The sequence below is a fragment of the Patagioenas fasciata genome, chromosome 2 (genome assembly GCF_037038585.1).
Source record: "Patagioenas fasciata isolate bPatFas1 chromosome 2, bPatFas1.hap1, whole genome shotgun sequence".
Classification (NCBI taxonomy): Eukaryota; Metazoa; Chordata; class Aves; order Columbiformes; family Columbidae; genus Patagioenas; species Patagioenas fasciata.
In genome coordinates this window covers 11,804,976-11,949,154 of record NC_092521.1, presented here as the reverse complement: position 1 = coordinate 11,949,154, position 144,179 = coordinate 11,804,976, and the positions used below count along the sequence as shown (strand labels likewise).

At 45.2% G+C, this 144,179-nt stretch overlaps 1 protein-coding gene and 1 long non-coding RNA gene across 6 annotated transcripts; both read left to right on the top strand.

Moving 5' to 3' along the window:
• The first annotated feature begins 46,489 nt into the window (after positions 1 to 46,489).
• MYC (MYC proto-oncogene, bHLH transcription factor) lies at positions 46,490 to 50,536 on the top strand. Its single transcript, XM_065831170.2, has 3 exons — positions 46,490 to 46,771; positions 47,678 to 48,380; positions 49,401 to 50,536. Exons 2-3 carry the CDS (start codon positions 47,693 to 47,695, stop codon positions 49,961 to 49,963), a joined length of 1,251 nt encoding a protein of 416 aa, XP_065687242.1. The 5' UTR covers positions 46,490 to 46,771; positions 47,678 to 47,692; the 3' UTR covers positions 49,964 to 50,536.
• A 17,086-nt stretch (positions 50,537 to 67,622) lies between these two features.
• LOC139827126 (uncharacterized) lies at positions 67,623 to 141,108 on the top strand. Of its 5 annotated transcripts, none has more exons than XR_011737339.1 (6): positions 67,623 to 67,698; positions 76,926 to 77,100; positions 108,056 to 108,431; positions 129,552 to 129,757; positions 135,156 to 135,236; positions 139,329 to 141,108. It is a non-coding gene; the product is annotated as an uncharacterized lncRNA (long non-coding RNA). The 5 variants fall into 5 exon arrangements; XR_011737338.1 differs by having other exon boundaries at positions 135,380 to 141,108; XR_011737335.1 differs by having other exon boundaries at positions 135,156 to 141,108.
• The last annotated feature ends 3,071 nt before the right edge of the window (positions 141,109 to 144,179 follow it).

Below are 144,179 nucleotides of genomic sequence, written 5' to 3'. Positions count from 1 at the left end.
GGTTGTTCCTGCCCAGATCCAAGACTCTACACTTGTCCTTGTTATATTTCATTAAATTTTTCCCTGTCCAACCCTCCAGCCTGTCCAGCAGCACAGCCTTCTGGCATGTCAACCACTCCTCCCAGCTTGGTGTCATCAGCAAACTTGCTGATAGTACACTCTATTCCCTCATCCAAATAACTGATGAATATATTGGATAATACCGGCCCCAGTACTGACCCCTGAGGCACTGCACTAGATACTGGCCTCCAATTGGACTCTGCCCCACTGACCACAACTCTCTGGCTTCTTTTCTTCAGCCAGTTTGAAGTCCACCTTACTACCTGATCGTCCAGACCACACTTCCTCAGTTTAGCTGTAAGGATGCTGTGGGAGACTTTGTCAAAGGCTTTACTGAAGTCAAGGTAGACCACATCCATTGCTCTGCCACCATCTATCCACCTCGTTATGTCCTCATAAAAGGCGATGAGGTTGGTCAAGCACGACTTCCCCTTGGTGAAGCCATGTTGACTGCCCCTAATGAACCTCTTATCCTTGATATGCCTTGAGATGGCACCAAGGATAAGTTGTTCCGTCACTTTCCCAGGGATGGAGGTGAGGCTGACCAGTCCATAGTTACCCGGGTCCTCCTTCTTGCCCTTTTTGAAGACTGGAGTGACATTTGGTTTCCTCCAGTCTTTAGGCACCTCTCCGGTTTCCCAGATATATTTTGTTTCTTCATGTCATCAAACCATTTGACCACTTTAGTAGGACAGAACTGAAAAAAAAAAAAAACAAAAACAAAAAAAACCACCACACACACATGCTCGGAGATATACTGTACATAAGTTATTACATAATTAAATGTTTGTGTGTCAGCTGTCCTTTGATGTTGGTCTTCCAGTAACCACTAAAAACAGAAGTCCACAGTAAAAACAAATATGTTAGCACTTAAAAGCTGTAATCTGCACTAATACAATCAGTTAAATTAGTAGCATTTTTCATTTTGTTGTGTTGGTTAAGATTCATTTTTTGGAGCTAAATTGGCCATGAATGATGAAGACATTGTAATTTGATTTCATACCAGATGTCATTGGGCCAACAGGGCATCATTTTGCATGTCACTATAAACAACACTGCAGAAATGAAAGCATCAGAGGGGACTGAGATTTTTAAGCTTGAGAAGATGCTGAGCTGAAAAGTACATCCTAGCACTCAAGAGAGGTTCATGTCCAGTGTGACATTTCATGTACACTGCTAATACAGGGTCCTTAATACTCACTGGATAAAATCTATTCAAACACATTAACTTCCTGAATGTTTTCATTAAAGATCAGGCATGGGTAAGCTGAAAGGTTAACCTTGTCCTCCGGGTGAAGGAGGACAGGGAATAACATCATCTACTCCTGTTGCAGTTCCTGGGGATAAGAAAATGTAGCATTCCTACTGAAAATTCAGAGAGTTTTAAAGGGACACAAAGAGGTACTCTGCAGTATTTCATATTGAAAGATTATTTAACCCACCTGAAATACAGCTGGATTATTTGTAATTCCTCCTTTTCTCATGGCATGCCATTAAGATTACTGGGGTGAACAAAAACATACCATGGTAGTAAGTGACAACAGCTGGACTGCATCCACTAGAACCAAAACCAACTATGTTTTTAAGATTTATAATATGTCATTGACACATTGTGATCTAACAGCTTAGATTTTAAATAATGTGTTGATGTAGTCTTCATTGCTTATCCTCCTCTGTCTAAAAGCCAAAACACATCCAATGGCTCTGAATCTGGTTCTTTTCTCTTTCACCAGCAAACACGACTGCCGCAGTACAGTTTCCCAGATGTGGTTCTCCCCTCTCCTGGAAATCCTCACCTGCTTTGGTGAGTTCACTCCATCAGGGTAACCTCAGCTCTACAACCTTCTCAGGGGCCAATACCAGCAAGCACGGACACTATCTTGTAAGTCACATCCAGCATTTTATTTTCCTTTTTCTTGTCCACACATCACATTTCCAGACATCAGAAAAGGCCCTTCATGACAGATGGTCACTCACCAAGTACCTTCTGTACCAATTTGTTTCAGAAAATGAGTAGGCTTAGCATTAGTACCACTGTGTTTTAAAGCCAGGTACCTTACATAAGACATCTGAATAGATGGGTTGATTCTCAGCTTTTCTGAGCACCAATTTCCCATTGGCAGGTTATATGTTTGCAGTATATTATTCACAGAGTAGACGTCCCAGACGAGACATGGTCCTTGGCAAACAACAAGGGAGCATAAATCACATGTGTATCTCTTAGGAATCTTTTTTAGCTAGCTAACCACAAACACACATCTTCAAAACTAAACTTCTATTTCTTCTCTCCTTTAAGATGAAATCTGGCTGCATTTTTAATACTTTTTTTTTTTTTCCTAGCAAAAATTTGACTTCTATAAACTCTTATTGTCTTGGATGTGGTATGAGTTTGAGAGTCCTGTCCTTCCTTTCCAGTTATGGGTTACAGCAGAATTAAACTGCAGACTAAATTTAGCAAATTCTCTCCACTAACATCTCAGATATGACTGCTAATAAAAAAGTATATTTCACAAATGTTCTTAAGAGACATTTAATTTAGACTATTGGGATTACAATATTTATTGAAGGACCAGACACAATCTCAGTAGAAGCTTTTGTTTACCTGTGGGAATACCAAAATACATACCTTCTTCAGTCTCTACAGAACCACAGTGTTGCCAGTACTTCAAAATATAATTTTGAGTAAGAATTCTCTGTGTATTGTGAGAAGGACTTTTGTGGTGTCAGGATCTCCAAGCCCTGCACAATTCAGTAATGGGCGTGGAATTGCAGAGGAAGGATAATGGTACTGCCCTCTTCAGTAAACGGTGTTGAGATCTGCTGATGAAAAGCACTAGATAAGAGTGAGGTACTATCGATGCCAACACTCAAATCAGACAGCCTCATGTACAATCTGTTTATTTTTATAGTCAAGTATATTATGTTGCCAAAAGGACACTTCATCATCTATAATAAATATTCATCTACATGTATCATGCACTTGAGCTGCATGAACGATGAGATCAGAGTACAGGAATGAATGAGAAACTCGTAAGATAAATGTCACCTTTCAATGCTGTTGTTGTGGATAAACTGCAGATGGATATAAACAAAGTCAATTATTTCATGCAAGTGTTCCTTGACTCAACATAAGCTGTTCCTTATGCCTAGACTAAAACCCTAGATCTCATTATTTACCTTTCGTCTGAGAACTGCAAGAAGGAAGAGTATGAAGTTCCACTGGCTGAGGATAATTATGTACAGTAACATACAAACTTTGTCACATATATTTACCCAGAAACAAAGGTCACATGCTATGATGTAGAACAAATCCTCACCTCTGCTTACTAAATAGCTCCATTGACTACAAAGGAAATATTTTTATTAACACTAGCAGAGAATGTGGCATATAAATTGAATTTCCACATGTAGTTATCACCTAGCAATGACTCTGAAGCATAGCAAAATATTATTTCTGTGACTGAGGTCTAGTAAAAAGGGAAAACAACCTTTAAATAATCTTGGATTTGCTAGTTTTTGAATATTTGAGCATGTTCTTTTTTTTTACCGTTATCCTTAGTTTTCTTAGGGAAGGAAATATTTTTCCTGGAACGGTCTTTTATTTGGTTTTAAACCATACAACTAGTCCATGAATATGCAACAACTGCTTTCCATGAGCAACATGAAGAAGAGTAGATGCAAGAACTGTAATTTGTAATATGCCTGAAGAGGTGAAGTTAGATAGTCAGGGAGGCCCTGTTTCCTATCCTCTGTCATCTGCAGACCCAAACAGAAACAAATTCTCTTGCAGAAGCAGTTTTAAGATTCAATAACTAGTGAGTGTTAATTCTGAAAATGTGTTTTATGGTAATAGGAAGCCACGGATGGTGGTGTTATGGTATTGTCACCTCCATTACAAGACATTGGGTTAAAAAGTTGTGTATAACCATTCTGGTCATAACTTGGATTTTTTTTCTCTTCCAGCTAGAAGTTTGGTGTCGCTTTAATATTAAAACCCAAACAGCATCTGAAGGTTCAGTCATATGACTGAATCACGTTGTGGCTGTTTAGCAAGTTAACTGTGACTGCTCTCCTGCCCAAGCAGAGATAATCATGCTTGGTCCACACAACCCCAGTCACGAGGCTGTACACATTAATTCGTCCCAGGTAAGGCAACTCAATTTATTTCATCTCACAGTCAAGGCAGCATAAAAACAGGGCACTTGTTCAATGAGTTTCAGCTCCACACTTGCCCATACACCCAAATATTTCTCTCTCATATTGTGTCAAACGGCACAACACAAAAATCCTCCAAAGCCAACTACATCACTTGCATGAACAAGGGCATTTTCCTTGCTTTCTAAGCATGGAAGGAGCCCATTCTGCCACCAGTTTTTGACTCCTGCAGTAAATGTGTTCCATGTGTTGCCTTGGGGGCTGCAGCTTTACCAGTCCGTGAATGAGCATCTACGAGATCTGACATTGGGGTTTCTGACTCGTGCCTCTGCGCCAAGAGCTGGACAGCTTTGCCTGCAGTTTGACTGAACTGTGGGTTAATGAAATATAGGAGAATAAACAGAGATGCTGTTCTCTTGAAAGCAAATACATCTGAAATTTGGCAGGCTGCAGCACATTATACAACCAACCGCAGGGTCATAATGTCTAAATACATTGTATATAGAAAACAGTTACCAAAAAGTAGGTATAGTCAGCATTTGTAATAAATAATAGTTAATAAATAGTGAAAGCATTACATTCTAGGATGTAGGACCCTATGTCTTCCATTATTTGGTAGTTTATTATACGAAATCCATTGACCTTTCCAAGCTTTCCTTTTTCCTTTTATTTTTTGGTGGAGCAAGAGTGTTAATTATGCTTTAGCTTTTTTTATTGAGCAACATTAGCATACAAATAGGCCATCAATAACCCATTACAATTTCCATCTCAGAAGGAAGAGAGCTACAATATTGTGTGGCTACTCAGACATACACACAAGCCCTTTTAAAAAAAGACACAGAGCAACTCACAATTGAATAAAACAGGAATGCGCATGAAAAACAGACAATGATAGATGGATAAATATCAGGCTAGCTCTAAGACAGGAAATTCAAAAAGGTCCTTCTTATTCATCGGTCAAATATAAGTCTCTCAAAATAACCCTAGTTTTCCCCAGACTGCCCTGCCAGTGACTCCGGAGATTAAAAATCCGTTCAGATCTCATGCTGGGAACATTTATGAATTTTACTCAAGTGGAAACTATCAATTGTGTCAAATGGCACTGACTTATGTCTTAAGCAACATTTGACTTATTGCCAGTGAAACACTAAATCTGTTTCTTTCTTATAGTGGAGGAGCTGTATGGGAGAAAGGATTATTTGTTGCATTTATCACTGTGAGAGTAGTTTTGTGCTAAAGATGAATAATAAAACAATCGCCATAATATTTTTTTCTATGCGTAAAATATATTACTGCTATGTCTTTCATGTAAGACGTGGTTTAAACCTGAAACTGCACTGATTTAACTAAATATGTTATTTTAAACCTTTTTAATTGAACCAGTTTCACTTCATACCAATGCCTTAAAACTGACTTCAAATACAAATTAATTTTAACATGTCCACACAAGATATTTGCACATGTTCACCTAACATTTAAATCCATTTAATCTTAAAATCAGTTATGTCTAAACATATGGCCAGTCAGTCAATGCAGTTACAGAAGTCACTGACCCTCAGCTGAAATACAGTAAATAACCAGATGCTATAATAGCTCATAGACTATTGTGGAAGACATAAATAGCTTACTTTGAAACCACCTTTTGTTGAAGGATGACCTCTTACACCACCATGCCTTCATCCTTTACAACCCTCGTCTGAAGCAGTTTACGCATATTTTGTTGGCGGAGTGCATGCTCTGTGGAAAAATATTGAGTAAACACCTTGAATGAATGAAGTAAAAAACCTGTTTACAGCTTTCATACAAGTTATCTCGATCTCCTGCCCTATGTTTTTTTTTCCATCAAAATGATAAATAAATATTTGAAAACTACATAACACTTATTGTCTAGAGGCTCTTCTTTTGTTTCAGGGCTTCAGCAGATGAGTTATGCCCAATCTTGCCTCTCCAGCTGTGGAGAGGATCCCCTCAGATGCTCACCTTGCCTGCCAGCAGCAAACATCATCTCCAACAAAGACCCAGAACCACACAGGCATTCTCTCAGCACATACCACAGCTGGCAACCTACCATTTTAGTTTAACCAAATACAAAGACCGATTAAGTTGTGAATGTGAGCAGTCAGCTTGCCAACACTTACTCCACTTACCCATCTCCCCTTGTGAGGGTGTTATCTTCTCAGCTGCCCAGGAGGATTCAAAGGAGTTCATTAACATCTTCCCCTTAATGCAATTTAACAAACCCCCATCTCCTTCAGGTTTCATCCATTGCAGGTAAGATATGAGCTGCTAAAGTCCTAGCTGCTGTCAGATGATTTCTCTGGTTTTAAAATACAACAAGATGACATGCCTAGACAGTGGTAGTTATGTTTTAGCTCCATTGTTCTCTTCAATTCTTGTACGATCTCAATTTTATCCTTGGCATTTATGTGCTTTACCACTGAAACTACACATGACATTTGCTGATGGCTTCTTCTGGTGGTGTTAATACATGGGTTTATGACACTACCAAGGACCATATAAAAGAAATTTTCCATATTCTAAGATCAGCACTAAGCACATATTCTAAGATTACCACAGAATGTGGTAAAAACTTGTGGGCAAATGTTCAAAGGAGCAGGCTTCAGGATGCAGCCCCATGAGATGGGGTAAGCCAACCTAACAACTCATTGTCAACACCCTACTGTTGACACTGTGGTTCTCCCCATCTGCTCTTCCCATGCCACTTGCCCATCTCCCTGCTCTTATCTTGGGTTGGTTCTGATGTCCCTTGAGCCACTCCTTTTCACCAATTCATTTCACTAATCCAGCACAAATTGCGCAGTAGGCTGGGAGGTGGAGATCAGATAGTGGCTTCTTCAGGCTTAGTGGGCTGGAAGAGCTCACAGGAAGGAGGCTCAAGAACCAAAGTCAGTGAGAGGGGCGAACAAGTCTGTATAATCAAGACAAAGGGACTGACACCCACTGTTCATGGGAAGGGCGAGTCACCTGAAACCAAACCTTAACCTGATTTCACCTATCATGGTAGGATGTTTCCAGCTGTCCTCAAAGAGTTTGCTGACCTGTTCACAGGATCCTTGCTCTTTGGATTCTCTGAGTGTCCAAGTGGTGCTGCCCAGGGAGTGCTGCAGATGGGACAATCTCGTACAGTCAAGGAATTCTTAGTAACACAGCATACACAGTCCTAGCCTCCGGTTATCTTCATGCTGTGGGGAAGTACCTAGAGAATAAGGCTGTTAAAGACAAAAAGGTCTCAAACTCTCTAGAATAGCACAATAGGGAAGTGTTCTTTGATGTACTATTCCATTAGATGATTAACAATGTCCTAATAGATTATTTCTCCATAATTAATAGCACAAGACTAGTCTTAAAAGAAGGAAGGGGAATTCCTAAGTCCATCTCTCCAACATCATATTTTGGATTTCTGGACATTACATGTTGAAAACTGAAATGTGAAAATTCACTTTTAAATTGTGTTATTTTGATAATTTAAAAATAAATTTATTTTAATCTCTCTATTTGAAATAGAAAGCATAATCCAAATGAGCATTTTCTTAAATTAAAAAACTTTAAGGATTCTAACTTGGCAGGAGATCTTTTTCTAGAAAATGTGAGCTCTCACTCTAATTAGATAGGTTTTAGCACTCTCTTTATGACACTGCACAAGCATATGCCAAGGCAAAGCTTTTGAAGGTAATTATATTGCAACTCATTTCAAGATATATCAAATCAGCAGCCCAGCCCAAAGACATCCATTCCAATTGTTCTCTGATTTTAGGATTGCTGAACAGTCACACTTAATCATAAACACAGACTGTAGAACCACAGCTGTTATTAAAAGGAGATAAGATAAATCTTAATTAACTGGTTATATATCTGTAAATAAATAAACTAATCATATCTCCCTGAACTGCAAAGGACAGCTTTGCATCAACCTGAGGAGATTTTATTAAAATTTCTTACTCTTTGTAATTATACTAAGAGAAAGTGTGCTCTATGAAAACAATAGATTTTTAACAGCTCTTTAAAATTTATCTCCATTATTTCAACTGAGAAAGAGGGGAGTCAATGCATATTCTTATGCCTGTCTTCCCAAAACTGAGACCGAAGTTGGTCCAGTAAGTGACAACTCATTTAGTTTCAGTGTTCTATGTGGCAAATCCATCCTGGGGCAACTCCACTAACTTCTTTAATGTTGCTGCCATTCCTCTGAGGAATAAAGTAAAATGGAAAAGTTGAGATTACAGTTCTTATACTTTGTTGATGACCAGTTCCAGATATCTCCATCATTATTTTGTTGAAGTTGGGAAATTCTGATATGATCTGTGCCAGTGGTGCAAGATCTTCAGTCTTCAATAAACATCTACGTATTACACCTCCATAAATACAGAATTCTACATCAATATTATTGGCAAGCTATCCCAGCATTATTTCAATGACATTTTTATGCTTCTTATTGCTAAGTCAGTAGGGGGGAGATCTTTTAATTTACTTTAAAGTTGATCAAAACTTACCAGTTCTGTTGATGTCTCAGCAACTCCACTGAAGTCACCAATTCATTTTACACAAGCCACCGAAAGAAACAGTTGACAATGTGAATTTCTGGGTCACTCTTGCTCTCTTGCTTTGGCTACACTCATTTGATCAAGTTAAGGCAAGAGGTTATGACCTGTTACTGGTCACACTCACACAAATGACATACTGGAAGTGTGGATTTTCTCTGAATAATCCAGTGTTGGTTTTGATATGGCTACTCACCAAACAAAAAATGATATAATCAGATCATTTTTCACGCTGTTTTCTCCAGTGGAACTAAAAATGTGGCCATTTCTAGATGCACTGAAATTTCACTTAGCCTGAAAGTGTTTTTACTGTGATGAAGCTAAACTGCTTTGGTAGAAGAGGTCAAACAATTCCCTTGAAAACAGTCTTCAGTGCAAAACTGTGTTTTAAAATAATTAATTTCAGTTTCCGATTTCCTTTAATAAATATTGGTTTATTTAAACATAAAACTGTAAAAGAAAAATATTCCTTTGGTTTGGTTTGGTTTTGACAGGGGAATAGAGGAAGATTTTCAGTGTAAACTTAACATTTCAACAGAAGCTTTACAGTCTTTATCTCACAAAAATTCTCAAACATTCAAACCTGCTGCCATGTCCATTTTTCATTCCTCATGCTGTACCTTTGAATGTGCAGTATAAGTCTACACAAAGGCATTCTGATATTCCTTAAAATACCGAAACATTGATATAAATAAACTTTCCCAGAAAATATGAAAGTACTGGCCAAATGTTAATTAAAATATTGAAGCAAGATTAGACAGCAGAGAATATTTGTATGCTCTTAAGATATAAGGCTCTAATCTTACATGCATAATTTCACTCAGGATTTCTTAATTGCTGAAGTGAGAGGCTGAGGTGTAATTTTGGCTTTGTAACTCACTGGCTGTTTAATGACAGCAAGGAAAGAAAAGCTGCCAAACTTTCCAATGAGATGCTGTTGAAAGTATTTGTCTTTTTTATATGCTTAATTATAATCTTTACAAATTTTATAAAACAGTCGATTGATTCAAGAAATGAACAGAATGTTAAGAGGGTGAGGGGGATACATTAGTAGGAAATTATTACTAACGTGAAAAATCAGCTACCTGTGTCTGTCATATATACATGTCCAGGGGAAATATATTCCTAGATGAAGTTTGAAAAAGTTACTGTGATAATCCCAAGGATAAAAGTATAAAATTAACCTATTCTACCTAAACCAATAATGAATGTCTCTCCCTCTTTTCTACTAGCAAAATAGATACCAGAAATAAATCGAGATGGGGAAAAAAACTTTAAAGTATCAGATAAAACCAAAGGAAATATATTGCAAAAAAAAGGAAAACATTTCTAAACTATATATTTTAAAGAGATATTTGGATCAAAGATTTGAGATAAAGCTACTTGTTCCTTCTGTTTCTCCCCCTCTTTCCTATTTGGCTTCACTACAAAGCAGTAAGCACCATCTGCCTTTAGATTTTTGTGCTCCTTTGCCCCTGGTGGTTCTGTGAAATTTCCCTTGGGCCAGAATACGCTGAGCAACCTTATCTTCCCAGAAGTCAGTGTTTTTAGGAGGGATTCATCAACTCAAAATCACAAATTCCTATCATAGGCTTTCTGCCTTTGTGTGTCAGAATCCCATTGACTTGCCCTACTCCCAGGGAGCTCCACAAAGGACCTCAGTTGTTCTGCATTTTAGACCAAGGATGAGCATCTCCAGAGATTGGCTCTCCACCCATCGTTCATTGCCTTTCTCTCTTTCTCCTTTCCTCTCCCAAATGAGGTTGGTGGGGTTGGGTTTCACAGGTTTTTCCACCATACCATTAGAAGGGGACTTGCTTTTACATGGTCCTCACAAATCAGCCACTGGCTGAGACCCAGACAAGGACTTGAACCTCCGAGGCCAACATTGTGCATCAAACCAAATCCTCTCTTACCACCTCTCCCCTCCCACAGCAATGTTGTGCTCCTGCCATCCTTCTGCCGCAGATCTAGAGGACCTGAGGTTTGCCTTGCTTATCAGATGAGAAACAATCCCCTGGTTATCTGAACTGTGACCTGAGCTTGCTCACCCAGGAGCTATGAGCACCCGACATCAGACACGGGGTGGGCAGAAGGGAAACATACATTTGGAGGCACAAGGAGCAGGACTGCTCTTTTTAGGAGAACATGGTTGTGTTGATAATGCATAATATGAAATTATACTGTAGGTAACATATCATCTGCAAAATATTTCCTGGGGGACAGTACATCCCAGCAGTGCTTTGTAGAATGTCAACTAACTGAAGATTTTTCTTCTATATCAACTTCAATAGAGCATTTGCAGAGTAAAACTGGTGAGAGCTACCCTTCCCACAGGGTAAGACCCCCCTCAGTCCTGGAATAAGTGTTATAGGAGTGTCTATGTTGCCTTTATCTAATACAGAAATTAACTCAAATGATCTGGCAATCAGTTAAATTTGGAAGAAAAGTTCTCATCTGCACACGCCCTCAGCAAAGATCGGGATTTTTTTTTGTCTGATCTCTCTCTCCTCACTCTTTAAACTCCTCCATGTGAAATAGTATCACCCTTTAGCTGTTCCCCAGCACCGAGCCCGCTGTTGGCATGCAACCAGTGAAACTCCAACCCATAACAACATCAAGAAACAGTTCTTGCTCCTGCTATCACAAGAATTCTGTTCAGCTTTGAGGGTGGGCGGCTCAATCACAGCCTTCATAACAGATCATCCAAGCCAATGAAAAATTCACTTTTGTAGCTACAGATTAAGAAATCATAGAGGGATGACAAATGCCACACGAACACCTCTGAGGAATTATTTTCATATTTATTTGTAATATAGTTAGAGAGATTATTGTTTACAGGTAGCCTCCTACCTTTAAAATGTTTCTAACAAATATCTATTGGAGGCTTCCCCACATGCACACCACCACTATCTCTTGGGTTTGACACATTATCAGTTGTGCAAAACTTAAAACAAGCTATTAATTTTGTGATTATGGAAATTAGTAGATTATAGTTTATTTCCTAGAACAGCTTCTCCTGGGGGAGCTGAACACAGTGCTTGGAAAATCTTGTTAAAAAACAAAACAAAACACACCAACTGTTGTTCATTGAGTGATCCAAGCAACAAATCCCTAAATATCACCCCAGATACCTAACTATGAACAGAAAAGGCAAAAAGATTTTTAAAATTCACAAACAGAAAAAAAAGAATACTCTGGAGGTGGAATTCACTTAACCTGATGTGTATCTACTAAAGTATGTGCCTGTACCTAGGCAGTTCACCTGAAGATGTCTTTACAGTCAGCAGAGAATTAGACAAACAAATAAATTAAGATGGCGACACAATTTAGCTCATTAGTTTCCTACATCCTTAATTGCATCTTCCCAGTTCTATTAACTGCTTTGACTAGATCTCTCTTGGCTGTAATAGATGTTCATGATGCAGAGATCTAAAGATCATGGATCTCACCCAAATCTACAAGTTGTTCTCAGCTCTCCAACACCAGAGGACCTCAGTTGTGGTCTATACATAAGAAAGTCCACTTTCACATCTTTATGAAATCTGAATCTTTCCTACATCGGAAACCTATACTGAAATCCTCAGTTGAGGCCCTTCTAATCCATGTTGAATCATTTGAGAGCCAGTGTGTACAAATCTGTAAGTATTATCCGTGTCTGAGGTCACTTCGGGTATGATGCCTAAATAAGATTCATGTGCCTGAAAGTTCTTTATTAAAAATGTGGTGTAGGGGTACATGACACAAACTAACATGCCAGCTTGGCCACTACCAACCTAACTGCTCATAAATCACCTCTTCCAAAATAAACCAGAAGAGTACAAGAAGAGTTTATTTGTAGATACCCAATGGCTCAGCATATACAAACTCCACATTGACAGAATCTCAGCACATTTAAGATACGAAATTATGTGCCTCAATCTCACAGTTTAGGCATAAGACAACTGAAGAAAACAAAACAAACAAACAATAAAACCCCACAAATGAACAAAAAAATGTCCTTGTGATGCCATGTGTATATTACATGGATGACTGGCAAAAGCCCTCCTGTTACCCTAACCTAAATGACAGACAAACAGGTACACAACATGTCCCACTGTCCCTAGCGAAGGCGCAGCTGCAGGTTGGAGGCAACGATCACTTCACCTAGACCTGCTTACGAACCAGCCCTGAAGTCCACAGAGAGCCCAAACCAGGAATGACCAAGGTGCTGAGCTCTCTGCACAGGGATTAACCTTCTCCCTTTTGCAACGCCTCTTACTTTTGGTTTGAATATGAACTTTGTTTCCCTTCTCAAGACACAAGCTGTGCTTTTCTTTATCAACATGATGTTAGTGGCCCTTGTGAACAACTCCCTCGACAGTGCACACTAAGCATTGCATAAGAGAGCAATAAATCACGGCACTGTTAAACAGTGACCACACGTTTCTACCCATATTTACCAGAAGCAAAGGTGTAGGAAGCTCAGAGTCATAAATAAAACTGAGATTCAGAATCTGGATCTTCGGGACTCACTACCCAGGTCAAATCACGGCTTTCCACACACTTCCTATGCCTGTTTGGGTGTGTGGCCAAGCCTCTTTGTGCCTTATTCTTCTCTCCTCACCACCAAAGCAAGGAGAGCAGCACTTCCCTGTCTAAGGCTGAATACATCAAAGATTGTGATATATTCACATATTTTGGCAATAAAGTTGTAGCAGTATCTCAGATAGATAAAATCTTCTGCAAACAAAATACTGGATTCTTTTAAAAGAATATTTTTTTTTCAGTCCAATCAAGCTAGAAGAACAATATGCATCATACAAACAGGTTTTCTGATTTAATTACCAGGTTTTCAAAGTCCCCTCCTGTACTTAACACTCAGGGTTATGGAACTTGTTGCCAAGCAATTACCCTTTAAATTTGCTTTAATCCATGCCGATCATTTCCCAGAGTTGATCATTACTGCAGACTTTAATTGCTTGTGTTGGCTTGCATGTTGCTGGAGTTCAAACAGAAGAGATTAACAGGAGGCTGCCAGCCGCAAAACTCTTTGAAAAAAAGGCGGGAAGCCGAGTTAAAAACCTCACAGTGTACTTTATTTCAAGGACTTCCCAGAAATTGTGGCTCACACCTATATTAACCGCAGAAAAGGTTAAGTAGCAAGATTCTGATCTCGCTGCTATCAGTTTTATAGTGGTACCGGCCATCTGTGTCATACGGAGTTGCAGGTATGAAAGTCGGTACAGAATTGGAAAAACAATGACTGAATCACACCAGAAAGAAGGATAAGAACATTATCTCCAGATAGAGCAGTATGTGAGACAACCAAGATACCGAGTGCATGTAAATCTCCAGCCCATGTCAATAGAAAGGACGGTCCCATGCTGTCACTCCTCATGTGGTTTGGGTTTGTGGGTCCTTGGGACAGAAGGATACTCTCATTGCTACCCCAAACACGCAGCCCAGTTCCCAACTCTTCAGATCACATCATTTATCTTAAGGAAGATGCCAGGTGCAGCAGGAAGCTGGATTGTGTCCGTGATAAAAGCCATCTTTTCCTTCAATAACATGGTTTATCTGTTAAGTGAAACTGCTTTTAGAAGAGGCTCAGTGTGTTTGCAACATTCCCCCTGGTAATGAGGTTAATGTGCCTGATACAGCTGATACTGTGAAGCATTCATCAGGAACATCTTCATTTAAACACCAGATGTGTTTGCAGCCATTCAGCACTTTCCCATCTAATCCAAATTCATCCATTTCTCTATTTTTCAGTTTGTTTCCTGCACGAACATCGGAAACCCCCACTACATTTCCTTATTCCTAGTGCAGATTTCAGACTAATATAAAAGAGTGGGAAGTTCTGTCCATACACTCCATGTTTGTTCCCTCCTACATGGTCATTATCTCTTTCTCTTTGTATCACAGAAACACCTAGAAGCTTTGGCAGCGTACCAGGGGTTTTACCAGTGCTCAGCATTGAACAACTACATGGCAATCTCAGGATCTAATCATGTTGGCATCACAAAACCGCAGCAAAGGAGTGACAATGAATACACACGCAATATGCTTGGGAATTGGCAAAATCCAGGAAGAAGAAAGAGAAGGAAACCATATGAACATCACATGCAAATATGATGAGGGATAACTGGATCTACAGTAAGTTAGTGGTGGCACACCATCATGACAGAGTGACAAAGTTATGTACTTCACATGGGAGGAACATGTTGGTAGGTGCTACAGCCACAAAACAATTATCAGTCATATCGTATGTTTACACACAGCTGTGCCACAACAAGAACAGAATTTACAGGGAGGGAAAGATAAAGCATTAGCATCATGGGAAGGTTATGTTGTAGTGCCCACCCAGCATAATGGGAGGCCAAAGCTGTCCTCATCTTCAGATCAGAAGTCATGCAGAGTACCTTCTTACAACTCCCAGTAGAGGTACCCACCACAATCTCAGTATGAGAGTGGCAAGTGAGAGCCATGTCTCATTTGTAAAAGCAAAAGGCTGCATTCTGCATGCAGAGACTACGAGCAGAGGTGCTCTGAAGTCCTTTTTCCTCCTTCCTTGTCTAGCTAAACAGATATTCTCTATCTATTCATTCAAACAGGTAAGTTCAACAAGAGGGTGCACTTGTGCTGTGATACCCTTCCGTGCAATAGGCAACATCTAGCACGCAGCTGTAATTTGGGGTCTGACTACCTTGAAAAATTATTTAAACTGCACAAAATGCAAAATGAAAAGTAAGTTTTTATACACCTTCATAGTTCTTTGGGGGAAAAAGAAAAAAAAAAAAAAGGACTGTGGTAAACAGGAAATTTGAGAAGCACAAAGAAATTGAGCTGGAGATTGTCAGCCTCAAGACAGAATAGATCAACCAAGAAACTGACGACATGGAGATGGGAGGCACTGTTTACACTGCGTGGCACAAAACTGTCACACAAGTAGAACAGGAGAACCTTGAATAATAGAGATGGACTGGAATGCAAAAGTACTAAATGCAAGATTCCACATTGGGGAACTAACACCACTAATATTTGTCATGAACAGGATTTCAGGAAAGAGAGGTAGGGAGGTAGAAGAAATTGCACATGCAGTCAATAGAGAACTATATGGCACTACTGTGTTACAAATGTGAAGAATGAGAATGCAATCCTAAACTGTTATGGGATGCAATACTTCCAGAAAAAAAATGAAGTGGGATTAAAGCCACAACGCAAAACTGTGAGAATTTTGTGTAAAATTCCAGTCACACATTTTCAAAGCAAATTAAAATGGGAATGAAGAAAATTTATTAGAATGCTTCATGTTGTCAAATGGGAAATATTTTTCTTGCTCAATCCAGCGAAACAGATTGACAGGAATACAACTTCTTTTCTTCCCCTGTAATGGTAGGGCCTGAACTAGGGAGTGAAAAAAGATATATAAGCTGAAGGACTTTGTTGACTCCAGAGGGAATCGAGAGGGAACCTGCCATGAATACAGTCAGCTTGGAAAGTGGAAGAAAAATTCTAATTATCAGACTAATTAATCTCTAAAAGTTTCCATAGGAAAAACCCCAATGCGTAAATAGAGTTATGGTGGAAATTCATAAATTTACTAAAGATATCTTATGATATATTTACCTCCAACAGAATGGGAATATTTACTGAACCAGGAGGTCGCTTCCCACTCTATGTCTAAACAAAATTCACCCTTTGTACAAACCACAAAACTCAAATTTTAAATATCCTTGAGCTTACAGTTTGAACTTTTACAGGAGTTTTAAATAGTTCTAACATTTTGAAGTTTCACCCATGGCACATAACTTGCATATCACACATCTGGCTCTTAGGTTTTCACATGTAGCTTAGAGAGACATTTTTTCCTGTGTTTGTGGGATCTTCCAAACACCAGATTAAAAACATCTGCAACAAACCCATCTTAGACATCACTGCCAGCGTGTAGTTCTTCCCTTGCCATAGAACAGGGTTTTGTCAGGCTCCCTCAGCAAGACAGCTTTTTGACATCTGGGAATACAAACCAAGAAAAGCTTAGGGAAAATAAAACAAGAAAAAATAATACTCAGTCTGGCTGAAGGGAAGTGCCAGATCTTGCTGCAGAAAATGAGCAGTTTAGTGCTAATGCGGGCTTTTCCTGCCCAGTTTAAAGGAACAACCCTTAGAAAAGTCTGCTCCGAGAAACGTTTCTGCAGAGACAAGGCTAAAAGTCAACAGAGTAGGAAAGACAGAGACAGTTCTTCTGTAAGGCACAGGTCAGATCTTCTCTTCAGATGACATGTGTCAATGAACTGGAAGTAAATTGCTAAACTGTGCTGGCCGGGTACACGCAGTTCAGGTGGTCACCCACGTGTGGGGTTTGCCTTGACCTTGAGTTGATGTGGTGGTACTAGAGACTGTCTCATTGGATTTAAAGTCAACGTGAGCAGACATTCACAGGAGGCAGAGAAATCCACATTTGGCTTGGACCCCTCCAACACATCTGCACCTGTTCTTTCATTAAACCCAGATCTTCTCAGAAAACCTAACATGTGGGCCCTGCTGTCTATGTGCATATTTAAGGACAGGAGTAGAAGCGTTCTATATCTCCTTTTGGTTCAAACTGTATCAGCATGAACACCAGCACTCTTGAGAGTTGATTTCTGAGGCATCTGCACCTTGTGGCTGGTTCTCATTGCTGCCCATGACACAAGCTGTGGGTGAAGCTCGTCCCATATCTGAGGTGTCTACAGGAGCCCTCTCCAGGGTAGATTCTCTACCTTCCCTCCCACAGCTGAGGGCATGTACAGGATCCCCTTTTTTATCTGATAGTTTTCACTAAACTTAAAAGAACCTAGTTAGGTTTACAGTTTTGTTCTCTTCCACCAAATATGGCCACAGTCAGTGAAAAGGTTCAAAATGTAGCAGCATATGGACATACTTAACATATGGACATACTTAAGCAGTGCATCAAAACATAAGCCTATTTTTCTTTGAAAACGAGGTTAAAAAGCCTGTTCTAAAATCTAGGAAAAAAAAAAAAAAAAGTTTAAACATACAAGAGTAGTTATTTTTGTTTTCAAGGCTTGGGATATAAAAAGCCTTCCTACCCCTCTGTGGACTCCTCAGCTAGCTGATGGACACAGGAGTAACTCCTTCACTCACAGAAGCAGCAAGATTTGGATTCATCCCACCTCATGCAGGCTGAAGACTCCCTCTATACTCAGTGGAGATGAAAAAACTCAGAATTGCCTCCCCATGACACTTTCCTGTCTACGCTGGTGACAGAGAAAGCCCAGGATGATTATTATGGCCCTTGTACCTTCCAGCGCTGACTCTGTCTGGAGCGCTGTGTTCGTCCCACCACGGCATTTCCGCTGGCACAAACTGTCCTGGAAAAGCTGCAAAAGCCTCTGAGCAAAAACTTGATCCAGGGCCCACAAATGCTGCAGAGAACGCTGGCTCTCTGAGACGGAGGGGGATGGTGAAAAGGTTTGTGTTTCAGGAACTCTAAACACGGGTGGCAACTATGTCATTTATGCTGATGGTACCAGTTTGACTCCTTTACAGCTCTGGCATAAGGAAAACATTTATTGCCCATTTTTCAGCAATTTGCCATTTTTACTGTGCCAAAGCAAGGTTTTATAAGTGTTCTCTGTCTTCGCGCATTAAATCCAGGGTGTGTAAGGTGACAAGAATGTGGGGTTGGTGGAAAAAACGCATAGGATTTCGTAAGGAAATTTTTCATTGTGTGGCAGAGACAGGAGAACCAAAGGGTCTTTTATCTGTAAAAGCACAAAATTTGAGAAACAAATTTTAGGCAGGAAAGTCTAATGTTTTTTCTACTTCCTTTGGCCTCAGGAAATGGGAATCACTTTAAAGATGAGTTGTGAGAGAACACTTGAATTTCTTTTCTCATTTCAATTATATTGGGTGCCCACTCTTAGATATTTCAAATAAAACCAACAGTTTTCAGGAGCACTCAGTCAAAGAAATCAAGGGTTGGTTCAAAGAGGAAGGTTAGAATATTATTAATAGCACAGAATTTACAAAACCTATTGCAGAACAGGGAGCTGAATTCAAGCCTCCTGTATGACCTTAAATTACATTGTCTTTCTTTGCCTTACTTTTGCTTTCCACGTATATTTGAGGTAAAAGCAGGCACTGGGCAGAGAGATGGATTAAACATAGCAAACTTCAAAACCAGCTGTAAAACTAACTAAATTTTTGTGTTGAGGATTAATTAAAAAACAACCAAAAAAGTAGATTAATTCAATTTTCAAGTCGTGTTACAAATATTTTTCACCAGTCTTTGAATTAGTACCTTGTCTTGCACATTAAAAAAATCTCAGGGCTCAACCATTACCTAATGAGAGAAGATGGATGAGGTTCTCTTTAGCGAGGACGGTTTCCTGGAGAAAATGAATTGAAGGGTATCAAGTAAGTCAGAGGAAAAAAGAATCTAAGGTGCATTGTCAAACTTCAGCTCTGCCAGGTTTGAAGTTCAAGTTTCTGAGCAAACATGTGGTGCATATGCAAAGACCTGTGTAACTCTGTACCATCAAAGCCTACTGAACCAACTTTGCTACCTTCACTTTTCACAAATATACATTAATAAAACAAATGTTATACCTGACTACAGACGCCTGTAACTTTCTCTAGCTAGAAATCTGTGACTTCATTCCAGCTAATCTACCTGTCTTTTTTCCTTCCTCAAATTGGTGTTACCTAGATGTTAGCTACAAAAGCCCCTTCCAAACACACTTAAAGACTTTTGTGCTTTTAGTCATGTTCCCATGTGAATGAGATGTTTGAAATATTAGTCATAAAAGAACTATCCCTCCAGAAAAAAAAAAAAGTATCATTATCTGACACTACACAAAGGGTATGTCAAATTGCCCTTAACTTTCTGTCACTTAAGGCTTTTAATTTCTGAATGTAATTGTAAAAATGAAAGCTTTGCTCCCACCCCAAGCTTTGTTAATCACAGAGGTAAAAATAAGACAAATAAAGATCATCAACAAGCCCAGCTCAGCCTGACCATGGTTACCACCTTCATCCAGCAACTGAACGGGTTTATTCCTTTCCATGGGATGTAAAAATGGGAATTTTTAAAAAATGTAATAAGTGTTGTTTCATTGTCTTGATCTTGCTTTATTTTAGTCATCTACTGTTTATTTCTGCTTTCACTGCCGAATCAGGAAGACAAAATACGTGTATTTATATACATTAACCCTAAATATCTCAGAAAAAAAGCTTCTTCCTCTCTTAAGATACCTTTGGTAAATAATTTGTTCCATCAACAACTTCTGCTTTGGCTTTTATTCAAGACACCACCCTCTGATGTGATGTAATACACTGTATTCGCACGTTCATTCCCAATCCCAGCTCACGCAATGGTAATGACTGCTTTAGGAAGACAGACAGGCAGATACCTAAGTTTGAGCTCATGTTCTGATTTCTTGCTATCAGTATCCCATAATCCCGCCTCATTCCCAGCCTTTGCTACCCATTGCCATATCACAGCTAAACGCAGGGCCTGACCATAAAAGCTCATCCACCCAGATGGATTCCTGCACCTCTCTGGAGCCAGGCACCTCAGTTTGGCTCCTTGTTGGTGTGAAGATTTGTTTACAGTCATGCAAAAGCCAGATTAGGGCTGATGTGCATGAACACCGCAAGGTATTCTGTTTGACAGCAAAACCTCAGGCATGTGGATAGAGCCAAGCAAGTTCACTAATACTCTGAAACAGCACCAGGACCCACTGGCAAATTCATTTTCTAAAATAATATTGTGTCAGATCTGCGGATTGCATTGATGCCACCAATACTTTCATCACTGGGTATTAAGATTTCTCTTTCTTTCCTTTAATCTTTGAAGATACAACTTTCCACATGATAAAAATCAGTGAAGTATGTTGATAAGCACATAATCAGCTACGCCTTTAGATTAGGTTAGATTTGATTTAGCATTATTAATTATTCTGCTTTCCAGTGAGTAATTCAGCTATGTGATTGCCTACCCAAGCTAGCAGAACATCCACACATATTGTGTAACCTGCAGCTGTGCTAACCTGAAGGATGCCTCACAGTATAAAGGTCCAGATAGAAAATGTGATGAACTATGTAGGAATTTCTTCAATAGCTACAGTCGTCTGTAGGCCAACATCTGAACACCATGTTCAGATATACAAGAACCAAAGCAGATGCAGAAGGATTGTATATCCTGAACACATTTTAACATCAGTAGCCTTCCTTCTGGGCAATAAAACAGTGTCAGAGTAGGGTAGAGGAGGAACCTAAAGGTGAACAAAAGAAGACAGACTCCCAGCTAATATTAAAGAGCTCCATCGAAGCAAAAAGACAAGGAAGTGTGGTCAAAGGAACTACAAAGCTTTGTGCCAATCAAGGGTGCTGTCTTATAAGCACACCAAGAACACCAAATATTTCCTCATAAACTTAAAGCCAGACAGGCCCATTAAAAGATTAAGCATAGTTCTTGTATGCCATACTCCATCAAACCACATACTACACTCCTGGGCTGAGTGTAGATGTTTAGGTTAAACTAAAGCTCATTTTGCAGAAATGCATACAGTTTTGATTTGAAAAATGTCAAGAAATGGGATATCCAGTCCTTTCCTTCAGGTCTCTGCTCCAAATTAAAAAAAAAAAAAAAAATCAAACAAAATGCACAACAACAACCAAAAAGCTGTCTTAGGGACAAAATTGGAATTCAGCTTCCAGCCCTTGTTTCTGATTATCGCTTTCTCTGCTAGAGTGAGCAGAGCTCAACACACAGTATTTTCTTTCCTGGAAGTACTCCTGTTTCACAGTGAGGTTATCCCTGTATCTTTCTTGCTAAATCAGGCAGATGAGTATCCTTAGGTTTCTCTCTGTTGCTTCTGCTGAGAAAACAAGGAGTTTGCTAACTGGACTGAAATTAAGGCTAATGATTACAGTTTGCCCCTAAAATGGAGCACATTTTAAAAGTTAATCAGTAAAACTGACAATTTTTTTTAGGTGAAAAGTCACAAAGAGAGAAAACACATTTTGTTAAAAACATCAAACCTGAAATTCAATGAGGAGTTTTCTTGCGGTCTGTTACTCACTCATTAAATGTCCCCGTGTGCCATTGGGACAGGACAGTGACCAGGCAAACAGAAGGGATCAAGCAGTAGCTCAAGCTGAGTGGAATCCCGTGGGTTTGTTGCATTCACTCTGTGTGTTTTGTACACACTTACTGCTTGAGAGCGATGACGGTTTTCTGAATGATGACATTAACCGAATGGTTCCAGCAGGAAGACTCCAAAGTTGAAGCTATAATGAAAAAGCTCACTCAAGATCTTATTTTAAAAGTCACAGGTTGAACCCTAGTTATTAATGTCAGTGGTCCCCGTACAAAGAAGCAAGGTTTGAGTAGACAATGGAGGCCAAGTTATTGATGGATAATTATTTACATATGGGTCAGATCTAATTATTCGGTTCTCCCACACTAGTGGCCAAAGTGCAGTTACCCATCAGAGCCACACAAGACTTTAAAAAGCAAACATCGCAAGACCATGTCTTCAGCTGCTGTAAGTTAAAAACAGTCAATTACCACATCAATCTCAAACACTAGTGAGATGGTTGGAGCTGTTATTGCTCACAGAAATTTCCAGCCCTGCCGCTGAGGCTGCACAACAAAATGCCCCAAAACCACTACATTTTACAGAAAAGCACGTGAATGCAAACTTTGGTTTGGGGTTTCAGCCATAGTAGCTCAAGATCAGCTTCAGCCACCTTTCAGCAGGACAATGACCATCAGGAGAGATATGAGGAAGACAGCTAGAAGCAATTAGTGCCTCATCCATTTCAATTCAATATACCTGTGTTCATGAGAGACCTTCCCCCTTCCGTGACAACCATAAATACCTTCAATGACATTTTAGTTGAACAGCAGGTGCTTGAGAGTAATTGCTTTACCTTTATTTATCTATTATTTTAGTCAGCTGAATACTGAACTTGCAACCCTAGTGCTTCTACAGATTAATGTGACTTATTTGCTTATTATGAGCAAAACCAGTATTTATTCTTTGGTCACCAAAATAATTTCATTTATTAAAACAAGCACAAGCAGATGGTCCTTTCTAGCCCTAAAATTTTCAAAATTTCCCAAAAAAACTATTTGTAAGGAATGCAATGATAGCTGAAGGATCAGTTCTAGATTTACTCAATCAACACACAGGAACATGGAGACACTCCCCTTTTCATTAACCTAGGAGCCACTTTGGAGGTGGCACAGGGAGTTTCATAACACTTCCTTTCTGCACAGATGAAAGGCTGCAGATTATTCAGTAGTGAAGGTGAGCCAGGCGAAGACAGGAACATCCAGGATGACAAGGCTGTCCACACCCAGTAGCAATTTCTAACCAGAGGACTGAGCACACAAGCAAATATGTGCCAGCTATCTCTGTAAAACTGTTTCTTTTAGATGATTCAAGGACAACTCTGCGAAGACTGCAGAGGATAATTTTTTAGAAACCCATGTGAAGAGCCAACACCAATGGGCTGGCACTTCAACAGAGATGTTGATGGAGTTGGCCCAAGCATCTTCAGCTGGAGGTGAGTCAAGACCCTGCAAACTTAAGGAAAAGTTTCTTGAGGCATTTGAGGACATTGCGTTTTTCTGTCTCTGATGCTGTGCAAGACATTAGTGGCACTATATGCTTTACTTGGAAAAAAACATTAATTTCATGGCAACAATGAATATACAGTCAAAAATGCCCTTGCTCCACCGCACACACATCTCTCACTCCCTCATACTAACCAACAGGACTACAAGCAGTAATATATGCTCTACCTTTCTCCCCATCCATCTTTCCTCTCGAGACAGCAGGTACTTAGTCCGGCAGCACCGGAGCAGCCAGTTTCACAGACATACTTGGCTCATCCCACAAGTGGTTAACCAAGGCATCAATAAACTACTCAGCAGAGGACTCCAGAGATTTACCTCTGCTGAATTGTCCCTTGAGGCTGGATTCCAGCAACACGAAGCCAACTTCTGGCTCTGGGTCCGCTAGGAGACGGCCAGAGACCCAGACCCCAGTCTCTGGCTCCCTGCAGGCTGCACACAGAGGTTTTGGCTCTGGGGCCCCAGAACACATTGCCTCCTCCTCGTTTGCTTTGGCCACTCTCGGATGACTGGCCTGAATCTTCCCTTGTCAGTATTGCTATAATGGTTTGAGGAGAGCGAGGTCAAGGCAGGCCAGGAGACATGGAGGGCTCTGGCTGGAATAATAAGGGATTTGTTCAGCCAACATCAGGCAGCAGGTTTGACGCTTTTCCAGGACCAGGGCCATGCTAGAAAAGGTCTGAGGTTTTGATTCTAGGGTTACAGCTGGCAATTCAAACCCTCCTCATGTAGATGCACTTTTTATTGGCCAAAACAAGCCCATATAAAAGAAGTTTCTGCCAGAAGAGTTTCTGCCAGGTCCCCAAGCAGAATAAACAGAGCACTGCTGTGAGGGGATAAGGGCATACTCACAACACCCTGGGTCAATTGCCTAAGATCCTAGAGCCCTACCTTGTGTTTGGTATGCCAGTAGAAGATCCTTGGGTGGAGCTGGCCAAAAAGAGTGAGGCAGGGGCTGTGCAGAGATGTGGTCAGTGTCATATCACATAACTGGGGGAGCTCCAACCACTGTGGTTGCACTCCAGTGTAAATCCAGCCCCTTCAGTCAATGAAATTTTCTCTTTGGAGACCAATGAGCAAGGATAACTGATAACCAGAAGAGAGCACACTGAGATAACTGGAGGGGAGGAGGTTAAACCTACCTCTCCACCCCTCCTGTAAGCATGATTACTAATCCCCAGAGGTGGAGGAACTCTCTCCTCCCTGTCCTGGCTGGTCCCCTCCCCTCCTTCAAACCGCCCCCCTCCTGCCAGCTTGGGACGTCCTTAGACCAATCCAGAGGCCATGTCAGGGAACTGAAGTGACAGAAAACTTTTTGCTGGGCAGCTCAGGATGGAGAGTTAAATCAGCTTTCAGAGAAGTTTGCCTCCTAGAAAGTCATGAAGGGTTCCAGTAGCTGGAGTGGTAATGTGATAAACTTGACCTTGAAACAAGATGCAGTTTCCTGAGGGTAAGGATGATTAAACACTGGAACAGTTTGCCAAGTGAGAGGATTCACATTGCTTAGATCCTTTACAACAAGATTAGATCTCTTTATCAAACCTATGACTTAATCCAATTTCTGGGAAGAAGTGCTACAGTCTAAGTAAGACAGAGGGGAAAGGGGGTGAAGTTTGCTAATCCCTGCCTCCTTCTTGACCTGGAGTACATCTGCCTCTGAACATACCATAACTTAAGACAGTCATGGTCCAACAAGATCAGAAATATTTACTCCTTCCTCCAGCACACCCCGCTTCAAAAAAATAAGGTGAGGAGAATGCTGGACAACCTATGGATTTCTGTTTCTTCTAACCCTACATGTGAGTTTTCGCAGGTCAGGTAGTTTGACAAGCAGCACTGGAAGAGTTTCTCTTCCATCAAGACGTGAGATCATCCTTCAGTGCACGTACTCTCTGGTTTCCAAGGTCTACATCTCCTAATCTTGATACAAGTTGTAGCTTTCCCCAGTAACCTACACTGGCCCCCAAGGTCCCACAGGAAGAATGAGGTCAGGTCACCTTGCTGTCAGTGTCTGGGATGAGGCATGAGGTGACCAAGTGAGAGACTCTCCCAGATAATATATGAGATTCGACAAGTGTGAATGTAGCCAGGTAGGTTTTAGACCTTCCAGGGATTCCCTTCAAGCCAGCAGATTTCCATCAAAGGTTACACAGCTAATCTCTTCTCCCCTATGCCCTTCAGGTAAGAAGAGAGGAGCAGAAACAGAACTTGGTCTACAGAGTAGTTCATATCATGGCTAACAGCATGGCCCTACTGCACCTGGCCCCTCTATCCTACACCCAGGTTTGGCACCCTTCACAGAATCATAGAATCACAGAATGGTTTGAGTTGGGAAGGACTTTAAAGACCATCTAGTTCCAACTCCTTGCCGTGGGCAGGAACACCTTCTACTAGACCAGGCTGCTCAAAGCCCCATCCAGTCTGATCTTGAACACTTCCAGGGATGGGGCATCTACAGTTTCTCTGAGCAGCGTGTTCTAGTGCCTCACCATCCTCAAGATGAAGAATTTCTTCCCTATATCTAATCTAAATGTACCCTCTTTCTGTTTAAAGCCGTTACCCCTTGTTCTATCACTACATGCCCTTGTACAAAGTCCCTCTCCTTCTTGTAGGTCCCGTTTATGCACTGGAAGGCTGCTAGAAGGTCTCCCCAGAGCCTTCTCTTCTTCAGGGTGAACAATCACAACTCTCTCAGCCTGTCATCATAGGAGAGGTGCTCCAACCCTCCGATCATTTTTGTGGTCTTTCTCTGGACTTACTCCAACAGGTTCATGTCGTTCTTATTTTGGGGGCGCCAGCGATGAAACCAGAGCTTTTCTTTGCCAAAAACACATCAGCTGAAGTCTAAAACGTGTATGATATTGGAAGTATAAATAGATATTTATTCTTGTGGGATTGTTACAGCATCCGTACCAGCACTAATCTCACTATGGGTGGTTCACAGATTTTAAGGTCAGATGTTTAGGATCATCTAGGCAATATAATACAAATGTACAAACAGCTGAATTTCATCCAAAATTTCACCCACATCAATCCCCTACATTCATTTCAGCAAATTGCTTGGGCAACACCTCCTTTCAGCTCAGTGAGATTGTTGATTTGTATACAAATGGCTCCTTTCTATTTCCTTTCAAAACTATGGGTAAGGTTAGAGGAAAAGAGGAGACAACAACAACAAAACCATCTCCCTCAACACACCTCCCTCCCCACCCCAGAAAGTTAGTGAGGAATTCTGAGTAATTTGCACCAGAAGCACTCACATTTTATGCAAACTCCCATAAAGTGGAAAATACCAGGTGACAGCTCCATACTGGAGATGCTGCAGCCCTCAGTGGGCTTACATAAAATGCCATAATACACATAAAAGTCTAATGTGCCTTCAAAATTACCTCATCTTTTATTTAGAGGTTATTTCACCCTTGTCTTCTTTTATTGCTCTTTATACGAGTGAAGTGGGGAAGCTGGACAAAATTGAGGCAATTTAGGTTACTAAGTGGAAGTAGAGTTTATGGTCAAAGTTGGACTCTGGAGGAAGAATTCCCCATCACCGCCCCCATAGCCAACCCATCTCTGCTTTGCAATCAGCTTTATTTACGTGTTTTTTCCCTGCTCCAGCCCTCACCCTCTGCCTGGTAATAAGGCTGTCTACCGAAAGAGGAAAATACAAACAGAAAGCTGTGGAAGGCAGCTGGATGAGGGATAAAAATAGTAGCAGGGCTTTTTGTAGTGGTGTCCTTTGTATCATTAGAGTGAAAATTCTGGCAGCATTTCTGTTTCATGGGGTCAGCTTCTCCAAGGAGGAGAAACACACATACATCCCCCCTCAAAAAAAAAAAAAAAAAAAAAAAGCTATAGGTTGAGTTTTGGGTATGTGGGTGACATGAGTTAGAAATCAATTTCAACGACACAAAGACAACACCCAGGGAAACAGTGGAAAACCCCTCCTGGAGCACAGGGTGATGGATGATGCAGGAGAGAAGTTGGTTCTGCTGCTCCCAGACCCCACCTGCTTGGCAGCCTGAACTCACACTGCTTTCCCCCATCTTTTCTTTTGTCTCCCCTCCACCCCTTAATTATTTTAAGGCTATTTGGAGCAGACTGTCTCTCTCTGCACAGCACCTGGAAGACTGATTATGATCTCTAGGCTCTAACATAACATAGCGAGACTCCAGTTGGTTGTTGGCTCCAAGGTCCACATATCTCACTGACTACCAAGTTAAAAGCTCCTACTTGGGGAACAAAAGAAAATGAGCTATTAGTTTTAAAATTTTAAAATTAACAGCAGATCTGCAGCAAACATTTTCCCATTTAAAACAGAAATACAATAGAAGTGAAGAATAAGATAGAGTTATTGAAGAAAAAAGCCAACATTATTTTTTCTTCCCCTCCAGAAAACTCTTTATATTCTCAGATAATTCTCCTACATTTGCTGGCATAGATTAAGCCTAAACCTGTGGGGATTAAGAAAATATTTGCACAGAGCTTGAACATCTCCTAATGGTCCACACTAGGCTCTCAGTGAAGCTGCTAATACTGGATATCTTCCAAGACCAGATCCCAGACCCTTGTCTGTAGTTTTTACTCTGTTCCAGCATTTCTGTTGTATTCTGCTCCTCTGAAGGCCTTTTCCAACAACAGTTATAACATAATCTGCCAGCAATGTCATTGATGCATTCTCCTCATCTGTTCAGATTTAGAAAAATTTCTGCAAGCTGCTGAGCAAGAAGGCTTTGCTGAGTCCTCTCTCTTAAACTGCCAAAAAAAACCCAAAACAAAACAAAAAAACCTCCAGATTCAAATATCCAAGCTCTGATTTTTAGGAGAACTGAATTATGCAGTGAATTCAGACTTTGAAATTTTGCGTCAGGTGTAATTTAAATACAAACCTGTAGCTTTCAGGCTTACGATACACCTAAGTGACACCAAATCAAAAGTTTTCTGAAGTTGACTGAGAATTGAATTAGTCCCTTCAGGTAGATATTCTTCTGTTTGCTTTAGACGATGACACAGATGTAGCTTTACTTAGCAGCTAATTGACAATTTAATTTTGAACCCTAACTAAATGAAGCTTGATAAATATCAGACACTTTTGAATTCTGTTTAATTAGTGTTTATGCACATATTTGAGATCTCTGACTCACAAACTGTGGCAACTTCACACTGAAGCAACCTAACTTTGTCTTTCTGCTAGAAGCTACTGCCCCGTGCCCATTTCAGAGGCAGCAGATGGTCCTCAGACATGCAGGGCTTGGGTGCCCTCATCCTAACGGGAAGTAATCTCATAAACCTTATCATGATGGCTGTGTTCAAAGGGAGTGATGGGGAGAAAGGGACATGAAGGAGGCATCTGGGGAGGGGCCCAGCTTTGAATTTCTAGCTGTGGGTAAGAAGTAGTTCAGGAACAGCTGATGAGAGTGATGGGTGGCACAGAAAGACGTCAGCATGGGGAGAGACAGAAGAGATTGCATCTGTTTGGAGACTGTGCAAACAAGGAGTGATATAGTGCAAGAGTGTAAAAGGATTAATGGTCTAGAGAAGTTACAGCTACCTACCATGTGTTCCAACACACAAGAGTTCCTAGGAAACCAAAGGCACTTCAGCAGGTAGATATTTTAAGGGTCAAAACATCTGCAGATCCCATTCTCACCATCAGTCAACACCAGAAAAGCACAGGAAGTGAAGCCATAGGAATGGCTCCCAGTTAGACTACCTTGCCCTGTGGAGAAGGAAGGCACAATTCCCTGAGCACAAGCCATGCCATGCCTCACCTCCCGCTCTCTGGGCTCGAGCAGGCCCTGCGCTGCTTTGTGTGCCAGCACGGACACAGCTGGCCAGGTGGAGAAACTAGTCAGAATCCAAACGGTGCAAGAACCTTATTGGGATCCAATGTTGCACTCAACAGGGAAGAAAAACATGAAGACAGAAGCCAACCACGTGTTGGCGTAGATTGCAAAGGAACACACTCTATGGACATATTATTCCTGACGCTTCCCTACTCCTTTTCAGAAGTCACCCATATCAAGGTTTGGTGAACATTTGGGCTGACACTGCGATTCTCAGGCTTCAGTACTCCCAAATATAAGCTAAAAACTTCCACCTCCCCATGGAAATGATCACAATTCCACCAGCTAGCTAGCTCTGTCACCTTATGGCTTTCCTAGATGTAGAATATACATACATAGCACATACTGGACTAGTGTGGGAAAACCACATCCCATGGGCACAGGAAGATACGCTCCTAAATATGCAGTTTTGCCAGTGTAACCACATTGGCCCTTAGGATCTCTGCCTGGAAAGCTGTGATGCTGGAGTCCATGCCCTGACATAATGAGGGTGTGCATTTATCTATCATACTCTATTTTAAATAAATATCAATATTTTTTCCTCTGGGCTCTTCCTTTCTCATTTTGTCAAGAGCAACGATTGTATCACAGCAAACATTATGATGCAAAATTAGAGGGAAGTAAATACACTAGAAATGTGGCATCACCTCAAGAGATGTGATGGCTGCTCACATTAGCTCAAACATCTTCCTCCCTGAAGTCTGACCCTAGGTGTAAATCAGAGAAGGCTGACAGGACATAAAAAGAAGTACCATCCTGTTGACCCACTTTTCATAGAGAGCAATGTGCACAATTATTTTCACCACCTGCAGCTGATAAACCAACCCCATGTGAGGTTAAAAATTAACCAGGTATTTACTGGTGACACAGCAGTATGCTAGAAACCTGCACAGCAAACCTGCTCAGCCACAGCTATGCTGGAGGGAGGTGTGGTGAGGCATGATCTGGGACTGAGATAGCTCTGTTGGCAGATGTCCCCAGCACAGAGAAAGCTCTACAGCCTTCTGCCAAGGTGGTTTATTTTGTTCAGGAATGGTAAAATGAGTGATATCACAAATACCTTATTTTGCAATAATGTAGGAGCTGCACAAGGGCTGTGTGTAAGGTGCTCCAGCCTGAAGGAATATTGGTATTTTTTAGCAGTAAATAGAGTACTCCTGGAACTACTGCGTTGCTGCAGGAAAACCACTCCCCAGGGGAAAAGTTATACTGCTAAAAGTGCTATTTTGTCTAAAAATAGCATCACTGCAAAGAATTTCTGCCAGAAAAGCTGTGACACGGAGTGCCCCTTCTTCAAGCCCTGCCAGATGCCGTTGTGTCTGCAGAAGTCCACAGCAGGACGAGGAAGAATTTGCTGAGATACCATCCTCTGTGCCTGTGCTGGTGACACCACTCCTGTTCATCACCAGGCTACGATCCTCCACGCCATGCATGTCAGGGCTGAGCTCCAGCAGTTCAGGTCACACAGACTGTTTTCCCCACAGATGAGATCGTTGGTGATCCCAGGCAGCGCAGGTTAGGCAGTCAGATGTGAACATGACCTCCAGATGTTCAGTGGGTTCTGCAGCCCTGGGAAAATGTTTCCAAAAGAAATCTAGTGTGGTGCAAATGTAGCCACTCACAAATCACTGCCTTGTCACCTCCTTTAGTCATTCCTCACACAACCTCACCTTCCCTTCCCTCATTTCTCAGATTCTCACTTTATTTCCTCACAGGTTGCAAAGGACCAGAAGAAGACAATTTATGTATCTATATAATTTTGGTTTTATGTAGAGTGAAGAACCTTTTTAGACTACCCAACTGGGGTGTGAGAGACAAGGTTTAATATGCTTTCATTTTTCCACAACTAAAGTATATTTCTTTTTCGTATTTGATGTGTTGCAGAGTCCCAGTGAATACCCAGAAATATATAGTGATATAGCTGTTATTAATTCTTCTAAAATTAAGCAACCTACTTGGGAAAGCATTTTCCTTGTAATTTAAGGCAAGAGCACAAATGGATATAATTATATAGGCATAACATTCTATTCTGTCTTGTTTTCCTTTATGTCATTTGGGAAGGGATTTAAGTTCAGCCAAAACATTCCAGCTTCTATTAGGAAAAAAAGGTGAGAGTCTTAAGATAAATGATAGCTATACTACAGAGTCTAATGCATTGTTATTAATGGTAAAGGTGTAATGCACCATATGTTAAAAAAAAAAAAAATCCTGTATCTTCCATTACAGTTTATATCCTGATTTCATGCAAAATTGGAGTAACCTACTAATAGTAGTGGACTTCCTAAAGATTTACTCTAAATTAAAAGATCTTCATCTGCTCTTGGTGTGTGAAAACTGCAAATGCTACTCTAATACAAACACAGCTGAACTGTAAACCAGCTCATTAGATCTCAGGTCTGTGATAAGTAATAATCACAGTATGCTAATAACATCAGTACAGGGTACAGGCAAGCTTTCCATTACCAAGATTTCCTCAAGACTGGCCAGCTAATGAACGGGGTTTAATCATTATACTGAACCATTTTCCAGGAATTATTGAGATTCGCACTCAGGGACAGAAAGTATACATTGGATGTAATTCCCATGCATTCCCACAGTTCACCAGGTCTGTGTGGTCCATATCCCCATGAGATATCATGTTTATAACATATCTACTGCAGTCATATCTGCTGGTGAAACTTAAATTATTCCCTCTGTGACACAGCCTAGTGACAACAGTCATAAGGACATTTCTGCTCGCAAGCCAAGCACAACACAGGTCCTCTCCTGAGAATAAACATTTTCCTTACTCCCAAAGCTAACCAGAAATGATCGCACTGCAGCCCTTTTTTGCTCAATGCCAGTTTGCTGTCAAGGCCAGAACCAAACACAACCCAAACTGAATCCTCCATGGTGGTTAAAGCAATGTCACAAGGCCCCGGTTGCTGCTCTGTGGGGATGGCTGTGCACTGGTGGCACTCAGATGCCACCCATTGTCAGCTTGATATTAACAGCCACCTTGTATGAAGTGCTCTGGGTGGGAGAGGCAGGTCCCAGCTCCTCCTTTGCTTCTGCTTTCATCCTGCAGAGATTGTGTTTTTCACAGCTCGGTTATTAAAGCAGATGGCTGCCTGTAGAGCCCAAGGCAAATGGACAGATGGGCTCTCCTCCCCTCAAAACTACAAGCAAGAGCTTGCTGACCTTGCCTGTTTTCTTGACTCGAATCGATTAAAAAGAAAATAAAATTCCATAGCTACCATTTCTGCTTCCACTTGGGGTAAACTGGTATCATTGCACATCTTAGTTCTCCTTGTCTGCCTGCAGACACCCAACACCAGGTTTGGGCTTACCACTTAAGAGATGAACCAGAGCTAGTCGTAAATTCAATGGTGCTTTCATTTTTACAGAGAGGGTTGTAAAACACTGGCCCAGCTGCCCAGAGAGGTGGTAGATGCCCCATCCCTGGAGACATCCCAGCCCAGGCTGGACGGGGCTCTGAGCAACCTGATCTGGTCAAAGATGTCCCTGCTCATTGCCGGGGCGTTGGACTGGATGATCTTTGAAACTCCTTTCCAATCCAAACTGTTCTATGATTCTATGATTCATCTCCTTCTGAATTCACATTGCTCCCCTACTGCATTTGTTCTGGATCTAATCAGGCAAGGAAAGATTCAGCACTTCACCTCTGTATACTCCAAGCAGCACATTACCTTTGTTCATATTAATGATTACATGCATTTATGATACCATAAATGCTTAGAACAGCCTTCAGGATCCATGTGGCTTGGGAGCAGGGAAGAAGAGATGGTAGGAGATATAAAGGAAAAAATGATATGGCAACATACTGACCTCAGAACAAATTTACGCTGGTGCTGGTACAAGCTCTCACATGGAAGTAACTCTGACCCAATCACCTGGTGACCAGCTGCATCTGATGCTGTTTGCCTGGACGTAGACACGAGAAATTATGAAGGGAATAAAAAATACACGTAACACAACCAGTGCTGCAAAACACTGAGAAATTTCAACCCTCGCGCTCCAAAGCAAAGAAGAGAGTGCCTATATGGAAAGACAACATGCAGAACCTCATGGAAGGTTAGATGAATTCTGACAGTCCCTTCTGACCTAAACATTTTTGTGATTCAACTCATGAAAGTAGGACAGATTGAGAAAAATCCCAAAATACCCTTCATGGTGAGAGCTAAAGGAATCAGTTTAGCCCATTTGCAACCCATACAATCCCTTCTCCAACCTCTGCAGCACAGTGTCAGATACTAATGCTGTTAGGAGTCAAAGCCAGAGCAAGCAGACAGGCAAGCACCTGATAGAGATATTGAAGCCTTCACATTTTGACCAGAATCACTGGAAAGAAGCCTGTAGAAATGTACTGAATATGACAGGTCTGCCCCAAAGGCTTGCGAGTTTTAGCAAAGCCCTCAAGAAACCTCATTTGAAACAGGAATTTGTGACAATTCCAAGTCAACAGCTTTACTGTAAATATTTTACACTGAAGTCAATCTGCTTTCCTTCCGTCTTTTATAGTAACATTGCCTCATGTTCTCTCCTTTCCCAAAAATCTGTTCTTTGCACTGCTGTGTTGTCTTACAAGCTTCCACTCAAAGATGCCAAACCACCAAAAAAAGCAAGGAATATTGCATCCGGCAGAAACAGGAGTGAAGGAGACAGGCACCCCCATGGAGTGTAACACTCCAGCAACACATTTTGGTGTCTTGAAGCTGGTGTTATGATTTCTCAGCAATGACAGGGCAGACCCGATGGACTGAAGAGGGAAACTGCTGGCTTCTAGCTCCCAGAGCTCTTGACTCACTGCTGAGCAAAACTACCTCACCTACTTGCTGAAGTCAACCCTGCATCACTCCAGCTACAGAAATCACACAAGTGGCCCATTACCAGGGGAAAGCTCTTCTCCAGCTGCCTGTTTGGTCTCCATATCAGGAGACTGTAGGTGAAAATGGAATGCAGGGCTTGCACGGTGAATGCAGGGTGAATGCAGGGTGAAAATGCCTACAGGGCTCACTCTAAAAGAAAGGGATTACTTAGGGAGTGGAAACCCAGCACAGAGATTGGGAACTTAAGAATTCCTCTTTAATTCCTCATCAAGAGTGGGATCAGCAGGTGGGACCCACAATGAGATCACCATCCTTGCAGAGCTTACAAGCACCCTCAGGCATGCCTCTGAGCTCCCAGCTACCCGCACTTCCATCTTATTCCCAGCAGATTCTACCTAAGGCAACGAGGGGGCACCAAAGTTTGCCCTCAGGAATAATATCGAACCATTCCCATGCCCAAAATTTTTCCCGTGACACTCCCCTTTGGACACAACCTTTCACCCTGCAACCTATTTTTGTCTTCCCTCCAGAGGAAGCAGCATTTACACCAGCTCAAGCCCTCCAGCTCGCTTGCGTACGGGCTGCTGGCCTCTATTTGCACATCACCTTCAAAGCTTTCATTTGGCAGGCAGTCTGGAAAATGCCAGAGTGCAACATTAACCTGCATTTCTCTCATCACTCACCATTCTTAATCAGTGTTTGGGAATGTATTAACAAGGGGCTGAGCCACAAAGTTTGCATCTGGGCTTTTCTCATGTTTGGAGGAGCTGAGTTAGCACCAGAGCCTGGTGCAGTCACCCCTTCCTCATGTAGCACCTGAAAGCCAGTGTATAGTAGTGACTCCCCATCATAGAATTCCCTCTTCTGCTTGAATATACAGTCATCAGGATTTTTGTATCCTGCTTTCCCAACTCTAAGCCACCAAACAGTCATTTGGTCCAGATACTGAAACTGTTCAGAAACTACCAGCATTTCTAGCTTAACCGATGTCTTTGCCTTCAGGCAATGATGTAACAAAAAGGGAGTAATGATAGTGGGTGAGTTAAACGGCATTAAATCTCTCTGTAGCCACTTTAGGAATGAATATATGAGCAACTTATTACTGAGTTTCATATGTATGAATGATAGATAAGTCTAAGTTTGCAGCAAGATAGTTGTTTTGAAATCACAGGCTCTGAAAGAGCTACAAGGTCAAATAAGAGACAAGATGAGTTCCTTTGCTCTTCCTCAAGTGGCCCATCTCACCAGCAAAGTGCTAGAAGACAAGCTGAGGTCTGAACTTTCAATGCGACTGCTTCCATGATGCAGTCTCTCCTACATACTGTGATGTTTGGGAGACAGATATGTTCATTAACATCTGTGGTTATGAAGGTGTAAAGGGCTTCCTGAGGCAGCTGGAAGGGACACTGAGAAATCCATTCTCATCACTGCCCTGTCCCAGGGTCTTTGTGTGGCCCTGGCCCAAATGGCACGAGAAAACCTATAAGTCACAGTCTGCATTGCCAAGTGAACGACCCTACTATGGATAACTGCCAGAGACAGACCAATGCCAGGGACAGAAGTTATTTAGACAAACTACTTGTACACATCTGTAGATGACCACCCCTCTTCTTCCTCCAGATGTTTCCCTGAGGTTTTCAGCAGTAGGCGCAGGTCTACACTGCAGCTTTGGTGAAAAGTCATAATGCAGTGATGCACTGATGTATCTGAGGCACCTCAGAGCTACCCAGCCATGGTGGAGGCCTTCTCCATCAAAAGCTGAGCTCAGAAGAGGCTGTAAAACCTGTATGGGCAAAGTGAGGTAAGTGAATTTTGCCTAAGCTCTGAGCTGCCATGGGTCTCCAGGTACTGAGGTCTATTGGTTTGAAGTTGTTCAGTATCTGTCTTTACCATAATGTTGCAGATATGTAATACACCGACATCCTTTCACCTCTATGATTCTGAGTGACCTACAAATGGGTTCTCCAAATTTCCAAGTACAGAAAACCTAAGGGCAGTCAGGAATCTTCATCATGCAAAACAATCCAGGAGACTTCCCATCTACCTAGTTTTTAGCAGGCAGCAGCTTCTGGGACTCTGAAGGAGGTGTATAGCACATCTCACAGTGCCAGCAGTGCAAGACAGAATGACCGAGCATGTAAATATGAGAATGTAAGGAAGACCTTGCACCTTCTCATTAGAAATACCCTGTGTAAATTCGACTGTGAACACACACACACACACACACACACGCGTGCGCACACACACAAAGCCTTTGTTTTCATAGACATAATATCATCAGGGATCATTCTCTTTTTTGTTTTGAGGGCAAAAAAAAAATAAACAACAAGGGAAGCTAAGAAAAGCATAAGCTGAAGGCAGAAGTACTTTGTGGTTGAACATCAGAGCACTAACAACATATTAGCTGTAGATATTAGCACATGATTTGTAGGGGCTGGCATACATACCCACCTAAACTTCTAATCACAAATGTAGGTAGAACTTGATGTTCTGGAGCATTCAGCAGTCCGACCTCTTAACTCATATAAATTTTGTGGTGGTCTGTCAAAAAAGAAAAGCAAATAATGCACAGCCCTTAATAAGGAGCACATCTAGATGGTTGTAAAGTGATATATTCTTATTTTTCATTTCTGGTCTCCCCAAAAGCAAGGTCCATCTCTCATTGTCCTTTCCCATGACACTCACAGGAGGGTACATGTACGTGAGAAGAACTAGACCAGAGCTATATTGGTATAGAAGGGTTATCCTAGATCCTTTAAGTGGTATAGTTTGGATCTATAGATAAGTCCTAATGGCAGTGAATAGGAAGCAGAGATGTTCCCTGTTTCCCAAACACACAGGCTCTGATAGGTTACAGAAAATCTGGGGCTTTCCAGATTCCTTAACTCTATTCCTGTACACAGTGTTGGACAACCCATTTTAGTTCTCTAAATCTCCCTCCCCACTGCACATCTCACAATCTCCTTTAGAGCAAGGGCAGGCAGTACGGTCAGTAAAACACACTTGGCCCTACAAGATGGGGTCTGAGCATGGTTAAGTGCCTTTGCAATACAACTGATAACAGTAACAATAATGCTTGTAGCTCACTCACGACCTTGTCTTTCCCTTCTAAGGCTGGGTGTAAATAATGTTCTTATCTTCTAAGAAATGCCTCTGGCATCTCTGACTAGGTGATAAGTAGAAAGAAGAGAGACACTCTTAACTGCTGATCAAGAGGGAGGAGAGTGATTAGCGTCCTCTGGGGAACACCTTGTTGATGATGGCTGCTTTGCATTGTTGAGGGTGTAAGAAGGACCTAAATTCCTCCTCCACAGAGCTCTCAGCTGATGATGAAGTCAGTTCTGCATTAATCCCTCAGCACACTCCTTGTCAGGCTAATTTCTGATCAAAGCTTTTCTTGCCAATGTAGTCGTAGTTGCAACCCTCTGTAAACCTCCCCAGATGGAGAAAGGGACATCATCTGAATGTCAGTAGGAGGAATTACTGGGCTTAGGCAACACCAAGAATCTTCCAAGATAAGAAAATAAAACAAAACCACCCTACATAAGCACAAATTAGTAGCAAGACTGAATCAATTTTTGGTCTGAAAAGAAAAAGTTGAGGGCTGTTGCCCCAGTTCCCTGGTAGCTGTGTTAGATGATAGGCTGGGTCTCAGCAGTCCCCTGGAATTGTCCATCAGCACACAGAGCACAGCCATTTTTGGAGATTTAGCCTGTTTCCTGCCATGCACAAGCTTAACGAAAACATGGAGAACCAGGTATGGTGAAGCAGAACTGCTCCTACAAGGTCAAAGCCTGGTTGAGCACACAAGCTTTCTGAAGCTCAGACTTAATCTTGAGGAGTGGATCAATGCAGATGTGTGGGTACAACCCACTGCATGGGTTTGCATCAGCGAGTACCAACAGATGTAGTCTCTTTGTCCTCACCATCCTCAGCAGCAGAAGTAAATGGTCTGGCTCTGCAGCCAGACATGAGATGGTTGTTCTGGGCAGCAATGCAGTGGTCTCTGACATCTTCTTGCTGAGGTCTCCCCAGCTTGGGCAACAAAATGCACATTAAAGCACAAGCACTTTTAGGCTCTTTCTGCACTGCAGGATCAAACTGTGCTTCAGACATCTTGGAAAATGGCTGTGACAGAAGGTCCTTCTCTCCTGGATGTGCTTGTTCTCCTGACAAAGGTGGGCCCCAATCCTGTGGGGGTCTGGTTGTACAATATTAAAAAAATGCCAACCAGAGCAGAAATACATCTATATGTAACAACAACCTACCTTTGGATAGTGTGGGAAGAAAATACCTTGTATTTTTTTATTACAGCCCACCTCTTAAATCAGGCGGTCCTAGCCCATAGTAATGACATCCTTTCTCGCCTCTTTTTACACTTTTTATGTCTCTATATTATTGCTCACATGAAACATCCATTTTCAAGCATGGTATTTCCCTTTCTAACAAAATGCGGGAGGAGGTTCCACAGGTTAATTATAAATTGGTTTAAAAAGCATTTACCAAGAAGTGTTCTAAACCCATTTTCCTTAATTTCATTTGATGCAGCATATGTCTTACATTGTAAAGGGGATATGTGGCTTTATTGCCACTATCTGCCAGATGAACATGTTCATCATCGGCAGCGCAGGGAGTGATAAGTCCCTTATCTGATATAGAGAGACAAAACACTCCCTCTTTCTTATCAACAAATTGAATTATCAGCCAAGTTAAGTAGTTTTTTGGTAGCCTTTCTGACTGTGTTTTGCTTTTAAATCCATACTGGCAGCAAATGTTCGTGGATGTATTTCCCTCTCTCATGCTCATTTCAAAATGCAGCAGCAGTCACAGATAAGAATGCTTCATCTCCCCAAGACGTCTGGCCTAAGTGCTGTTAAACAGCACTGAATTTGCTCTGATTGCTGCTAAACTAAACTACACCGAAAGTAACAAAAATGCTGCTACAACGGTCATAAAAAAGAGCTTGGAAGAACACAGAGGCTGTGACACTGCACGACCGAAGTCTGCTGACATGACTATGACTGATGGCTTAGGTCACCCTTCTCAGTGCTGTCCCTTCAACCCAAGTGCCTGATCGGGGACAATTAGGACCCAGAAACCTTGGAACCTGCAAGCACTGATCTAGCCAAAGTAACACTTTAGCTATACCTGGCTACGTATGCCCAAATCCATCTGGAATTAACTGCACAGTGCAATAAACCTAAAGAGAAATTAGCATCAGCAGCCACATGACATTATTAGGAGACTGTAACAGCTGAAAGCATGAAAAGGTTTCCAGGTGTGAAGAGTTAGAAACCATTCGATGTCTTTTAGGACTGAGTTTAACGGTGTGTTCACCAATGCCGTGCTCTGTGCTGTGAGCAGCTACTCTGAAAGGCTTTGCACAAAGTGCTACCACCCATGAGAAAGGTGTCAGCGTCACACTAACAGAGGACGAATGCACTGTGTCACATCACGCAACTTGAGCAGAGAACAAATGCTTGCAGTCGTTGGTATGTGTTTCTCAGCACTGGAGTCAGTATAACTTTGGTTGAACATGGCTGGAAAGTTGTTTTCATTGAGATAGCACTGAAAATGATTTGTCCTTGACTTCAGAGGCCAACTGTACTCATTCCCAGCTCACCAGCATAATTTTTAAATGTGACTGCTCTCTTCCGTAAACCAGACCCAAGAAGACATGACTTGGTAGCAGAAACTCATGGAAGACAGACGCCTTAAGTCAGAAATGTTTCTTGTAAATACCTACAAATTCCCTGCTACAAACTCATCTCCTCCCTCCCATAAAGACAGGATCAAACAGGAGCTCCAAGATTAATATAGGGGCTGATGATAAGAACATCATCATTTCACCTGCCAAGCAAGACAAGCAGAACACATCTACACTCTTGAGTTTACTCAACATGAAGCCAAAGGGAGTTCAGACAATCTTCACCAGCAGCTTGAACTGGACTTTCGATTGCATACATCCTTCCACCTCCCCAAAAAATCAAATACAACCACCTAAGAGTGGCAGCAAGACCAGTAACACCTCCAATCTCTGGTGTTTTCCAAAGCCCGTAACTATATACTTTTTTAGAGATTCTTCCTCTATGGGGCTACTTTCACTCCCAGAATGTTTTCCTGTGGCTGAACCTGCTAATTCGGTAGCAATCAGATGCTTTAAAGCAGCTATTTTGCAACCAGCTGCATTATTTGTGGAAGGGTTGTGTACTCTCACCTGCTTGTAGAGAGGGGACAGGATTGTTGGATATTAATTCTCAAAGAGACTTGAGATAAATATGATAAAGGTCCAGCTGACAATAGTTTCAATAGTTTCCAGCCTCGCTGTCAGCTGACACATTCCTTCCTCCAGATAATATCTGATACACTCAGATATTTCTGAAGCTGTGCCTCCACAGGACGTGCCGTAAAATCTACAGCGAGCTCCGTGCTCCTCTGCTTTCATACCAAACCTGCGAGGAAGTCGCTACAGGAGGGGCTGTTTATTTTTCTTGAATATTAACAGAAACCTGCCCAATAACCTCCAATCCTTCGTTCCCTCCCAGCTGTGCTGTTGCTCTGGAGCTCCTTCCCACCCCCAACGGCATTAACGCTGGGTGGAAAGGGACCTTCTGCACTTGGAGATGCAACTTGGAAGGGGCTCCACATGCACTGGGAGGCAGAGAGACTCATTCCTGCTGCCTCACAAGTGATATTCAGTCGCCCACAGTGTGCAGAATGGGGAGCATCCTTCAGTAACTCTTGCTGGCTAACATGGAATGGCTGGAGCAAGGTGATGGGACGGGAGAGGTTCTGATCCCATCTTAGCTCTGAAGATCAAAGCTCTTAAAATTAACAAAAGTCTTGACAGTGTTGGTACCTGAAAGGATCATTAAGTAGTTGCAAATAGCCTTAATACTTTAAAGAGGACCTAATCAAGCAGAGCTGGGACATCTTGACAATCTGATAATTGAAGCATAAAATTCAGAGAATGTGCAGGCTGTGGGGATGCATGACCAGCTTTTTGGGGCTGATTGTTCTGAAACAGCTCTTTTTATTTTCGAAGAGAAATTTAAATTACCCAGACTTTCAAAAATAACTGTTTATCTTTCACAAGAGCCTTGGAGATCTTCTCGTTTATCATGCACTTAAATCAGTGTAGATTTCCTGTAATTCACCCTTAATACACAGCTGGACAAAACACTCTTCTGTCAAAGAATGCCAAAACTATTGGTGTTAACTCGGTTCCTCCCAGTTATCCATGTCAAAAGGTGTTAATTCGTGTAGAAAGGGCTAATCCAAACTCTACTTTTATTTTTTGGGGGTTGCTTCAATGGGATTTGAATTAGTTTGCAGGTAGTGTATTTAAACAACAAAAATAGCTATCATTACATAGCTGGTATAGAGATTTTAAAATAGTTGTATATACATCTGAACAGTTTTATTTCATATAGGTAAGACTAAACTAATCAAGGCCTTCCCTGCTTGAAAACAAATTGATATTTTATACCCAAGTAACTGTGATACTTTGAAAGAACTGCAAAGTGAAACTGTCTGTATACAAAGGTAAATTAACAGCTGTGGTAGCTTTACCCTGAAGCAAAAAAAAAAAAAAGGTAAAAGCTGCACACAATGGAAAAAACAAAAGTGGTGAAAAGGATTTTATTCTCTGTATTCAAAATAAATTAGTTACCTTACATTGAAGATATTTTTCTGTGTTCACTCCTGATGCCATCTTCTATTTTACAATCAATAGAAGAGGATAAAGCAGGACAAATATCATAGATTCACAAAATCATTTAGACAGGAGAAGTCCTTTAAGATCATCTAGTCCAACCATTAAAAATATACTGATACAAACCTGTATGATGCCAGGCTGCCTTTAAAAACAGCTAGTGTTTTAGTTTCACTGAAGACTTGATTTCATATGCACTGTCAGACTAAAAAGTCAACTATGAACCAGGCTCGACATCCAAATAGTTGGCGTTATAATACTAATGCTAATACTAATACTAATACTAATACTAATACTAATACTAATACTAATACTAATACTAATACTAATACTAACACTAACACTAAGACTAATACTAATATTAGTGTCATAACTATAGATCCTGGGTAGGATCACTTCAAATCTCCTTTGGTTTGGGTTGAAGTCTGGTGTTTACAGCCCAAACCAGAGAAACAATTCAGGCTCTGTCCTAATTCTTTTGATAACAAAACTTAGTTTTTTGGGATTTCAGTGGGTTTCTGCGAGGGTCGTGGTACTCACTGCAGTGCTTAGGGAGTAATTTAATGTCACAATAACACTTTCTTTCTCTAGCCCTCTCCTCATTTAGTTTTCTTCTCTTTCATTCTGTGTGTTTCCCTTTTCCTGTCGGCAGTAAATGGTCTGAATTTTTTCCATAGTGAGAATCACAGGCTGGCAGTTTTCGAGGAGCGTGGTGTAGAGGAAGGAGCTGCCATGTTTGCCACAAGCACCCCTGGGCACGCAGCTGAGAGGAGGAGGGAGAGTCAGATAAATAAGTTACACCAGATGCCACTTTCTTTGAGCCCGCAACATCCCTGTCTGAACATGAATACCTACAAGGTGAGGACAAACACAGTCTTGGCTTCCAACAGCAGAGAGGACTTCAGTATTTGATACACACTACATGTGGTTTAAAAATACAATATTTTATTTTATCTTATTTTTAATTTTATTATGACACAGTTGTGATATTCTCATTCATATTTACTGATGACATATCATCCACAAAACCTGCTGCTTTCTTCTGCAGACCGTATTATCATTCTAAGGAGTTGTAGCCCACAGCTGGGGGTGCTATACTGGGCTAGTAATGACGGAAACTGCAGGGGTGCTGGTCCCTTATGTTTCCAACAGATGATGTATTTCGGTCTCTGTGTTTCACCCCAGTACACAGACAAGGACAGTAGCCCTCCCAGACGTCTGCATTTCTCTTTCGTGCTGGGGAAGTCCATTGAGAAGGTACTTCTTAGTGATTCTTTCTGAGCCTGGAAGAGAGAGGTGGGAAGATGTCATTCATTTAGTCAATGCTGTGCGTCTTGAAACGCTGTCAGCTTGTGCCTACACACACCTCACCTCCTATTGTTAAAGAAATTACAGCCACTGAAAGAGATGAAAAAGTAACATATTTCTTTTATCTTTTTTTGATAGTAATAAGGGAAATCCAATTCTTCTTGCCCATGTAGTGTGGGCCTGCGTTTCGGACCAGGGTCCTTTGGTGGGCTGGGGCAGTTGTGGAGACATCATTCCCCTCACGGGTGCTATGGGATGCACAGAGGTGCACGAAATGTGTTTGAACGGCTTTGAGCACGAGGACAGCAGTTGTTTGGGTAAATGTCTCATACAAGCAGTTAGTACTTTCCAGGACTAATTAATACCTAGCTATTGCTTTCCAACTTCTCACCAGTGGAAGACAAGCAACCTGCAAAGATGGGGAGAGGTCAAGTGAAAATTTCAGCAGAAGTTTCTGAAGATAGCTAAGAATTCTTGGTGACCCTACAATTTTTAGACGGTTTATTGTCCACGGAAAAAAAGAAATGGCAGATGTCTCGCGAAAATAAAGCATGCAGTAGGTGGCATAGGTATGCCATGACATTATAAATCATCTCAGGGGTTTCCAGGCGCAGAGAGGTGTGAGAGCTTTTTTCCACCATCTCCACTTCTCTCTCAGGTTTTAGTTTCATTTCTGCTTCTCACAGGTTCCCACTCTGCCATCACACATAAATTCCACCCAGGCTGCTGGCTCAGCCCCCTCCTATTTCCCATTTATCACTAAATCCACGATGTCAAAACAATCACCTTGACTCTGCTGTCTCCTTACTGTTATGTATTTATTCTTTCCCATATAACAGCTATTTTGTCGAAATGGCCTTTTTTACTGGAGATTTATACTTACTGATTTCATACCTTGCCTGTGTTCTTTTACGGCTGGGGCTGGACATAAGAAATCAGAGCAGAATGTCTTTCTTCACCCACGCTAAAACTGCCACGTAAGAGCCACACTGGTACACACACCTCTTGGCTCCCCAAAAACAAGAAAACATGCAGTCTGCAAGAGACCGGAAGAAATCCTATAGAATATTTTAAAGACTGTTTCCTCTAAAGGCTGTATTGTTTCAATAGCTCATTTCTTCCAGTCCTCCTTTCCTGTTTTTCCATTCATGTGAACACGAGGTATTTTAAGAGTCCATCTGCTCATGTTACTTATTCCTCACTTCAAGCCATAATCCTCTGCGATACTGCAGTTAATTGCTCTGCCTATGATTATATTGCATCACGAATGGGATTACGATTTTCAACCCTATCTGTAGGGAAGTAATTTCAAAATATTTCTACTATTACCAGCTCTGGCTGAACTTCAACAGCTTTTACAATTTTAAGGACATTGATTGTGTATGCAGCTACTCCGATGCTGTTCTTGCATAGATAAAAGTGCCCACACCACTTCTACACTAGTTGTAACTAGATTAATTTGGAACTTGCACCTCTCTGGCTGAGTTCAGGCCTGCCTTTAGTCACGTTATTTCCATTCACAGCAGCAAGGTCTACTATAGACAGGAGGTGATGTTTTTTAAAAATAGCGCGGTGTATTTTAAGCCATCTCTGAGCAAGGGTAAATCCGATTCTGAAAATGTCAATAGGTGAAGCATCTACAATACGTCATGACCGTACAGCGGCTCTAGGTTGTTTTATCACCCTTTCCGCGTAAAACTGTCCCTCCCTTACTGACAGGACATGGAGCAGGGGAAAGTGGTCCGAACTTTTGCTTCCAGCCCTCTGCTCCGTGAGGACTTTGATGTTTGCAGACACTTTGCTCGGCGAAACGCCGCTCAGCAGAAATGGTCAAAAAAAAAAACCAGAGGGGGTATTTGGAGGGAGGCGTTTTTTGGTGGGGAGCGCAGCCCAGGGCGCTGGGGGGTCGGAGGAGCTGGGGGGTCGGAAGAGCCGCAGGTGCCCGGGGCGGAAGGGGGCTGGGCGCTGCCTCCCGCGGGCGCGCTCCGGCCGGCAGGGGGCGCGATGGCCCCACGGCAGCGGCGGCGGGAAAACGGGGCCGCCCCCAGCGCGGCGGGGGAGGGGAGATGCGAGATGGGGGGGAAGAGGGGAGATCGGGGCGTGGGGAGGGAAGTCCTCTCGCCTTGCGGGGCGGCCCAGCGCCCCTGATCACCCCCGAAGGCTGGAGCTCGCCGTGCGCTTAGAAAAATGCTGGGGCTGGGGATAAATAAATACACATATAGCAATAAAAAAATCGCGGCGGGGCTGCCCGCGGTAGGGACGGGACAGCGGCTTGGAAGCGTTTTGAGGGGGCACACCGGGTTGTCCATCCATCTCCCGTGGGTGCGGAGCCCAGTGCAGTCGGGAGAAGGGCCGTAGGGTGCGCGGGGTGCAGCTCGGGGTGGGGGGAACCGCAGGTGCGTGAGCTGCGCGGGCGGGGGTCGGGGGTGTCCGCACGGGTCGCCGGCGGCAGATAACGGTTTGGCGGGGCCGGGGCCCCGGTCCCGGCCGGACCAATTTGTGAGGGTGTGGGGGCGCCCCGCCGAGGCTCGGAAGCCGCTGCAGCTCACCGCCCTCTCGGGGATGGCCGAAGGGCGGGGGGTCGCCCTGGGGCGAGGAAGGGGCCACCGGTGGGTGTCCGAGTGGGGGCCGTCAAAGGCCGGGGCGGGGACACACCCGTGGACCGTCAAAGGGAGCGTGGCTACAAGGTGACCCCCGTGGGGCTCCGCCTCCGCCCCCCGCAGCCTCCTTCTCCCCGTTTAATCCTCTGCAGGCGCCGGCAGAGGCGGGATAATCAAGCGGCGGACGGGGCTGGGGGTGCCCGAACCACACACGCTCCTTTGTGCCGGGAACCAGCGCCTCCCCGCCGCCCTCCGGCCGCCCCCCTCCCCTCGATGCGCGACGAGGCCTCTGTAGGGTGGGCAGAGGAACAGGGCGAAGCCCCTTCCCCTGCCGCCGCCATCGGGGGGCATCGCGCTCTCCCTGCTGGAAAGCCGGCGGGAAGAGGGGAGCGGCCAGGAGCTGCCTTTTAATCCCTACTAGTATTTTTTTCTTTACTATGTTTACTTCCGACCTCTCCTTGCTCGGCTCGTAGTAAAAAGCAAAAAAAAACAAAACAGTAAAATAAATAAAAAGGGCCGCGGAGCTGCATCGCCTCCCCCAGCGCTTCGCTCCCTCCCGCCCAGCGGAGCTCGGCAGAAAAGCGCCGGCGCGGATCTCTCCGCAGCCGAGTTGCGGGAGGGGGAGAAGCGCGGGGCAGCGCGGCCGCCCCCTCGCGGCGCGGACTGGAGCGCGGGGCGGGAGCGCGCAGGGCCCCGCGGTGCTGCCCCCGCCCCCGCGGCACCTCCCGCCCGCCCCTCGCCGGCGCTTTAAAGGAGGAAAGCAACTAAACTTCTATTGTACCGGACAGAGCGCGCCGCGCCGCCTTGGACCTTACAATCTGCTGCACGCCGGGAAGGCGGCTTCTCTCCGCTGCTCCGTGTGTTTTTGAACCCGTGGTGGGAGGAAGAGCGATACATTCTCCCGACGTTTTGTCCTTTTTTTTTTTCTTTTTTTCCACCGTACTTTCCGGTGGTTCTTTTTAATTATATTTTACTACATATATAATTTTTTTCCTCATTTTGTCGTTCCCCGCGCCGCCCGCAATAATTGCCTCGCTACGTTTCCCAGCTGGCGCGTTGGAGAAGCCGGTGAGTTGCGGGGCTCTGCTTTTCCCATCACTCGATCCCTCGCGGTTGTGGCGTTGGACTGACACGGGCTGGTGACACCCGGGCTGCCGGCGGAGCTGCGCTCCGCGGACGTGGATACCGACGGTCCCTCCCGAGGGACGCTCTCCTCTGCCGGGGCACCGGCACCGGCGTTCCTCATCCTTTTTCTTGTGCTCGGATTTTAATTTTTTGGGGTGAGAAAGGAGGGTGGTGTGGGGGGATGCATTTGTTTCCCCGCAAGGAAAGGTCATGGTTATTGCAAGTATTGCTTATATGCATATATATGCGTGTATATATGTATATATTACACGATTTGGCAAAGTTTGCCAAGGTCCGTCCCCGTGCGCTGCCCAGGTGGGTAGCTGGGGAGTAGCCCAGCTCTCGGCTGGAAGCTGTCGGGCGCTCGCCGCTCCTTCCCTCCGGGGGACGCGGGATGGGGCTGGCGCTGCGACTCCGGGAGAGCAGGGGCTCCGTGCCGGCCGGAGCTGTTCCCTGTGTGAGCGCGGAGGGGCGGCGGGCGGGGAGGCGATCTGAGCTAAGCTGCACCGGGCGGCGCAGGGCGGCCGAGCTGCGGGAGCCGCTCCCGGGGAGCCCCCGATCGCGGGGAGGGTGGCCCGGGAGCCGATCCCTCGGTAGATCAGGTCGCGCCGCCCGGTTGCCCTGCCGAGCTTGGACGCGGGTGAAGGGAGGTTGTGCATTTTTTTTCTTATTATCGTTTTTTTAATTACTAAACGCGACTGCGCGTTTCCCCGCCGGCCCGGCGTGGGGAGCCGGGAGGTAGCACCGCACGCCGGGGGGGCTGGTGGTCCCGCCGAGGCCGGGGAAGCCGATCCCCGCGGCAGAGCGAAGCTCACTCGAGCACCCCCCTCTCCTCTCTGCCGCCCGCAGGCACCAGCCGCCGCGATGCCGCTCAGCGCCGGCTTCCCCAGCAAGAACTACGACTACGATTACGACTCGGTGCAGCCCTACTTCTACTTCGAGGAGGAGGAGGAGAACTTCTACCTGGCGGCACAGCAGCGGGGCAGCGAGCTGCAGCCCCCCGCCCCGTCCGAGGACATCTGGAAGAAGTTTGAATTGCTGCCGACGCCGCCACTCTCCCCCAGTCGCCGCTCCAGTCTGGCCGCCGCCTCCTGCTTCCCCTCCACCGCCGACCAGCTGGAGATAGTGACTGAGCTCCTCGGGGGGGACATGGTCAACCAGAGCTTCATCTGCGACCCGGACGACGAGTCCTTCGTCAAGTCCATCATCATCCAGGACTGTATGTGGAGCGGCTTCTCCGCCGCCGCCAAGCTGGAGAAGGTGGTCTCCGAGAAGCTGGCCTCCTACCAGGCGGCCCGCCGGGAGGGGGGCCCCGCCACCCGCCCCGGTCCGCCGCCCTCCGCGCCGCCGCCGCCCGGCCTCGCCGGCTCCCCCGTCGCCTCTGCCGGCCTCTACCTGCACGACCTGGGCGCCGCCGCTGCGGACTGCATCGACCCCTCAGTCGTCTTCCCCTACCCGCTCAGCGAGCGGGCTCCGCGGGCCGGACCGCCCGGCGCCAGCCCCGCGTCCCTGCTGGGCGTCGACACACCGCCCACCACCAGCAGCGACTCGGGTGAGTGGGGCCCACGCGTGTTCGGGAGAGGGAGTGGAAACCCGCACGGCGCCTTGGGGGCTCCGCTGGGGGAGCGAGACGGCAGCCCCCCGCCCGCCTCTCCCCCCCCACGCTTCGCTTGGGCTTTTTTAAATGCCACGTTAGCGAGACAGGGAGAGACTCACGACGAATTTATTTCCTGGAAAAGGAGCCCAGATTTCCCTCCAGGGGTGGAGGGAGGAAAGGGGGAGAAAAAAGGCGGAGGAGGGACAGAGGAATTTTTAGTAACGGGGTCAGAGCCGGTCTCCAGTGCGGTGTCCCGGTGAAGCTGTTCCCGGTGCCACCCGTGGGCCGGGAAGGAGTTAACTCGAGAGCCGCGGGGGGAATGTGCAGTCAGGGAGGTGCTAGTGAAAGTGACTGCAGAGGAGTGAATGGGGCTGGGAAAGTTTTAGAAACGCTTCCTTAGGTATTTGACAGCGTGTTCCGCTCACTCATAAATTTGGATTGAAAGTGAGTGTCTGCTCAAAAGTCCTTCAGCTTTCCTTTTTCTCCCTTTCGGATTTTCCACAAATTAGCAGATCCAGAGAGATTCAGAAAATGTCTCTGAATACACATGTGTGTTAAGTAAGCTTTCTTTTGAGGCGTGGCCAAAGCCTTCTAAATCCTTAATTAAGGGCAGCTTGAGTCTGAGAGCTTTATTGCGCTGTACTGCTGACAACCGAGGTTAAACTTTCCTGCTATCTTTCATGCGCTCCTCAGAATTACGCAAGATCTTTGCAACTTTTGAAATCAGGGAGCTGGGTTTTGAAGCGCGGTCCGCGTGTCCTATTGCACTCGAAGTGTTGCTTCCTTAAAGGAAAGGCTCTTGGGGAAAGTGGAGTCCAGCAGGATCAAATGGGTTTAAGAAGGGTTTGTCAGTGGGTTCCTTCCTCACTGTGCAGCTCAGAGTAACTTTCCCTTATAAATACAGTGGTCTTGAGAGTATCTGCACAGGTCAGCTGCTGAAACAATAATTTTTATGTTTTTTTCACCCCCTTGCAGAAGAAGAACAAGAAGAAGATGAGGAAATTGATGTCGTTACATTAGCTGAAGCAAATGAATCGGAATCCAGCACAGAGTCCAGCACAGACACATCAGAAGAGCACAGTAAGCCCCACCACAGCCCACTGGTCCTCAAACGGTGTCACGTCAACATCCATCAGCACAATTATGCCGCTCCTCCTTCCACCAAGGTTGAATACCCAGCTGCAAAAAGGCTAAAGTTGGACAGTGGCAGAGTCCTCAAACAGATCAGCAATAACCGAAAATGCTCGAGTCCCCGCACGTCAGATTCTGAAGAGAACGACAAGAGGCGAACGCACAACGTCTTGGAGCGCCAGAGGAGAAATGAGCTGAAGCTGAGTTTCTTTGCCTTGCGTGACCAGATACCAGAGGTGGCCAACAACGAAAAGGCGCCCAAGGTTGTCATCCTGAAAAAAGCAACGGAGTACGTTCTTTCCATTCAGTCAGATGAACACAGACTGATTGCAGAGAAAGAGCAGTTGAGGCGGAGGAGAGAACAGTTGAAACACAAACTCGAGCAGCTAAGGAACTCTTGTGCATAGGAACTCTTGGGCATCGCTCAGAATAACCCAAACTAGACTGAACCTATGGTAAAATATTAGTGTTTTTAATATCACTCATGAACTACACCAGTCCATCGAGTATGGAACTATTGCAACTGCATGCTGTGCGATTTAACTTGAGACTACACAACCTTGGCTGAATCTCCCAAGGGTTTGGCCAGCACCTCAAAACTGCCTCATAATTGATACTTTGGGCATAAGGGATGATGGGACATTCTTCATGCTTGGGGATGAACTTTTCAACTTTTTTTTCTTTTAAAATTTTGTATTTAAGGCATTTTTCATATGAAATCCCCAAAAAAGTTGTCCCCAGATTGCTGTATATATTTACACATCTTATTGCCATGTAAATACCTTTAATAAAGTCTTTATAGAAAAATGTGCAACATTAATACGCAGCAGTTGTGGCAACTGGATTTATACTTGTCTTGAACTTCTGTGCCATAACATTTCACAATTTTGTTTTTTATTTAAATACATTTTTTCTTTTAAAAATGATTTTTATTTTGTTTTTAGATAAATAAATATTTGCCCAAAATATAATTAGCTAAATCCTGTGTAAAGACTTTGCTTTGTCTCACACTGTTGTCATTAGATGCTTATTTCCATGACATCCCTCTCCCTGTCGTCATGGCAGTGACCTGACAAAAGTCTAAGGGGAGTTAGATGAGAGGAAATTATGATTGTTTGCGGCCTGGTAAGGAATTGGGTTTCTTCCTACCCCCTTCTATTAATTCCAGCAGATTAAAATAATCCATCTAATGCGCTTTTTTGTTCAACCCGTGTTCCCACCAGTGCCTCAAGGTGCTGGTAACAGTGTCTGTCTTGACCACTGTCATCTGTCTCCTGAAAATAAAAGTTAGGTGTTCTGTTTTAACACCAGTCACCACAACACATGGGCTTTGCATTCCTTCCAAATGCGTGTAACAACATTTTCAGGGCATGACCTTCATTCTGAACTAGGGACCCAGCTATGTGTTTTGAGGGTGGCTTTGTTGTAGACTCACCTTAATTGCTTCCTGTTTGATGTTGAACAGAAATTAAATGGGATAAGAAAATAAACCGAGGTGGTGAGTGTTGAAGTGGTTAAAAGAACAGAGCAGTTTCCCTTTCTAAGTGCTGAAATCAGCAGAGCCAGTCTTCCTGGTCAAACAGTTGAACACTTCATTGCTATGAGTTACTTGGGATTTCAATGAATACAAAGGACAAGGGCACACAAAAACATACTATGGGAGCAAGGGAAAAGATGAGCTATTTATCACCTGGAGAATATGCTCAGATAGATTTGTAACATTTGCCAGGCTTATTAAATCCTATTTACTTTCAGGAATTGTCTCATGATCAGCTTCAGATGGATCATAAGGTACTTGCTTGACACAGCTCCTAAGATTAGATTTGCTCTTTTCCCCACCTCCTTTCACCCACTTATCACTTCGGTCAAAACTTGAGCAAGAAATCAATGAGCCCTTTGATGTGGGGCAAGAAGGTGCTTTTCAAAAAGTTGAACCTTGTACTTTTCGATTTTCATAATTCCCGTTAAATACATATTTGCTTGGCTTCCAACCATTCAGACAGCAATGCTGCCAGATAACACCAGCAACTGAACTGGGGTGAGGGTTCAGTTTTTCTATTGCTTTTGAGTTCAGAGTAGGAAGAAGGGCTGAGTGTGAGTGTATATGGGGTGGGGGAGCGGAGGGGAGCGTTTTATGGAGTGGGTAGATGCCAAAGCCTATGGTAATGGTTTAGGGGCTTCCAGAAGAAGATGAGTGCCTAAATCCCATTTGGTGAGGTGCTTTAGGTGCTGGGCTGAAGATTTCTTGCGGGAAAAAAAAAAATCTGTAAGAAAACTGGGAGAAAGTAAGGCTTTTTTCTTAAATTTGTCTGTACCACTTGCTTGTAACTGGGTTTATAGAAGCGGTCTGCAGTTGCTTTTTCTCAGTGTGTGATTCAGATATTCACTTCTAAGGAAAAAGGATGATGTGAAATGAAACTCTTATTTGTATCTGAACCGTAAATCAGGACATCATCCATCTCTGAATAACAGAAAAGTTCTACCTTTTATTAGACAGGATAACGTATTTTAAAAGAACATGAATTTCACGTGCCTTTTGGCGTGCGCCCTGCTTTAGATATTGCTTCGGAACAGAAGTGAGCGGTTGTTGGAGAATTTCTGACTGCATCACCATCCTCTGAAACAAACCAAGGGGTGTAGATCCGTGCACAAACCATGAAGGAATTCTGTCACCTTTGGATCCCATTTTGATGTACTAGCAAAACCCCCTCATTTCTTTCCGTGAAATGAGGTTAGACCACAGTAATTAATAAACCTCTCCTTATTTGTCAGCTTCTTAAATCATTTGGAGAATAGGTTTGTTAAGTTTGTTAAGGTCCTTGGTCTTTTGATGAACAGGATACTTTCAGTTATTTTATTTCTCGCTCTCATCTTTTAATTGAGCATCAGTTCCGCTTGCCACTTTCCTACTGGAAGAGTACACCAGATCATGAATAATTTTCCAAATTACCACTCTAAAGGGTGATGATTTTACGGGATGATGTTTGGTATTTATGATGTTTCTTACATTGTTGAAGGATTATGAAGCACCAAAAGAATGTAGTAAAAAACATATAAATTTAACACAGCCTATAGGTGCAGGGGTGAACAACATCTCCCAGTCATTAAACTGTCATGACAATGAAGAAGAAGGTGGCTTCCACTTTCCAACTCCACATGAGAGGTTAGGACATTCGAAAGGCACAGACATCCCACCAGAGTTTCTGGGCTGGATTCTGTTAGTAACACATTGTATATGGATGGGAAAATGTTGGGTTTTGCTGCTGTTTTGGAGCAATAAAGGACGTAAGCTTATAAAAGAAGCCTCTGAGCCTTGAAATAAAATGCAGTAAGTATTTACAGTGCTTGCCAAACAGCTGTACCAAAACACTTCTTGAAATACAAAGGGCATTTTTAGCTTCATCTCTCTGCTCCTTTAGTTTCACAGGAGATTTCGAGCCACTTCGCTTCAAGAAAAACATTAGGCAAAATATGGCATCAAAGGAAACCAGAAACAAACCATCACGGTGAAAATAAAATTGCCCTTATCAAATACTCTCACTGTTCTCATTTAATTATACTGATTTTTAGGCTTCCAGCTTCATTTTTGTTTTGTGTAGTCCTGTCTTTCCAGACAACTAATGATCTGAATGACTTCAATGTAACTACACAGAATATACTGGGGAGACTTGGGATGTACAAAAGCACCTGTGTCAGCTTAATTCAGTTCCAGTCTGAGTCTGTGGAAATTCCACGTCTCTTCCAGGGCAACAGGCCCGTGCTAGTGGAGGATGCTCTTGAAAATTTTATCACTACCTATAAAGAAATCACTTTACCTGCCCCTGTCATAGCCACTTTTTCTCCTGTAGCACTTTGCAACCATCGCATGCAGTTGAGAGATGGCAAATATTTCATCAGACTTGTACTAAAAGGAGAATTTCAGGTAAGTGGAATAGAATTACTGTAAACTGGAAATAAGTCAGGTCACTTCAGTTAAAATCTGAATTTATTCAAAACAGAAGGTAGAGGTGTTTTTTTCATCTACAGAGATGAACCATCTTCTGATATGCTGGATTTTTTTTTAACTGTTTTTTTTACTTTAATCTGTGTCAAAGTCATCTGACAACAAATTATCAGAAAAATAACACTGAATGACTGGAGATCCTAACACAAGCAGACAGCTTGGGAAGAGACTCAGGATCTACTTCCCAGCTTATGGGCTTGCTGTTTCCTCATTTAAAAGGAGCTTCTGAAAAAAGGCTCTGCTGACTGAAAACTAACCCCTGATTTCCCCTTGAGGTTTCCATGCAGACGAGGCCTAAATCTGCCTAGCAAAAAAAAAAAAAAAAATTAAAAAAAAAATCAAGAAATGAGGTAGATGAGCCACAGAAGCCAGATTTCATTTCCAGTACAAAACTTTTGAAGTTCAGCAGGTTTTACCTGCCTACATGCCATCTCAGGCATAGCTATAGAGTCAGTGGGGACAAGTAAGAGTGAAAACGTTATCTAAGATTCAGAATAACAGCTAAGAAGCCAAAGGATGGTGGTCCTAATTCTGCCATTTGCTTTCTACAGGCATCTTGAGCGAAAGGAGGGTGCAAGTGTTTGGAGCATCTTGCTGCAGGCAGCGGGCTCAGCAGTGTGAGCAACACACATCACAGAAAAGGCACACTTCCCCTGCATCCAGGTGGGAACAGGGTTGGGTGAGACACTGGCCAAGCAGTGACAACACCACCTCTTAATCGCAGAATGGCTGCGGTTGGAAGGGACCTCTGGAGATCATCCAGTCCAACCCACCTGCTAAAGCAGGTTCACCAGAGCAGATCACACAGGAAGGTGTCCAGGTGGGTTTGAATGTCTCCAGAGAAGGAGACTCCACAACCTCTCTGGGCAGCCTGGTCCAGGCTCTGGCACCTCAAAGTAAAGAAGTTTCTCCTCATATTCAGATGGAACCTCCTGTGCTTCAGTTGGTGCTCATTGCCCCTCATCCTATCGCTAGGCACCACTGAAAGGAGTCGAGTCTGGTCCCATCTTCTTGACACCCACCCTTGAGGTATTTATAAGCATAAATAAGGTCCCCTCTCTGCCTTTTCTTCTCCAGTTCTTGACTGTATGACTATATGACACGGTATTTTTTCAAGTTTCTACATAAGCCGAGGACCTTGTCCCTAAGTGTGCCCAGACTCCATCTTCCTAGGAAATGAGATAAGTTCATTTTTATGGTGTAAGAAGTATGACCCTTGGTGGTAAATATTAGTGCATATGAAAATGTTTCATTTGCCACTTGCCAAGACTATTTAATATTTGTGGTTACTGAGCCAACCTTGCTTCAAGTTGCCACCAGCACATGGCAGCCTGAGCTTTGAGGAACATCTGCCTGGTTGTGCTGGAAGCCACGAGGGCAAAGTCACTGGATGAAAGCGGAGCTGCACAACTCTGGCTGGCTTTGATGGCTACATCGCTTATTCCCATGAGCACTGCAGTTTCCAGCTTGATGTAAGAATTATGGAACCATTCCTTGTTCTACACAAGCCTAGGAGAAAGAGCTGGGTCAGTTAGTTCCTGACATTAGATATTATGGTGGTTACATTTTGCTACTAAACTCACCCCTTGTGTATGTCTTGCCATGGCTACTGTTTTGTTGAATGCATTTCCATTCAAGGCAAAATGTTTCTTGCATCCATGTGTAATTTCCAATGAGTTTCTGTGTCCCAGTTACGTGGAATTATGTTTTCCCTATAGGAGCAAAATGAAAAAAAAAATAGAAGAAAGAAAAAGAAAAAAGAAAGGATTAGGTGTTATGAATGAAGAGGTTTGAAAACATAAGCTGCGAAAGTGGAGCAATCTGACTGGGTAACAAAGAGTTCCAAGCAGAGAAATTAACGCTGCTTGGAACTAATTAGCCCCATCAGCTTCCTTCATGCTAATTTATCCATGATGAAAGAGGACAGAAATAGCAGGAGGAAAAAAAAATACAAATTACAGAAATTATGCTTTATATACAACTACTGTGAGTAGGCAAACCCACCCCAAAACCCAAAAAACCCAGACAAAACCCATCCCTTCGGACGTCCCTGGGGATGTGGGGATGGCTGCGGGTTGCAGTTGCGCAGCAGCTCTCCCCTTTCCAGCACATTTTTCATGCAGGCGCCACACGTGTGCGAGGGGCTGCTCGGAGGGATGCAGCTGCCAGAGTGAGAGCCTCTTTCCACTCCTTTTTCTCCCATTAATCTGCTCCGTGACGACAGCAGAACCAAACAAAACCCCTCAGTGCAGGTAGCTCCTGTGATCTAGTGCACAGCTGAGTGTCCTACAAAGCTCTTTTGGCTTCTGACCAAGGCCATGCTGTGCTACGGATGAATTGAGGGAAGAGGGATTAACTCTGCAACTGTGTAGGTACAGCAAATGTGAACTAAAGGTTTGCATGCTTCCCCATGGTACGAAAACATCCCCACTCTTCCTCCCCTGCAGAAAAGTGGCACCTGCAATACCAGGGGGGCTCTTACCCCAGCACTGGACGTTGTGCAGTCTCTGTCTGATTTATGTAGGTTATCTGGGTTTATTCACTCTGATAGGCAACACTGTTTCCTAGAATTCTTTGGGTTTTCATTTGACTGCACTACAGTCACTCCTGACACAGTTTGGTTTTATTTGTGTCATACGTGTCCAAAGAAAGAAAACTGCTCAGTAATAACTGCTACCAGAACAAGGCTTTCCAACAACAGTGCTTTAGGAAGGCCAATGTTGAAGTACTTAAAAATGAATAAAAATCTAGAAAATATGTTGGGGATGCTGGATCAGACAGCGAAGATGACCTTTCCATTCCATGTTTTTATCAGGGTTTTTCTGCTATCTCACACTTTACTATTAAAATTTACTTTTAGGCTTTACATTAAATATAGGAACAGAAGAGTAACCAGAATCTGAACTGAAATGATGTAAGAAGCTATTTGTGCAGACACTATGCTGTATTCCATGTTCCATGCACATACTGATTTCAGAGAGGAATCAAACACGATCTGTTAGTTTCTGAGTAACTTGAACAAAGATACTTCTGCCTTGGATTAGGCTGGGTTTTAACAGCATTTCTATGGAACAGCTGCAATCTAGCTTTCAAATATTAGACTTTTAATGTTGTATAAATATGATGGGCAGGAGTGGAACAGAGGTGGGGTTTTTTTAGTTTGCTTTTGTTTTGGTTTTGGTTTGTGTTGTTTTTTTTTCGCTTTATCAACCAGGTATTTTTCATAGACAGAAATTTTACAAAAAACCCTATCGGTTTCTCATAGTTCACCATGTATTTGCATGCAGACACTGTGATTCATAGTGGGTTCAGAGAAGAAAAGACATATTATTTTAACAAATTGTATGGTTTTATAATATTAATTTGATCTGCAAAATCCTTCTCTTCTGGGGTAAAGCAGATTTTTCTTTGGGCACAAGTAAAATCTTCTTATGTGTTCTCATTATCGTTCATCGTTATAGTAAAGAGTAAGATAATATTGTATTGTGCATAGACTTCTACACTTTGAGGGAATGTAAAAGGCTAAGTGAATATCTTATTAAGTGATTGCAAAATAAAATTGACATCAAAGTGATTCAACTATGTAGCATATTATTCCCTCTCTTTAAAACAGCAAACGTTTTCCTCCTTTTGCATTTGTGAAAGAGAAAAAAAAAAATAGACTCCTGCCCTTATGGAACAAATACGGCATTTTCCCATGTTTTACAAGGGAAAAAGTCTTCATCAGCATCTGTACTTTTATTTGAAACTCAATTTCTGCTGCGTGATCAAAATGAATCCACCCCTTCCCCACTCACTTCAGCATGCTGCCCTAAAACTGAGACCAGAGTGTGACACCCAAAACAGTGAACGCAAACTGTGAAAGCATTAACAGGGCTCCAGGGGCCAAAATAATCACCAGATATTTATGACCTGCTTAGCAGCTGGAGCAAATTATCTGGGCAGTGAGGTGACTGCCACGGAGGTCTGTGCAGCTGCACCGCGCTGCCTGGCCGTGGGGCTGCCCCAGCCCTCCAACTCCTTTTCACATTCCCTTTTCTTGACATCGGTGGCCAAATTCCCATTAATGTAATGCACTACTGTACAGGAATGCTACGTGCCAGAAGATTTTAAGCTCAATTGATGTTTTCAAGAGGTTCCTCTGTAAATGTGCCTGTTGCTGGCCCTGGAGGAGCTTGCTTAGAGGAACAGTAAATCCCACTGAAGAGTGGTGGCTCCTGAAACAGATACGCCAGGTCTGCACGATGCAAAGTGCTGATCCAGCATGATCTCACTTCGTTGGTTTAAATTTTAGAGTAGAGTGGAATGGAATGGGATGGGATGGGATGGGATGGAATAGAATAGAATAGAATAGAATAGAATAGAATAGAATAGAATAGAATAGAATAGAATAGAATAGAATAGAATAGAATAGAATAGAATAGAACAGAACAGAAAACTTTGTCCTGCCAGACGTTATGGCAAATCTGGTATCCTACCATAGCCAGTCTAAAGCCATCATGACTGAATATTAGCAAAAATTTCTTCATGGAAAGGGTTGTTAGGCATTGGAACAGGCTGCCCAGGAAAGTGGTGGAGTCCCCATCCCTGGAGGGGTTTAAAAGACTTGTATATGTGGTGAGTAGGGTTATGGTTTCACAGTGGACTTGGCAATGTTAGGGTAACTATTTGACTTGATCTTAAAGATCTTTTCCAATCTATATGATTCTATGATGAAAGCCCTATAGTGTACAGATCAGTGATGATGTTGATCCACATTGTATTTATCTTGCTGGATGCTCCAGCCATGCATGGTTTCGATTTTGTGACTATGAGGCCACCACAGCTCAATTATTCCCTAATTTAATTGGCTCTTTGTAAACTAGCTTTTTGTTCATACCTTCCTTCGTCTTGTTATGCATTGGAAGCAAAATCTTGGCCTCTTCATCAAGCCCCACACAAACCACAAAACAGTCATTGACTCCAGCAGGGCTGGGATTACAACCGTAATCTTGCAATCTTTCTTTAATCTTAATTAATTTAATTCTGATATCGTTATCTAGATTGCTCCATTCATTTAGCATCGCAGCATCTCTCTCTTTACTCTCACTGCAAGGCTCTGGTAACTTTGCAAATGTTGCAGCTTTATCTCCCGTTCCTACCTTTTGATCTTTAGTAACAACCTTCCTTTAATGTCTGCTGAGCTCAGCCTTTTATCAGAAAAGGACTCCACCCTCCCTGGTAGAGGGGGACACTGCTCTGATCAACATAGGCATGAGGAGGTGAATTTCCACCGTCTGCCTCTCAGGGTGATCCCACTGGCCCGTCCTGGCTCTCCAGCCCATTTGAAAACTGGTTCAGCCAAATCAAATTTAAAACCAAAGGGCAGACAGGATTTCATGAAGTTTTACAGCCCGTTCCAGTTTTAACTAATTTCAGGACTTGCATTGTCTCTGCTGGGGGGTTTCTTCTGGTAACCACCTCGAGTGGACAGTTCTGGAGTGGGTGGGAAAACATAGTAACCCACAGCTTGCAGCAGGAAGTTTAGGTATAAAGGTATATACTCCATAATGTGCTGTTGTTCCATTTACTTTGGTTTATGAAATGAGCTCAGCTGATGCCTTACCTTATTTTTGCCTAGTTACACAAAAATACCATGCTGCTGCCATATCTTAATTGCACCACCCAAGCACAGACAGCTGTCCCCTCTTCTCCTTGGCCTCGGTGTGACTGTGGCTCAGCTGGGGCGAAGCAGAGACCCAGCAAAGAGGGGTCAGGGTGAGAGCAGCCTGGGTGCCAGGTTTCGATTTTGCAGGACTTTGCACCACGACCATCATTCCAATCCCAAATTCATCCCATAACACTGGAATAAAAATGCTTATCCTGGTATAATCTCTTCCTAGGTGGAAAAAAAAAAATATTAGAAGGACTATGCCCATAGTGCATTACTGTAACTCGTTGGATTTTTTAAAAGTATAAATATTGTGATAACAACCTCATGAAAATGCTGGAGGCAAGCCAGGCTGTGGAGTTGCACAGTAATTTCCACTCTGCTGTGCACGATCCAGCCCTTTGGTCCTTGCAATGAACTTTCGGTGATTTACCTCTATGTTGAGCTACCTCCTGCTGCCAGTGGGCCACGGTGAAGTGGTTGGAACCCTGGATATCCTCATGCCCTTCCCTCTCCATCACAGACTCACTGATGGGTTGAGGTTGGAAGGAACCTCTGAGGTCACCTGGTCCAACCCACATCTTCAAGCAGGGACACCTTGAGCAGGCTTCCCAGGACCATGACCTTTTGACCATGACCATGGCTTCTGACTATTTCCAAGAATGGAGCCTATACAGCCTGAGTAACCTGTGGCAGTGCTCAGGGATCAGCATCCTGGTCGTGACTGCTTTGCAGGGTGGGTATCGTGGTTACACGTGATTTGACGCAGAGCACGTCAGTTTTCAGAGGTGCTGAGCATTTGCAGGTCCCATTGCTTCCACCTGTGGTTGAGGATGCTCATTTCTGTTAAAGACCAGGCAAAAAAACTGCTGCAGGTTTCCTTTCCTGAAGCAATAACAATTTCTTGATGAAAAAATGGCAGGGAAAAGATAAATCTGTGGTACAGACAGATACAAGTGCACCGCTTGCCCTCTGCCATTTTTTCTAGGTAACTTTAAACTCTGATGCACTCTGGCTCTCAGGGATGGCACATTTTTGGAAGCTCTCAGATGTCAGTAGATGCAAAGCTCAGCTGAAACTGAAGACAAATGGAAAATCCTGTCCTTCAGTCTCTCCCTGTATGTCAAGGATTTGTTCTGACCTCTTTAAAATTTACCTGCTCTGCCCTCGTTTTTCTTGCCTCCATTTGCTTGTACCTATTGGGATTATTTGGCTTTAAGATAAAACATTCAAACAGAGGATAAGTGTGGCTTCATGAGCTGAGAAAAAAGAAATGACATCCCTAAATCCTGAGGGCAGAGACCGGACACTGGCATCTGTGTGGTGCTGGTTTTCTGGAGAGATAGTCTAGTTACGTGATGTTTTTTTATATAATGCATGCTTTTTCTACCCATCATTGCCGAAGTGAAGCTACACAGCATGACAACAAAATAAGCTGCTCTGCCTAGTAGTGGAAAGGTCTTTTCCCAGTACATATTACAGTTCACTTAGATCGGTGGTTAAAAATGTTGTGTTGATTTTAACAAAGATTGATATTCAACATGAATATGCCACCTGCCTCGCTTCTCTGCTGGATGTTCAGCAGAGAGCCCAGCAAGCCTTGAACAATGGGATCGTCTCTTGATTTGGGGATTAAAAGCTGTCTGAGGAAGAGCATGCTGAGAAAATGTGCTGAGAGCTTCTGCTGAAGGGGCTAATTCATAGTCAAGTAGCTTCATAACCACGTCTATCATGAAAATTTGTTATCAGCATACTGTTTGAATCACAGATCAATGCATACTGATTTTGGCAAATCTAATTAGATTTGATGGGGAAGAACAAATTTGCATGTTTCAGGCTTTGTAGTTCCCATCTCTTTACATATAATTTCAGTTTTGATTTGTTTAATAGCGATTAAGGGTTGTGAATCATGACATTGCGGAGATGTCAGCCATAGCTTTCCAACTCAGCCAGCCTCATCTATCACCCAATGCTGAGAACAGCAGACTGGGAGTCAGGACTCCAGTGCCTACCAGTTACACCAACCAGAAGTCAATGTGTGCTCCTTGTATGGCCGCAGGCAAGATATTTTACATATCTGCACCTCAGTTTACATATATGTGAACTTTGGTATAGCACATATATACATCTTAGGGGCATTATAAGACTCCATTGACCACTGCTGCTTCTGAACTGTTTTCATTTATTCTGCTTCCCTGGTGCAACACAAAATTAATTATCATCCTTTGTGATGTGGAAGGGGCACAGCCCGGTGTTGATCTTCCTTTGTGAGTACTGTGGCTGCTCTGATTTCAGTTTTTGCCTGTAATATGCAGTTGCTTAAATCTCTTCTTGGTACAGCAAAGATACCAGCTACACAGGTATCCATCAAGAAGCCAGGGCTTAAATGGGAACTCTCTGGGACTAAACCAGTGAACTGGTGAGCAGCTTATGACAGATATCCACACCAGGTACTTCTGCCTCCCTCCTTAGGTCTTTTGTCCACTGCTTGTGAAGTTTATTTAGCAGCTCTTAACCAGTTTGCCTATATCCACATTCCCATCCCAGGGGGAATCCTGTGCCTTCTCGTGTAGGAGTAGCATCATTGTAGCTATGAAATGGGCTTCCAAATTCGAGGACAGTGTCCTGCTCCAGTGCACACCTTCACCTCTGACATAGGAGGTGGGAAAAAAAGGGGCCAGGACAGGCCAAAGGCTGAGATAGCTTATTGCACCCAGGGAGCAGCCACTCTCTGGAAGGCAAAGAGATGCAAAGGAGGGTGTTGAACCAGGTCTCCCACTTCTTAGAGAGGTACTGGGTCATGATATGAAACATGAGCAGTGCTGCCACCATCACCAGCTGTGCTAAAAAGAGCGCAAGTCTCCCAACAAGATTCCAGCCCTGCATCCACAAACCAGCCTGCCTGAGCCCCCAGAGGACCCAGCCCCAACACCTGCCCCATGGCTGTGCCCACGGGGGGAGTGCGGGGCACATCCATGAAAAAACACTTTGGGAAGGTTGAACTCTAAAGGTGAGTGCATGGACAGCAACTGGGTTTGAGAGGAGAGGAACACCAGGTCCAGTGTGTCCTACTCCCATCCTGCTGCTGGAGGAACATCGTGCATCACCCCTGAATAAGAGTGATGGCTTGGCTGTGTCAACACACCTGTTGTGACACTTCAGGGGCTGCCAGTGTCACTGTCCCTTAAAATTGCTCACATGAACGCTGTATATTTGTTATAGATGGAGAGATTAACATAAAGGCTAAACCAGAAAGTAAACAGAAAGGGAAGGACCCTGGGGACACTGCAGTGGTGTGTGCCAGCTTGGCTGGTCCAACCTGTTTATAATGTCAAACACAATCACAGGTGCCAAAGAATAACCGACAAGTTAAAGAGTTTCCTCCTTGCGATTTAGAAACAGGATCCTCGTGTGAGGAGGGCAGGGCCTCTGCTGTTTTGCCAGGAGACGAGTGGTTCAGAAACAAGGAAGCAGGCATGACCTTCTCTGGAGGCTGGTGGCATTTTACCTGCTTTGTGTGTCTTTTGCTGCTGTTGTGACATGCAGGCCTCATGTGGGCACTGTCAGGTGCACAGGGCTCTCCTGGTCTCCTCCTCGCTCCACAGAGCCCAAGGAACCCAAACCTACGTACAGTGGACCTTTGCACGCCTTCTCAAACTGAGCATCTCCTGGTGGACATGCCCTTGATGTGTCATGCTCAGTGTGGGACATCTCCCTAATGCTGGTGGGCTTGTGCTGTCTCCTGCGACCAGACCTATGACTCTTACCTCTCACCAGATGACATCTTCATGTCCTGGGTTTTCTATCCTTGCTGAAGGCACCACTTCCCACTTCCTCTCCCAGGCTTGCAACTTCTGTCATGATCTTTCGCCCTTCACGCAAAACAAACTCGACTCCTTCTCCCCAAGGACTTGATCAGTCCCTTTCTCAGGGAAATCTGGCTGGAACCCGAATGGTGGTGTCTCTCTCTCACTTGAATTCTCTCTTCTTTCTCTCACAACATTTTTTTTGTTCACTACTGGTGACCTCTGCATTCAAGCATTCTTATCTCTGGATCTACTTTCCGTCCTGTCAGTCCAACACAAATATAGTAACGCAGACATTTGGTTTCACTTTATTTCACTGCTTTTTTGTTTCGTAAATCACATTCAGGCTGGTAATCTTTAATGCTCTCCATAATCACAAATGAAGTTTTTGCACCTCTCTGGCCTACAGAACATCTTGCTACAGACTCAGAAAGGCATAATTTTAAAATATTGCCTTTTTTTTTCCACAAACTTGTGAAATATCTAGAGCATCTGAGTCACATACTCCCATAGTCAAGCCACCAATGATAAGTCTGTTATTACTGTGCTTTTTATCAACCCTGCATGTCCTCTTTCTCTGCTCTGGAGTCATCACTAAGCTCCTCTGAATCAGAACCTTGAGAAATTTCCTGCTCCTTGGAAAATGCTCCCACTTCTTGGCCAAACATTTTCCCCACAGAAGGATTCATAATGCATTTTTGGGGTTTTAGCATAATTGAGCCCAGCTTCATTAATGCAGCTGTCTTACAAAATGAAACATCTCTGTTTCCTTGTCTATGCTCCATCAAAAGAGGTGTCAGCCCATGTTTTATTGGACGATCGCTGTGAAGAAATGGACAGGTAGAAATCTAGTGACATAGTTAGATTTGAAAAAAAATACATAAATTCTGGGGAGCAGAATGGGCAATGATGATAGTATAATCTGCTCCTCCAGTTCTGGATGGGGATATTTCCTATACACCTGAGCAGACACTGTACTACTCTAACACCTTCCCCCTCTCTATTCTTCATCTTACATTCAACACTGAGAGTACATGGAAGGCAGTAGGAGTATTTCCAGCAGCTTCAGAAAGTCTCCAGTCTTTGCTTCTCCTCCATTATTTCCACTCACTCGTGGCTCTTAGAGTTTCATCCCCATCAAAATCACAGGTGAGTCACCATTGCCCAGAGGTGGGTCACTGTTTGGGGACAAGAATGCATTTTCTTTAGATTTATACAAGCAATTAAGTTAAAATAGTGTGGAGTAGAAATAAATCATAATAAGCACCATCACCTTGTACCATTATTTTATCACGGAATGAACTTGATACTGGTAAATACAGCAGGGAGATATGTGTAAGGGTGAGGAGGAGAGCCAGTTGTGTCAAATCATTACACCTGCTGCAGAATGAATGGGTGTACACAGGCTTTGAATACATTCGAAATGGAAATTAGGTGGTTTCTAACCTTCAGAGAAGAAATGTTACAAGATAATATCCAAGAAGGTGAAGTGAGGAGAAGACACTGATGCTGAACCTGATGCCTTTATGGGTCAGCTGATGATGGCTTCTAACAGGAGAGGAGCAGATGCAATGACCCAGCCTTTCTTCTGAGCATCTGAGGTGACTTTGGTTTTTGGGCAGTTCCATCATGAACCTGAAACAGGACTAATCCCTGGGTGAGGGAACGTATAATTATTGCTATGATTACACATTCTTAGCTGTTTTTTTCTGCTGTGCTTCTCCATGACCTGTGTTTGGGTGGGATGCGTGGTGGTTTGCCCCAGCCTTCCCTGCACCTCCCTGCCTTGCCTGAGGACACCTCACTCTCCAGCTGCCTGTGGGCTGTCACCTCCACGCTGTGCTACCCATGGTGAGCATGTCACAGCTCTCATTGCCTACACTGGCACTTCACCTAAAGTGACCAGCTTCGCCTGACATGGGTTAAGAAGCACTTGTGTGATCCCTGCAGCAGCAAAACTGATGGGGCCATGGACAGAGAAGCAGTGGCAGAGTGCTGGAGATCACGAGCTTTCAGCTGGCACAGCCACACTGCACCCTGACCCCTGATCTCTGCCTCTTACCTTCTTTTGGCCTGGAAATGGCATGCTGAGTCATTTGGCCTTGACTTTGCCATGTTCAACTTGCAGGGGTGAACTTACAACACTGAAATTGCCTTGTGTAAGTGTGCTAAGCTGTCATAAAGATGATCATGCTTTATTGACATGGACTGAGTATATCCATGTTGTAATACTAGGTGATTTTTTGAGTACAAACACTAGAAAGGCTGTAAAGCTGAGCGATTCAAACACAAGACATATTCTATATGCCCATGGAAAGAGATTCTTCATGTTCTCTCCCACAGTGAGAGATGCTGGGTGTGATGGAAACAGCAGGTCCCACTGTTACTGCTGAGGCTCCAGCTCTGTTGTTGCTGGGTGAAGCACTTGGTGGTCAACTGTCACCCCCCTCTGCATGTCCCCCATCTCCCAGGAAAGGTGTATGGTATAAAGGACGGTTTGAGCATTTCTATGGGGTCTGGAGCCTGAATTTCAAACCGCAGATCTGCCTTGCAGTAGATGGGAGCAGCACATCCTTCTGCCACTGTTTGTGGAGGTCCCTCCTGAAGCCACATCTGGATAGGCTCCTGTGATTGTGGTCCGACTTCTCTGTGTGTAAACAGGCAGTCAAATGCTCTCACACTCTTTTTCATGGCTTTGTCATGCCAGGAGTTGTACATATAGATACCCATCCCTCATCACAGCATACAGAGCTGTACTCACGGCTGTGCTGCTGGCACTGTGGTGGCACATGAATAAGTCTGTGACATTGGAAAAAAACAGTATTAATTTGAGCTGATGTTCAACAGCAGATTCCACGTGTGCTTTGCCAAGGAAGGGAGTCCTAGGGAGAAAGGAATGAAAACTCAATTTTCAGGGCTATTTGATACATATTTCTCTCCTGCTCTGGCAGCTAGGATCTGCGAAGGAGCCATCAGGGCCCCATTTAAGGGCAATACCCATGCAGAGCCAGGATAATAACTTTATGCCACTATTCCAAACTCTGGAGTGGGAAATGAGTTTGGAGGAAAAAAATGTGCATCAGGCTGCTCCAGCACTCGAGGTCTCCTCAGCTGACAAGATGATGCTTTGGTCTCGTGAGTGACCATAGATTTTGGTCTTTCTCTTAAGTTCATTGACTTCAGGAGGTCATTTATTTAACACTTCATCTCCTGCCAGCTGTAGGATTGTGGCCCCAAGTGGTGTCCTCCACCCCTCTTCTGCTGCAGCAGGTTGCTGAAGGGTATGGCACAAAGACCTTCAATCCTTCTGACCTGGAAGGCTCTCGTCTCCCTTACTGTGAGCCCACAAAGTCTCTTTGTCCAGCCCAGCCTTGCACATTGCAGCACCACAGAATTGCAGTTTGGGTCAAGTCACATTTTATACCATAATTTTGTACCTTTTGCACTAGCATTTACTTCTCCTGTAATGACTGGGTTGCTCTTGCAGATCAGCTTTTTATTGCAATATTCAAAGCATTGTAGCTGAGTTAAGAGCATATTTACTATTTAAACAAAACAGCATATGCTATCCACATTTCCAATACTGCTTTGCATACCTCACTATGCTGGATATAGACTTTGTGCAGAGGCTGATTAGCCTCACGTGGCAAAGGCAGCTCCATACTGGGCACCACCACCCATGACTGGTGAGAACAGGTGGTGCATTTGGCAGGAAAGACACGCTGCACCTCCCGTGTGGCTGCAAAGGTGCTGGGACAGCAGGAGTTTGGGTTTCCCCCTGGACAGAACAAAAATAGTGGGGGAGGAAAAAAATAATGTGATATTGAACCTTCTGCTTGGTTCCAGTTGCAGGTTGGAATCAAGGAGGATACATTTCATTTTTACTTTGTTTTAAAAGAAAATAATGTAAAAAAGGAAAATAAAACTTGTTTTATCCATGTACTGGAGATTTGCTTTTATTTTACTGTTTCACCAGTCTGCAGTCTGTTCTGTATTTCTGATGTTTCTTCCAGCACCTAGAAGACCACAAAGCTACTTTCTCTACTTGTATGTGGGATCCTTGTATCCTCCTGCGATTATGTGGAGACACGCATGTAATGTCAGCACTAGTGCTCGGGAAGAACGGGTTAATTCTATAAATCTACGAGTTTTACCAGCAAGCTAACTCGCGGAGTCAGGGAGATGCGGGACCGCAGGCACCTCCTCAGGTTAAAAGCTGTACAGGCTGCCGTTCGCTCACGATGAAGCTGATCCCGTTCGCCCGCGCCGCTCGGAGCGGGGCCGACACGCACGGAACGGGGTCCCGCAGCCTCATCGCCTGCTGCCCCCGCACCTGCGGAGCGGTTAGATTAATTAATTAATTGTTGCAACTTATTTATTTATTTATTTTTAATTCCGGGGTACGCGGAGGCGCGGGCCGGTGGGTGCGGGGGTGGCGGTTCGGGGCCGCTCGGCTCCGCGGGGTTCGGAGCGCGGGGGGCGGCCGCTCCGCGCTGCCCCGAGGCTGCGGCCGCCGGCGGCGGGGGGCGGTGACGTCACAGAGCCGCTCGCCAGCACAACGTTCCATTGAGCCGAGCGCGTGCTCGGGCGAGCACATGGGCAGCGGGGCCCGCGCTGCTCCGCGCCGCTCCGCCCGGCCCCGCGGCCGGCCCGCCGGACCCCTGCCCGGGGAGAGGGGTCGCGGTGAGTACCGGGACCACGGTTAACGGCGGTGGGGTGAGGGGAGGTTGTTTGCGTATTTATGGTGTTTTTATTTATGATTTCTTCGTATGCCCTTTTATTTATTTATCTTTTTTAAAAATTTTATTCTCCTCTTGCTTTATCATTCGTGTCTCCCCGGTGGGCTTTGCAGGTCGCGGCGGAGTTTGCAGCTTTCGGCGCGGGGGCTGCTGCAGATGGGGTGGCGGAGCCGGGGGGGTGGTGGATTGCATTTCATTTATCTATCTATCTATCTATCTATCTATCTATCTATTTATTTATTTATTTATTTATTTATTTAAGCGCTGGGTCGACAGTGGGCTAAAAATAGCCCATTGCAAGCCGAAATCTGTGCGGGTGGGGGAGGCGAAGGGGCTCGGGATGCTTTCCAACGTAAATAAATCGCGGTGATAAGGGCCGGCGAGATTCGGGGTCTCGCCGTGCTCCGAAATGACACGGCTGGATGTCCCCATCCCCCCCCACCCCCCCCCACCTTCCGCGGCGGCGCCCCGGGCCTGGGCGGGGGGGAGGACGATGTGGATGCCCGTGGCGTGGGGGAGACGCTCGGGACAGGGAGGTGACGATGGGTCCCCGCGGCTCAGGGCGCCGGGGTTTGGGCTCTCTCTGCGGAAAATACGCGCTCGCCGGGGCGCGGGGTGCGTGCGGAGCCGGGCCCGCTGCTGCTTGCGTGTGTTTGCGGCATGAATTAAGCTTTCAGTCTGCAGGGCTGAACTGTTTTGCACGGGCCGTCGTTGATATGGGCGGTCTGATTTGAGCTGGGTAGCACGAGGGCCCGAGGAATAAAAAGGGAAGACTGTAGGCTCCAAAGACCGCTTTTACAAAGGGTTTTTTAGGCCATCTTTTCCTTAAAATGCTGGGGGGGTATCAAGTACAACTTCAATAGGCCGCATTTTATTTTTATATATACGTAATGTTGAAATGTTTTCACTGACAATACGTAATGTTGAAATATTTTCACTGACGAAGTGCTTCAGGTCTTCGGTCTCAATCTATTTAACTGTTGGTTTCTGTATCTTAAAATATCATGTGGAGAAATCCCAGCAGAACCGATAATTGTGTCTGAAAGATGCTGGAGGCCTTCAGTGAGATCTTTTAAATCCTATTCATGTTGACAAGTTTAGACATGTTTGCCTGTCCATGTATCTGGTCAGACACAGCGAGTCATGAACCCCATGCTAGTTCCTTTTTACGAATATGTTAAATAATGTACATTATTTAAGTCATTTATTTGGAACAAAAGAGCGTTGCTGGGGGTGTATTAGAATGTATTAGCCATTGCTAAATACAAAGAGCACAATATATTACCTACATGTTATGGCTGTATGAAATGGGAGCATTTATTTCTTCATTGAGCAGAAATACAATCTTGCTAATGTCAGTTTGTACCAGCTGGCCTGGATTATCGCAAGAGCACTTATATATGATGTTGTAAAATACGAGGATATTAAGAAAATCTAGCTCTGAAGCACTGACATCACTGTAAGAAGTAAATATATAGTCTGATATTTAGTTGTGCCTCATAAGCATTCAGTTTCCTTTCTGCTGTGATGCTGAAAATTATTTAATATGTATAGTTTCCAAGCACGTGGACCAGTGAGATGCTCATTTCTGCTAGGTGCTGCATATCTCTGATGAATACCTGTTTACACCCCAGGGAGTTTCAGGTGATCTTCTACATACTTTGCATCGTTTTGGGAATGCACCTCTATTTTCTCTCCTCTGCCTCTCACAGCATTAAGTCATGAGTCTGGCTTACGGCTACCTTAGCATGTTATAATTCAGACTGTGCCTTTGTGTGTTTTGAGTTTTATTAAGGTAATTAGCTATACAGGTGCAGTTTGTCAGCCTGTGGGAGAACCTCTATACCTGTTAGGAGTAAAATATACTGTATGTCTGTACGTCTAGCATCCCTGTGCCTCTCTGAGAGCGCAGGGACAACCAGAGCAGTGCCAGCTCTGCCTCGGCAAGGCCTGAAGGATTTTGCATCCTTTGCACACTGATGTCCACGCAACATCAGAGCAGTTCTGCAATAGTGAAAATAAGGACGGGCTTAGTCCTGCTGCCGGTGAAAGGCCCATCTGTTGCAGGAACGAATGGTGTGCTTGAATTAGTTCGTAAAATGGAATATTGGCTCCTTGGGTGAACATGCATGCTTGGAATATAACTTCAGTGGGAGCTAACAGCTTTCAGAGGCGATGGTGAGTTGTGTCTCCGTTTGCGCAGCTCTGCAGTCCTGATGTTTTCTCTCTGTGCCCCTGCTGAACCAAAGAGTGTATTTGGATTTAATAAAGAGCTTTATCTGCTAAAATTGTAGTTATGCTTAATACTTTGCAAGATTCAAACTGTATCTTCCTGTTTTTAATCAGAATGCTTTACAAAAGCAGCTTATGCTTCCTGGCTGTAGATATTTCACTAACTTTTATAAGAGGAATTTCTGGCACCCGTAGTGCCGAGGCTGTGAAGCAAAGCTAGGGGAAAAAAATACTGTATACTTTTAAGATATCAGTCCCTCTTGTGTTCTTTTGTCACTTTTCAGATTAAGGTGTTCAGTGGGTTATTATGGCATCGCTATTTTTCTATGGACCTCTTTCTTCAGGCTTTTTCTGTAGTGATGCTGGTGCAGCTCTACTAGGAATTGCAAGGCAGGGCTTATGACATCTACATTAAAAAAAAAATATATATTTTTTCCCCATTGGTCTATGCACATAATAGCGCCGGTAGGCCATGGGAAGGGGAAATGCTGACTTTTGTGACACGGGAGGCATTTCTGCTGCTTGCAGGAATACCAAGGGCTCATCTTTTTCCCCCAGTACATGAATTTAGTGAAGGCTGGTATCGGGTACCTGCGGCACAGTGCACTGCAGCTGTGTATCCATCAGTTAAGCAGTCCAGGTGGGTCTGTTGGAGCCTCGGCGAAGCCTCTGTGCCGGTCTCGGTGCATTGCTGCTGAGGTGATGGGCGCGCCAGACCCCTCGCTGGTGGCCACGGGACGGTGGCGTGGGCTGAGGTCCTGCTCTGTGAGCCAAGAGGGGTGCAGAGCTGCAAACTGAACTAGCAGAGAGGAAGATGCATCCCTGGTCAGGAAGCTTTTGCCTGTTTGCAGCAAGGTGATAACAGATCTTGCTTTGAAGCACGGTGTGTTGTTTTCTGTCACCTCGCTGGCTGGTAGCGTTAATACTGAACACCTGCATAGTTCCTGGCTGGATTTATGAAGACTGAGGAGGGAATAAGGACATAATCTGTCTCTTGGAGCCATTAGCACTGCATATGGGGTATGTTTTCCCTCGTCACAGCTGCATCTGTTCCTGAGCCAGTCTGCCTTCTTATGTAGCAAAGTGCTTAGTGCCCTGGCAAGAAGTATGTCTGCAGCTACACGTTTTATTTATACCTGGAGACGCAGTGCTTGCTGTTTGCTTACTTGTTGGTACAGTTCAGTGGAGGACGGCATTTTTTTTGAGTTATGAGTGTTGTGATAATGCAGTGTTCCTGAGTCTTTCCTCAGTCCTCTCTCCGTCAAGTGCCAGAGGTTGTTTAAGACGGGGCTTGCTGGTGGTTCTTTTTCCCCATTGCTCCAAGAGTGACAGATGAGAGGCAGTGAGATGGTTACCTGGTGCATTAGCTCTCCTCAGCTGAAGGCATCAGTTTGCAGGGTGACACAGACTTGGGGACCAGCCGGGCAAACGGAACGGACTGGTTGTTTTGCAAAGCATCCAGATCTGTATGATCAAAATGCCTTTTAATGCATCCCTGGGTGGTATAATGCTTTATGTGAATTCAAGGTATGGATGTGAATATTGGTGTTGAGCTGTATGCTGCAAATCAGGAGCTGGTTGAGTGTCACCCAGGGCTTCCAGGCAGGTTTGTCCCACCTGCTCTGATGCCTGTGCTCTCACATCTTCGCTGCTATTGTTGTTTTATATTAGTCAGCCGATACTATGGTTGCACTCCCCGTCACCTTGAAGGAAAAATGATCTGCATGTGAATTGCTGCTAGTATAGTACATCAGGCAGTAAATGGCTTTCAAATGCAGCAGTGACAGGCAGAGCTAGAACCAGTGCCTGGCAGACAATTAAAATTAGAAATTATGGCACGGGTCTTTAATTGAAAGGGTAATTAGCCACTGGAACAAATTGCCAAGAGAAGGGATGGATTCTCTTTGTCATTTCTGCCTTAAAACCTGAGTCAGAAAAAGCAGTAGAAGTTTTGTATAAAAGTATTGAGTATGTTCCTGCAAACAAGCTCATTAGAAAGTCCCTTGGTGGGAGAGGGGAGGTTTGACCCTGTCCCCCACTATGGGGTTGGGTTCTGCAGGTGTTGGGAGCCGACCTGCGCTGCTGGAAAGCAGACTGAGCTGAGATGGGGTGTGCAGAGCGCCCTGGTGAGAAATAGCAGCCCAAAGCCCTGGAAATACTGTGTGTTTACTGGGGATGGTATCGTTTGTTGCGTGGGAGAGTGTCATTGCCATGAGATGTTTGGGAAGATAGCGTTTTGTCATCTCTTTTGCATGCCTTGGTCAGGAATACTCGGTGCCAAAATGTGTGCATGGCCAAGAGCTGCAGGACTTTGGGAGCTTCCTGAGGGGTGAGGATGACACCACCAAGGTCCTTACCTGCAAGCTGGGGGCTTCCCCAGGCGTTAGTCACAGCTTCTCTCCTGGGGGAAGGATGGAATGGCAGAGAAACCTAAAGGAAGCCCCAAAACACTCTCCCTGTTTTGAGGAGAGTAGGTTCCTACCACAAGAGCAGAGCCCAGAGCTGTAGGCTGTTTCCTTCAGGGCAGGTGGAGACAGGAGGTGCGTGGGAGAGGCAAGACCACATCCCATCACGTAGTTTATTAAACAGCTTGTGGAGGCCCTCGGCACAATGTGGGTTGTGCTGGGAACCCTCAGGCTCTGAAGCAGGCCAGTGCAGGGTTTCTAAGGTGGAATACTCTGGCCCTGTTTCCAGCCGTCCTAACCACCTCACCATCGTTTTCCCTCCATCACAATCCAGTCTGCTTGTCCATGGCTTTCTCTGAATGTCTTTTTTGTGCTGCATGGCTTCCCTGGATAACTGCTGGTGGGATGCCTGCTCTGCATTTCAGCTTTACTGGTGGAGCTGAGGTGGTTGAGGAGTGTGTAATGCCGATAATGCCTTTGTTGTAGATGTAGCACCCTGATTCCTTGCACCGATAGAAACCATCACCTTAGTACTGCTGTAAGCTCTTCTGCATCAGGGGATTTTTGCAAGGTAGCAAACGCTGCAGGTTCAGAGTCATTCAGAAGCAGGTACGGGCCAGCCCCTCTGCTGCCTGCTTATGTACTCCTTGCCTGTGGTCTCAGGACATGGGGTGCCTTTCCTGAAGTCCCAACAACTGGATTTAAGAGATTGCTTGCCTTGCTTTTTTCCTCTCAGTTAGGAAGACTGAGAGTTTTGAACTTTTCACCAGTGCTGCAAGGTCAGCATCCTGTGCGGTCTTGTGTAAATCTCAACTGGGAATGGGGAGCTATTGCCAGTCACTTAGAAAGCAGGAGAAAAATCCAATTTAGGAGTGTGTTTGGTGGTGGTGGTTTTTTTTGTGGTTTGTTTGTTTTGTTTTGCTTTGTTTTTTTTAAGAAACAAGCTGCGACTCTTGAGGAACACTTTGTGTTTTGAGGCCTAGATATGATCATATTGCAACCACCTTTTCTTGAAAATGTCACCTGAGCAGAATCTCAGCCAAAATAAGATGCATTGCACTGCCTTGCACAGGTCCCTGCCCAGTCAGGGAGTGAACCCTGAACGAATAAGTGGAAGGGACTTGTGGGCTGTGCAGTGTGTGGGTGGTGCAAGAGGCTACAGCGTTACTGCCTGTGTAGGTTTAGGAAAGGTGGCTTTTCCTGGCCACCTGGCGCCGTGTCCGTGCAGCTTGGTGTCGGATTGGGTGTTGCTGTCGCTGGCAGTGGTGCGTTGCTGACATACACGTGATGTTGTGTGCGCTGGTTTACGTGGTGGAAACAGCAGCTGTGGGCTCATGCCTGAGCTTGTGGGACGTGGAGCAATGGCCACAGCCCAGGCTGTGCTCCAGCCCTTTACATTACATCTCTTCTGCATGGAAAAAGGTCTAGCATGGGTCTGTCTTAGCTAATATTAAAGTTTGGTAACATTATTATTATCATAATCATTATTATTATTTTTATATTAGCTGTGTTGCAGGCATAAAGTTTATTATACATTGACGTAGTCATGCCATAGCAGTCTCTAGACGTGATGTACCAAACCCCCTAATATGCTTTGGCTGGTGTTGTAAATAGGTAGTCACACCTATCAGTGCAATGACCTGTAGTGTAGCATGCAGAGCAAAAAGCTACCATACATCCTCTTGGAAATATTTAGTAATGTTTCCAGCCCTATTTAAATAATAATGGGTTGTTCATTTTTCTTTTCCTAAGAGTAGGAAAGTCTGAAATATACTTTCCCAGAAGTGATCATAGCGGTGAGCAAAGGCCAAGAGCTTTATGCTGCAGCACAGGCAATTGAGATGCTGCTCAGGAGTTTTAAATGATGATGTTTGTGATCTGAATTACTGGATCATTTGATTTACAGGTATCTCATATCTGGCTCTGGTTCTTCTCAGTTTGCTTTTGTGAGTGGGGTGGGGAAATCTTTATGTTTTTCTTAAATGTTAAAAAGGCTGCTATTAGATTATATTAAAATACTAACAAAAAAAAATTACGCGGGTTTGATGTTCCAAACAAAACTAATCAGCCGACTTTATGAGCTGGACATTTGGGCTGCAGACCCGAGAGGTTTCTGCTCACCAGCACTTTCTCTGTTTCTGTGGTAACTGAGGAAAAATTTAAAAGCTGATCTTCAAGTCTCCATCTGTGGAACAAGATGGAAGGAGACCCAGCTTTCATGAGTACACGAGATGAGTAAATAAATACGAATAAGATGAGCAGGTTCAGAGGGGAAGAATGATGCTGCTCTTTACAGTCCAAGTTGCTGAAGCAGTGAGAAGTTAGTCTTGAAATGTTTTCCTTATCTTGGGTAGTTAGTATTAAGACCTACTAGTCTGCCTTGTTACAAGTGGTTTGGAGAGGTGATAGGGTTCCATTGCTTGGCCCTGGGTAGGATTTGGGGGCTTTGCCCTTAGCAAGCCATTTCTTCTCCTTCCTCGTCCACTCCTCTGCTTGGCTCTTTTACCTGTGAACACGTCAGGGCAGACGCTGCCTTTCGTGTGGTTGTTCACAGCGTAGGACTGTAGAGCCTTGATGTCAGCTGGACTCTCGGAGTTTCTCAGAAGTGGTTGAGGTTCCATACTTCTGCTTGACATGGTTGAAATGGCTGCTGTCTTTGACGGGCAGGTCTGGTGGATGCAACCAACGTTGCTAGACTGGAAAAAAGCTGCTGAAAATTTCTCACCAAGCGCAAAATGTTGGAAGTCTGGACATAAGACCTTCCTCAACTCCTACCTTAGTGTGACAGGTAAATGCTTTTCATCTTCCATAGCACTATTGATGGCCATTCTTCACATGGAGGAGGGAAAGGGGAAGGGAAGTTGGCTGTAATTTTATAATTTAAATTTTAAAGATAAGTGTATCAAGTAGAATTTATAAGTTACTAGGATGCAACGTGGGTATAATCATCTTTAAGACAGGGTGAAGCCTGTTCAGAGCTCCAGACATTGCCATTAGCATAAGGCGTAACATTATATTGCCTGATGGCATAGTCTGGACACCACTGTTGGTACCCAGAGCCCCTGTCTTCCTTACAGATCTTGGTGACGTAAGAGACTTTTAGCAAAAACTTTATGTTGCAGGATTGTGTTAGGAACTTTTAGTGAATATTTTTCTTGGGGTACTTTTGTAAGATAAATCACAATAAATAGGATTTCAGTTCTGTACATCCCTCTGTTAATTAACTGCTAACACTGCCTCATGGAGCAAGGCAGTATAGGAGGGATTAAACAACCTCAGTCACTTGTGCTGGTCCACTGTGACTGGGAGAACTTCCAGGTGGTTTTGCTAATGCATTTCACCTCCCTCTAATAATATCAGGAGTGTTAATATTCTAATTGACAAACATTTGTATCTTGTTCTGTGTATAAAATCTATTCATATTGACAAACACTTGTATCTTGTGTTCTGCGTAGAAAATCTGGATGGTGAGCAGGTAAAAATGCTGTTGCCTCCACTGTGGCAGCAGAAAGACAGCTAAAGATCATGAAAGTATGAGATACCATCAGGGCCAGGGCCGGTGTCTGGGATGCTGGGAGCCATGCTCTCTTGAAAGTCTTGAAGTCTGGCCTAAATCTGTTTAAGACCTCCCTGAGTTGTGACAAAGCCTGTAGATCCATGAAATACCACTTAGAACATGAATATTTCTTTTGAAGATATTAAGGGATTTTGATGCCCATTAGAAGCTGAGCAGGAAGCTGAGCTCATGATGCAGCTGTGGTTTGCTGGAGGCTGGGCCAGCAGAGTGGGTCTTCCTGGAGAGGCTCCTGACCACCCTCCATGGCGGCAGCCCATGGTGGCTCCAGAAGAAGGAGCTTGGAGTCATGTCCGAGCACTTTGGGGTGGCTGGTACCACAGGAGAAGTGATGAGATTGCCTCCTTTCACCAGTCTACACACTGGGAGCCCCACACTGCTTCGCAGTAGGTGACCTGACCAGACAGTCCAGGCTCAGGTGATCATGGTGTGAAGATGATCTGTAGCTCTCTTTAACCTTTTTGCAGACAGCTGTTGCCAGGGAGCTGAGTTCTTGGGCATTGTTGCCTCATTGGTGAAGAACAGGTCTCTTAACTCCAGCAGTGTAGAAGAGCATGGGGAAGGGGTTGGAGTGTCTACTGCTGCCATGCTGGTTCTTTTTGCTTATGAGACTCCTCAGCTGGTCAGTTAAGCTGGTGGGTTAGTGCTTTTGAATTTATTCTGGTGATAAGATCTTCTGTAGGTCTTGTTTTGGTGTTTCTGTCATCTCTGGCTGATTAGGAGGTGCAGCCCCATCTTTCTGGGAAGAGTTCTGGGCTCGGCCTTGACATTCTTTGCATCTTGGCTTGACAACAGCAGTGACATACCTGTGCAGGCAGCTTGCAAGTGAAGGAAGCTCCAGCTAGTCCATAAGGCTGCATCCGATCTCTGCAACATCATGGGCAGCTTGTGATGTCTTTCTATGTTGGCTTCTGTTAGATGTACAGATAAAGTCTTGAGGTATTTTTTTCTCTTTTTTAGGGTGCTCCCTGCATTGCCTCAGGTAGCAGAAAAAATGCTGACAGCTTTGTGCCCAAGACCATAGGAGCTTTCTGCAAAGAAATGAAGCTCTGCTCTTTGAGGGTCCAGTTTCACATGGACTGGGCAACCCCAGCAGATAAGGACCAACCTCATGATACTCTACTCCATGTGCAAGGTATGTTCAACTGAAGGTCCTTTTTCTAAACATATAATGATGTTTTGTATAATGTTTAAAGACAGTTGAGGAACTCACATGCAAAACGAAGTCCACTACCTCTGCGTTGGAGAAAAGAGGAGAAAGAACATCTATCAGATGTTGTTCATCACTTAATACAGTACCCAAAAGAAAATTTGGTGATGAATGCAGTGTTTAAACTAAGCATTGAGGAAAATACATGTGACTGTAATTCCAGTTACCTGCAGTGATTTGAGCCTTTTTGGAATATAGAAGTTAGGAAATAGCAAGATTGAGGTTTGTGCCCAAACATCCTTAACTTTGCCCTCCCTTTCGTCTCTTCACCCCTTTCAAACTAGAGTTAATTACCAGGAATTTTCTGCAGGCACAAGACAGGTTTGTAACACCCTGTCAGGTCAAAGCAAGCTGTTTTATCTAGCAGATATGTTAAATGCTAAACTATTATTTTTTTAATTATGTTTTCTCCTTTATCACCTTGTGGACGGGCTTATAGATTCAAAGTTAATCCATGTACAAGCCTTGGTTCCCATCTGTTTTGTATGTCCCAAAATGTGCTATTTAAACAAACCAGCAGTCAGAAGAGGAATTGTGAAGTCAAGATCCTGATGGACACTGTGGCCACGTTAGTTAGGGGTTGTTCTTTGTGTGGTTTGATGGATGTGGTGGTTCTGATGTGGGTTACCACTTACTACTGGTTGTTTCAGTAATGGGGGATCTTTACACCACCTCAATTAGTGGTTTAAGTGGGATTTCCGAGAACAGGGAATGGGTGGGTCTTCGCTCCTGCTCTGTTGTGGTTGACCCCTTCCTGGCTTCCTGTCTAAAGCAAGATTGCTAGATGTGCCCATCCAGGATTGCCACGTGCGGTGAGATGATGGCATCTCCTTTGGCCTGTCTTTTGCTCTGCTCTGGTCAGCCTGCCTTATTTGCTTGTACTTTCTATCTATATCTTGGTTTTATCCTAGGTCACTTGGTCTCTGGGCCAGAGACTGGCCTTTCTATTCTATTTTTGTTTAATGTGCAGCACAGACACATTTGGTATCTCAAGTTCCTGGTGGTGCTGTATGTAATGCCAATAACTGACAGCACTGATAGTCCTCTTGGCAATCTGTGGCTATCTGTGCACACAATGGAGACATGATGGCCATAAATGTGCTGCTGTAGTGTGAATTTTCTTACATGGCTTCTGTGTTTTAGCTCTGAATAGCAGTGAATGTGGGACCCAGCTTGGTACAAGATGTGTACAGAAAGCATCCCTGTGCTGGTGAAAACTGTCTGTGCTGACCTGTCAGGGCTAGTGGGTGGTCGTGAAGTCTTTGCTATGGTTCACAACAGTGTAGATAAAGCATGGCAGAGTTTTTCTCCTGGTGTGTGTATATATATATCTATACCCAAGTAACTTTTATCTGTGTTTTTATATATATGCAAACATATAAGTGAAAGCATCATTGTCTGTTTAGCTCTAACTTTTCTTCCTCCTCCTAGTTTCCCTCCGCTTCTCTTTTTCTGTTCCACTTCGTGTTTGAGTTTTATGCCTGTGGTGTTTTTCATAGGCATATTTCCCTTTTTTTCCTTACCTTCTTTCCCCTTTCTTTCTTATTCTGGCTTTTAATTCTTTAGCTTTTCATCCACATGTTTCAGCTCCAAGTCATTTTATAGTTTCTGTGTGGCTCCTCCTTTCTCTGGCAAAGGCAGGTTGGTCAAGCACCCTGTTAGCATTGCTCTACAGCCAGAGAGTTGATGGCTGAGGAGTGGCCACAGCTGTGCCCATTATTTCTTGAAAAAAAAAAAGGAATAAAGGAGTCAGAGCTGCTCTCGTTTCCCTTCTCTCTAAATAAGTCTCAACCTGACAGTTTTGTCTTCCCTTGCCAAAATCCCTTGCTGCATTGCAGCTGGTGTGGACGAGTAGATCTGATGGTTAAGAATAAAATCGGGGTTAGTCGGCATTGTGCTTCTCCCCTTCACCCTGATCTTGGTGGTGCTCCGTCCTTGGCCGTTGCAGTCTGCACGCCGAGGCCAGGCTCTGCATTCCTGCTGTCATCTCTCTTGCCTTTCTGCTGCTAATTTTTGTAGCATTCTGGCTTGCTGCATGCCCAGGGCTTTTCCACCTGCTGTCAAGCCTATTCAGGTGATTCTGCCCCTCTGCTCTGGTGAGACCCTGCCTGGGGTATTGCAGACAGCTCTGGAGGCCTCAGTACAGGACAGACATGGACCTGTTGGAGAGTGTCCAGAGGAGGCCACCGATATGATCAGAGGAATGAAACACCTCTGCTGTGGGGACAGGCTGAGAGACCTGGGGCTGTTCAGCCTGGAGAAGACTCCAGGGAGACCTTATTGCAGCCTTTCGGTACTTAAAAGGAACCTGTAAGAAAGATGGGGACAGACTTTAGTAGGGCCTGTTCCGATAGAACAAGGGCCAGTGGTTTTAAACTAAAGGAGGAGAGATTCAGGCTACACATGAGGAAAAAAAATTTGTCAAGGAGAGTGGTAAAATACTGGCCCAGGTTGCCCAGAGAGGTGACAGATGCGCCATCCCTGGAGACATTCAGGGCCAGGCTGGATGGGGCTCTGAGCAACCTGTTCTGGTTGAAGATGTCCCTGCTCATTGCAGAGGGTTGGACTGGATGAGCTGTGAAGGTCCCTTCCAACCTGAACTGTTCCGTAATTCTATGATTCTGCCCTCTGGAGGGATGTGCCCCAGTTTGTGGTGGTCCTGCCAGGGCTGCCGTGCCCTGATGGCAGCGGGCTTTCGGGTGTATGAGGAGCAGGGGGTGTGTGTGTGCATCAGTGATGGCTCCATTTGAGCAATCTCCATCCCCGTAAGAAAATACCACCGGGGGGAGCAGGCAGGCAGTGATGGGAGCAGGGGGGATCTTAAATGGAGTAGGGGCATGTCCTGCACAACAGTTCCCACCTCTCTGTGAACAGTGAGCCCTGTGAAGTGCAGGGTCTATGAGGGGTTGACTTGTAGACAATGAAGCCGAATGTTTTGACTGTTTCCGATTATAGAAATGGAAGGATCTGAAATCGGGAAATGCTTTGATGTTGGCAATCTGACGAACACACTCAATATCGCTTGACAGCAGACATTTTATTCTTGGCTGCATTGGCCTTGCAGCAAGCGAGATGGTTGGGTGGCTTTGCTTGTACAGTTGGTTTTTTTTCCCCTGAAAAATCCCAGGACTCAGCACTGCATTTCCCGTACTGGAAAGCTGAGGCTTCCTGGCCCCGGTTTGCGGTCTTGGTTTCTTCGATGGGTGGCAATTCCTGAACATGCTCAGCCTGCACTCCAGGGAGGTCAGGTCGGGTGAGCTCTGCCGAGCACAGTTTAGGCAAGTGGATCTGTGGATCATCAGACAGATGGAAAGAGGTTTTCTTGGAATGATGTAACCTGATAAGAATGTTTTAAAGGATGTAATCAAGGTGAATGAACAGAAACCAAACTCCAGTCTGCCTCCTTCGTGTCACTGATACAACACGTGAGACTTCTTAATGAAATGTGAACACTCCGTGTCATATTTCATTCAGGATGACTCTTCATTTTTTGTTCTTTTTATTCCTCTCTGCCATGCAGACTGCTTTCACAAGTGGTCCCATCCAACCCCCAACCCCCCTTGACCAAGGGGTTATTTCAGGCCTTATTCGTAACTTGATCTTGCTGGTGACCCTTGCAACCAAGGATCACTTAGTGCCAATTTTTAGGGTGCTTTGCTATTTTCAAGACACTAGGCCCTAATCCTATTTCCCTTGCACGCCCAGATAGGATATATATTTTTTTGCCCTGGTTTAGTTTGGCTCAAGGATGGGATGTTTTATCTGCTCACAAATTTGGTACTATCAGTCCACTGCACATGATGGTGGCACCTGAACTTCTGTAGTAGCTGCAGCCTTTAGGATGGGACACTGAATGACAATGGTTAACTTGGGAGATGCAGAGGACCATGCCTTGGAAAGGATAAGAACTAGGTGATAGCTGGCAGGCAGCTGGGAAAAAACTGTTTTTAAAATCCAGGTCTACTTAATGCAGAGCTCTCACTGTGCAAGTTGCCCCAGATTTGATGATGGGGCTTGCGCTGCTGCTTGCCCTACATTTTTGGGTTCAGATGTGATAGACTTGCTGTACTGGGGCAGATGCTTGTGTTTTTCTTAGGCAGCATCCTTTCTCTGGCCCTGGTCAAAGGCAGATGTTTCAGAAAAAAAAAGAAGTGGGTTAAAGTGAAATAGGTGGCTAAAAAGTAGCCAGATCATGAGCAGTTTTCTACCAAAAGTTTTCAAGCTCACGTTGGCTTGTACCCAAGTCATGCCTGCCCACAGGAAGACTTGGCGATGAGTTGTAGGTGGCAGATTTCAGCTAGCGTACAGCATCTAAACAAATAAATCTTTTCTCGTTCTCCCCCCCACTAGTATCTAAGTGTGTGGCCTTTGCTACTTGAGTGTCTCTTTTAAGCCGCTAAAAGTTCTTCTAAGTGAAATATGTTTCTGTGCTACAGTTGAGAGATAAATATAGCTGGTGAATTGAAAGAAGGCCATAGTATGTGTTATGTTGCCTTACCCAGTATTTTTTTTTTCTTCTTTTTGTGGTGATTGTGTGCTAACTCAAAATGGAAAAACTCCTGAAAGATGTTATTTTTGCTGTTGAAAGAAATTACATGCCAGAGTGCCATTCGCTCCCTCACACTGCAACCAGTGAAGGATTAAACCTCCCACCCCTCTTCTTCATCCCAAGGCCGTGCGTTTGGAAAGCAGGCGCGTTTGTGGCTGAGCCAGCTCTAATAGTAATAATAATAATTCGGGTTGAGAGGCACAGAGCAGCCTGTGATTAGCAAAATAATTATTGCACAGCGTATAAATTGAGAGGTGGGTTTTTGACATGGCGAGAGGAACACATGCTGCAGCTGCCTGGAGAGGCAATTGTCTCGTGTCACTTTGTTGATGTTCTCCATGTAAAACTGGGTGCAGGAACTGCACAGAGCAAAACAACCTTGTGAAATGATGGTTGCTTTTGCATTTTTCCAGTAAATTCTGCTGATGAAGAAGGAGCCATAAAAACATGTAATAAGGGTTTTACGCTGTGCTCTCCTCCCCAATGTTATGTTAGTTTTGTTTTTATTTTTTTCTTAAAGTTTGGATGCAGTTGTTGGGTATGTCTTCTCTGCTTGCCAGAAGACCAAACTTTGACTAGCTGTTGGCATTAGGATCTAAAAAATGAACTAGGAAACCTTCCAAAACTTCTGCTTCTTGGGTGCTGGTTCAGATCTGGGTCAGCAGGATCTAGGGAGAGGTCTCTATTATACAATGCTGCTCTGACATGTACAAAGCCAAGTTCGTAGGCTCATAGCTGATGACTCGTTGCCTTAAAATCTAATCTGTCCTGCTGCATAACAGCGAGCTGGGCATTTTACGCATGCTTTCCCCTCTGTGCTCCACAGCAAGGGCAGACGGCAGTGCCGGAGGGTTGGAGGTGGCACCTTGAGGCACACGGGTGCAATCAACCGTCATGGGTGCAAGGTTTTGGGGCAGAGCTCACCCTGGGGATGTGCACACGCGGCCGGGATGAGGGGCTGTTGGAACTGATCCAGCCCAAAAAGCCAGGCGAGCAGAACTTGGGAAATGGTTCCTAAGGATGGTGCTGGGATGAGCATCCCCAAACCTGGGCTGTGGATGGGCCTGACCTGTGTGCCCTCCTCTTTTTTGAAATAATTCATCTGCAAATAAATATTGTACCAATAGAAAGAAGTCGTTAATGAAATCGATTTAAGCTAAAATGGATACAGGGTACTTTTGTGGGTTTACGTCAGTTTAACTGAAGCCTGTAGATCTCTTCCAGTCTGCCTTAACTATTTGCACAGGACTTGTACAAATAGGGCCCTGATTTTCCCCCATGATGCTTGCCACTGTAATAGACAAATAATAATAATTAAAAAAGTGCCTTAATTAGGCTTGTTTTACTTGAGGCAAACAGGTTTGAGTGTATCCTTTGATCCTTTCCAACCCTTGTTTTTTTTTTGTGATTTCTTGTTTTTCCTATATCTCTTTTGTTGACAATAATCAGAAGGATGTGTGTTCATGCAGGTATGTGCATGTGTGGATACACATACCACACATACACATGCACACACCTGCTCTTTTTTTGTGTTGTAAAATATGTGTATTTTTTGACCTGTGTTACAGACAACCGATATTGCCTGCAGGCAACTAAACAAGACTTTAATACCACCGTGTAAAGTTCAGGAAGGCCTGGTGAACATTTTTCTAATAAGAGGATATTCTGGTCCTCTTGATAATCAGTCCCCCATTGTAAACTCATTTTGAGTCACAGGTTTAAATCTTTGTTCCAGTGGAAAAGATTTTTATGGACAGGCCAAACAAGCATTAGACTCTGTTTTTTTTTTTTTTTTTTTTAGCAAAGTTGCTTAAAATAGTACAGATTCTGAATCGGAAGAGTGACTCCAAGGGAAAAGAGAAAAGTTTGAAACAATACAAATCATGGTTTAGTGGCAGAAACCTTTTGTCCCACCCTGGCCCCTGATAGAAGTTTGGCAGAGGCGGCAGGCTGGGTTTCCTCGCTGTCAAACACTGCGTGCTTGTGATTGCTCTGTGCACTTGATTTTCCATCTTCCCTGCTGGTGGTCACCCCCCCTTTTATTTTCAGGCTGCCAGAAAATTACTTTGGATGTCAAAAATATACCAGTTTTATGCAGATGATTCCCCTGCTTTCCGTACCCCTCCTATATTTGCAAGGAAAATACTTTTCAGGAAAATGGGTCAGCATTTTGGAAACATGGTGTCCCCGTGATTTGGGGTTTCTACCTCTTTTTCCCTTCTTCCATACTGCGAGTAGGACATCCCCAAACAGCTCTTCCCACTGGTCCCCCACAGCTTATCCATCACCTTTGTTTTCAGTGCCTGGGATTGCCATGACAGCAGCGGCCCTTGGGATTGTGATTTCGTCATGATAGAGCATGGCGCTGAGACACACCTCGGGGAGGGGGTGACTCAGAGGACTCAGTGCCCAGGTCAAGGTGAGCTGGGAAGTCTGTCCCGATTGTCCAGGGGTGTAGAGGATGCTCCATACCTGGAGCACAGTGGGTTTTGCAGGCAGCATAACAGCAATGAAGCTCAGGGCTCTTACATCTCTTTTTTTTCTTAATGCCAGTATTGGAAAGCAGCATGCATAATTTTCTCCATCTCCCTCTTGTCCAGATGCTGGCAGAGCAGCCAAGTACCCCTCAGGGGTGGCATTGCCCTCGTGCCTGCAGGTGATGGGTGCGCTGCCTCTGATGCTGCCGCTTCCTCATCCTCACAGGTCCTTGGTGGAGAACCTTCTCTGGGCAGGTGGGAAGGTCTCTCCTCTTGTCTGGCCCTGGCTATCTCAGTGCAGACCTCTGCTTGAGTAAACAAGAACTGCACTTCCATTGCGGTTCTATCGCACAGGAACAGCAGCTGTCGTGTAAAGAGCTTTTACACCATGCAGGGCATGTGCGTGCTCGGATTTCCATTCCTCAGTCGTGGGTTATTCCTTCATTCCCCTGACTGATACTGAAGCATCTTTGCAAAATTAAAAAGTGACAGCGATCTTAGTCTTCTCCTTAAAACAGTCCCTGAGCAGGGAGGAACAGTGAGGTTAGCATCTGGAGCTGACGTATTTATTATTGATGATGCCTTTAAATAATTAAACCAATTTTCCTTGCATTATTTAGGGGGATTATGATATTCATCATTAATGGAAAGACATCTGGGAAAATGTGTGATTCACACTCATAAATACCTTCTCTCCTCCTTTTGTTATTAGCTGCCCGTCTTCTCCCAACTCTTTCTTGTCCTTTCAGAGTCAGTGTTTGTCCCTCTGTCAGTACCTCCTGCTGCTTCCCCGTGGTGTTGGTGACTCGTGGTTGTGTAAGGGTGAGGTGTCTTTTCTTCTAGACAGGTAACTTGCAGTGTCCCCATCACATACTTAAAGGAATGTGGTAATCCAGGTAAGGAAATAAGGTTTAGAAACTTAAGTATGTTTCAGAGCTCCTTCTGGCACATGTTACTCGAATTAATCTTCTTTATTTTACTGCCAAGGATAACTGGAAGCATGAGCAACCCTGGTGTTAGGTGTGCTTGTCTCCCCGTGATATGATGCAATATTGCATATGGGTTTTATTTTAAAATGAGACAATGTCGACTGCTAATTTCACTGTGATGGGGTAGGCTTCCCTCTGCAGAAGATGAGTTTCTCTCTACCAGTTGCTTTTACTGGATCCTTAGGTCATTAAAGCACTTTTTGTTTTCCACACAACAGAAACGCTGTTTCCAGGGTGCAGTTTTAAACATGAAAATGTTCTGTTAGCTTACCTGCTGCCCAACAGGACATCGACATCCATCTGTAGCGCTTGGGCTGACCTCCGTGTAGTAAATGTAGTCTTTGAAGTTAATTGTCTTAAATCATTCATCTAAAAGTTATTATTTTAAAGAAGAGGGTGTTTAGATGGAATCCTAGTTGTTGATATTCTTTATTTTGGCTGAAACTGTGTTATGTGCCTTATGCAGAGTCTGGTCCTGGGAGCTGAGGGGTCAAGAAGAACATGAGGTGCCTCCACACTTGTTTGGGAGATAGGAACCTCAGCTCCAAGAGGTGTGTGGAAAGGGTGAAAACTGCACTTTGAGTCAGTGTCTTCCTCTAGAGCAGGGGTGTCAAACTCATTTTCACCGGGGGCCACATCAGCCTCACAATTGCCTTCAAAGGGCAAATGGAACTACTCCTACATTTATACAGTCCAAAAATTACAGTCAGCCCCTTGAATGAGTGTGGCACCCCTGCCTTACATGGTCTTTCTAAGAAGAGCCGGGGTGGCAGGAGCAGGGACCTCACAGATGCCTGGCAGCTTGCGAACAGTGTCATTTTGGGAGTGGGCTTGGAGGAACGTCTCTTAGATATTTCTGGACTCCGTGTTTTGCAGCCTTTGGGCAAGCTGTTGAACTCCAAGGCACTTGGTTCTGCAGAGCACTGTGGTGGTATCGGGGGAAAGGAGGCCCCGCTCCCTGGCTTTTGCTGCCAATCGGTTCAAGTCCAAGAACTTAAAGATTTATTGTGTTTTTTTTTTCCTCCTAATCTCTCTACAGAGTCTCTGTTTAATGTCTTACCCTTGTTTGAAATGTGGAATTTATGTACTGCTATTGTTATCCAAATGCAAAGGGGCCACGACACTTTTTGTTTGGTTCAGCCCAGCCCGGATCACTTTGTGCTCAGTGTCCTGACAGTGGGATGGATCTGTCCAGGCCTTGTCCTCTGCAAAATGGTGTTTTTCCCCTATTTCCACAGCAGTCTGTACTGCAGCTACAGCTCCTTTTCCTCTACAAATCACAAGGGTTAGCATGCTGTGTAGGATGCTTCTGGAGGTCTCATTCCCTGCAGCGAGGTATCCTTTATCACCTGCGATGCTGAAGGTGCAAAGGAGGCAGAAAGGATGATATATCTAGCTAGAAACCCCATGTGCCTCCTCTGTCCTGCTTCTGGATTCCTTTGCAGCAAACTCTGACCCATCCTGAGGGCTAAACTGGGTCCTTTCCAGTTAAGCACTGCTGGTGTGTGGGATGTTTCTTGTCACCGTCAGACAACCGCCTCTTCTCTGAACTTGAATCCCTCTCCTGATGTTTTGCTTGGTGCCTCCCGAGAAGCATTTCATAGCCAGCTGTCCCCTGCGCCGTGGATAACGTCCCGTTTGTCTCCGCTTTTGGGCTGCGCCTGCGCTCACGGTCGGTCACGCGGCTCCCACGGGGCTGTGCTGGTGCTGAGCATCCGCGCGGGCGCGTGGTCCGGGCGTGCAGCGCTCGCCCCTGCGGCCCCCGCTTCGGCGGGGAAAGAGAGAGGAAAAAAACCCCTGAATTCTTCACTGCTGACTGCAAAGAGCAATTATTTAGTGGGATTTCAGGCAGAGGGAGACCAAAACGGTGAGGCTGCTCTGAATCTGAGCCGTGAGGCTGCACTGGATGAATCATGGCGGAGTGTGGGGGGGAAATTATCTCTGAGTCATAATCCCTAATACTACAGAGCGGATTTGCTTTGCGTTTTTATTTTGTGTTCCTGTGTGCTGACTAATGTGGAGAGAAGCAGCGAGAGCCCTTTCTCTGCTGTTTCACCCATGAAGAATGCAGCCCTGTCTCCCCGCTCCATTGCTTGCCCGAGCGTGGTGTCCCCCCCCGTATCCCAGCCAAGCTCGAACCCTGCAAACCCACAGTCTGTCCAGTCACTGCTCCCCCCTTCTCAAAACCCCCCAAATGCTGGTGACTGCAGGTTGGGAGCCGGTGGTTTCCCAGTGGAGGGGACATGCTGGGGGGGGTGACACCACGTGCCAGCAGCTGTTTGTGCCCCTGCAGCGCGAGCGGCAAGGGGGGGGGCACCCCTGGAACACCCTTGTTTTGAAACAAGCACCTGCTCTTTGAGCTTCCCAAAATGATTTATGAAGGGGGTTTTAATATGGTGACGGCCACCCAGCACCCACAGCTCGGTGATATTAATACACGGAAGTGAACTAGCTGTCATCTCCCTGGAGATGTTCCTGCAGCTACCTGAGTCTAAGACCCCAAGGTACTTAAAATCTATGTCTTTTTAGAGGGTATCTGTTTTTTGGAATTTTATTCTGTCAGCCAGCTCTCACTGTGCTTTCAGGTTCAGATGGCACCATGATTTTTACTCTGTTAAATTGATTTTGATTAGATCTCCCTCCTTAAAACAGAAATATAAAATCATCACTCATTTAATAAAACATACCTATCCCTAGCCCTTTCCTTGCACTGCAGCAGAGCTAGGGATGGGCTATTAAACCCAGTCTGTGGGGCTGATGCTGTTTGCAGAGGCAGCAGCATTAAAAGGCAGGGGACATCCCCAAAGATATGACCGAGAGACCATGGTGGCCACAGGGTGTCAAGCTCTGAGGGGAGCTGGTCCCCCCAGAAAGGGCAGCTTCTGCCTTGAGAGCCAAGTTTTGACTGTCTTGTCATTCTAATTGATTAGGTTAATTTCCTGAATGAAATAACTGGGTGACATTGATTATATTACCAGTATGAGCTGCTGTTTTAGACGCAGTATGTGTTTAAAAATATTTTTGAGTATTCCCTTTGCTTGAAGCATGCAGGATTGAAGACTTAATGCGTGGATGCACACCTGTACTTGCACGCACAGTGAAAAGAGGTGTGGCTGATTTAGATTTCAGTGACCAAAATGTTTTTCTTTTGCCTTACAATATCCTTAATTAAGTTTTCATTACTCCAGATATTGGTGTTAGCATAAATGTCTCTCCCAAGAGAAGAGCTGGTAGCATCCCAGTCCAGAAGTGGCAGCTCAGAGTTCCTGGTGCTGAATCTGAGTTTCACTGCCCCTTGGGTTTCCAACACCTAAAACTGGTCAGATGGAGTGATGATCCACACTATTAAGTGTATAGATTGGTGTGGTTTTCTTGTTTTGGGTTTTTTTTTGCCTTGTTGAAGGTTCTTTCGCAGTTCCCTGATGACATTTTGCTACCTCCCTGTAGGAAGAGAGGAGGTGGCGTTTTGGGGAGCAAGGGATGTTTGGGTGACGCGGATGTCACCTGTGGCAGGTGATGTGATCCACTCCCCCGCTGCTCCATGCAACTCTTTTGCTGGGCAGCCAAAACTGGCTCTCAGAAAAAAAAAATAAGCTTCTTCAGAAAAAAAAAAGGCTTTTTTCTATTGCATTTTATCAGCATAACTACACTGTTTGGGGCTGTGGGTGTATTCTGAATTTTCTTTTAATTTTCTTTTCATCATTTTACCGGCTCTTGGCACATCTTAAGTATGGATCAAACCAAGGCAAATGCGAGATGCCTTGGTTTCGTGTCTGTAGAAAGGAGCTAATATGCCTTTGAGTGTGAGGATGGAGAATTTGCAAGTCTCTGGATAGGTATTATTTTTTTTCTTGTGTATGTGATTTAAGGGGGAAAGGAAGTCTTTGGATAGTGAAGTGAAATTTGTATTTTTTAAATACTAAAGCATTTGCCAGTATGCAAAATTCTCACTGATTTGGTATTTAATTCCTTATTTTTTTTAGCCATGTTACGTGCAGCAATGCAGATGTTGCAGTAAGGGCTCTTACTCTGCTTTGCTGTCCTGGAACGCAAACAGACCTTTTCCCAGTCAAATCCAGCATCTTAGTATAGGATTACTCTCCCAGCATGCTGGATTGCTGCCTTCAGTCACTGTCTCAGCCAGCCTGCTTAGGCTGGCCTGTTTAGGCCAGCCTAACCTGCTGCCGTGTTGTGACTTGTGACGCTATGGTGAGAGCAACCCCTGCCATATGAGCAGGCAAGGAGGGTGGTAATACTTTGAGTAAATACCCATTGAGCTGAGCCCGGCCAAGGGGCTGAAATGAGAAGTGGATTCCCTTTGCAAACATCCCCTCACCTTGAACTAAATCTAAATAAGATGGAGACACTAATTAAATTCATGCACTCCTGGATGTAGAAGGGGCTAAAGACGAGTGTATGAAAGCAGGTGACACAGTCCCAGCAGCTTTACTGGGGGGGATCGCATTACTGCTGCGAGGCTTTGATAGAATGAGGGCAAGCTTGTATAAGATGCCAACATTTCCTCTTTGCTTTATATTTGCATAATTGCTTGTGCTTTCACAGGGCTCCGTGCTTGCAAATAGTTGTGCAGACATTAAGTAATCCTCAGCATCTTGGGGCTGTCGGTGGCTGTAGGTTTTTGCCTTGAAGGGTGGGGAGGCTTTGTGCTAGATGGGGTTTTGTTGAAGGTGTAGCTCCTCTAAGAGATTGGCACCTGGTTGCCAGCGCCTGGGACAACGTGGCTGTGTACAGCAAGACCTGTCTAAGCTCAGGTTTATTATATTCCAGAGCAAAAGTGGGTGCTACCTTAATCTGGATTAAAAGCAAAACTCTGGGTTATTCCTGAGCAGCTGCAACTGGAACATTTTAGGGGATGTACCCTATGGTTTAATGAGCAGGGTTAGCCTTGAACTTGTCCCCAGCTGGTTGCTCCCAGGCTGGAGAACGTGTGATCAGACTTTTCCCTGTATTCTCAGTGCCAATGAGGTGTATTTCAGTTTAGGTAAAGCCCCTGCAAGTAGAGACTTCAGCCTTGTAGGGAGGTAAGGGTGTCCTGGTTGGGACAAACCCACTGGTCTCATGAAAACCCTTGCAGCTCCAGACTAAAACCTCACGTTAGACGGCACTGGAATACAAGAAATGAATCTATTAGCATATCCTGGTAGTTGTATTGGAGCCACTGGGGATGTCCTGAAGGAAATGGTGTCACACATTGGCAAAGCAGCAGCCGCGTTTACTTGCGGGTCATTGAAAAGCTGGGTCATTGAAAAGCTGTAGCTGAAAGGCTAAGCTATGAGTCTTGGACTTAAAAGTAATTTTTATCTAAACAGATGGACCTGAAAGCTGCCAAAGTAGCTGAGTGCCTTTGAAAACAAATGTCTTAGAAGAACACTGAGCAGTAATCTCCAAAGGCATCCCAAAAAAGTGATGGAAGTATTTGGGAGATAAGAAACCAGAGGGGCTGCTGGGCAGTGGGATGGAGACATGCTGGGAGGTGGTAGGGACAACCCCTCTCCTAAAACATAGTCAGACAGAGAGGATTATATGGGATTTATCATAGCATGCATGTGAAAAGAATTTGCTGGTAGACAGGAGTGGTGGAACCTTGCTTGTCATTCACGTGCTGATGAAGGGTAACAGAAATCAGACAGAGAAAGCTCACTTGAAAGCTTTTTGAGTTCTTGTCCTTGGAGGAGTGAGGTAATCCCTACAATATATGGCACGCTCTGTCATGGTGTGGTTTTGTCCTTGTTGGTAGTCATACTGGTTTAGGCTTGATGTGTAATTCATGTTGGTCATACATAGCCCAACGCTGAGAAATGGTTCCCTGTGGTGTGGAAGCAGATTGCTCCTGTACTCATTGTTGCACCTGTGAAATGGAATAAATAATACTTCTTTGAAGTAGCTTTTAAAATCTCTAGGTTTCCAGAGCGTCCTGTTACACGTTCAGAATGAGTTCCCATCAGAAGGGATGGGTAGGAGTTGTGGTGTCCAGGTCATAGAGGATAAGCAGCAGCCAATTAAGAAATGCTGCTAATGAGAGGAGGAACACACGAATGCCTGACACTGCTGGGATCATGAAAGTCTCTTCCTTACCCTCACAAGCAGCCAAGGGATATAATCTCATTAATAAACTTATCAAGCTGCATTTCAAGACTGATTGGGCTGCCTGCCTCACTGCATCTGGAAGGCATCCAGAGCCAGGCATGGCCAGCGACCACCTTGCTCCAGCTTGAAGCTGTTCATAGACATTTGTTCTTCTGCCAATGCTGTCCTCAAGCTTAAATCACTCATTCTGTGACGCAGACAGCAATCTCATCCCTTATGAGCCGTGCTGGTCCAACACAAGCAGCTCGCTCTGTCCTCTTGTCTCAGAGGGGCTGGTCATTCCCCTCCTGCTCCTGGCAGCTTGCTGCTCTGATGGACTCTGTTCAGTGTGTCCTTCCTGGACGTGAGCTCGCAGATGGGACACAGCATCTTGGAGGCAGGGCATCCTGCTGGTACCAGTGTAACCTCAAGTCTTCTTCAGATATACCAGAAATACTTTGTGGCATTCTCTAGGGTGGTGGTGCCCTTGAAGCCGTGCGGTGCTGATGTTCTGGCTCTCTCCCAGCCATCAGCACCAGCTGGAATGCTCAGCAATGGGTGTGTGATGCTGGTCATCTTCCTTCTGATGCCTTGTGCTTGGAGAAACAGGGGGGGTTGATCCCAGCCCACCTGCAGAGAGTCATGAAATTTCTAGTGGGACCAACCTTAATTAAAACCGACCTTCGCCTGGCTCTGGCACCAAGCCCCAAACTTGCTGTCTTTGCAGGAAAGTGTGCAGTACTTAGAAGGAGCATCAGTGAGAGCTGTTTATTTTTCATGGCTGAGTCTTTACCAGGATTGTTTGGCAATATGAGGTACTAAAGCACAAGAAATGCGATTACATATTTATTTTTGATTAAAATTGTGGCAGTAATGACTTCTTAGTCATCTTCTTAGATCCAGCTGTAATTCTGTGATGGTTTTGTTCATAATAGGTTTTCCGCTAAGATTAGATTTCTACTTCCAGTTTTCAGCAGACTTTGGGTGCTTCAGTTCTTTGTTTAAACTATTTGCATATTTTCAAATGGAGGTCACAGGAGCTGAAGTGAAACACCAAAGCTTTTAGACGGTGCCATGGTTCACCTGGCTTTCAAGAGGTCCTCCTCTGCACTGTGAGTTTATTGTAACTCCAGCTACTCATGCAATGAAGGCAGGACGAGCCTCTGTTGTAGATGGACAAAGATGCTTTTTGCAGTAGTGCAGTTTGAAGTAGATGTGTGCTCTACTGTAAATAAGGGCTTTATCTCTGGGAGAGGTTTATCTATCCAGTTGTACTTGTGGTGGTCATAATTTGAGGTCCATTTCCCTGGCTGGCCCTTAAGAATGAACCATCGGTGCAGAAAGGATGCTGACAGGGCCCTTGCTTTCTGTGCTTTGTTTCATCTGTGTGGAAGGGAAGGGGGAAAAAAAAGAGAAAAGGCAGCAAAAACAAAAACAGAGTTGCTGCTGCAGCTGTTTGAAACAATAAATGAACCACGGTGTGATACTGTGTTTTGCTTTATTTTTCCCTGCATTTCATCATCCAGCTTTTATTATTTCTCAGTCTTGGCAGTGGGAAGGACCATTCTCAAGACCTGATGCTTTGCCTCGGTGACTCACCGAAACCAGACATACTCCCATTTACTAGAGTGCAGAACCTGCTTGTGCTCGCCGCTTCCCAGGACGCTGGGTGGCTCTGCCTTTGCGAAGGGCTGTAGGTACAACATGATCATGGGAACTCACCTCTGTAGAGCCAGTACCTGAGCTACCAAGTGGGGGAGTTGCTATGTAGGGTGCTATGGAGCCACAGTGATCTAATACACAAGGTTTTGACTTGCAGGAGGTTCAACTGGGGTGGCTGAAAACTTGCAGAACCACATCACTTCTTTTGAAGTTTCGTTTGGGACACATGAAAATGGAGACCACCACATGAAGGAGCTCAGGCATTGTCATACCTTGTAATCTGGCACATTAAAGTCACTCGAAATAGGTTCCTGTTGGTGCTTTGTGCTCTCATGTAGGAGTAGAGGTGAAGTAGACAGTGGTGGGTAGCAGATGCCTGAGCTGTCTCATTTTGACTCACCTGGGCTGGGGAGTCAGCACCCTCCTTTACTACCAGGCATGAATTTATATCCTGGTGAGATTCAGAATAGGTCAGGTGGGGCAAAAACTCAAGAAGAAAGCTATCTGAGGGAAATATATATATATATATATATATACATGGAAATACATGGCTGGTTTAAGCAGTGACCCTGTGGTTAAATGGACCTCTATGGGTTGTGGCAGGTGGTGTCCCAGCAGTGCAACCACCGTGGTAGATGTTGTCATCTGTCAGCTGTCTGTTCTGCTTCCTGGAGGCCACTGCACTTGCCATGGGTGGCAGAAGGGGAACCGTGCCGGCTGCTCAGCTGCGACTGATAGCAGCTGAGGAATTGGTTTAAACTGTTGATTTGGGCTGCAGAATGCAGCACGTTTTTTGTGCGTGCTGGTGATGGGTGCTGGTGGGAGCGTCCTCTTGTGCCTGCGTGGGTCTGCTCTCCAAAACATCTCAGGTTGAAGAACCAGCTGCCGAGCAAGAATAGTGGTTGGTTTTGATCCCACCTGGTGATTCCAGTTTCACCATGTTTAAAAGCCGTCCCTGTCACTGGAAGCCTCATCACATGGTTTCCGGAGGGTTCACGTTCTTCAGAGTTATTCCTGGTTCTTTTAGATATGCAGAGCTGTGATCTTTGCGTATTAGGGCCTAACGTGCTTCAGGGCATCCTGATGAATGAGACTTCATTAATGCAACCGAACCACTTAAAATAACATACAATGAACTACTGCAGGCTTCTGGGTTGTGCGCATCCGTGGGGATGCTTGGGGCCTTGGGTTTAGAAGACAGTTTCAGAGAGATCCCTTTCTGGGGGTACACAGAGGAGGAGGGTGGCAGGAAGTGGTGACGTTAAGGCATTTGAGGATCACAAGGTCCCTCATCCACTCGTGTTCCACAAGTAGGGCTATTTATGTCGCTCCGTTCCGCTCCGTTAGGGTTGGAGAGCAGATTCTCACCATCCCTCCCAGTCCCATGTGTGGTCTTCAATGGCTTTACACCATTGTGAACGCTCATGAGAAGACAGGAAGTTCGGATGTCCTTGTGTTGGTTTGGGTGCATTTATGCAGGTCTTTACCAACATGACTTTTGGTTCAAGGAAAACCATCAATTTCACGCGTTTTGGGGCCCTGACTGGTGGTGGTGCGGGTACACAAACTGCATGTAGAACCATGCGGCAGCTGTGCATGTTACTAAACCTGGCCGAGAGCCCACAGAGCTCCTCAAATAAAGTTAAAATGTACCTAGAATTGCTGCAAATACATTACCTCTTGCTTGCTGCAAGCCCTTTGTATCCAAATTGAATAGCCACATGGAACAAGTTTGGCAGCTTTGAGAAAATGAACCCCTGACAGAGCAAGGTCTTACACAGATTTGACTTGTGTCAGTGACAGTAACAGTTATCAGCTGAACTGGGCCTTGTCAGCTCAAGGCCAGAACTTTGGTATAGCTGTGGAAAGAGCAGGCTGGCTTTGGCATGTCTGGATATCTACATGATACATTCCTGGTGGTACGTGGTGGGAAAGCCCACATCTGCTGTGAAATGAACCCAGCTTTCCTTGGAAAAGTACTTACCGAGATAGCGATGATGGACAAGTCTTTCATGATAAATGTGACTTCACAGATCATGTTTTTAGCCTCATAGAAAAAAATGGAAAAGGTATCTAACATGTTGAACTATTTAAAGGACAGGTCTGGAGGTTTGAAGGTAATGCAGTCTAAAAATAAACGTTAAGATTGATTCTTGAGCTTGGGACAGGTTATTTTGAGACCAAAACCAAGGCCAAGGCACTCCAGTATAGGTTTCCAAGTCGTGTTTATTGGCTTTGTTAATCCATGTTGCTTTTGAGATAGGAAAAAACTGGTAATATCTACCAGGATCTTTCCACTTTCTTCCTGAAAATATGTTCCTAAGGAGTCCTGGCTCTTCTGCCAGTCTTAGGTTCACAGCCCTCTTGCTGTGTAGTGTGAGGCCCTTTTCTTTTGATAGATCAGTTTAACCATCAGGAAAAGAAATGGTTTTGGTGCTTTTTTTTTTTTAATAATCAAGACTGTGGTAACATTTTTTTGGTTGATGATGTGTCGCCTGTGGATGACTTGAAAGGGGTATAGAAGAACGTAAAGACAGACAAATAAATAAATAATTAGTCCTTATGGACGTGAAATGCAGATAAGCAAAACAAAAATGTAGGAACTAACAACTGACATAGAATCGTAGAATACCAGGCTGGAAGGGACCTCAAGGGTCATCTGGTCCCACCTTTCTCAGCAAAATTACAGTCTAGACAAAGTGGCCCGGCACCCTGTACAGCTGAATCTTTAGAGTGTCCAACGTAACTTCTTACTGGGTTCTCTGATGTCTCACTGGCTGACTCCAGCACTTTGATAGAGGTCCATCCTCCTGAATGACAGAGCGAAAATGAACACATCAGCTTAGCTGGAATAAGGACTTGTTTGCCCAGGTAGAGTGACCCTTGCAGTGCCCATGATTCCCAGGATGCTGCGTGTGGGAGCCAGAGGAGTTGGGCACCAGAGCCAGCTGGGCACTGGGGAGGATGTGGAGAAGAGTGAAGCTGAGTTATGTCCAGGCATGAACAACCTGGTCCTGCATGGGAAGCAGTGAGAGTGTTTTTATGGAGCCAACATCAAATGAGGATGTAAACATCCCCTTGCTGGTAGCTTCTGGCACCTTCCTCTGGGGCTGGTGCATTTCTGATAAGTTTTTCCTTTGTGAGTCTCCTAAGTTGGATCTCCCAGATCCAGACTGAGAGAGTTGGGGTTGTTCAGCCTGGAGAAGGCTCCAGGGAGACCTTATTGTAGCCTTTTGGTACTTAAAAGGAACCTGTAAGAAAGATGGGGACAGACTTTAGTAGGGTCTGTTCTGACAGAACAAGGGCCAATGTTTTTAAACCAAAGGAGGGGAGATTCAGGCTACACATGAGGAAGAAATTTTTTACAGTGAGGGTGAACCAGGTTGCCCAGAGAGGTGGTAGATGCCCCATCCCTGGAGACATTCAAGGCCAGGCTGGATGGGGCTCTGAGCAACCTGATCTGGGTGAAGATGTCCCTGCTCATTGCAGGGGTTGGACTGGATGAGCTTTGAAGGTCCCTTCCAACCCAAACTGTTCTATGATTCTATTCTATGATTCTGTGATTCTCTGTTGTTGCCTCTTGGATCCTGAGTCCAGCACACTTTGCTGCCGGGTCGGAGAGCTGGGAGGATGTAGCTAGAAAATCCATTAGGGCTTTTCAGTGTGCCATTGATGTTGTTGCTGTGCTGTTCCCTGGTGACTCTTTTTGGGAAGGGGACGTCAGTCTGCTACTTGAAGATGCTGAGGCTTTTGCTTACACTGTGGCCTGGGGGCAGCCTCTGCAGAGGGCTGGAGGGGGCTGAGCCCTGGCAGGAGCTGCTGGGGATGGGAAGGGGCTTGGGAAGGGACTTCCTTTTCCTGTGAGAGCCTGTTCTGATCCCTGTGACCCAGGGGACAGCTTTGGGCATGGAGTCCCCCGCTGCCACCTGATAGTGGGACCTACCGGAGCAAGCAGCCGTGACGGGGCTTGTTTTTCCAAGATAATCTTTTATTGGGAAAGCGACTGGGCAGATGTAGGTGAAAGGTGATGCTGGCACCCTGCTGGAGCAGGTCAGCCACCACTTTCCTGGCTGCATCCTCAGCTTTTTATAGCCTTGCTGCATCACACCCCAGCTGCCACCCCCTCCGGGGTCACGGGGCAGTGGTGGACGGTGCCGGCCGCGGGAGCACGCGTTGGGGCTGAGAACGTCACAGCGTCAGGTTTCCGGGGTTACATCAGCCTCAAACGTGTCGGATCCCATAGCCTGACTCCCAAATAAGCAGTGTTGGATGGGTCAGAGGAGGGCAGGAGGTGTCATCTTCTTGAGAAAAAATTGAACAGGTTTAACCTCCTATAATTTTTTTTTTTTCTTTTGTTAGCCCTTAATCATCAAGTTCAGTTGTTGCTATGCCACTTACTATCATATTCTTGATACGTTATAAGTGTTCCCTCCTTCCTTCTCTTCTTTTTCTTTAACCTTTGGAGTTTCCTTCACCAAATATATCTCACAGTCTGATTATGTACCATGCGTGTATCAGCTTTGCATTTACTGTCTCAAGTAGATGAGGACAGTGGTCTGGAAAGGCCGCTGACTTCTGCTCCAGCATCATCCCCAAAAGAAATGAGTTCAGCCTAGGAAGGAGATTGGCAAAGGGAGTGTCTTGATGAACAGTCTTCAGAAGGAAGTTATTTCAGATATTTCAGCCAGATAGCCCTGAGGTTTTATGGATTTGGGCTATCATGGCTTCACTTAAAGAAGGATAGTATCACCACCAATAATCTCTCCTTTCTTGGTGATAAAGGATGGACATCTACATGAGAACAGGTCTTCTGTTCCCATACCTTTATCCCTGGACCAGATTATGACCATGAGAGAGAAATTCTGACTCCATTGAAATTAATGGAGATGCTGAAGTGGAACCGTTTGCTCCCAGCAAGGGTAAGTCAGATGCTTAAGAAAGGCTGAGCAGCCCTTGGGCAGGAGGGGAGCCAAGATCAGAGCACAGGCTGGGCACAGCTTGGGTGCTTCAGGCGGGTGGTGACAGATGGGTCTGCTTTTGCTGGTAGTGTATTTGCACAGCAGGTGAGAGACGTCCCTGACTTCACACGTAGGTCTGATAGACACTGTAGGTTGGGTAGGCAGGCTGGTGTGCCTTTCTCCCCACATGAAGCCATGGAAGCGATTCATCATCAGTGCTGCAGGAGCAGTTGTGGAGGCTCCAGGCATTTTCCCTCCTCATCCAGTGAGCTCAAGTGGATCTTTAAACAGCTTCATCTGACCCTGCCTTTTCTTCTTTTCTTTTTTCTTTCCTTTTTTTTTCTCTTTGGAGCAAACCAAAGAGTGCTCACCTGCATTGCTCTCCTGGCTTGGCAGCCCAGGCAGTGCTTCCAGTAATGGGGTCATGGCAAAGAGCAGGGCAGGTGGTAATGCCTAACCAGGAGGTGCGTTGGCAGAGTGAACCCTGCTCGGCAGCCTTGTCCCTGCAAGAGAAAAGGGGCCTTTTGGACTGTGAGTTCTGTTGAGATACATGCAGCAGGCCTTGTATGTAAATATAGTATTTAACTGTATTCATGTACAGCAAAGGGTATGTGGCTAGGAATGCCTTTGATGCCTTTAAATGTTAATATAGTAACAAAATAATCCTGTTTTCAGGTTTTTTTCCTCTTATTTTTGTCATCATTCTAGTCTGAACACTAACATGTGGCATTCATTTCAGAAGCAGCATGCTTACTCTTCAAAAAGCCTGGATGTGAAATGTTTAAGAGCCTGGACATGACTGAAAGAAAAATATTATTAGCAATAAATGGGTGAGAAGACGTGCAGTACATCACTAGTCTTGAAGTAAAATTTAAACAAAATCTCCTCTTTGGGTTGCGAGAAGTTTAGACATCAAAATGATGGGGGTGCCAAGCTGGGGAGGTCGCCCATCCACACAGCGGAGCTGCCCCTGAGCGCTGCCCTGTCTGTGCGTGGTGCAGGGTTTGTGGGAGGCAGAGCCAGAGCGAGGAGCAAGCAGCCGCTTCCCTGCAGCTCCCTGCCACTATTAGGCAGTGTATTTATTTGTGAAACAGAGAAGGTTATGCAGGAGCCAGGCGTGTTTTCAGAGGTCTTGTCTTTTTGTGCTTCTGTTTTTATTCTTCTTGATGTGGCTACAGTAACCTTAACAAAGGATGGAGGTGATGTAGGTGAAAGCAGAGTGATGGGGATGGAGACTTGGTACCACTGACTTGGTTTGGGTGAGGAGGATTAAAGCCGTGGTGCACGGTAGGCGCTGGTCTGCAGGTACGAGGCAGTGAGCAGGGGATGGGGCAGTTAGAGGTAGAGTCCAGTCCTCGATGGGAATCTGTGCATCAGCAGCAAAGGGGCTCACTCTTGGATATCAGCAGAAAAACGAGTCCTGGGCTGTAACTTTGTAATGTAACTATATGATGCAATAAAACTTTTCCATTCTGGATTTAGTTAAACGAATGCAACGTCTATGTTTGGATGAAGCCTAATCCTAGACTGTTATGAAATCTTTCCTAATAATAATATTTTCTTTCACCTCAAGAAGGTCCTGAGCTCATGCCCGTTGACTTCACTGAGCTGCACATTAAAGCTGCCTGTAACGGCAGGCAGGCTTTTATTTGGATTTGCCAGCTAAAATGAGTAAAATTATTCCATGGGCTTCAGTTTAATAGCAAACACTTTCTGTTATTATTTACAGAATATTGAACATGTGCCCTTAATAAGTGGGAGCTTTAAAAAAAGTAACAGGAAGACAGAGCCTAATCTGCCAAAATACCTCTGCACTGCTATTGCCAGAGATGTTGTTTTGGAATCTTCACCTCGGTTGCCTTTGCGGAGCTGGGTGCCAGCCCCGAGCACGTGGGGATGCTCGGACCTCCAGCCAAGTGTGACAGTGTGCAGGCAAAGTCATTGCCATGGGCTTCCGTCCGGTTCTCGGAGGACGAGGCAGACACTGAGAATTCAGCTTTAAAGGGAGCCAAATATTAAGCTTGAAATGCATCAGCTGTGCGAGAGGTGATTTACACTCACTAAAAAATGGCTTTTTCCTTCTTTGCCCTTACCCCCTTGCTGCTTCTCAACTAGTGTTGGGCTGGTTTGCTTTACCCACTAAAAAACCCTCCCAGCAAAGAGCAGTGGATGGTTTCCCTTGGGATTAATGAGTTGAACTGGTCCAGAATAGCACAGAGAAGAGTCAGAAGTGTCCTCTTTTGGCCTTGTTGGACCAACAAATCAGCTCAGTGTTTGCGGGGCCAGAGCTGCATTGATTTGATGCTGCAACGCTCAAACTTCACCAGCACTGGGGTCTTCTGCTGAGTCTTTGTCCCACTGGTGCTTTCAGAGGACCAACCCCACCATCCCAACCCCAGTGGGTGCCGTGTCTCTACCTTCTTGGACTTAAACCAGTAGCAGTATGGATGGTTTAACAGAGAGAACTGCAAATCCAGTTCAGTTGAGGGATTTCAGAAAGCAGTGGTGTTTTGATGAAAGCGAATGTCAGCTGAGAAGGAGTTGGTTGATTGTATGTTTGAAAAGTAAAGGGCTGGTGCCTACCTTTGTTTTTGTTTTTTTTAATAGGATCTAACTAATCTTGTTGTTAGCCACTTTCATAGTTTTAACACAACTGCTTTGCTCCTGGAGTAGCCTAGTCTTGTCAGTATTTCAGCATTTGTTTGACTATAAAGCATATTTTTAGCCTTCGTGGTGACAGTCTAGATCCTGAAGGCTTAAAGAATAGATCTAAGATGAAGAACCAAAAATGTAATGAGCAGAAGGATTATTTTTCTAGCTGACTTAGTGGTTTTTTTTCCTTTTATTGTATGCTGGTAACTAATGCTGTAGAGTAAAAATCATAAATAAAAGATAGCAAGAAGCGACCGCACGATTCAGACTGAACCGCGCTCTAGGAAGCTGGGATGGTTCATGGTGACCAAGACAGGCGTGGGAAGCCACAGTTCATTTTGGCCAAGGCACAAGTGAGTTTTGCTGCAGTTTCCCAGTTTCCTGGGAATCCTGCAGTGATGCCCAGCGGGGGAGCCCGGCACCGGGCTGCACATCAGGATGCAACTGAGCATCCCTGGAGATGGAACAACCATTCCATCTCGTACCTGTGAGAGCTCTTGCAGGTCTTTGGGGCTAGACATGGGCTGGTGGGAGAGCTGATGGTTTCCTTGCTGCCACATGCCTGTGTATGGGACCCGAGGAAAGAAAGAGGTTCTTATTTGAGCCCACAGGCAGCACGGGAGGTGAAATGGTGCCCATTTGGGTGTGAACAGTGGGATGGAAATGTGGGTGTAAGCCAGCTTCCAGGGGATGGGTACATACCAACTGAGAGTTCTCTTGTAAGGAATTAAAATCATTAAATTTAAAAGAAGAAAAAAGTGCACTAATTGGGCTCCCGCTCATTTTGGTTGAAAGAGACCCTCAGGATCATTGAGGCCAACCATAACCTAACCTAACTCTAGCACTAAACCGTGTCCCTAAGAACCTCATCTAAATGTCTTTTGAACACCTACAGGGATGGTGACTCCACCACTTCCTTGGGCAGCCTCTTCCAATGCCTGACAACCCTTTCTGTGAAGAAGTTTTTCCTAATATCCAATCTAAACCTCCACTGCTGCAGCCTGAGGCTGTTTCACCTTGTCCTATCACTTGTTACCTGGGAGAAGAGACCAACCCCCTCCATGCTACAACCTCCTTTCAGGTAGTTGCAGACAGTGATAAGGTCTCCCCTCAGCCTCCTTTTCTCCAGGCTAAACAGCTCTGCACTCAGGCAGGAGAGCCCCAAATCAACGTGAAATACCTCATGTGCTGAAGAGAGCTGCGATTGCTCTTGCAGCTTGGCCGGTAGAATGTGGGGTTGGTGGGTACCATGTTGGGGTGGTGATGTTGCCCCTCACCTGGCTGATTGATGTGCTTCCTTCCACCCAGGTGGAGGAACCTGCTTTTCATTTCGATGCACAGATCTTGACATTTCTTTTAGTAGTTGAAGTTGATGGAGAGAGATTATTGATTTAAATGAGAAACTATTGAAAAAAAAAAAGCAAGCAAGCAAGTAAAATTAAAGTCTGTTTCCTTCTGCACTTGAAGGGGCACAGCTTATCTCTGCAAGCTTAGCCTGAGGGTCAAAATTTCTGTAAAACAGCTTTGAAGCCTGAATCTGCAAGTCTGATTTTTCCCATCATGTGCATCCCACAGCAGCAAAGTTTGGGAACTGGATCAGCAAAGGGGCCCTCACCCTGCAGTGCCCAGACGGGGCAGCTGGAGAGACAGTGCTGGGGTTACAGCTCCTCCGGTCTCACCCGCACCCAGCTAAAGTTATGATTGCAAAATGCGCAGTTTGTGCTGGGGTCTTGCACAGATGTTCTGAAATGAAAGAAGGAAAAAAAAGATTGCTAGGCTTTTTTTTTTTTCAAATGGGTCAGTGTGTTATTGAATGACCTGCACCCTTGGAGTATCACTGAACGGTGAGGTGGATGTTCCTCCTACCCAAGGAGCCTGATGGCATCTCAGAGAGGGCAGAGCTGGAACTGATTCAGGGCTGAAATGGTCATTCTTGATAGCCTTGGGTTTTCTGTGACCTTTCATTTTTTCCAGGTGAAGCAATTCAGTATCTCTTGAGAATGACACTGATTCATTGCAAAGCATTTTTGTGGAGAGGAGGATGTATGAAATGCTCTTTTCCATGTTAGAGGTGATTCCAATAGCATGAAATAAAATGATTTTTCTTGGTACTGTCCCCTACTAAGTTGGGGAACATTTCTTTCTTGTGTACTATAAAAATGATAGTTAATATTTACCTTACAGTTTGTTCCTTTGGTCTTTTCTATGCAACAGTCTTCATTTGTTAGGAGAATGTCTCCCCCCACTCCCCCTTAGGGAACATATTAAAAGGTTTTTTCTCTGAATATAACTATGTCAGCTGGTGCAGCTGGAGCATATGGTTATTAAATCTTACTTTGAAAATGGTCCAAGGTGACATTAGGTGCTTAAAATGTCAGATTGTGGGACATTTGCTTAAAATGTTGCTTTTTGTCTTCAAAACATAAAGGGTTAGAAGAACAGTTTTCATGGTAAGGCATTTCAGCAGTGTTTTAAATAATAGCCTTGCTTGTGATCCTCATTTGGAATCATTTTGGGAAGACAAAAAGGCATAGTCAAGACCTGCCTTTTGTGTGAGAACTTGAGCTGTAAAAATCCAGCCCCTTGGTCTCCTAGGTGTTGGTTCAGGTTGGTTGGCAGATCCACAGTGAGTGCTGGTGAAGAGTCTTGCATTGGATGCAAGGGAGGAGGATTTGTGTGATGATACCTCCAATGGAATATCTAGGGTTACATTTTAAGAAGTGCACTTTCTTCTGGAACCGTTAGAAGAGTCAGTAGTTCTTGGAAGCATTTTTCTGTTGCACTTTGTTATCAAATGACTCGTCTTTAGGCGAAGCGTAGGTTGGAGTTCCCCATCTAATGGGCAATCCTTATCTTTCTCCTTCAAACATCTTTTGGTTGGAGTTTGCAGGGAGGGATTGACTTGTAGAATGAAAAATGGTAGGATGAGACATGATAAATGGTTCTTGCCTCCACCTTGTTTTCATAAAATACTCTTTAATACTAAGAGTGGGTTGTTCCAGAGGGTATCTCAGACTGATGCAAGTTTACCAGCTCTTGGGGGTTAATGAGCAAAGTGTAATGGTCTTCTCCTGATCTTCACGGCTAATTGGATGTGTGTGTGTCTTCACCTGGTTGCGGGCTGGTGGACTGTCTGTGAAGTGACCTCCCTTCATTAATCATGTCCCAGCCATAGCTCATTTTTCTGATCTAGGAGCGAAGCCCTCGCTCTGGAGACTGCCTGGGATGTGGCTGTTGACCAAGCCTGTGAAGCACCCCAAAGCGGTCAGGTTACTCCAAGAATTTGGTGTTGCTGAGTGAGGAGGAAAAGGAGCAACAGCCCTTACATTTTTTTTTTTGAAGGAGGGAGAATATTTGATAAATTTTGTTATAAGGACATAAATATCCTGGGCACATGGTAGAAGAGACTGTTACCAGTGTCCTTCCATGAGTCCGTAAAGTAAAAAAGTTCATGCTTCTTCAATGATACAAAACACAGGTGCTGTTGTCCTGAAAACCTCTGATTTTGCCACTCTCACTGCTGTGCCAGGTTCAGTCTGTAGCTCTTTGAAAATTGCGTGCCTAAGAACAGGGAGGTAACAGCCAAGCAGAGGCTTTCAGAAATGGCTTGAGCTGATTCACTGGCTGGATGTTATTGCAGGAGACAGTTTGGGCTTGATCCTGTCCTCTTCCTTCCGCCGGCACTGGTGCTCAACCTGCTTGGTTCGCGAAACCAGGAGAAAACCATTCCCCTAGTGGTGGCTTGGCTACCCACTATAGCGATCTGCTGCTTTTTAGCAAATAGCACCTACTTAAAATAGGCTGGAGAATTTATAGAAAAGTAGAAAAGTTGTGTGGTTGTTTTTTTTTCCTTCCCCTGCTGTTTAACATTGACTTTGATAAGCAATCTCTGCACGTGGAAATGTTATTCTGCATGGGGATGTAATGAAACCATATTGGATGTTTACCCTGTGCTTAGGAGGGGAGTTTGGTGTTGGGGAGCTGGGTGCCTGGTGGATGGAGCAGTGTTGGCCAACACCACCGGTTGCATTCTTGCCCATAATAAAGTCACCCCTGGAGCTTACTACAGCGGGTTGTGAGGTTTAACAGGCCCCTTACTGCACTTAACTCACGTGGCTGGGTTGTAACGAACACACTGAAGTGGAAAAACAGCCCTTTCCTTAAAACAAAAAACACAGGCACAGAAAACACCCTTTGTTTTTTAAAATTGGCCATTGCACTTGGGACTCTTTAATGGTCAAAACTTAACAGGTGGAACTCCTTATTCCTCTCTCTTTCCCCCTGTATTTCTTAACTAATTAGCGGCGAGTCTCTCTAGCTTGTTTAACGTGGCTATTAATCATCTGGGGACTCTCTGTAGCAGAACACGCTTTGCTTGCTGCTGTTTTCCTTCAGCTCATGTTGACTTGTTCTTGCTGCTCTTGGAGAGGAGCCGTGTGCTCAGAGTGCTGCTCTTGTGTTGAGGCTGATGCCTTGTTTGCTAGGAGTTGGACGCGTGCTCAGTGCCTCGTGTTTCTTCGTGTGGGTGATTGAACCCTTGTTGTGTACGAGTAACGGAGTTATTCCTCATCAAGGGATGGGAAGGTTGGATGTGTTTCTCAAGGGATGGAGAGGATGGATGTGTTTTTCAAGTGCTGGCCCATGACTTGCAAAATCTGGATGTTCTGCAGGGCTTTGGTGCCAGCCTACCGCATGACCCTCAGTAAGTTATTTAGGGCAAGACCTAAACTGTTGGTGTTAGGCAGTACTCATAGGCAGTCTGCAAGGAAGACCCTCTGATTTGAGAGGGAAGCAGAAGGCTACTGAGAACCTAGAGTGCAGTGAGCTGGAGGTGAAGGTAGGATCTTCATAGCAGGCAGAGTGCTTAGCCTTAATGAACTGGTGTATTTTAAGGGCAGAGTCCAAGGAACTGGAAAATTGACTTTTCAGGCATCTTTCCAGGGCACAAGAGTTTGAACTTCATCTGCATCCCAAACTAGGAAGCACTGAGAGAAAATCATAGAGTTGGAAGGGACCTACAAGGGTCATCGAGTCCAACTCCTGATAGTATCTCCTTCCTTACATCAGGGATGAGAGGTGCTGAGGATCCTCCGTACCATGAAGGAAGCTGCTTAAAATTAACATTAATCATCTGTCATTGGTTATCAGTTGTCCCAACCCTTATAATTTGACTAGAAAAGCTCATATATTTCTGTAAAAACACAATGTGTGCAAGGTGCTGGTCACTGAGCTCTTCCATAGCCCTTGGGTCCTGCTGCCATCCATCTGGGCTTGAAGGCAGATGGTGGGAGTGATGTGAGTGGTGTGGTATATGCGAGACAGGGCGATAAATAAAAAGAGGTAAAGAAGATGATGACAATTTTGCTCACTGGACAGTTAGGACCACTGGGCTTGTCTCTCAGGAGAAGTGGTTGAAGTAGGTATTGACACATCCATGGTGGACAAAAAGCCCTGGTGCTGCTCTGGGCACAGCACGACAAGGGGCTGGGTCTGTGGGACAGGTCTAATTTACCTGGTGACAGAGATTTATCTCTGTTTGCATGCTCATATTTTGCAGGTAATTGGTTTATAGAGAAAACCGTTAGCTCAAGGATTTTAAACAGGAGAGAAACAGGTTTTACAGGCATTTTGAGTGTCATATAGTCATCAAAGCAGCTGAAGCTCACTGTGTAATTGGTGGGATGGCAGTTATTTTGGGAGATTCAAGTCCTTTTCTGAAGTGTTTTCATCATCGCAGGAGGTTGGGTCAGACCTTCTCTAGCTTCAGTTCATTTAACAGTGGGGAGGTTAGAGAATATTTATTTTCCTAACTCTCCCCATCCCTGGAAAAAAAAGTAGAAGTGAGAGCAAAGAAATTGAGATGTATTTTTGCATGAATTAGCAGAGTTCAACTCTGTCTGCCAGCCTGTCTACAGGCTGCCGCTTGCCTGGTACTGGTTCGCGTTTTGTAGTTTACAAGCCAAATTCATTGCAAAGACACCGGATTTTCATGGGTTACGGTGTCGTCCAGTCCCGTTGGTGGCATCACGACCCTGGTTAACTTGGATTGCGGTAAAACTGTGTCTTTACCGCAGAAAAGGCAGTTTTTGTTGTTTTCCCTAGGGAGGAAGAAGTCTTGATTCAAAGGTTTCATACTTGAGGTGATTTAAACATGATCAAAGTCAGTGACATTTTATTTAGAATAAACACATGATTCTCTTAATCAGCCATTTAAAACGAGCATCTGAGGAAAAATGATGAGGTTTTGTACATTTGCTTATTCACTTTTTTTTTTTTTTGAATATCTGATGACATTTCCTCTGTTTGAGGAGAGATAGGACTTTATTGACACAATTAGCAAAACAAATGATTATCACACCTTTTGTTTAACCCTCTGCTATTTGATCTATTTGCTTGCACTTTCATTACTCCTTTGCTTGGTTACATTACACAATGGTATCACCTTCCTGTGCTGCCTGAGCTAAAACAAAGGAGAGAAAGAAGTCAAACAAAACAGCCAACCTTTTGGCTCTCAGCGCCTCTCTGCTGTTTTTATTACAGATGAACTAGAAAGCAGTGTTGGGCGAAGAGTTATTTGAGTTTCCTTTCAGTGCTTGCTCGGCATTATTTCCGGGACTGGCAATCGCCTGTGTTTGTGCGACAGTTTTCATATGTTAAAATAACAAGCAAAAATCCCAGCGGCTCTATTCCCAGCACAATTAGTAAGATCAGATTAAATTAAAACCCAAAACCAAAACACAAAAAACCCTAAAACCGCCACCAACAAAAAATCAGGTTATGGTGGCTTTATAGACATCAAATACTAGAATCTTTATGACTAATTCCCTGGGTATTTTGAGCCACTTTGCTGGGACGTGTTTATTTTCTTTGACTGTGGAGGTGGGAAATGTGGCTCTGCCTGGTAGGAGATCAGAGAGGGTGGTTGTACTCAAGAGCTGCATGTTTCTGAGATGTCAGGGGTAGGATCTCACTGATGGATTGGGCCAGACCTCTGTGCGGACACCTGATGGTGTGATGCTCCAAGCCATGGATGGATGCGTTCCTCCAAAACCAGGAGGGCGGGTGGTCCTTCTGTCCTTCTCTTCCTTGGTGGAGAAAACACCTCATTAGCTTTAGAAGGGGGTGTGAAAAAAGGAGAGGGGAGGAAAACTGTCTCCTTTCCTTAGACAAAAAAATAAAAATAAAGATGAGGTGCAAACTTTTTTTCAGTTGCTGGCTTGTTGTCCTCCTCCTCTCACATTGGTTGGTACCTGCGAGGCATCTGGAGGTGGCGGCCCCATCGTGTGCCTATGGGCAGTGTGACATTCATTGAAATAAACCACACAGATGAAAAAACCCCAACCAAGAGAAAAAAAACCCACAACAAACAACAAAAAACAGAACAAAACAACTAAAAACTTCATATTGTGCCAAAATAAATCAAAAGATACGAGCTTGCATGGGAATAAGTCTTGTCCAACCGATGTTGCTGTCATGTAATGGTCTTTCCCTTTCCTCTCTCTGAAGGTCCCAGCCCTGCACTTCCCACCGGTGTGGAGTCATGTTTGGAGGAGCCTGGCAGCATGGTCCTTTCGGTAGCTCCCAAGGATTTTTAGGATCGTGGGGTGTATGGACTCCCAAAGCCCTCTGGAGAACGTCAGCTGCAGACAAAAGCATCTGGAAGTTCCTGCTGGTTTTTTTACCCCGTTTTTTCCTGGGTCATCTCATGTCATTTGGGAAGGAAGCCTCTCTGTCCTGAGGATTATAGCAAACCAGTTGCCATCCTTACTGGAATACCTTTCCTTGCATTTTCTCAAGATGGAGCCACCAGTTTACCTGGCAGGAGGATATTTTATTTCTTCTTCCAGAGCTCTTCCAGTGCTGCAGCACTCATGTCCAACAGGTATGTAGATGGTTTTCTCATTCACTACCAGTTTGCTTTCCTGGTCTTTAGGAATTCAATCATTTTGCTGCATCACTAGGCTCTGCTGAAGGTAAGACCTTCAAAGTCCTTGGTGCTGTGCTCTGGAGGTGGCTTTTCCTCATTAGGACACAGACCCAATTTGAGATGTCGGTTTGTGTGGAGAGGTGGGGTCAGATTGTATTGAAGGTTTTAATGCCCAACGTGGACCTCCTGTCTGAGGAGGCGGATGGAGATGCTCGTATCTGTGGACCCTTATCCCTCCTCTGTGATTTCCCCAGACTCTCGAGCAGCTGTCCACTGTGTTTGTAACCCGCAGCCAGCACCGGCCATGTGTGGATCTGCTTGTCGGGCTGTGTCGTCTGGTTTCAAAGGAGGTGACACGAGTGTTCATCTTTTCTCTTCTTAATTTAACAGTATTTCTGCTGAAGAACATCATTTTGAGAATGATTTATCTCATTAAAAAAGGAGATGGCTTTAAACTTTAGTTTTAAAACTATTCAATATAGACATGCATAAGTCAATAGCTGTAGTGATAATGACCAAATTGGTATTTTTATAGTAATTTACAGTGGGTTATTTTTTCGTTTAATACTGAAACATTGTGTTGGTCTCTGTGGGTATCAGTTTGCTGTGGAAATCGGCCTTTTTGGCAGTTGCTCAGATTTGGGTTGAATCTGCTTGTCTGCTGGCAAACAGATCGCTCCTTCTAAAGGGTTGAGAAGAAGTTAGCTATTTGAATCTAGCTCATTTATTTTTGCTATACAAGGAGGAGGTGCTGAAGGGAAAGGGCTGAAAATGCTTTGCTATACATTTATTCTGCATTCCAATCTGTATTTGGGAGGCATTAAAAGTTTCATCTTCTTGCTTCGTAAGCATGATTTTGCATCAGATTAAAGGAAGGAAATGAGGGGTAGAGAGTCTGTGTGGGGAAGCAGAATCGGTCACCTCGCTCTTGAATTTGACTGCAACTTGTGGGCCAGATGGAGATGGTAGACAAAGATTGAGGGTAAAAAGGTTCTTTGCTTTAAGTAACAGGAACAGCAAGCGCTAACTGTGCCTCTAACACAGGCTAAAATTCAGCCACAGGGATTTGGATGTAGTAGGTGAGAAGCAGCATTGTGCCATGTTGGTGGGGATGGTGGGTGGTTAACCCTCGTGCAATGTGGCTGCATGTGGAGATGGGACCTTCTCCAGGAGGAGGACTGCCTGGAGGCTCAGCCCAAGGGCATCTGGAAGACCCCACTCCTTGGGGAGGATGGAGGCTCCTGGCATTGCTTGTGTGGGCTTTGTGTTCTGCTGCAGAGGTGTCCCCTGGGACCGGGACGTTCAGCATTTGATTCTCCTGTGCTGAACCGTGCTCCTGCTTTGCTGACTTGACATGTTGAGGTCCAGCTCAAATGACATAGAAGATACACTGAAAAATGATTTTGTTTCTTCTGTGTGATGCAGTGCCTCTTCTTGTACATCTGAAGGCTTTCTCTGATGGCCAAGAGAGAGCAGAGAGGCCATTAGAAGATCTGTGTTCTGCAGCTGTCTCCTCCAGTGACTCCATCTACACCTCTGGTGAAGTCACTAAATATTTGTGTTTGTTTGCTTGGCTTCACGTGTGAAAAGTGATAACTTTATGTATAGTGGTATTTTGGTTTTCTCTTCTCCCCCAGCTTTTTGTCCTTCAGCACAGAGAAATGGTTTACTAAACCCAAATAAATGCTGCTCAGATTCACCTGGGCTCACCAAACCAAACTCCACTCTCATGTAGATCTGGTTTGCACCTGCAGCAATGCCCCTGGCCTGAGTTTCCAGTAGCTTGGACTTCCTGGGATCCCACTGTCCTCCCAGCCCTGCTGGGTCTTCTGCTGATGGAGCCAGAGGGGAGATACGGCCGGACTGTGCAGCATCTGTCCCTGGATGTGCAGACTGGTGGGTACCGCTGTAGAGCAGCCCTGGTCAGGGCTTTGCTTAGAGGCTCCTCATCCTGTGCACCAAATGAATACACTACTAAAAATCCAGGATTTGGCTACATCTTCAGTTTCGATCTCAGCCCTTCATTCAGAAAATGAGTTTTCCTTCCTTAACCTGAATTCATTGTCATGGGTGGGCGAGCCCCATTGTGTGAGTTGATGAGGAAAGTTGTTCAACCCATTTTTCTCAGGGCTACAAAACACAGCTTTCCCATTGCTGAAATTCCTGGTGTTTTATTAACTAGCTCCTAACAACTTCTAAGGCACCTGAAAAAGAAAGATCACTGTCAGTGCGAGCTTTTTATCTACAATTAAAGCAAACACCATTGATATCTATATTGATATCTATAATCCTCTTTTTTTTTTTTCCAGCCAGCTTTTTGGTAAAGATGTTGCAAACCAAATCTCCACGTGTTCCTGTAAGGTGTGAAAAGGCCCTTTGTCAGCAGCGCATTGCAGCGGAATGAGCTTTATCTTTTGTATATAACCAGGAACTTGGGCTTTCCTTCTTGCAGGCAAAGAAAAGCCTAATTAGAGCCCTGAACACCTCTAGAGGACTTGGAGCGTATGTGCAAAATGTATTTATTGGTCTCCTTCCAGTCCTTGTTGCTCAGCCTTTTAGGAAGAACATCTCTATAATCTGATGTGAGGAAGTTCCTTGGGTTTCCTTATTTAGAGAGCCAGATGAGGTGTAATCATCACTTGTACATAGACTTCTTGATGGATCTTGAGTATGACAAGAGGCGTTGGAGGCAGTTCTGGAGTACAAGCAGTGCTCAAGGTCACCCCAGAGAATGGGGCGTCAGTTGCTCCAGTGGTGCAGTCATAGAATCATAGAATCATTTTGTCTGGAAAAGACCTTTAAGATCATCGAGTCAAATCATTAACCTAACACTGTCAAGTTCACATCTAAACAATGTCCCTAAGAAACTCATATACATGTCACTTTGGTGCTTTTGGAGGTGCCTGTGTGGAGACAGAACAAAACCTGCCCGTGACCTGGGGAACCTAGAGCAACCCCAGTGGTACTTGCCCTCTGCATTGCGTGGGTCTGCACTGGCACCAAGCAAGGAGAAAAGCTGTGGTAGATGTATCCCGAAACTTGCATTCTGCAGTGCCTCTTGCAATGGGAGTCCGAGCTTTCCAAGGAACTCACACGAGGTGGATGAAAGATTGGACATGAGCTGGTGATGTGCTCTTGGAGCCTAGAAAACCAATCGTATCTTGGACTGCATCAAAAAGAACGTGGCCAGCAGGTTGAGGGAGGTGATTCTGTCGCTCTGCTCTGGTGAGACCCCACCTGGAGTCCTGTGTCCAGCTCTGGAGCCCTCAGCACAGGACAGACATGGACCTGTTGGAGAGGGGCCAGGGAAGCCACAGAAATGATCAGAGGGCTGAACAGCTCTGCTGTGAGGACAGGCTGAGAGTTGGGGTTGTTCAACCTGGAGAAGAGAAGGCTCCAGGGAGACCTTACTGTAGCATTTAGATACTTTAGAGGGGCCTATAAGAAAGATGGGGACAGACTTTTTAGCAGGGCCTGTTATGACAGGACAAGGGCGAATAGTTTTGAACTAAAGGAGGGGAGGTTCAGGTTAGACATGAGGAAGAAATTTTTTACAATGAGTGTGGTGAAACACCGGCCCAGGTTGCCCAGAGAGGTGGTAGATGCCCCATCCTAGAGACATTCAGGGCCTTGCTGGATAGGCAAATAAAGCAACCTGGTCTGTTTGAAGATGTTCCTGCTCATTGCAGGGTGTTGGACTAGATGAGCTTTGAAGGTCCCTTCCAACACAAAGGAAGAACCTGCTGGTAGTTGTGAGTGGCCTGAGAATTAGAGCTTGGCCAAAAATGACATTGTGCTTGCAAATTTACAGCTGTCTTTTATAGGGGAGAAAAATCATCTGGGGTTTTGTTCGTAGCCGGTCTCATCCTGCACAGACGTGGGGCAGCTTCAAAGGGATGGTAATTTAAGGGCTTTTCCCTCGGTCAGTGTGAGCATCTGGGCTGGGGGGCTGCCAGGTGCATCCCTTGGTGCTACTTAAATGATGAGCTCCGTCGGCTTTTAAAGTCCTTGCTGCTAAAATAGCAAAACCTTGTAGTCAGGGTGCAGAGTGCGAGGTCAAAATGCCCTTTAAGGAATAGGTCTATGGACAGATGCAAGTTATTAATTAAAAAAAAAAAAATATATATATATATATATATATATAAAAAAAGCTTCGGTTTGACTTCTTGGGAGGGTATTGTATTTGGGTGTGTGTTTCAAAAGCACATAACTGATTATAAGAATCATGGATGGGCCGGTATTAATGACGGTTGGATGACAGTGAAAAGCAGCCCCGGCACATTGCAGGGATGTTCTTGTCATGACTAACCCCTCTCACTCTCACTCGAGAGGAATTTTTCAGTGCCCAGCACAGACAAGCACTGAAATTGCAGGTTTGCAGTAGTTTTTGAATGTCTCCCCAGCTGGCAGCAAATAAAGGAGTTGCAAGTATTTATTGGTTTAAGGGAAAAAAAATAACCTCCAAGCTATAAAATAAATTTGACAATTAAGCTTTTTTTAGGGAGTCGTACTGTGTTTATGGTTTTGTGAGTCGAATGTATTGAAGCCTGACAAAGGAAGAGGATTTAATCCACAGATGCTGTCTCTTGCTTGATGGTTTCCTGCTTCTAAAATTACTCCCAGTTCTCTGGAATTGGGGCTGAAACTAGTTTCAGCTTTCAGTTTGTGGCCAACCTACCTTACCACTTCAGCAGGCTGGATTTGCAAGGGTTGGGAGCAGCAAACGCAAGTATGTGCTTTTAAAGTTTCTTGCTTGGCTGCCTGATGTCCATTTGCCACTTTTAAAATATTTACAGCTGAATCTTCGGATTCTCTTTGTCCTCTGCTCAGGAAAAGTGCTGAAGCGGATGATTCTGAAATTTTGCTTTGGCCTTTCTTTCCCTGTCCTGCCTGGGGGTTGGGAGGAGATGGTGCTGAGAGCGAGGGATGCTGAGGGACCTGTGCTCATCCTGTTGCCGTTGACCCCAGGACTGCGGTTTGGAGTATGCTGGCTTTTGCTCACCGAGCAGCTGTGAGAGCCAGCTCAAGCAAAGCAAATGAATTGCGTATCTCAGTCTTTGGCTTGTGCTAAACCTTCCCTCACTTTTGCAGTGCGTGTTTTTATGCTTAGGGTCAACTTTTCTCTTGGTGTGCTTGCTGACAGCATCTCGGCATGTGCCGTTTGTGCCCAAACTTTGTGCCTTTTTGCACGACATTTAATTGGAGATACACAGGGCCATATTTCGTATATATTTATATTTCTATAAATAAGTATTTATATATTTTAAAGGCCTGTCCTGCTGGTGTGTGTTGCACAGTCCTCTGTTTATTGCTTCGAGATGTTGCTCGGCACTTCAAACTGTCTAAAGCATCATAGTTATTACTTTCAGAATAAAGCTCTTTCTTAAGGTGTGATCTTTGCTTTTTCTGTGAGCACCGGGCTCTGCCAGTACACAGTAAATACTTACCTATCTGCTGGCTTACTGTGCTGTCCAGGTTGCGAAGGAGCAGTGAACTGTCACAAGACGTGTCATTGCTAAAGCCAGAAAAGCACGAGTATCTGCTCGGCTCCTGAATCCTTTGCGTTGCTTTCAGGGGCTCTGCGGAGCCGAAGGTGTCAACAGGCTGTTTTCTTGGGCTCCCATCTGCTGAGCAGGATTGTGTGGATTAATACTGAGGAACTCGTAGTGAAATTTGTCTCATGCCACGAAAATGTAAAGCCTCCAAAACTGGCTGGTATCCCAAGGCTGCGAGAGGCCCCTGGAGGGGCCGTTCAGTGAAGGTGGCAGGATTTGCACCGTCCCAAAACCGTGGATGGGACATGATCTGAAAAGTTCATAATTAATTTTTAATCATCTCCAAGCTGATCTAGTTGCTGATTTTGGGGAGCAGACAAAAAGTGCCAGCAGGAACGACTGCCACAGGGCCAGCCAGCTGCTGAGGGAGGGCATCTGCCGGATCGTCTGGTCCTACAGCGTGGAACTCAGTTCAGAAACACTAAATACTGTTTTGAGCAGTTTTCTATTCTGAGTGTGTTTCTTGAGCTGGAAGCGAATCTCACACCCATCCTCCTGGTTTTTCTCTGGCAATGTTTTGGGGATCCTGTGGTTTCACCGGCTGTGCTTTTGCGGGAAACCATCATTGTCCCGCTTCCTTTTTACCTTTGCAGTGTCAAAGCCAGGAGGTCAAATTAGAGACCCAAGGCTCCAGCAGCAAAAGGGGGACCTGAGCATATGCTCTTCTGCTGTGCAATAAAAACCCTATATATTTTTATATAGGTTATAGTAGATAAGTTGGGGGATGGGGCACAGATGCATCCCAGCCGTGGTGCCTCTGTAAGGTGGATTGCTGCCCACCATCCAGGAGAGGGGTCTGACTTCAGCCTGGGCTTGACACCCCAGTTTTTCTAGGCAAAAGGGGGTGCTGAGCGATACTGGGACCCCAACATACCCTGGCTCTCCGTGGGCCAGAGGAACTGTTGCTGATTTTTGTCTCGGCCACCCCTGCATCACAGATGTTCCCCGCTCACCATCTGACAGCATCCTAGTGGCACAGGGATGCTGAAGTGCCACCACCCTCCCTGCTGGCACCCATCGCTGGGTTTTCACAATTTTTTCTTTTGTAATGAGCAACTCTTTCTGCTGGGGTCCCTGTGCAGTTTTATCCAGGGCTGTATTACCATCGTCATCAGGTGGCTTTCGTTTGACCTTTGCCCTGCTTAAAAATTAAATACTGAGGTGTTAGGAAGAGAAGTATTCTCCCAGATAAGCATTTTTCCCTGCTTTTCTGTGATTCGTGAGGGAGCTGGCTTACCCTGCCTGTGGATGACTAAGGAGGAAATTCTTTTTTGCTTAGGATAATGCTGAAAGTTCACTGGAATTTTCTTTTATCATGGGTTTATCACTTCCTCCCTTGGAATTCCTAACTCTTACTGTGCAAGGCAGGAAAAAAATAATGGTGACTGCAAGTTATGGAATTTGTCTTCTGTGAAAAAGATGCTGAACAGCTGAATGGTGCTCTCAGGTTAGCCGTGGTTTGCATGGGGGATTTGCTCTGTATCCAGGTGTATAAACAAGCTGGAAAGAGCCATGAATATTCTAGCAGATACCATCTTTCAAATGTGGATTTTTTTCGTTAACGTTGAAGTTCATTAATGCTCATATCTCTTGAATATAGGCGAGTATAATCCCACTCATCATACAGATGGGGAGGAGGTTTGGATTTATGGCAGGTCTCTGAGAGATGGCAAGGTCAAAGTCAAGTTTATGTGTAAAGAGTTTCTGGTTCATCTTGTTAATCTCCAAACCTCCCCTTTTTTGTAGGGGGGATGTGGATGTGTGTCTCCAGAGAACACAGATGGAGTTTGGCCAGACCAACACCTTTGAGAGACTGTGTTTTTCAGCCAAACATGTGTTTATTCTTGCAGTGTCTGCTTCCCAGCGGTGTTACGGTGATCACACTGCTGATTCTTCTGCAAAGGCTTGACAGCGCTGCTAAAAAGCTTTGACACTGCAAAGCATTGTTTACTTGTGAAAGTATTATTATGTTTTGAATATCTGTTATTCATCTCTTGTGCTGAAAGTGACATTATATCATAAAATTGCTCTTAGATTTCAGAGCTTTGAGGAGAAGCTGCTTTTTGTCCCTGACTCCCTGTGACAGTGCTGGGAAGTGCTTTACCCTTTGTATCTCTGTCGTCCCCTTTTATGAATTGTGAGTGACAGCAGGAAAGTATAAAAGAGCATGAAGGAGCTGCGTTTGATGTTTATAAAAGGCTTTGATAAAAGGTGCAGCACATAGCCTTGATGTTATTTCCTATTTTTAACTTTTTAAAAGCATAAAACGCTCAGATCCAATATTTATGTAAAAGGGGGAATAGGGGGGCTATATCTCTTCTTTTTTTTCTTTCTTTTTTTTTTTTTTTTAGGAGCAGGTGAATTAAACTAGAAAAGAGTCTTCTGCGCTGCAGTAAAATTTGCTTTTTTCCATCAAGTGTCTATGTCTGTCTTCCGTGAAGCATTGGTAAAGCCATCCCCACGGTGTTAATGTTGTGGATGATGCTGGAGGAGATTGGCTGTGGTTTCGAAGGCTCCTTGGTCGTTGTAGTCTTGTGCCTTCAACCTCCTGGTTATGGTTGGCTGCAGTGGACCCACCAGCCATAGCACCACGTGTGGCAAGGTGTGCACTTACAAGAATGGGTCTCTGCCCTGAGACCTGGAGAAATAAAACATGGGAAAGCCAGGGCAGCTTCTCTCCTTTCTCTGAAAGTCCGATTATGGTAAAGGAATCTCTGTAATAAGTAGCTTTGCTTGCTCTGTAGAGATGAGAGGCTCTGTGCAGGCTGGGTAATTGGGATTTTACTGATGAAAGCGCTTGTCATTATTTCCACCCTCCTACATGTCGCAGTCTCCTCTTTAATCTCGTCTCTCGGCATGGCTTGCTTGCGGTGGGCCTGTGTACTCCTGCATATTCATGTGCGTGTACATATGAGCACATCCATAAAACTTCATCAGGTGCTTTCCCATGAGTGCGCAGAGACACGTCTGGATAGAGTATACGTGTGAGGATGAGTGTGGGTAGGACATACATGCATGGCACTGGCATGGCCATCTGTGCGATTGGGTTCTTCACCCACGCAAGGGTCTTCGTGCTGGATATTGAGACTCCTAATGATGGCAGCATGGAAACCTGACCTTCAGATCCACCTGACAAAAGTTGTCCTCTTGCTTGATACTGTGTTTTCTGTTTGATTGGAGCAAAATGCCTTGAAACACTCTGTGCAGGGGGGAACAGGTCCTGTTATCCCCTGAAGAAACCCAAGGCAGAGCAATGTTGCTGAGTCCCACCTTGCTGCTGTGCTGATAAAGAGTTTTATCTCAATGGGATGAGCACAGGGGTAGGTATTGGTGGGGGTTTTGAGTTCTTCAGCAACTCCTCCAAGGGCCTGTTCAAATCGTGTGCTGGATTTGATGTAGCAGGACTTGGGCAAAGGTGTCCCAGCCTCTCACCCATCTGAGGTGAATAACGACCTTCTGCTCAGTTCCTCATGCAGGAGCTTTTGTGTGAAACCGTGAAAACAAAGGGAATTACCAGCTTTGGGTGATCATCGGAAGATGCTGAAAAGTGTGTTTGCTTGGGTGGTGTCTTCCTGCCTCTGCTGTTCCTCTGGGAGTTTGCAAAGCTTGACGCTGAGCAACTACAAGGGTGAGATGCTCTTTGGAATGTGTTGGGCTGCTTGATACTCACCTCTCGTGTGTACCTTCATGGTGGTGAGTCCCCAGTTATATCCCAAATGGACGACTCCAGGAGTGTTTAACTGGGCCTACATGTGACTTTATGGGATGGATAAATTGAAATCACCATGTCTGAAGTACAGTCTGATATTTCTTGGCCCACCTGTGAAACTGTGCAACACCATGTGGAAGAAGGTGCTGTCGTCTTCTGCCTTGTGACTTGTCGGACTTACCTAGCTTGTAGCAGAAGCATGTCAATACATACAGGTGTATTTTCAACTTCTGATGGATCGTCCAGTTAACCAAAAACTTTGGGTATCCTCAGTGATTCTGTAAGGTGTGGGAGGACTTTGTTATGCCGTGGGAGTGGACTTTGTGATGAATTTTGAAAAGCAGTTGCTGAATCCGGGAGAAACAGAAGGGGCAGGTCAGGGTAGGAGTTGTTGAGCCAGAGGGACGCCAAGCCATGCCCCACCTGCGGCAGGTTGGTTTCAGGGGCTTGGACACTCGGAGATGTTTGCACCCTGCCTTGGTGCATCCTGTGAGGCAGCTCAGCTGCTTGCACTGGTTTGACTGAAAATGAGTTAATTTTCTTCATGCAGTTGGAAACCTTTCTTTTTCATAGCTAGCACAGTCACTATTTGGACTTCGTTTGAGAACAAGAGATAACACCCCAGGACAGAGTTAATGTTTTTAATTGCTCTGGTCTGAGAGCCAAGTATATTCTGAGCGCTCCGCCCACAGGTGTGAGGCATCGAGGAAGGGGGCATGGATGGGGCAGAGCTTGACTGACACCCAGACTGATCAATGAGAGTGTTCCATCCTACTGGTGTTCTGCATTATATTTAAGGAGAATTGGGACCTTCCTGGGCTCTCTCTCGCTTCTTCACTCTTTTTGCTGGAGCTGGGGGAGTTTGCTTCAGGACGTTTAGTTCAGCCTTTTGCCATTTTGCAGGTGCCTCTGAGCCTTTCTGCCTTTTTCCTCTTTTCTCTTTTTGGGATCAGCTGTTCAGGATCAGGTGCTGCTTCCTGGGATTGGCTGCTCAGTGTGGACGGAGTTCGTGAGGAATTGCCTGGAGTATCTCTTATTTTATATTCTATTTCTATTACATATATATGTATTCACTAGTAGTGTATTAGTATTTTGTTATTTTATTAAACTGTGTTTGTCTCAATCCAAGTTTCTCCCTTCCTTTTTTATTCTCTCCCCTATTTGTGGGGGTGAGGAGGGGACTGGGGAGGGGGGTGAGTGAACAGCTGTCACGGTTTAATTGCTAGCTTGGGTTAAACCATGACACTGCTCCAGCTGCATTTCCAGAAGCAATCAGGCCACCTCGCTGTGAGCTGGGGAGCTCCGGGGGCTCCCCAAAACCTGGGGCTCTGCGGCACTGAGCAGAGCTGTGCTGAAGCATCTGATGAAATGTGGATCTGGGCTGGCGGGAGCTGTTGTTCTTCTTCTTTTGAAAGAAGCTGGGAAAGGTGCCCCGAAGCAACCACCGGAGAAAGTGTCCAGATGAAAGGTCTGGTAAGCGTCAGAGTCCCCTCTGCCATGTTTTCAGGCTCTTCTGTAATCAGCTGTCATTTTGAGATCTGGGCATATTGGACCTCAGCAAGTATAGATTGAAACTTAAACAAACAGTGACTCTTCTATAAATATTTAGCTCGCACTGTTTAGGAGTTGCTGGGAGCAGGAGACAAAATAAATTTGAAGTTCCTGACTGTCTAAAAAAGCTGTGGAGGATGGCACTCGGTCACCAGATTGGCTGGCACGTAGGTTTTGAATAGTTATTCCTCTTCCTTTCTTCCTGAAGAAAGGTTGTATTTAAGCATCCTTTGTGAAGACATGAGGTTGCACTGTTCCAGTGTCTAAACGGCTGCATTGGGGATTCAAATCAATGCAAAAGTCTTGTTCAGCTTGGCTGGTTGAGCTGGGGGCCCAGAAAGAGCCGTGGTATGGAATAAATGGGTGATTTTGCCTGGCCATATGCATCTTTCTTGGCAAATTTGGACTGGTCATCTGAAGTACGTACATCTGCATGGAAGAGGGGGATGTCCCTCTGAGTGTGTGCATTTATCTGGCCACCTTGATACCAGGGCAGCAGTTTCTGCCCGGGATGGCTGCTGATGAAGGAGCTGGGGTCCCTGGTGGGGCTTGTATAGACAATGCTAAATCTTGGGCTACCACATTGTTCCTGCTCTTGCAAAAGCCTTGATAGTGAGGTAGACCTATCCCTATCAGCCTTTTTTGACTCTAAAATACGAAGATAATATCCTTTTTTTTCCGCTTGCAGAGCTCTTGCAAGAATGGGAAAGAATGAAATGTACTGATAAGAAGTGGTATCAGTAGCCAAGACAGGCAGAGGCACGTGTGCTTTGAATAAGCAGGGAACTTCACAGCACACAAGAGTCTGGGATTATTGATTAAAAAGAAGAAAAAGGTCAATCACTAATTATTTACTTTCTCTCCCCTTTCTCTCCTAATACAAAGTGCTTGCAGTTGGACTGGATGATGGTTGTAGGTCCCTTCCAACTCCTCTCTCCTCTCTCCTCTCTCCTCTCTCTCCTCTCTCCTCTCTCCTCTCTCCTCTCTCCTCTCTCCTCTCTCCTCTCTCCTCTCTCCTCTCTCCTCTCTCCTCTCTCCTCTCTCCTCTCTCCTCTCTCCTCTCTCCTCTCTCCTCTCTCCTCTCTCCTCTCTCCTCTCTCCTCTCTCCTCTCTCCTCTCTCCTCTCTCCTCTCTCCTCTCTCTAATATAACAATAAACCTGAAATATTTGGCATGCCCTGTGAGATGCTTTGCAACTGCTCTTAACCTCCCCTGCCCCTGGTTGCAGCATCCTGGGACATTCTGTATCAGGGTGCTTGGCGTGCCCTGTCCCCGTGGTCGACTGCTTTGCCTGGAAGATTAATGGCAGAAAAGCAAATGCTGGGAAAGGATGGGTAAGAAAAAGGTAAATTCCTTGTTTGCCAGCTTGTTGAAACCACTTTTGGGGTTTGAGAGAAAATGTCGGTGTTTGAGTTGGATGCTGTGGCAGGCTTGATGGTTTTTCTCCTTCAATAGTTTCTTTTAGTGCCTTTCCTAATTTAAAAGGAGGGATTTAAATTATTAATGTTTCGCCTCTGAAGCAGAGGGATTCCAAAGCCCTTGGCAAATCTCTGCTAAGTCATCTAACTTAGAAAAGAGCCTCATGCTTTTTCCCAACCCTGTCTTTGACAGAAGCCCCTCCTTGTGTTCAGGAGAAGCACTAAATCTGCGGAGGTGGACAAAGAGCTTGATTTATGTAGAAGGTAATTTTCTCCGATGGTGGTTGGCCAGAAAACATAAAGATGATAATGATTTTTATTTTTTGGCATAGCCTTTGCAGATCTCTGTGTTTCTGACTGTTGCTGAAGCAACACCCTGCTGTGGGTGGGTGTCAGCGCTCGGTCCGGGATGCTCGGCTGTTGCCTGCAAGGAACGGGTGACCTTACCTGGTCATTTTGGCCCCAAACCGTGCAGCATCCTGGTGGTGAGAGGCAGATGAGGTTTCAGATATCAATCCTTACCAGAGCTCAAGCCTCTGGTTATATTTGTGACACATTTGCCTGCTACACTTTCCCATTCACTTTGGATTTTTGTCCTGATTTTGTACCAAATCTCCTTCTTGATACTTGAACTGAAGAATAAAGTGTTGTAACTTTGGCTCGGGGCAGCTGTCCAAGGGATATATTGGGATACACTTGGCCTTTGAAAAGAAGGACTTCAGTCTCCAGCCCTGTCAGTCCCTTTGGCTCCTGGAAGTTTTCCTTCCAAATGGTTACTTCAAACCTCAGAGAAGAAGTTGGTGTTTTTTCAGAGCTATGATTAATACCGTTTTTACGCTTCGTTGCAAAATGCCGCACAATGAATGAAACCAGCAGGGTGGTAGTTTATGGGTGGGAGGGAAAAAAAAATCATCAAACAAATGCTTTCAGATGCTGTTTTGGAAGAGTGATGTGTGTGTGTGTGTTTTATAATCTTCTGCAAACTGTGGGGTTGCATTCCTGTTAAGGGGAAAAAAAAAGGCTTAAACCTCATATATGGGAAGAATGTCAGAAATAGTTGAGAAGTTGAATAATTGCAGTCTTATTTTTTTGCACCAGGTCAGTGAAAGCTAATTTAATGTGCAGGATTGCAATGCAGTATGTCTTTGCAATTGCAGAATCACTGGATGGTCAAAGCTGAAAGGGATCTCTGAAGATCATCTGGTCCAGCCTCCCAGCCCAAACAACCAGTTGCTCAGGACCACATCCAGATGGCTTTGGATTATCTCCATGGATGGAGACTCCACAACCTCCCTGGCAAGCTGTGCCAGTGCACGGTCACCCTCACAGTAAAATTAGCCATAGTGTGTTGTAGTTCAGTGAGTTGGTCATAAGTCCCTGCTGGTTCCCAGTGCAGCCTGGACAGTTTGCAGGGGAGTGTGTGTGGTTTTGGGTCAGTTGGCTTGAGGACTTGGGGGATGCAGTTCGCAGCTGAAACCCATGGCTTGGGCTCAGCAGTGCTTGGCTGGGTCTTGGGAACTGGTTGGGCTTGGTGCCAGGTACCGAAAACTGTCCTCTTGCCAGTGTGCAAGGAGACTTGCTGTGTGATGGTGGGCTGTCTGAGAGCTTGTGGTCCCCCTGGCTTGGTGTTGAGGCTGTGCCTGTAGCTGAGCCTCCCGATAGCTCTGCTGACTTTTGCTTCCCTTCCCTTGACACGGTGTGTCTATTCTCCATCGGTGAGTCGCTTTGCCATAGGAATCTGGGACTCATTTATCAGCATAAAGTGAGGCCAATTACACCTTTGAAGTGCTCACCATCAGCGGAGCTGCAGCATCAGGTGCTTCGCCAGAAAGCCCCTTCTTGGTGACAGACCCCAGGGAAAAGGGATCGAGGGTTTACTGTGTGCCCAATGTGTCCCCATCTTGGGGACACAGAGGATGTTAGTGCACGTGGGAGGTCACCTCAGCCCCTATGGGGACATCGGGTCAGCACAGATTTGCTTCCTCATTGCTTCGTGTGCATCCCTCATGTGTGGAAAACAAAAGCGAACCCTAGGACTACGCTTGGGATCTGGCTCCTCCACTTGGTCTCTAGTGTTTCCTCCCGTCCTCCCTCCATGGAAAACAGTAACCATTGTTTGTTCACCTGGGTCCGTTCCTTTTTCCTGAAGCCACTTCATTTTTGTGCTGTTTGGGTTGCTGATAAGTGATGGAAATGTCACGAATGAGATGATGGCGCCCAGTGAACACTCCCGCTGTCCACAGACACGTCTCATCAACATGTTCAACCCTCATGCCAGTGACAGGGGTGTTTTCTTATTAAAAATAGACTACGGACAATGCCACTTCCCGAGGACTGGGATTTATCATTTAATAACAAGTGGTTACTCATTTCCTTCGGAAAAGTTTCTGGAAGTGTTATTTTGCTTTCTCCTCTTGCTTCCTTTTTCTTTTTTTTTTAAATTTCCTTCAAAGCCCTGCATTACCCTACTGAGCCACTGTGTTAAATGAAGTCTTCTCTTTTTAAGTGGAAATTGTATTTATGATTTAAAGATAATGAAAAAGCAAGTCTTAACCCTTTGGGCATGAGCTTTTCTTTGTAAGCTCCTGCAGCCCTGGAGTCCCAGCTCAGCCAAGGAAAACAGCAACAGAGGGACAGCTTGGTAGGTGAGACTTGAGGAAAAACGGTGATGCTGATCCTGAACTGGAATGGATGATCTGCTTGATCTGACTTTAACTGCAGAATTTGTATCGTCTGAATCTGCTCTTAACTGGGTTATCTCCTGGTGTACCAAGTTCTCCCGAAGGATGGAGGCTGTGCAGAACTATTGGGCAAACTCAAACCAAGTCTGGTATTTTAGTGACTTTACAAAAAGAAAAAAAAGTGCTGAAAGCTGTTGAGTAGTTCTTGAGGAAATCCCGACAGCTTGATAAACAAACTCAGGAAATGTGCTGAAGATGAAATCATCATAAGTGGGTACTTAAGAAACTAAAAGAAATGGTTGGCTGTTGAATCAGAAAGGCATTTTGAGGGTCATTAGTAGATTGCTTGGTAGACTGCAGAGGGCACAAGATGAAATGCAACGACAGGTATTGTAGGTACTTTAGGTGATACCATCTTCTGTTACAGTTGTCTTAATGAGCTGCAGGGGTGCTTTGAAGACAAGAAAAATAAATTCAATAAAGACAAGTGCAAAAAGGTGCTCTCAGAAATCAGATGCACGTACCCATAAATGAGCAGTAACAAATTAAGTGCAGAAAGGGATCTGGGAGCTGCAGTGAATCACAAGCGGGTTGTGAATCAACAATGGGATGCTGTTACAAGAAAGGCAGAGCTTGAATAGCCCAGAGAAAAATGGAAAAGACAATAATTCAATCTTCCTTGTCATATAAAACCTTGCTTGAAATACAGTATCCAGTATTAGCCCCTCTATTTTTAATATGAAAACAGATGGCTTGGGAAGGCAAAGCTTCTGTTCGGAAAACTTCACTTAGGAGGAATAGCAGGAAAATTTGCATATTTTAAACCCAGGGGAAAAACAAACACAAAACCACAGGTGTCAGGGCATGGTTTGATGGGATGCTGTCTGCAGCAGTGATTTTAGAGCCAGGTGTCTCTGCTCTCCTGGTCTTGGCTGTGCCTGTGGCTCATCATGCGATCAAGTTGTGTAGCCACAGCCTGTATCATTAGTATATTGGTTGGTAGACTGCCTGTATCTCCACACTGTGAGTTGGGACAAGGAGCTTCTATTAGTACAAGAAAAGCTGAAAAGTGTCCCCAAAGTTAATTCCAAGTAAGGCTCTGCAGTTTTGCCCGGACAACAGACAGCATGCAGGAGGGAGGAAGGAGGGCAGGGAAAGGAGAGGTGATTGAGCACCTGAAACTTGTAGGGGACATAGGAGATTTGAGACATACAGGAAGGTGGTGTGAGTGGTACAGCACCCGGTGTCCACCTCTGAGGAGATGACTAGAAGGTCGAGAGAGGTTTTCCTTCCCCTATACTCTGCTCTGGTGAGACCACACCTGGAATATTGTGTCCAGTTCTGGGCCCCTCAGTTCAAGGACAGGGACCTGCTGGAGAGAGTCCAGTGCAGGGCAATGAAGATGATGAAGGGAGTGGAGCATCTCCCTTATGAGGAAAGGCTGAGGGAGCTGGGTCTCTTTAGCTTGGAGAAGAGGAGACTGAGGGTTGACTTCGTTAATGTTTATAAACATGTAAAGGGTGAGAGTCAGGAGGATGGAGCCAGGCTCTTCTCAGTGACAACCAGTGACAGGACAAGGGGCAGTGGGTATAAACTGGAACACAGGAGGTTCCATTTAAATTTGAGAAGAAACTTCTTCATGGTGAGGGTGACAGACACTGGACCAGGCTGCCCAGAGAGGTTGTGGAGTCTCCTTCTCTGGAGACATTCAAAACCTGCGTGGACACCTTCCTGTGTAACCTCATCTGGGTGTTCCTGCTCCAGCAGGGGGATTGGACTGGATGAGCTTTCAAGGTCCCTTCCAATCCCTGACATTCTGTGATTCTGTAAGAAGAAAATTGTGTACAGGGAGATGCTTCTCTGGATGCTGTCTTCCAGCGCATGAGCTCCATTGCGCCTGGTAGCAGCAGGCTGGGCTGGCATTTCTCAAAGTGTATGTTCCAGCTCCTGGTGGTGGTGGCGAAGGAGAGTGAGTGATGCTGGAGCTGGCCCAAAAAGTGTTAGAAACCGCTTTGTTAGCAGCACAGCAGCCCTTCCCGAGCGGTGCTTGTTGCTGGGAGCTGCAGCCGAGTCCTGCTTCCTCCTTGGCAGGGCTGCCCGGTGTTGCCTTGGAGAGCGGCACCAAGAGAAACGAGCTCAGAGAGAGTTCGGGGCTGGGTGGCTGGTTGAAGTTCCGTCTGGCCCGGTGTTTCTGTGGTCCTTGCCTCCAGATTTTGGCGTGGCTTGTGCCCCTGTCAGTCTTGCTGAGGCCGAGTGTCCCGACACCTTCTGCTGTTCTGAGTCCAAATTTCCAACATCACTGCATTACTCTTGGTTTTTCGGCTCTTGGGAGTAGTTTGGTTGACCACATATTGGTCACTGTGCTGTGACGCAAAATGATGATTTCCTTCCCTGCGGCTGTTAAACCAGATACCCCTGCTGTCTGACGGTGATGTTACTCGGCTGGTGTTTGCAGCTGGTGGGAATGCTCTGGAGCTGTGCAAGCCTAGATGATTCGAGCTGATACTTCTGATTAAATGCTAAATGCCTGGTCTGTTCTGCCCTACCAGCTGTACCTCCTAGGGAAACGAGGGGTTTTACTGCAAGAAGAAAGGAGGATATTCTGGTATTGGTCGGTTGATAATAAGAACACATAGCATCAAAGCTGAAATAGTGTGTGCTGGGTTCTGAAATCACAGGAGGATATAAAAGTGCCTTGAAGAGGAAGATCATAGATAGGCAGATCTGGGTACACCTCATCTTTTGTTGTAGGCTGTTGAGCTTTCCTCTGTGGTTTGCAGGGTTCCCTTGCCGTGCTGCATCCCTGCACAGTGCAGAGCACAGCGTCTGTGCGTGCCGTCTTAGAGGGTGTAGATGTGAGCCATGCTAGGAAAATCTAGGCTTCAGTTCTAGCGTAGTTGATGCTGAAATTCCCATGGAAAAAAAAAGAAAAAGCTTGCTATGCTTGCTTGTGACATGTGTGACATGCTGGCGCTCAATGTGATTGGTGTTGATCCAGGCTGCTTAAAAAATAAAAGCAGCGTGGTAATTTGTCTTTAAAAGGGTACAGAGAAAGTGAAGAAGAAAACAAGCAATTTGCTATTCATTGCTTTTTCAAGGCTAACAGGCTGGGGCTTACACTGGGAAGAAGTCAAATCCCCAGGCAGTTCCTACACACCACATAATATCAAAATAACCACATAATATCAGAAGTAGTGCCCACCAAATGAAGTTTGCTGGACGGCGAGCTTGTGGCAGGGCTGGCATGGCAGGGCTGCTTGATAGCGGAGCTCCAGAGCTCATCAGCAAGGTCATTCAAGTGGTACCGGCATCTTGGGGACATATCTTTGAGCATGCAGAAAACTCATCTTCTGCAAAATGCAGCAGGTGATTTCGGCAATGCTGAAGCTTTTATTTTCTCAAATGCTCAGAAGGGGCAGCGTGAACTTTGAGCACAGGGGGTGACCTTTTTTTCCCCGGTGTCTCCTTCCAAGTTTGTACTTCTGGAGCATGCAGAATAATGTCTCTGGGCTTACAGTGTTCATTCCTTGGTTCTTTTCTGCTCACTTTGCTTTAGCTTCTTGCTTCGCCAACTGCCCAATGGATTTTGCATGAGAGTTGCTTTTATGTTTCCCACCTGTTACCTTCCTCCATGCACTGTTATTTCCTAAAAATGAGAGCAAAGGAGAATAAAGAAAGGTAGTAAAGCACTGCTTCCCTCCGTGGAGGGCACTGAGCCTGGTTATGAGGAGGTGATGGGTGGCTGGAGAGGAGCATCCTGGTGTTGAGATGCTGGGTAGGCTCACTTACAGTGATGCTGTGGAGAGCCTGTATCTTGCTGATCACTGGTTTCATGCGTGGGCATGCTCTGTGCTCACATCACCCTTGCCCTGTGTTTTCAGGTGTTCTCTGTGCAATAACCCTTGTGTCATATTAAAAAAACCAAAAGGACTAGCAGGAGATGTGAGGCTTCTGGGTTGGGTCGCTGCCTCTTCCTGACCAGCATAGGAAGGATAAAATCTTGCAGAGCTGCAGCAACTGAGTCCTTCTGCCTGCAGCCCTGCCTGCAGCTCTGCCTGCCTGCAGCTGGCCGGGGCCCTGCAGCAGCACCGGCTCCAGGTCTGTGCGCAATGTGGCTCTGCCTAATGCACCGTCGCAGCTGCCAGTCCTGCTCTGGGTGCTCACATGGGGACCTGTCTTGGGGACATCTCTGGAGGACGGAGTCGTGATGGCCCAGCACGCTGCAGTGCTTTTATTAACTAATTCTTGGGGTAGTCCTGATGAGTCTGTCTACTGAAATCTCTGGCCATATGCAGCCTGTCCGCCCAGCTCTTGCAAAGTGTTGGGGCTTGTTGTTGGCTCCTCTAAGCTGTTGGTGCATTTTAGCTCCTCTCTGGTGCTCCCTGTGTTTTGACTCCCTCCGTCTTTAGATTTGCACCCCTATATCATCATTATCGTGTTTTATTAGAGCTCCCATTGGTGTTGTGTGCTCTTCCTCCCTCTGCTTGGACTTGGTGAAAAGCCATGTGGAAGAATCTGCTCATGGTTGGTCCAGGGGAGACCCTGTGTCTGTCTTTCCACCAACCCATGCCTAATGGACAGATGGCCATGCTGGGGGAGAGGAGCTGGGGGTGAGTGGATTTCCCTCTCTTCATCGCCCTCTTCCTGCATGGTGGATGGAGAAGAACCATCACAGTTTTGCTGCTGGCCAGCCCCGAGCTGATGGCATCGGTGGTGATGGGGCACATGAGCCTCAGGAAGCACTTGGAGCCACCATGGCCAAAGACCCCTCGAGCTCTTTGGGGGAAAATGGTGGTTAAAGCAGCATGTTGTGTTTTGATAGACGTGGAAGAGGGGGTCTTGCGTTAACTGAGAAAAGGTTCAGTTTGGGAATGTGGAAGGGGGGGAAAGGGCTGGTGGCAGTCTGAGACACATGTTTCACAGCCCCCATCAGCGGGTACCAGGTAGCTTTCCCCTGATCTGCGCAGGAAAGCTGTTCAACTGGGGGCAGCATCCATCCTGCTTCACCACCATCTATATCACCTCTGCCTGCTCCAAAAATCATTCGCAGAGGCGGATCTGGAGGTGTTGGGATGCCAGGCGGAGTAGGATGCAGGACCCTAGAGTGGGACTCATCTGGTACCCGCTGGGAGATGTTTATGTTGATGCTGCAGGGCATGCTGAGCAGGTGGATACCAAACAGAATTTGTACCTAAGTGGATCATCCATCCCCTGGTCGCTTCTGTGAAAGCATCTCTTGGATGGGTTCAGTGGCTCACGTGGGAGGTACCCACGTGGAGCATCCCCGCTACAGAGAGCTCTGCGCCGTCCTCCCGGGATGGATGGTTGTGTCTGCAGAGCTGCCATGGCTTTGCTTTCATCTGCTCATCTCCTGGCACACTTGCCTGGGGCAGGGCAGTGGAACATGCTGCCCAGAGAGGCTGTGGAGTCTCCTTCTCTGGAGGCATTCAAACCCACCTGGACACATTCCTGTGTGATCTGCTCTGGTGAACCTGCTTTAGCAGGTGGGTTGAACTGGATGATCTCCAGAGGTCCCTTCCAACCCCAGCCATTCTGCGATGGGTGTGTTGAAAGCAGGGAGCCTCTGCTGGTGACCACTGAATGGTGATGGACCGGGCAGTGCTCTGCACCCCAGCTCCCTCTCCCCCTTGCTGCCCCCAGTTTCCCATTCACCTCCCTCCAGCTCTGCAGGGGGCTGGCAGTCACTGTCCCCATGGTGAAGCCTTGCCTCACACCTTCCTCCACTCTTCCACTCTGCTTTTCCCTCCCTCTCCAGCTGCCGGGTTGCTCTAATTGACTTTGGCTCCTGTCCCAGGAACAGCCTCTCAACACACACAAACCAGGAAGGCTAAAATAACACTTTAAAATTGTTAAATAAATAGCGATTGGGCTCTGCTAAATGGGAAACGCAGCTTAATTTGTTAAAGGTTTTTTTGTCCTCCCTCGCACGGTGGATTCGGCCAGGCGTGTGTGTATGAAGTGTTTCTCGTAGTTTGTAATCTGCGTGTCGTGGCCCCAAGTGGGCAGGGAAGGGTTATGCGACTCCCGGTTACTAAACACTTACAGTAAAAGTGTAGTCATCCTGAATGTCATCCAAAGAGCTTTAGTTTTTTTAATTTCTTGGGGGTTTCTTTTTGACTTTTTTCCCCTCTCTCCCGGCAGGATGCTACTGCGTCACTTGCATTCTTCACCCCGGCCGCCTTGTTGGGAAGGCAGAAATCCTCCGAGCCAGGCGGTAACTCTTTCCAGGCTGCCAGCAGTGGTCCAGGCGTTCACATCCCGCTCGGTTCCCTCTCCAGGAGCTTTGTGCACAGGACAAGTGCATCCCCTCTCCCCCAGCCAAGGAGCAGCTACATGCATGGGCAGAGGTGCCTGTCTTCCTGAAACCCGAAAAACACTCGTTTCTCTCTTGTGCCTTTTCAGATCTTGAGTAAAACCAGAAAAACAGTTATTGATATGGGAGAGAGTGGGGATGGGAAGCTCCGGATAAGCGTTTGGAAAATACCCAGGGGAAAGCACTGCCAGCAAAAGCTCTGCCAAGTGGGAGCAGGGATTGACTTGGGTATCAAAATGCGTGTGTCAGGGTGAGAAACACACTTCTCAGGAAGGACGTGGGGAGCCAGCCGCTTCCCAGCACACATCAGGGAGGTGGTGCTGGGGCTGGTTGTCTTCTGTGCCCAGTTTCTGCTTGTTATTCTTTCTGTCATCTCTCAGAAGATGCCGCTCTGCCCGCCTGCCTATCCAGCTGGGTTTGGTGCATGTCGCCCCGCTGCCCACATGCAGAATACCGTAGCAGATCATTCCCAGGCAGCTCCGAAGGTATCCCGAGGCGCGGTTCATTGGAAAGCAAGATGCTCTCTGAGATAGTGCAGGAAATCACCTCTCTTAAGCACCAAAAGGCACACCATAGTTTTATCAAGGGAGTGATACCGAAGTCGCTGTCATTGCTGCCAGCAGTGGGGCTTTGTGCTGGGGAGGGCTGGGCAGGGGCGAGCAGCGAAGCATCTGTGGTTTGGCATCCTCACCCTGCAGACCTGTGCACTGCTGAGCGGGTTCTGCTGCTCTTTGTAAGCCAAAAAAAAAAAAAAAAGGATAACAATAGGTGGGTTTCTTTGTAGGGTGTTAATTGTACAGTTAACTCTCCCGTGGCTTTCAGAGGGACTGTCCCTGATGGGGACTGGTTTCCATGCCGGCTCTGCAGAGGTGCCAGGGCTCTGTATAGTGGGAGCGAGCTGTGCTCTGGCCAGGTACCAGGGCTTCTGTATCGTCTGTGCAGAGCTGCAGGGATCTCGCTTTTTGTTTTTTCTGGGTTACACCTTCCCCTCTACCCTTGTTCCCTCACCTGTGGTGGGGGTGCATGGACCACACCTGGGCTGACCTTTCTCCATCGGTCCTTGTGGCAGCGCTGCATGTTTGTGTGAGTGATGCAGGACATGGGACCTGCTGCTCTTTCAGGCTAATCTCCATTTTTTTTTTTAAACACATGGATTATCCCAATCCACTCTTCTGAATAGTAGAAACTTGTCTGTGTTTTAGGGTTCTTTCTTATTCATTAGACGAATGGAGAAAAGATAACCTTTGCTCCCTGTGGTGGGAATTGCATGAGGCAAAATTTTGCATTTCCTTCTTCAGTTCCCCAAAGCTGCTCATCTAAGGATGAGTTATGGGTCAGAGAGTGGCTTTGCCTTCTTGCCATGCTGACTGCAAGGGAAGGCTGTCTGTCTGTCTGAATGCGTGGTGAGAGCAGAGTAAAACTGCAGTCCTGGCCTGAGCGGGGATGCCCAAAATTAACTTCAAAAGGAAAGGAAGGAGTTGTTTGAATACAACCTGAAAGCCTTTAATTCTTTCTGATGGTGATACCCTGAGCCTGGTTATCTCGAGCATCAGCGTTGCTGGAGTGATGGAAGCAGCTGATTCTATATGGGAAGAGGAAGGTTTGTTAGAAGGTATAATAATCTCTCTTAGATGTTTTAATTTTCCCCTTTTCATCCCAAACTGTAATGCAGAGCTTCCTCCACTTTGAACGGGTCTTTTCATGTTGGCCTGCCTTTCAGATTGGGTGGAATCATGTTTCTTCAATATATAAAATGAATCTGGCAGCCTGGTGTTGTACTTCAGCCTCCCAAAGAGACACGCAAGCATAAAGCAAGAAGATTCACTGCCTACTAAAATACTCCACTTATTAAAAAAATATAATAAAATCCTCTGTGAACATCCTGTTTGAACTGCAGTAAAACTCACCGGTCAGCAAACGGTGGATCTCCTGTTCCCATGGAGAAAGGCGGTTGCAGACTTGAGAGCTTGCTGTGGGAAAGGGGGGAAAAAAATAAATCAAAAAGATCCACTTTTGGTCTTGCAAACAAAGGTTGCCTTGGATTGCAGTCACATGTTGCGGTTCAGCTGATCTCGCTTATGCCAAAAGGGGGAAGATTTCTAGTACTTGCCTGAACCCCACTGAACTGGTTTAGAGAATTAATTAGAAGAAAATTGTTCACCTTTTTCTTTTTCCTAGCTTGTTTTCTTTTAGACCTAATTGCCCTGCATTGACTCACCAGGTCAAGGTAGTGGGGGGCAGCTGGGACAGGACCACCTTCTTAATATTAATTTATGGCCACTGTGGAAATTTAACTGTGATTTAAAATTGCACCATCAGCAAATGGCTTTTGTCATTGCCCTGTTGAAGGTGAAGGTGACTCTCAGGTACCCAAGTCTAGGATACTGCTGAGGTGTGTAAATGATACCCAGCGGCTGAGTTGCCTCAAAAATAGGAAGGTAGAAGCACCTGAAAGAATATTTGGGGGTTAATAGTAGCCCTCAGGCACACCAAATGGACTGATAAGCTGATGTTGCTGGAAACCTCACCGTGCATGTGTGTTCAGGGAATAGTGTTGCCAGGTCAAGCTCCTTCCCTTGTGCACATCCCTGTGTCCACACTCGGAGTAGATGTTCAGTATGGTTGGACGTCATGTAAAATTAAACAAAATCCACTGCTTTGGCTTCACAGGTTTGGTGTTTAGGTAGGTATGTACATTACATACATTATATATGGATTTTTGGGGTAAAGCCAAACAGGTTTAGCTCTCCTCCTGGGCGTTTTTCTCATGGCTCAGGGCATCTGATCTTTACAAAGCACGTCAGGTCCCTGGGTTTCAGAGGGTGCTTTCTCCGAGGCGTACAGTCTCACCAGAGCCAGGTATTGAAGTGCTTTCCAGATTTTATCCACCTTGCCCATGTGTGTGCTGGGTCTGGCTGGGTCTGGGAGCTGCACAGTCCCTGGGGGTGCCGCTGGGCTCTTGCCTCTGCACTACCCCAAGTATCTTTAATTACTGGGGGGAAAAGTCAAGTACTTGTAAGACTCCCAGCCCTGCTCATTTTGAAAGGGCTGGTGTTTATTCTCTCTCTTTTTTTTTTTTACCTGAAACATTATGAATTAGGGCCGCTGAATTAAAAAGAAGGCGTGAAAATGATATTTTTTTTTAATTTTACAGTCAAAAAGCGTATCTCTGTTTCTTGGGTGAGGCAGAATGAAATACTTGCCACTTCCCAAGTTCCAGTACTCCCTTGTGGCATCGCGTGCTTTGTTCACAGCACCCTGTGCCGGAGATGAAAAGCTTTGGTGCCTCCTCCCTTCGGGGCAATGTGGATTTCTCCTCGGTTCTAGCAACTGGTTTTATAAATGCCTAAAAAATGAGGCTTGTACCTTATCTCTTGGGAGATCGTTGATAGATCCCTTTCTCAGAAAGATATTTTATTCAGCCCTTTAATGCCATGCCACTCCCTTCATTCAGATGCCTGGAGTCTTTTATCACGTCTCCTCTTACTCATTGCTTAGCCAAGTTGGGCATATTTAGTTCTTTTAATCTTTCCTCATAACTCAACTGTCTTTAATCATCCTTCTTGATGTCAGAGCGTTTGATGCCTACTTTTACAGAAAACAAGCCTAGGTTTTTTTTCAGGTGTGTGTGTGAATTGCTTGGGAAAGGTCCCAGGAGAGCAGCCCGAGCTCCACGGCCGGTTGCCCAGGCTCATGGCTGGATTCCTCAAAAGCTCCCTCGAACATCTCAGTGTGGGTACCAGGGAAGATTTCTGGCTTGCCATCGGACCTGGCACCCTCTGGGATTAATTAACATGTGTATTTGTTGGATGTGGGCAGCAGCTCCCCAACAGGACGTTTCACGGGTTGAGTTTCCAGGGGCAGATTTCTTTGGGCATCTGCAGGAGAGTGCAAGTGCCGATGATGTTTATGCAAAACAGACCCAGAAAGGTTACCGTAATCTACGTTTGCTTCCCAAACCTGCCAGCAGCAAGAGCAGGAGAGAGGTGAAATCTGCTTCTGTGAGCTGGTGGTCAGTTGTTTTTAGGAGCCTGTGCTGCCGGTCAGGGCAATATTTCTACATGCTGCCAGGGTCGGTGGCCCCATCTCGCTGCTGGTATTGTTGCTGTGTTTCCTGAGTAGTTCTTCTATTTTGCACCTGAAAATAGTAATTCACAACTTCTTAAACCAGTTGGAGTGTAATGATTGCTGCTAGCTGTTACCAAGCTGAGCGCCATGTCCCTCTAGGACAGGGTCTTCAAACTTCGCTATCTGGATTTGAGTGCCTCCTTTCCTGTGTGATGTCCTGAATTCCCCGCACATGCCTCCTGGAAACCTGTTATTTCAGTGGGAGTCATTTCAGAAAGCCTAACTCGCTTTTCTTAAAATAGCCAAGCTCAGATGCTGACTCCAAGGGGTTAAGGCACCAGGTTTGCTGGGTCTGGGCCATTGCTGTGCAGCTTGGGGTGGCATCCCTGACATGGACTTTGAATTACAGAGCACTTGGCAGGGAGTTAAAGGAGGGGAAAAGCCTGCCTGTCCCTCCCCCACCTCTGTTCTCTGGGAATGCTTCTCATACTCTCCCAAATTTAGCAGTGCAAAATGTAGCTGGGTTAAGTAGGCCGAGTGATGAGGCTATTTTGATGGTAATAAGGGTCCCCTCACCCTGTTCTGCCTCAAGCTCCTGCTGCCACTGCATGGTTGGGTGATATGGGGCTGTGTGACAAATGGCTGTCCCCACGAGGGGTCTTGTGGCCTGAGAGGAAAGAGAGGATAGGGACCTAGATGGTGGGAGAAAACAGCCTGCTGGGTCCACCGGCCAGCACGGCCCTGTGGCCTGAACAACAGCCTGGTGTCCATCGGGCTGTCCTGTGCAACCCCCAGGCTGTAATGTGGGGTGTCAGCAAGGCCTGGAGGTCGCCCACGTGCTCTCTGTGATGCTACTGGGATGCTCATGGGGCAGGAGCTCTTGACCAGCCCTGGGTGAGCACCACAAGGCGGCCATTTCTTCATCATCCCAGGTGCCCTGGCTCTCTTGGCTGTGTTTCCTCCCATTACTCTTCAGGAGTGTTTGAGGAATTGCTTTAGAGCTGACAGTGAACATCTCTAGAGGACCTCAGCATGCTCACTTTGGTTCCCCGTCCCTGGGTCATCATGGTTATTCATCATGGAACAGGCTGTAGGGCTCCTGATGCTTGGACATTTGCTGCTGCATCGGCCACGTGCAAGGGGCTCCTATCCCCTCCCCAATGTATATATATATTAAAATAGAGAATATGCATATTAAATATATATATACACACATATTTAAGTAGATATATAACCTAAAGTTTGTAATTAATTGCTTTCCAGTGCAGCCTTATTTCAAAGAACCGAGGAACTGAAGTTTTTCAGTTGAAAGGACGGGACAAAGCTGGGCTTGCTGACATTTCTTTTGTTGTAATGTCATATAGGTCTCGGTTGACTGCAAAAAGGAGAGAGGAGGAGCGTGTGGAAGGGAGGTCAGATCCTGCCAGGGTTTCCTGGAAAATGAGGTGAGTGGTGATGGCTTTCAGCACTTGTAAGCCTGGAGACACAAGCCCTCCTGGCCTTCTCAGCACCCTTTGGCTAAGACGTCTTCTGTTGAACCTCTAGACTTAATTTTTATTATGGGTTTCACTGTATTTTACCTCTACAGGGCTGATGGGAGGATTCTAGACTGCTGATGTGCTTGAGGGTCTCAGAAGGGCTGGAGATTATCTTGGATGTGTTGAGGTCTGTGCATCACACAGACCTTGTTTCTGGTTGTATTTGAGCTTCGCAGCAAGAGACTTTGCTCCTCTAGATTGAGAGACCTCGCCTGCACTTACCTGCTACTGAACCAGTTCTCCCCCAGTCTCCTTTTACAGTTGCTGGAGGGAAATGGGTATTTTTATGAAGTGCCCGACCCTGACCTGTAGGCACCTGCATGGGTTGAATCATTCCCTACAATACCTGCTTCTCCTCACTGTCAGTGGAGCTGGGATGGCTTGTTTGGATGCAGGGTCTGCAATGCCTGTCTGCACCCTGCGCAGGAGTACTGGAGTTCAGGGTTCTTACTGGTGGCTTGGGTTGTCCAAACCCACTGGATGAAAGCTTGGGCCTCTCCTAAGCTCCCTTAAATTTTCTTCAAGGTTTGGACACAGCCTAATTCTGTGAGCTACTTGTCTGAGCCTGCTCTCAGCATTTATACACCCTGGCTGGCAGCGTAAATACGTTCCTGAAGGACAGAGTATCATCATTGGGACAATTTCAGTCCAACTGGGTCATCTCATGCTGTGCTGTAGCAGTCCCCGTAGGGACCAGCAAGATCACTCCAGCCCCAGGAGGTGCTGCACTGAGACTTGATGAGGCTTCTGGTGCTGCCCACGAACCTCTTGGGAACCAGCCCTGGAACTGCTCCATCCTCTGGCTTTTTGAGTAACGTGGCTTGTGGCTTCTCAACCATGAGAAGGTTTGGAGTGATTCTTGCCGTGTCTCTCTGTGAGCCTGACACCTGTAGCAGGAACATCCATGTCCCAGTAACTCAGCTGTGGTAGAACTGCTGGTGCGTGTGGTGAGGCGAGGAGCTGAGACCTGCTGTCAGGGCTCTGTTGATGAGCATCTCCCCGGAGAGCTTTTGTGCACTTCGCTGCATCTCCTGTGGGGGGGTAATTCCCTCCAGATATCTATCTGCCTTTGCTGGGCTGCATCCTCTGCGTCACTTTTTCACCACAAGCTTTTTTTGGGGGTGAGGACAGGAATGTTGTTTTCTGCGTCTGTTTGCAGAGCGCTCAGCATGTGCTGGCTCGTCCGTATTGCGGTGTGGATAAATACTGAGTAGAAAATACTAAAACTTAGATATACAAGCTGTTGTACCTAAGCAGCTGCAACTGTGGAAGATTTTTTGATACACTTCTGTTTTTGCTGGTGCCCTCAATATGCTCTCAGATGTGGAGCCCATTGCCCTGTGTTATGAAAGAGGGATTGATGTTGAAGGTGCATCCTCAAGATTGTCACCTTAAATCAAGGAAAAAATATAATTTGTTGCAGTATATCACTCTTATTTAGTTTTCAGTGGGCAAACAGAATATGTGTGTGTTTCTTATGTACAGAGTTTCTTCTGCAATATACTGTAAGCTTTTCTGTTACTAGTCTTTGGAGTGTTTTCGCTGCGGCCCTGGAGAGAGGAAACACTCCCTTTTATAGTGAGGGAAACACTGTCACATGAAATTGTGTGGTCACTGCCCTTTGCATGAGCCCTGGCCGTGTCCCAGTGGAAGACACATACATCTTCTACCTTCCTTCTGCCTGCCTTGGAGATCAGAAGATGTTGCAAGGACTCATGGTGCCCTTGAGTTCGATGCTTCTGCTGCTGCCCTCTTTGCTCTTAGGTCATGCCTGATTCTCTATGCAGAGAACAGGGATAAACTGAGTCTTTGGAGTTCTGGTGATGCTCATGTTAAGGACAAGTGATGTAGCGGAGGATCCTGTTGCTGTGTCTGAGCAGGGGTGATGCTTTCTGCAATATCAGTGGTTGTCAGTGAAGAGCCTCATTTTCACTTGGCTGTTGTCTGTCTTTTCTGCAATAAAGTTCACTCCAGCTGGCTTCCCTTCTGCATCCCTCCCTTTCTGGAAGGATCTTTGTGCCAGGCTGACACCTCAGACATCAGCGAGAGTGTTTGGGACTCAGAGATGTGGAGCCACAGAGCCTGTGACCTGGTGCTGGGCTCTCCGCTCTCCTTGGGTTTGGTTTGCCTGGGATGCTTTGGGATTCTGGGATGTGTTAAGCAGGAGAATGTGTTCATCTCCATCTTGACCAAGATAAAATGACCATCCTGCCTGAAGTGAGGAGGACTTTGCAAGTCTCAGTGAAACCAGCTAAATATTCAGAAAGAGTGTGAACTGGGGGTGGGTGGAGAAGATGTTTTATTTGTGTCCAGGCAGCTAAAAGCAGGTGTTCAGTCAACTGGGAGTTGCCCTAAAGGCAGAGAATAAGGATGCAAATGACCTGTGAAACATAAAAGGAACCATCTGAATGCCCCTTTCTGCCACTAACGAAGTTTACCTCCACCCTGGGTAATTTGCATGACTCAAGTTGATCAGCCCTGAGAAAAGGCAGTTGGGTCCAACACAATAAGGTGACTGTGAAGCCTAAGGATCTTGCAGAGAGGCAAAAACGGGGCAAAGCCCCGAGGCGAGGCCAGGAGATATGTTCACTAAAGAAAATGGAAGGGTGGGCTGGGTCGTAGGGTGAGCAGGGTACTGAGGCACGGGCAGCATTTTTGGCAGTGAGTATTGACTAAGGGTGACCAGCTGGCACTTGTGATGTCCCTGCAATGAAGCTTCCTCCAGATTTCACCGTGGTTCAGCTGAATCAGCACTGATCACTGGTATAGGATGGTGTATAACAGCTTAAAACCTTCTTTGATCAATGCCATCTGAGGAGTGCTGGGTGAGCAGAGCTTGTTGAGCTGCTGCCCGTTAGTCTGTTGCGAGTGTGACATTAGACCGGTTAGTTTAAACCTGCCTGGAAGGGCTTTTAGACTGTGCTTTGCCTCATGTTTGATGCGGTAGCAGTACAGGAATCCAGCCAGTTGCTGCAGCTCAGGGGATGGCTGGTTAAGGGGTGGCATCCCTTAGGTCAAAACTGCTGTGAATTTAGGACCCGTCTTGCCCACTGTGGCGATGCTGAGTACGCTGGGGAGTGGTCCCGAGCTGTTGTTCTTTGGGCCCTGCCCCAGTTCTGCCGGGATTAATTTTACACCCAGCCTGGGCTTAGCATCCAATGGGGGCTTTTAATGAAGCCTTTTTTTTTTGCTGTGATTTGGACCTGCACATGTGTCCCATCAGGCGTTGTCAGCTCAGCCATGGTCACAGATGGCCAGTCCACCCCATCTCGCGCCTGTGTTATCCTGCAGCGTGACATGTCCCACTTCAGTTCTTTGATAGTTTCACTAATTTTCCTGATTTTAATGAGCGCTCCCACAGCCTCCTCTCCGCCAAAGCCAAGACACTGATTATTTCACCATGAGCATCTAATGCTTATCTGTTTTCTAGGCTGCTCCTCCCACTTTCTGATTTCACTTATTATGTGCAGGATGTGATGATAAAAATCTCTTTGAGCTGTGTCCTCTTTCAGGGATTTTTACTTCTTTAAAGCAGCTGTGTGGAGTGATGAGTGTGTGCGTGGGGATGGGGAGGTGGGGAGGGAGCACCGTGCTCTCTGCAGGCTCCATCCTCATCCACGTGAGCACCCAGACGTTTCATCCAAAGTTTGGAGACATTATATCCTCTCAGAGCCATTGGAATAAATCTGGAAAAAATAAATGGTGACATTGCTCAGGCCCATCTTCCCTCAGTTCATGGCATTCTCCTCTTCCAAGATTCAGTTGCTCCTCATCAGCAGCTCCCAGCGTCATCTGGGCCAGCCGGTGACTTGCCGTGGCCAGTGTTTACATGTGTCCGTGCCTAGAGAGAGCTTGGCATCGGTACAGACTTGTACAGTCACCTTTCCGAATCATGTTGTCCATACAGCCATGTGGGTCTTGTGTGTTAGTGGGGGGTGTGCAGTAGCAAACTGAATATATTTAATTGAACCAGGTGTTTTCTGGCTTTTTTTTTTTCAGGTTTTGCATCAATGGGTTGTTCAGTTCTGCTGTTTCCTATTTAAGTTAACGGTGTCTATGGATGGTTAAATTACACGCATGTAAAAAGCTGCTCTCAGAGGTGGTTTGTGTCATCTCTATGTTTTTCTTCAGTGTCTCCTCAACTCCCCCACACCTTTGCCTTCCTCCCCATGCACAGCTGCCCTGGCCTTGTTGTCTCTGTGGAGTGTGCACTGTGTTTCCTGGGCACCGTGGGGATATAACAAGGGGAGCTGAGGAAGATCATCCAGACATGGTCTGCAGTGGAGACCTGGGGGAAAGGCAGGGAAGTCCCAGGGGAGCAGCCTGGCCATCAACATCTCCTACAACATAGCAGGACCCAAGGGAAAGCCCCCGACGTGGTGTCTGGGAGGGACGACGTGAGGTCTCTGGTGCCACCAGTGTCAGGAGGAGGGCACCCTCCAGGGGTGGAGATGTCACCATCTCTCCAGGTGACCACTTCCAACACTGTGCCACCTTGCTCATAGGAAAGCTCTCCCCAGTGTCCTGCATGATCCTCCCATCATCCACAAGTTGTGGCCCTTTGTTACATAGCCTGCTGTCTTGGCTGTGATGGGGTGGGTGTTCAAGGGTTTGGAAGGAGGCAGGAAGAGGTCTCTGGGCCACTTGTAGGCAACAAGTGATGTCACAGGTGGGCAGCGGATGCATCTGCAGCATGTCCTGGAGAGACATCTCCTTCGGGCGATGTTGCCCTTGTGTGGATGTTTTTCCTTAATTAATTTGACCCCTTTGCAGAAAGCCATGTTCATTTTCTGAATTAGGAAGTTGCATATTGAAAACCAGTATGGAGTAAAGGGGGCCAAGAAGGATTAATTAAACCTGGGGTGTATTTTGCTAGCCTCTGAGTGCTCTGGGAGTAATGTGTCTTAAAGATAGTCCTGAGTCTTCACTGCCTGCTGTATTGCAACCTGCAGCCAGATCACTATTGGCTTGGAGAAGGTGGCACAATGGCTGGAGCCAAGAGGCTTGAGGGTCCACGTTGATGGGGCTGGTGGGTGCATGGTGCCAATGCACCTTTGTGGAATGGGTGGCTGAAAACGGGGCAGTGAAACACATGAACCAAACTGCTGAATGGCTGCGTGTGTTAGGCTTGGGTTTTTTCTTTCTTTTGTTCAAGCTTGTTTGCCTGAGTTTGTCGACGGGATTCCCAAAACAAAAAGATGTGAGAGATCTTTAACAGCAGTAGATGGAGCAAAGAGTCACTTTTGTGAGAGGGGTTTATTGCTCCAAGCAGACATGCTGAGAGCTGCTGACTTGGAATGAGATGAGTGGTGGTTTTCCATCTTGTCATTCCTTGTGATCATGACAGGGAGAGCTCATGGTCCTGCAGATTGGCCATGTGTGGTGACATGCCAGCAATACCTCCTTACTGGGTTGCATCCTTCCATGAGAAGGCATCAGATATACATTGTGATGAGGATTAACTCAGTAGCCTTACCTTATAGATAATACTTTACAAATGATCTTTTCATGGGAATATTTCCTATGTAGGCATAGTCTCAAAGAGCAGAAAATTGATGGTTCTGGCTGTTTTGTGTTACTCACTCTCATATGCATTGGTATTTTGGATAAACACCAGAAACTGGAACCTTTTGCCTGTGCTTTTGCCCGCGGGGATGCCCCTGGTGCAGACAGGGCTGCCGGACAGGTGAGCAGAACCAGGTGGGAATGGGGCAGAATGGGCATTCCTCACATGAGACCGCTGTGAAGTCACGTACCATGTAGGTTATCCAGGGAGAGATGTTTGGGGATGGGGCGGGGGGAGATGGGTTGTTGTGCCAAATTGAATTTTCATATTTCTGTAACAGTTAAGCTAATAAAATTTTAAAATCTTGGTGCTTTGGGGGTTTAATTTTTGTGTGTTTTCTGAGAGCACAAATGAAGGCTTTTAAAGCAGTTTCATTTCCAAAAGGTTGAAGAGGCCAATCTTGAACGTGGAACATCCCAGTCCTAGTGTCAGCACATACTGGTGTGTGACCTTGGATGGGTCGCACAGCTGGACCAAGAGTATCTGAAAGTGTGACTTGGCAGCCAACATGCAGGCCCTCTTGGAGATGTTGTATTGGCATGACTGTGCCAGTTGGAGCTCCTCTTTGGTGGACATCACTGTGCCTGAATGGTTGTGGGTAGCAGTCGGGTGAGATTAGATGAGAAGTCTAAAAAAACCCTGATTTCTAACTTAAGCTCCACTTACATTCAGTGGGAAGAGGGGGAACAAATGTTGCTTTGGAGCAGCCTCTTCCTCCATGGACCATGGCAAGTTTCCAGACAGTTGGATTACATTAGATGCTTAATTTATAGACAGCTGAGATTAGGGAAAGAGCAGTCCCACATTCTAATTTATTGATATCTCTGTTGCTTGTATGTAAAATTATTTAATATTAAGTCCTTGTTTCCCTGAAACAGAAGATAAATACAAAATTTGGAGCCGGTGCCTGACTACAGCAGTGGATGGGTGGCTGCCTTTGAAATAACAGGCTTATCTTGGCCGTGGGCAGCATTTTGACTCTGCCAGCATGCCAAGGGTTAACGAACATCCTCGGTTTTCTGCTGATGGACTGATGGGTTAAAGCCTACATTTATACAGTCCTAAAATTACATTCAGCTCTTTGAAGGCGACTGCGAGGATGATGTGGCCCCCTGGTGAAAATGAGTTTGGCACCCCTGGGTTAAAGCTTTGAAAGAGGTTTTACTGCTACATGACCACCACAAACCTTTTTATTTAGGACGGTCCTTTCATGAAACTTCAAATAGCACCTACATTGGACTGAAATCAACATCTCCAGGAGAGATTAGGACCATTTTGCTTGAAGTTTCTCTTGTGGTCACTCGCGGGGAAAAAAAGAAGAGGTGAGATATCCAAAGTCAGCATCTCACTTGGAGCTGCCAGTAGAGCTCCTCTGGGGGAGAGGGATTGAGTTACCCCATGCCTGTAATTCATCCCTCTTGCCCACACCCAAATTATCCAGCAAAATGGATGGGAAATTTAGGAAAACTTTGCTGTAAGCTGAGCTGGGCAAACGATGCTCAGAGTCACGTTGATGTCTTGGATACAGATTTCTCTTTAGAAAGGAATTTTACCCAAGGTTTTGCCATAAAAGTCCTGATATCCATAAAGTGTGGGGCAGCATGTACCTCTTCAGATGCACCGTGCTTGCCCTGCTCTTGGAGGTAGGTCTTAGCTTTTGGGTGCAGTGATTCTGATTATGTTTTGCACTTATTATTGCTCGTTATAAATGCTGCCTTTATCTGAATTTGATTAATTATTGTTAAATATTATAGTAGGCTGTATTACAGATTAATACTGCTTTGTATTTATTAGTCTTACCTTTCTAGGGAAGTTGTTAAATGCTTCCCAACCCTGGGATGCTTGTGTTCCCCCATTGATGCCCTTGAGCACGTTATCCAGTTGTGATGAAACTCTGCTAACCCATTTTCATTCATTTTTAAGCCTCATTTTGCACTGTAAATTGGTATTTTTTATGAAGTCATTGAGCTAACTACAGTATTATTCTATTGTAATTTATATGCATTTGAAGTTATTTGCATTTTTGCCTTATCTGGGTTAAGTCTCACGGATGGCATCCTGGCAGTCCCTGCCAGCATGGCTTTTTATCTAGTTATTGTTGGATTAGCCTTCAAGAAATGGATTTTGAAAAGTTATTTCTAAGGTTCTGCTGATTTTTTGCCATGTCAGGGACGCACGATATTAAGAAGATTGCATTTAGCAGCAGACTGGCTTAGGCAGCACCCTCAGTAATGCTGAGGAAATAATTTGCTGGAGCTCCCTAACTCATGCAATCCTTGTTTTTGATGGGATTTCTCCCATGGATCTTCTGGCTGATTTTTCTCTCGTGAGATCTCACTTGATCATCGTCTGTTGTGGTATGTGCAGCTCCAAGCCAAGAATATCTACTATTTTTGAAATGTGATCATTACTGTTCAAAATAGGCTTTTTTTCCATGATCTTACAGGATTTCTCCGCTACTCTAATAAGCTAATTTTATCCCTGCTTTGACATCCATACTCCTTGGTGTTATTTTGGTGTGTACTTTATATCTTTATATATAGCTCTGTGCATGTACATGTTACAATATGGGATTTATATACAACCTTGTCTTGCTGTCACAGGGAATCCTTCTCACTTTTGTGGTGGGATCTCGGATGGGATGTGTCAGGGACAATCAGTCCATTGCCGGACCTCTCCATGACCCAACCCAGTTCGCTTCCCTTCATCCCTGATGATCATCGCTCCACCTGGGCAAGAGGAGACATGAACCATCCAGTACCATTTCAGTTGTCTGTAGGTGAGGGGTCTGTGGGCTTTGCAACTGCCAGGTGGGAGCCCCCAAACCTCCGAGTTGCAGTTACTCATTGTGTGCGGATAGCCATGGGTCCACAAACATGGTCAAAGCAAATATGAGGAACATTGCTTTAAAAACAGGAATAAAACTGTCCTGAAAGGGGAGGGGAGATGTGCTGGACAGTGACTATGGTGTCATGGGCATGGATGAAGGCTGGAGACAGCAGCTGCGGCAGAGGTCGAATGCATGGTGGTGGTGGGTGGAGGAGAAGATCGGTAGGAGGAACTCTGCACTGGATGGCAAACTTGGAAGGAAAATTCTGATTTCAATATGGAGATCATTAATTGCGCAAGCTGGTTCCCCTGTTGTTTCTTACACACCTTACTTTGCTAATTTGCTTACTTTGCTTTCCTAGTGTGCCTATTAGGGTCATGTACACAGGCTTAGTAACTGGGTAGAAGGACTCCCAACAATGCCAATGTGCTTTTGGGGGAGAAAAGGAGCCGAA

What these genes read in the sequence shown, in the direction of transcription:
- MYC (XM_065831170.2), top strand. Translation starts at nt 47,693, where the DNA reads ATGCCGCTCAGCGCCGGCTTCCCCAGCAAGAACTACGACTACGATTAC. An exon ending in CACCACCAGCAGCGACTCGG is followed by an intron (nt 48,381 to 49,400) that starts GTGAGTGGGGCC and finishes ACCCCCTTGCAG; the next exon opens with AAGAAGAACAAGAAGAAGAT.